This window comes from Anas platyrhynchos, chromosome 1 (genome assembly GCF_047663525.1).
Source record: "Anas platyrhynchos isolate ZD024472 breed Pekin duck chromosome 1, IASCAAS_PekinDuck_T2T, whole genome shotgun sequence".
NCBI lineage: Eukaryota > Metazoa > Chordata > Aves > Anseriformes > Anatidae > Anas > Anas platyrhynchos.
This window is the reverse complement of record NC_092587.1, coordinates 62198407-62321274: the sequence shown is the minus strand read 5'-3', so window position 1 is coordinate 62321274 and position 122868 is coordinate 62198407. Positions and strand designations below refer to the sequence as shown.

General features: G+C 38.7%; 1 protein-coding gene and 2 long non-coding RNA genes across 3 annotated transcripts; 2 read left to right on the top strand and 1 right to left on the bottom strand.

Moving 5' to 3' along the window:
• Positions 1–3023: 3023 nt before the first annotated feature.
• Positions 3024–14464, top strand: LOC119718667 (uncharacterized). The gene is made up of 4 exons (XR_011809821.1): positions 3024–3269; positions 3384–3445; positions 8041–8135; positions 13615–14464. It is a non-coding gene; the product is annotated as an uncharacterized lncRNA (long non-coding RNA).
• PKP2 (plakophilin 2) lies at positions 13842–58180 on the bottom strand. Its single transcript, XM_027455206.3, has 13 exons — positions 57780–58180; positions 50098–50210; positions 46801–47495; positions 42089–42227; positions 38851–39058; positions 32613–32790; positions 23850–23967; positions 22259–22420; positions 21216–21389; positions 20463–20616; positions 18183–18372; positions 17098–17185; positions 13842–14745 (listed from the first exon to the last, which is right to left on the bottom strand). The coding sequence occupies exons 1-13, from the start codon at positions 57991–57993 to the stop codon at positions 14677–14679; spliced, it is 2502 nt and encodes an 833-aa protein (XP_027311007.3). The 5' UTR covers positions 57994–58180; the 3' UTR covers positions 13842–14676.
• Positions 58181–61258: 3078 nt separating this feature from the next.
• LOC106017298 (uncharacterized) lies at positions 61259–71141 on the top strand. Its single transcript, XR_002402495.4, has 3 exons — positions 61259–61587; positions 68066–69842; positions 69939–71141. It is a non-coding gene; the product is annotated as an uncharacterized lncRNA (long non-coding RNA).
• Positions 71142–122868: the final 51727 nt, after the last annotated feature.

Below are 122868 nucleotides of genomic sequence, written 5' to 3'. Positions count from 1 at the left end.
GAGCTGCACTGGCTGGAAAGAACCATGGCAAAAACTGTGGAAAACAGGTGAGGAGGTGTCAAATAAACACCAGAATTGATGCAAGAGAAGGCAGGAGGAAAGTATAGTCATGAGGGAAGAAGCAGCAACCACTTAGGTTGGTTTGAACTGTTGCAAAACATAACTCTGAGCCAGCGATGGCACCCAGATCAAAACACAGGATTTCCTGGTCCTGTATCGTGCTATTGTGTCTACTTGCCTTTACGTTGCCATCCACAGTAAATTGCCTTTGAAGCAAGCATAGGGCTTTTAAGTGCTCCATAAAACAGCTGAATCATGTGTTGAATAACCTCAGTCAGGGAGCAATGCTTGCTCTTTGCAACTAGTTGAAAACTAGTCAGCAACCAGATCAGACTGAAGAAGTTTTCCTTTACAGAGTCAAAGTACAATTAACCAATGGTTTTTCATACCTTCAGGCAATCTTTGGTTTCATCCATTTGTATTTTTTCTTTCAGTTCAATTCAAAGTCAATTAAATCTCACCTTGAATCACAGAACACCTGTTTGTTTGATGTCAATCTCTTTTTCTTTGAGCTTTTGTGAAGAAACAAAGGTAATGGCAAATTGGGGATTTTATTCTCCTACAGTTTTGTTTCAGCTTAATTTCAATGAAAGAAGCATTTTTCAAATTTGAGTGACAGAATCCATTGTGATATCACCTAGGAAATTATTATCAGGCAGCATATTGGGCGTTCTCAGTCTCTTTCCATATTCCTTGTCAGAACAGAATTTCATATATCTTGTCAGAGATCAAGCTGGTTGTATTGCTCTACGAACTCCCAGCTCTTCTTTTACCCTTTATGTAGATAATTGTTATGTTTATCATTCTGCAGTCCTCTTGAACCTCACCACTTGTACTGGAGATAATTGTTTATCTTCAGAGATCACTTCACTTTAAGTATTCCAGGAATATGTTTTACTAGACCTGACAATGATAACATGTATTTTATTATATCAGTGATTATGGTCTGTTCTGGTCCATGCTTCTATCTCCTTATTTACCTTAGCAAGATATTGCATGTAGCTCTGTGGTCCTCTTAGAGTACTGCCTGATCTACTTAAAAAGTTGAAAATGAACTTAGGCATTTGACTTGGCTAACTTTAATACTGCACTGAGACTGAAAAGAAAGCAGTTAGACAATAGTTAACTTAATACAGGTCAAACTTTTTAGGTGGACACGGAACTGGGTGTTCTACAGCTCTTGCTGTAACACTTTTTTTTTTTTTTTTTTTCCCACGTGCCTCTTTTTATATGAGAAGTAGAAAAGAATATAAAGCACAGGTGATAGACAAGTATCGGGATTGATTTTTTAGGGGAAAAACAAACAAACAAAAAACAAACACAACAAGCAAGCAACCAAAAACCACTGTGAGCATTCCTTTTGAGAGGAAACTTATTTTCCTAAGAAGAAATCTGAGCAGATGTAAGCTTCTTCAAAGCTAGAAAACTATAGAGCTGAAATACAAAATGTTACGTACTATCTGAAAATCAAGTTATTTTAATTAAGCCACCTTCTGGCCATGGCAGAATTGTAATTTTCTCAAATGCTTAGAGCATGTTTTCAGTATTGCTGTTAGAGGACCTAGACTAGCACAAATCCTTCTATGCTCAGAGCATGAACTGGGAACAGTTTTTGCTCAGGATCTCCAGACGGTTCTCAAAAACAGTTGGATCCTGTCTTCCCTGGCACACAGGTGCTGCCTGGCTTTGTGCTCCCAGGGGACAGCACATGGCAGCAGCACAGATTGGCTCTCACCTTGTCGGTAGTGTAGTTCAGCACTGATGCTTCAGGGAGAGCCCCCAGCTGGCTTTCCTAGATGAATAATAACTTCTTAAACATTTCACAACATTAAAACAATCCATATTCCTATATTTGTGATTCTGGCAAAAAATGTGTTGTGGGAGGCTATGATAGGTATTATCTTTCTCAAGAGGGTATTCTAAAACACAAAGGGTTTGCTTTTGACAATGACTTCCTTGCCCAAACCAGGCTAGGAATAACAGCTGTTCTGGTTCACCTGAGCCGTTTACCCTTCCAACTCTCACTTTCATTTTTCTTTGCACTGTCCAGAGTAAGAAACAGCATCTTCTTGGTTTTCTGTATTTGTATTTTTTTTAATATGCTGGGTGAGTTTGTAGTAATGCTGGTTAGGTAAGTCACTGCTGCTCTTGTCTGTACAGAGAAGATTTAGAAGTGATAACATAAATATGCTTCTGTTCTCACTTTTCTACAGTTAACTTTATGGTGGTAAATGCGCTGCAGACATGTTCTAATGGCAACAGTCATTAGTAGAAAAAGGCTGCATCTAAACCTGGCACGGAATTGCCTCTTTCCAGGATTGTGGAGATGGCTTGCCAAAGTGCGTTCTCTTAAGCATTTATCTACGCATCTGGCCTTCTCTTGGCATGGGATGGGCCTGTGCAGTGCGAAACGAAGCTACCACTTCAGCATAATGCTGAAACATAAGTTAAAGCCTCTAGCCAAATGAAACTTGTAAACGGTATGTCACTTTCAGATGAGAGAACAGTTCAGGCAGGTTCAGAGTTCTGCACAAATTGCTTAGCCAGCCGCAATTACCCTGTGTGTTTTTTAATATTGCTGAGCAAAATGAAGCACACTAATTTTTAGAACTGCAGCCTGCTGCCGACACGCAGCTGGCATCTAAGCACTTCAACCACATGAAGCGTTAGTAGTAAGCCAAGGTCAAATACTGCTATTGCTGATGGAGGTTGGGTTACTTGTAAAGTACTGTGAATTCTTGTGGACATGGACATTAGACTATCATTAAGGCTGTAATTGAATTATGGTTAGACTCTTCCTCTCTGTTCCCATGCAGAGCATATGCTGGAAACATGAGAGGACAGACTAAAAAATGTAATGATACTCTTGCTCCTTCCCAGCTTTCATTATTTGATTTTTTTTTCCTTCAGTTCTGAAGACAGTCTTTTCATAACCAATGTGCAGAAATTTGTAGAGACACACAGCTGTGCATATATATGAGAGACACTGGAATTCAGTGCACCTGAATAGATTTCACACCTTGTAAAAACAGCCCAGGTGATATGAATACTCTCCTGGCAAAAGGGTGCCCCTGAGCTAGCATATTGCATGAGGTAGCTCTTGCAGAGTGTGTGGGAGTTGTAAAATACATATAAGCTACAGTTGCCTGTCAGAAGCAATAAATCTCAACAACAACAACAAAGTAGTTGGTAGTTGTTGTGCCTTGAAGGTGGAGTAAAGCCAGGCAATGCCTGAACCTGCCATGCTTGCAGCAGAGTGCTCGTAAAGGCAGGTAGTGCTGCTTGCAGCATCAGTGCTCTTATGTAACATGTTTCTTTAACAGCAATTGAAAAATTGAAAATGATTTGTCTGCCTGAATGAGGGGAAGAAAGCACTTTATTTGAAGTAAGTACTTTCAATTCATGTCCAAATATATAAAGTTTCTAAAAAATGAAGTGTACTGTGCTTCTGCCCTTAAAGGTGGCATGACACTGCTAAGCTTCACCCTCCTGCAAATACCATCAAGTATTTAGCAGCCAAAGTTTAGATCAGGGAGATGAGAGAAATCACTGAGGCCATGCAAACTGTCAGAAAGCGGTAGGTTAAGTGATAGTTTTATCTATATCCTTCTGGTCTCTGGAAAGGATTTCTTCAGAATTTTGATCATGTAGCTGAGATACAGTTGTGTAATTTTTCTTAATCTTAGCCTGGGCTTGAATCTGGGCTGCAGATCTGTTTGCACCAAGCTGGTTTATATAGCTGAGCACAGGCTTGTTGAGCTGTGGCATCGACTGATGACTTGTACATTCTGAAAACCTATTATTAATTTATTATTATTATTTTTTATAGTAAGTGCAAACTATTTATTTTAAAAATACTATCACAGTACATTTCTATTTTAGCTAATGCATGTTTGTTCTGTAACCATAAGATACACAGACCTTCCTTTTCTTATCTGTCCCAATAAGGATGGGAACGGGACACATGGACTCACAGCCACATGTGTTTTATACTGACGAGGGCTCCCCAGTGCACGTTGCTGCTACAGGACATCAGTAAAGTACAACCCCCTTCCAAAGTGATATATCAACTGAAATCAGATATGTCTGTTCAAAACAAACAAACAAAAAAATCAATCCAAACCCAGCAGGTTTTCAGGTTAGTATATAGTGATGAAACTGAACTTTTTAATAAAATGCCTCCAGGTCCTCAGGGGTAAGTAACCATTGCCAGGAGTGGAGATTGTTTTGTTTCTAAACTGTTATGCTGCTCTGGAATGCTGAATTGCTACAAATACTCCTATTGCCTTAAATAACAGTTTTGATAGTATCTTTGACTTTTAAAAAATTTATTATATTTTTGTCAAATACAGCCCTGTATCTTCATGACATGTGTGGGCTCCCAGTGGACACTGCGGAAATTCCACCTGGTGCCAAAACAGTCCTTTTAATAAGCCTTTTTAGAGTATTACAAAAGCAACTGCAACAACAACAAACTATCACTTTAGTACTCTGCTGAGAAAGTGGTGTGGATTATCACCAGAGAGTAACCTGAGGTGAATATTTTAGGGTAGAATGGAGCTATGTTCCTGTGGCATCTGAGATGGAAGAGGTGAGGTTAATTCAGCCACTGCTCTTCCAGACAAGCCAAAGCAGGGCACAAGGTTCATAACAGGCTTTACTGATGCCAAGAGGCTTTCATTGATCTGACAGGTGAGCAATAATAAATAGATTACCTTTCACTGTGGGAATCCAGCAAGGTCTTCCAGAACAGGTAAAACCTGTTGGTCTTTTCCTGCTGCACGTTCTGAACCACAACATTTATACAGATAATGAGATTTGAGCACAGAGTTCTGGTTGTACTTTTGTGTGTGCTGAGGCTTAGATAGGCAATTCTACAGTGTAGTTCTGTCTCTACATAGCCTTACAGGATTTTTTTTTCTTTTCTTAAAGGGTGTACCTGTTTGAGGAATAAAATTCAGTTTCATACATGATTTGTGATGGCACCTAGGCTTCTTAGGGCCTCCAACATCTTGAAAGAAAGACTCCAGACTCCAGTCTTCCTGAGTGGCAAGGTCTTTGGTGATTCCTAAACCACTTATCTCCCCTCACTCAATTGCCTTGTACTTGGACTCCGTGCTTGGACTCTTCAGGCTTGCATTCCTCTCTGTTTTGTACTGACAGGACTAGCTCTTCTGTTAGTAATTAGTGCTAACTAGTTCATATATTTCATAGAACTATAACTGAAGTTGATCAATATCAATACTGAGATTAAGCTTTTAGCAGATATTCATTTAGTTTTCCATCATCTATAAAAGAAACCTGGGAGTTACCTTGTGAACATACAACCTCCAACATCAGTGCTGTTAGAGTAGCGGATTATGGTGGTATTCTGCTTTGGAGACATAACAAACGAATTATTTCAGTATGAAGTTCTTTCTTACAATTTCTTAAAATGTGTCTGTTCCCTCCTGAGCTGTGATATGTTTCTTTCTTTCACTTAGTTCATCATTTACTAAGTGACAGATGCAGTACAAACTTTTCCTATCTACTAAATGCCCCCCACAAGCCCAGTTATTCTCCCATTGCCCTTACCTGTGTAGGAAATAGGTTCTAAATATGTTTAGAAATGTAGGCTCCAGCTCCATGGGCACCTCTTTTACCCATCAGTTGTTTATATCTAGGTTCCCAGGTGAACTAGCATTTCTAACAGATGTTGGAAAAAAAAAGAATAAAACTGATCTGTAAGTTAGCATTACAATTATAAAAGAAGCTCCAAAATTTCAAATGAACCAAACTTCTATAGTCATTTCTAGCTTTTTGTCTTTTCCTCTGATTATAATTTTCTCTTTTCTTTAAGAAACAACGAACAAACAAGAAACAGAATGATGGCCCAGAAACAAAAACTAATCTATACATCCAAGTCCTAGTGCTTTACATAATGATAACCTCTAATATCATTACCTATTGAACGTGGTAATTTCTCTCTACGGTAACTGTATTGAGAAAAATTACTGCCACGTCATACAAATATTTACACTGAGGGCCTAGGACTGTAGTCTGTCTGGAAGCCATCTATTGACTATAGCTGGTGAAGACAGCTAATGAACAAGATTAGGTTTCCTCCTTGTCTGAGACCTCTTTCACAATTGACTGCACTGCTCATTCATCACCTAGGTGAGGCTCTAAGTTCTTTAAGAGATCGAACTGCTTCCTGATGTGGGGTTCACATATAAGCTCTTGATTAGTGAGTTGATTAAAGGAATTTCCAAAGCTTGCCCAGTCTGACTGATGGTGGCTATTACAGCTGTAATGTGAGAGTTTTACTGAAAGGGGAAGACAAACAGATAAAAGTATGGCAAAGGAAGCTGCCAGTGTTGTGAAAAATCAAGGCTTGAGCACAAGTACAGTAGAGTCTGAAAATAGATACGGGGAAGCTCTTTTGTTGCTATGGCTTTTCTTTTTTTTTCCTTTTTTTCTCCTCAGCATGTACTTTTCCTTTCAAGTAAGAGTTATATGAAATCTAATGGAAGCAGAACTGTTGGTTTGATTAAAATAACAGGAAACCAAGTTAACATTAATGTCAACTGGAACAAATGTTTCTCTGGTTAATTCTTCCACCTAGGCAAGGCCACGTGGAGCTTGATTCTCCAGCTAGCGGATGGGACTGCCTTCAACTGGAAAAGATTTCCTAGTTTTAAGCTACAGTTAGCACAAGGAATTTCTCTTTCTGTCCTCATGAACCTGAAGTGGTTTGTCAAGTTTTCACTTCATGCATAGAGGCTTGTAAAATATTGTTGAGATTATATGGTATGACTGGAGAGTAAACACTAAGCACCATTGGAACATCACCTCCTGTCAGCAATTGCCATACACAGAATAGAAACAACTGAGTTGTCCACAGTTGTCCACATAAATTAATGTATGTCACACCGGAGCAGAAAGATTCCAACCATAAAGTTATAGAAACGCTGGTTGGAAGGAACTTCTAGTGGTCACTTAGTTTATCCTCCCCCTGAATTTGCCCTGTGGATAACTCGCTTGTTTCTGTTTGCTGTGTGGTACAACTGGTGACATCTCCCCTGTGTGTGTGTGGCTGTATTGCACTGCTGCTACCTTAACCCACTCACCAGGGGGAAGTGTGTAGATCTATGAGCAAATAATGTGTTAACACAGTTGCTGTTGAAACGAAGACAGACCTGAACAGCTTTATCTTACTTTGTTTTGGCAAGACAATCCTCCAGCCACACTTGAAACATCCTTTGTTTTGGGAGCTTCTCTTCCCTCCACCCTGTCCTGACTTTCTGTGTCTGGGGATGGGTTTTGGCTTGTATAGGGATAAGCAATGTGTTACCCTGACTTCAGTGCAAAATTTACAGGAGATGGAACTGCTGGATTATTTCTGGTCTCGCTTTTGTCTGGTGTCAACTTAAGAGACTCTCTGCTAAACCACAGCAAAAATGACTTGTGGTGTACAGCATGTATACAGCTAGCCTATACAAAGATGTGCCCCCAAAACATTGTGTTCTCTTGGAGGTCTGTGGGGAAAGAATCATATTTTGTTCATTTTAGGAGGAAAGAAAAGAGAAAAAATATCAGGACGATCTCAGAAACCTCTTTTCTCCTCCTCACCTTTCTCCTCTTATCCAAAAAGAAGGCTGTCGTTAAATGGCACGAATGCAAAAATTAAACTGCTCCCTCATCCGCCTTCAGTAATGTGATAGATGTCTTTGTTAAATGGACAGCAGTGGAAAGGGGCAGCTATGGGTTATTTGATGCCACTCCTGTGAAGATGCAAGGTCGTGCTGGGGCTTTGCTCCCAAACAGAACTGAGAACCACCCATAGCCAAAGGAAAGGAGTAATCTTGCCAGTGACACCCTGAGCAATCAGGAGAACGTTCTCTTGCCCAAACTGTGAGTAACGAGTGTTTAACACAAATTTTGTTGAGAGGTTTCTCTGGCTTGCAATGTTATACTGATTTTTTTTTTTTTTTTTTGCAGCTGCATGTCTATGGAGAAAAAATCCTAGCCAAGGCCATAAAACCAGGCTGCACGAATAGAAATGGAGATAGAACAACGCATGCATCTACTGCAAAGTGGGTGGTGTAAGCATGCTAGAGATCGGGAACCATTATTCAGGGCTGCTTTGTATTTACCTTTGCTTTGTCTCCTGGCTGGGAATCAACCAGCTGCTATTTGCTGATTTTAATGGAGCACCTGAGAGTGGACATGCCTTTTCCAAGTGTTTTGCCAAGCACTGGTAACACAATAGTTTATCAGTGCTGCTAAGTGCATTTTCCAAGGAATGAGTGCCCACAGGAACAGCAGAAAGCGGCCTCTGTACTGCTCAACCCCTTCCAGGTTGCAGTGCTATGTCCACCCAAGCTTTGTTCAAGGATCCACAGAATCCATCCCATGGGCCATGTGTCTGCTTCATGAACCCCCCCACAGGTCTTGCTGCTGCCTGGCATCCTGCCCAGCGCTGCTAGAGCAGACACTGGTGGAGAGCCAGCAGGACACACGGTGTCTTGCTAGTTGAGAGCATTGCTTCTGCTGCAGCAATGGGGAAAAATACCAGGTACCTACCTGTGCCCGTGTGCAGGCAGGTAGAGCCTTGCACAGAGTAAGGATGGGCTGGGGTGGCAGCCACAAGCTGGACTGCCCTGGAGGGAAGGTGAGCATAAGGGGGAACAGAGTGGGCACCATGACCCCGATGTTTTGTGGTTGAAGTCCTCTGGGGGAACTGGCCTGCGGACAAGTTCCCCAAGTCAGAACAGGAGGACGCGAAATAGATTCTTCCATTGAAAAATGCACAGAATGGCAACAGTAGGGACCAGCTTTTAAATCTGTATATAAACATCTTCTTAGATCAGGCTACCACATGCTCTTATGCTTTTTTCTCTTCTTATGCCATTTTAACAAATTCACGCCTGTACCCACTGCAGTAAATGTAAAGAATTTGAGGTTATCTGCAAACCACAGGTCCTTGTCTTTCAGGTGTACTAAATACCTCTTCTTTTATAGACCAAGCATATTGTAGATTACTGAATTAACTGTGCTGTCTTTACTATCCACAATTACTCCCACAATAATTTAATTGCAGCCCTAAGCCCAGGTAATGGTGAATCTATCTATATTTCCATGTAACAGCAGTAAATATCTGATCTAATGAGGAAAAACCTCCTTGGTGGAGCAGTAGTACACACTTACTCAGCAGGCACAGCCCTGGCCAGGCTGCCAGCCTGCAGACGTGGCTGCACACAATGCAAGTGTCAGAAAATGCTGTTTTCCCGATGTGTAGGACCTCACAAACCTGCAAAACAAAACTCTTTGAGCAACACCCAGCCCCTAAACCTTGGCAATAGCAAACCCAGCTTTTTATTCACTCCATGCATGAGCTGGAGAGAGCTGCATGCAGCCTGACAGGGCTTGCAGCAAGGGTCTCCTGAGAGATGCCCTTTGTGCTGGAGGTGCAGGAAGCACCTCTGACCTTGATGGCCTTGTGAACTTCAGAGCTTCTGAAGTTTCTCCTTTTCCACACCCACTGCTTAGCCTTCTTCACTTTCACAGGTTACTGATCTCTCTTTCTCTCTCTTTTTTTGCCAGGGTAGCATTTGCTGCCCAACCATGGCTGGTAACACTTCTCACTGGAGTTTTGGCACCCCTCCCCTCTCACTAGAGAGGAGCCAGCTCCCTTCCCTCATCCCTACGCTCTGGCTTTCCTGCCTCTTCCTCGATGAACCAACTGCTCTGGCACCTACACCTCTTGCAAGCACCCCTACTTCAGCCTGTTACATGAGGAGACATGTTTTCTTCCTTCTCCTTGTGTCATTTATGTCGTTTGTGCCAAAACTTCCACAATAACATCTGCAGGAACACTTCTCTTGAAGCATCAGTTATTGACTTTCAGATTTTAAGTATTTTCAGGCAGAGTGGTAGTACAATTAAAAAAAGTCTACAGCAATGCTGCTTGCAAATATTTCCAGGTTTGTAAATCTAAAACCTTGCAAATCTTTGTAGATCCTTCTTTTCATCAGCATATCTATTATCTGACCTGATATTTCTCATCACAGTCTCCCTTTGTTTTGAAAAGGAATTACAATCTTCTTCCATATGCTTTTAAAACAACAAATATTCTATAAATAAGATATTATATGAAGGCTATATGCATCATATTAGCCAATTTTTTTTTTTTCCTAACTTCATGAAGGGAGAAACATCTTCAGGATCCTTATTTTATTTTATGAAACAAAGCAAAAACAGGCTAAAATTCCTAAAATCCCAGCTTTCTTTTCAGGCTGAAAGCAGGACCCAGACAACACACCTAATCCGATGTGCTAGCAAAGAGAGCGAGCTGACAGCCCACGTGGCTGCCCTGTCTCTCCTCAAGGATAGAAGTTGTTTTTGAAAGCCTCCATTGTTCTCTGTGCAGCATCCTGCATGTTACCTAGCTGTAAGTGCTATGCAAACACAAAGGTAACCACAGCACAAACACACCGTGCAACCCCTCCCCTCCATGCTGCCAAGCAACATTTTTATTACAAAGAATTTATTTTTTTAAAACAGAAGTTTAAAAAAAAGTCTCCTCTTTATTTCCCTACTTTTTCTTGTCAGTTTTTTTTTTTTTTTTTTTTTTTTTTTTTCCCCACGGGCTTTGTTTTAATCTCAGTTACAGCTCACCTAAGGTTCTCCAGCCTTCAGAGGTTGTATGGCGTTTAAACTCTTGCTGAGTTTTTAATTGGACCATGCCAAGTGTCCAGTGTGGGTTAAACTAAAGTCTTCTAATGTATCTTGAAGCACACTGTGCTTTCCAGGCAGAGTTCAGTGTTGATTTTACGTTACCAATTGATTTTGTTGTTATTCCAAGACAAACACAGCTATTCTAGCTGGGACCATTATCTTATGACCTTTGTGGGCTTTGTTAAGTTTTTGAACTTTCCCAAAGACATTGCCCTCTTAACCAGCAGCTAAGGTCACCCTAAAAAGCCCCTCTATCTTCATCATTTTTTGTGCTCACCCAGGGGCTCAGGCTCTACTATTTATATTACTAGTGAACATGCAGACTAAAGGTATCACCTTGGCAGTCTTTTTGTTCCTTCTGCAGATGATTGTGGTCTTATTTCTGAGCAAAGCACCCTATCTTCAGAATGAAGGAATTCAAATCTCTCTATATTAATTGGAGATCAAATCTCCAAATGGCATCTCCATAAATGCCTCTTTCAACTGAGAGATGTCATGCAGGAAATGCTAGTTACGGCTTCAATCTACCTGTAGCCAGCTCTTGTATCACTGCAGTCCTGCCACTGCCCCTCTCCTCCATAAAGCACCAGATGTTTACTTGGCTTTTGTGTGAGAGATCATCAGCTCTTCAGGGACGCCCTCTGTCTCTGATTCACACTTTAATATATACAATTCCTATGCAAAGTAAGAACCTCACAAACAAAAAAATTAACCTAAACACTGTGCACATGCACAGTGCAATATTTTATATAGCTTTATTCTACTTGGTAAGGGAAGGAGAGCACAAGGCAATAATATTTAGGAGCAATGATACCAAAAAAAAAAAAAGATAAGAGGATGAAATGAGGGAAGCAATGGCTACTGTCTTGGCAATGAATTGATCTCTGTAGTCTTTGGTATTTAGTACAACATTATTGTTTTATTTGGTTGTGGGTAAGACACTATCTCAGCATAGGATGACCTGGGGTCAGTTCCTGGTTCAGCCAAAGACTTTCTGGATGCCCATCAGATGGCCATCCAGACCATCTGGATGCCCATTTAAAGTCAAGGTCTCGGCTCTCCTCTCTGTAAGAGCAAGTGGGAAAGTTTTATTTCCCAAATCCAAGACTATGGCGAGGATGATTCAGTAGTGATATGGCCCATGGTAAAGTTTACTAGCAAAATAAAGTTTAGCTCAATTAAAGAGGAACAAAGACAGAAATTTCGTGGTGCCTTGACAGCTCAGCAATACTGGACAGAGTTGTAACAGATCGTGAAAGTATAAACAAATTATTTGCGAGAGTACTCTGATGCTTTCAGGCTCCGGTTGTAGGAGTCTCAGTCGCTGTACCTAGATTTAATTCAGAAATGAATTTGCCCTTTAAAAAGAAGGGGTAAGATTTGAAAATACATTTGTTACATTCCAGCAAGGAGTTTCACTAATAATAACAAAGACCAAGGACAGGTTTTTTTTGTGTGTGTGTGTGTTAGAGAGAACACTTTATTATTTCTCTAACATTCGTTGCTTTCTTTGGAATCCTGCTGAAATGTTTTTGATTACATACAAGTAGGAGATCAGTTGTAATAAGGCGTGTCATTGTTTCTCATCCATGTTTATAGCTTTCAGTTGTTGCCAGGCCTGACATTCCTCTCTGCGACTTTTGAACACCACTGTGATTTTAAAGAGACACTATCTGTAGAAACAACTCAAAAAGTTTGCACCCTATTCTTAGTTATCTCTTACTGGGAGTTAGACTAACTAGAATGCCTAAAGATTCCCAACATTGGTGTGTCTTCTTTTTAACTGAGTGTGAGTTTAACAGAAGTAAACCAGTGCTTGACTATTTCTAACAGCCCTCTCCCTGATCTTTAGACTGCAGTTCTTCATTCCTGTGCTTCTGTGTCTGTAGTTTGCTTTCTGTATGTTAACTTGCACTACCACTACTTTTATGCATGGAAAGTAAACTTGTTCAGGCTTCTTGCTCTTTATTCATTCGTGGTGTATGCAGCATTATTGGGGTTAACAAGTTAGGAGATAAAGTTAGATTTTAATTGTCTGTTTTCTGTCATATTTTAAAATATATAAAAATATTTTTCTCAACATGACGTGCTATAAATTCCCCTCCCCTATGTTGTTTTTGGACCTGGTGTATTTTTAAAATGACCTTTTAAAAAACAATAGTATTTTTCAAACCTCCTACTGGAATGCATTTGATTTGTATTATTCAAAGCAAATGTGAAGGGCCAACAGACCTATGAAAATGACCTGTGCTAGGAAAACAGGGTTGTTTGTTTAACTTCTAGGACACATTTTGTTCTGCATGCAGGTGTGTGACTTCCTGGGGACTCTAGCAGAACTATGCATCTACAAGCAGAATTTAGCTCCCTAATATTCAGAAATATGTTTGGACATGGTACAATGTCACAGTCTGCTGGCTGTACATTTATTCTGGGAGCTAAACCTTTGGCCAGAACTGTTGAAATGAATGGGGTTGATGCTCTCCTCTGTGAGGTCTCTGCTTAGAGGATTAGCCATACCCTTCTGGGCAAGGAGAGCTGTGGTAGCTGCTGTGCCAGCAGTTCAGGGTGGGGGCACAGTACAGATTCCTTTATTGCAGGAAGGGCTGTGAATGAATATGCCAAAGTTTTGGTTGCCATAAACGTTGCTTAGCTCCTCTGATTAGCAGAGTAATGCCAGATCATGTCAACTCATAATCCAATACACAGAGCTTTACATATTTACATATTTATGTCCAATTGGCTTAATGGACAATTTAACTGCTGGTTTGTTGAGATAAGTCTTGCTCACTAAAGGCATCAGACAGGGATTTTTAATGCTTCTTTTTCCTCTCCTAGGATCACATAATGGGAACAGCCTTCAGGTGTTTAGGAATTTGTCTCCTCCTGTTACCTATTTCCACATGTGCAGACATAGTCCGTCAGTTATCACACTGCAGGTGTTTGCTGTAGGGAGGATGATGATTTCAACTAAAAGAATATGATCAGATGAATTCCTCAAGCAGCAATTATCCTAATCTTGCGTATACATATCTATTTCTTCAAAAATAAAGACACAACTCCACTCCCTTTACTATATTTAATCAACAGAATTGGTTTGAAAATGTGATTTTTCTTAAAATAATCACTGAATCACCAGCAACTAACTCTTCCAACAATTAGCAAAGAATGATGGATCTAAGTTCAACCCAAAGTGGCTGACATATTGCTTCTAGAGAAAACCCTTTCTGGACAGAGTTATCAATTCCAACAGCGACGTGAGCAAGGATGAGGAGAGCCAGGAATAAGGAGACATATGTAAAATCAAGTTTGTTTCTTTTGCTGATGATATCTCAAAGGAAAGAGGTTTAAGAACCAGTGAGCACATGAATATAAGTAATATAAAAATAGTCATTTTAACTGCCTTGGTGCTTTTACAGTGCAGGTGGTGAAACAGCTTCTTGTGCATACTCACGGTCTGGAAATTCTTATGTGAAGAAAAAAACAGGTGAAAAAATACTATGTCCTGAGCAGTGCACTTGATGCTTACCCACAGTAGAAAACTATTTGTATAAAACAATCTGAAAATAATTTGCTGCCAATCAGCATTTCAAACCTCTCTGTATAAATGCCTATTATACTAAAGGCAATCTGAAACTCTGAAAAATGGTAAACCTAAATGAAACTTCACCTCAGCTGTCTTGAAGAATCCATCTTTGGTTATTTATACATTGATATACACAGTGACAGTGTGATTAGAATTAAAAACACAGGTCAGCTATCACAGGCCACTGAAGTCTACAGTCAGCCTCTTTTTTTCTGAGATACTTCCTGGTTTGTGATAGCAACACCAACCAGATGAAGATAGTTACATTAATTGATGTACTATCTCCTTTATCTTCAGTCGTGTTATGACTTGACTCAGTCTTTTAATGAGTTATAGGCTTTCATGGTCCGGGTATTGATGAAATCTGTCTTCTTAAAGTCAGCCTTTGGAATGAAAGAAAGAATAATTAATTACCTTCAGTGCCAATTCTGCAAGGGAAAGGTGAGTTTACCTGCATAAAACTAGGTAGGGAGTCATGACAGAGGTCTAGGCAGACAGAGACAGAATATGCATCTCCCCAAAGTGACTCAGTTTAGACTAAGATAAGTGAAAAGGTCTTCTACAGCTCTCTCACGAGGGGTGCAGAGGGGCAGGCATGCTGTGCTCTCTGGGGATGGGGACAGCGACAGGACCTGAGGGCATGGCATACAGCTGGGATGGGGGAGGGTCAGGCTAGGCGTTAGGGAAAGGTTCTGCACCCAGAGGGTGGTTGGGCACTAGAACAGGCTCCCCAAGGCAGTGGTCATTGGCTTTTGGGTGGTCCCTTGTAGAGCTAGGAGTTGGACTCAATGATTCTTGATTGAGTTGGTTTAATGAGTCTTCTTCCCTTCCAACTCAGGATATTCTGTAGTTCTATGAATTGTTGTTGGGAGTTGCTTAACTCTCCAATGACTGTATGGGCAGCCTATTCCTCTAGTTCAGCTCTACAGACTCGTAACTCTAGGTTGCTAATGTCACCTGAGATTAACTCTATCTGAACAAAGAGTTCAGGACAATTCCAAAATGCCTCAGGATTGTATCAATCTCATTTGATCACATGATTTCCATTGGTTATTAGGCTGACTTTAAAAAAAATATCCAGATGTTAGGTCACCTTAAGTTTTCAGTGCTGTACCTGGGATCTCTAGGGGCCATGATTCATACAGGAACAGCAAGTAATCAGGATTTTTGAAAATCAGATTAGACATATGTGTCTTATATGCACATCCAAAATACCAAAGACTTCAGAAAATTTGTGCCTTCTGGGATATTGTGTTATGGTCCCAGGACCCTTTTTCTTGAATGCAGATTTCTGGTTTGTGAGGCAGCATACTGCTGAGTATGATGCAAGACTGTAAAAAGATACTGTATTATGTAAATTTCCTTGAGCAAATTGGAATAAAAAATTTACAGTTCTTAATGTTTTTTTTTTATTATTATTATTTTTATTTTTGTAAAGCTAGAAGCCTTCAGTTGCATTGTTACTTTGTTAAGAAACAAACTGGCTAACATGCTGAAGGCTGGGAAAATGGGATAATTTTAGCTTATTGGGAATTTTAGGTGACAAATTCTAAGCAGCAGGAAAATAGGGAATGAGTACAGCTTGAAATGCAAGCTGGAGGTAGGCAGGTTGAAGTCAACCCAGCTGTGCATAGAAAAAGCACTTATAGAGCCTCAAAAGGAAAGAAACAAGTTGGTTTGTTGGCTGGCTGATTCATGCTGGTCATTTTTTGTTTGATTTTGACTATGGCAGTAACTGTTTGCCAAACCTTTTCCTGGCTGTACCATTTTGTTTGGATATAACTAGTCCCTGGGCTTACAGAACATGCAAACAATAAAGAGAACAAAACTGCTCTGGGTTTAAAGCAAGAACCTGCTTTGCCCTTCATTTGCTTTTGCTAGCATCTTATGCCCTCTGTGTCAGGTTCTTTCAGTCAGTGGTGGATGGACAGCTACTAAGCATTTTCTTCTCGCTATCTGATCTGGCAGGCAGCAGCAACATTTTTCATAAACTTTTCCAGTGCATATAAAACTGCAGAGGGAGAGAATATGAACAAAGATGGGCGAAAATTAAGGGCATTGATTGCTTGTGCAAGATTTTCTGTAATCATCCCCTGCCATGGGCAGGGACACTTCCCCTCAGACCAGGTTGCCCAAAGCCCCATCTGGACTAGCCTTGAACACTTTCAGCCACAGCTGCTCTGGGCAGTCTGTTCCAGTGCCTCTCTACCCTCTGAGTGAAGAATTTCCTCCTAATATGTAATCTGAAGTTTCCCTCTATTAGTTTTTAGCCATTATTCCTTGTCCTGGCACTATACTCCCTGACTAAGAGTCTCTCCCCAGCTTTCCTTTAGGCTCCCTTTAGGCTGCTGTAAGGTCTCCCCGGAGCCTTCTTTTCTCCAGGCTGAACCACCCCAACTCCCTCAGCCTGTCTGCATAGGAGAGGTGCTCCAACCCTCTGATCACCCTCATGGCCTCTGGACATGCTCCAGCAGGTCCATGTCCTTGTGCTGGGGACCCAGAACTGAACGCAACACATCAGGCGGGGTCTCACGAGAGGAGAGCAGAGGGGCAGAATCCCCTCCCTTGAGCTGCTGGTCATGCTATACACGAGTAAGAGAAACACCAAATTCAGAGATCCCTTGAAATCCTATCAAGTAATAGCGCAGAAATGCTAAGAGCCACAGAGGTCAAACGAGACCTGAAATAGACCTGAAAGGACAGATTAAATGTTTCTGCTACAAGCCAGGTCTTACCTTTTTGTAAGCATTGTGGAGATCAGTATGTGACCACAAGGAGCAGAGGAGGACCGAAGCAGCCTTACTAGCTTTGCTGAACATGTTACTGCAGTTTTGAAAAAAGAATGATAAAACGTTTAAATTCCCACTTCATAATCACAGTGCATATGTAGACTTCAGAATATGTAACCTCGTAGCATTTGTTCTGTCACCCTTTCCTCTTAAATGCTGCTTTCTTGCTCTTTAGGCATTCTAGCGCACCTCGTGCTGTCCTGACTACTGAAGCAAATGAAATGTACCTTCCTGCTTAACTTATTCTGCAAAATTATAGATAAATGAAGTACTCTATAGACTTAATCTTAGAAAAGCTATCATATTAATTCAAATTCAGTTGAGGAAAATAAACCTCAGAATAATAAGTATTCTAAAGGATCTTCCCAGCAGGTAAAATATCTAGCTAATTAGACAGGATTAATACTGTTCAGGGCCTCATGAGGCTTCCTTTAATGAGATGAATTTTCTCTTTCTTTTTGTACAGAGAAGAAGGCAAACAAAATAATTGTTCATATTCATAAAACATTATTCTTTTTTTGTTATTGTTTGAATATTGGTTACATGTGATTAACTATTAAAGAATGATTGAAGAAAATTCACAATCTATTATCCATAATGCCACTTTATAAATAATTCTTAAGTATGGTTCCATCATTTCTATAAAATGTATTATTGTGCTAACAATTAAAGATTATCAGGGCTGTGTTACAAAGAATAGGAAATAAAGAAACTTTCTGGGGACAGATAAAATACGACTGTCTCCAGCTAAACATATTAGAATACAGTTAGTATTGTGTAGTCATCTTTGGAGGTGCTATTTTGGATGCTGGAGCATGGCAAATTTACCTGTGGATGAACCAATTGTTACAAGAGATTTTTTTGTATTTTCTAATATGTGTATCTTATTCACAATGCAGTCATTTTTAAGCTGCCTTGTACCTTAAGACGCAGTGTTTTCCTCCTAGGTAGCAGAGGTTGCAGTTCTTTTTTTTCCCCAAGGGAAAAGAGGAAGAGGAGGGGAAGGAGGGAAGGCTTCTCAGCCATCTTACCTGTCGTTCATGCTAATCGTAATGATCTTTGGTATGCCATCAGCATTCAGGAGAAGCCGTGCATTGTGAGAACTGTTCTGTGTCAAATTATACAAGGTGTAGCAGATGGAAGCTGTGGTTTCACAGGCAATATCAGACCCTGGGACAGACTCAGGAAGTATCGAGACCAAATCAGGCAAAACTTCTCTAGCTATAAGTTGGAAAACAGACAACTCCATTATTAGCAGGTACAGATTTATCTAGGAATCCTGCAAGACATCAGTCCTCCCATTATCACCTGTCATGGTGCTGTCTACTCCCCCCAGAAGGTCATGGTTTCGTAGCTGCATTATATCCCCACAGTTTAGGTTAATGCCTCCACACAAAATTTTACAGTGGCTGCCACTTCCTGAGGAACCATGTGCATCCTCTAGCTAATCATCGGGTTACAGGTATACAGCAAACTGAGGGAGGGTGACTATAGCACGAGTTTTTGTGGGGGCAATGTGGAGACCTGGGCCATATGGACCAGTCCATGCCCAGAGCTGGTGGAGAAAATTACAGCGGTCAGCAATTGGTTGTGACCAGTTGATCCCCATGTAAAAAGCAGCACCAGGCAACAGTTGGGGGCATTTTGGAAAAGGAGGTGCTTTTTGTACTCAGCATGAGGCCATGCTGGATATTCTGTCCTCTTTATCCAGTTTGCCACTTGGACTGCGAACATTTTGTTCGCTCTGACTTCTGCTCATTCCTTCAGGTGGGTGTGTAACAAGGTTTGTTTATATTGAGATAAAATCACATACAATTTAGAATAGGACCTTTAAAACTGAATGAGACACCTCCTATGATAAATATCAGTCAAAGCAATTATGTCAGAGATGATAGTCTCTTTTTTCATTGGTAAATCAAGTAAATTGATTTTAAGAAAGCAGTATCTTGAAAATGTCTGTATCTTTACATCTGGCAGTGTCTTGAATATGTCTGTTCAGAACAGGCTATTTTTTTCAGATCAAATAAAAAAAAAAATCTCATTTTCCAATCATTTTATTTTCACGTTTTATATGAAATTTAACTCAAACTGGTATCATATATTCATTTTGCTTGCTAAATAGAAACACTTTTATTTAAGAAACATTACGCTCTTCCTTTCTTTCGGCCAACATTATTTGGATAATTTGACCTGAATCCACATATGTCAAAAATATGTGGATCCACAGTCAATCAAAAATAACTCCTTTCCATGGAGAAAATGTTCACCTGAAATTCCCACAGTTCCTTCTACCGTGTGTAAAGAAAGAAAATGACTGTGAAGGTGAAGCACCTTTCTCCAGAGCTTCATGCTACTTTCTTCAGAGCTTCTGCATTTTCCACCATTTTTTATAATTTTTTTTTCCTACAGAAACCCTGACTTCATCCTCTCAGGTTACTTCCTACTCTTTCAAGAGGATTTACCACTTGCAATTTTTAACACCATATGTATTATACTTTTGAAATCAGCACAACAACGTAATATAATATTTTCATTAATTGGAATGTTTTGTAAAGATTAAACAGTGCCAAGGAGACTGTTCTGCAGACTTCTGGAGGTTAACCTGTCCCATGAACAAGCTGTAGGCCTGTAATTTCCCCTTCCCCCTTTGGTCACAGAAAATAACAAATGATGTGAATGTACTTATCCTATCAATAGGAAAAATATTCAAATATAAATTAAATTGAAATGAAAATACTCAGAATAGAAATGTCTTCTGATGTGAAAATAATTGTAATGTTTTAGAAATAAAGCCCTCAAAAAAACCAACACAATTATTTTCTCTGTAGCATCTTCTAGCTTCATTTTCTGAAAAGTTATACAAGATAAATGTGCAAGAGACAAGCTTCTAAAGTTTTATGTATAAGAGAAGAAAATACGATCTTTGCTAGAAGAACTGGAGATGTTCCACAATTCTTACAAAGGACTATATACCTGTGGCATACAGAACAGTTACCTTCCTTTACCCTATTTTAAGCAGAAGAAAAACTCCCTGTCCAAATCTGTGTAGATTTTATGTCTATTATTTATTTGTTGAAAGTAACATCAATAGAAGTATCTGATGAGGAATACACAATGTACAGAAATCTACAGGTTAGATTATTCCATAGGCAAATCTTTAACACTGCATAAGGACTGCAAGTATCTGACATAAATAGTTATCTACTAAACCCACATAACATTTTTTTGAATGTTTCTTTATTAAAGAAGGAAAGAATAAGTAAGCAGAGGAGAGAAAGAAAGCCCAAGAGACGATGTTAGTCTTTGCTCACCTATATCATTTTGCAGAGAGGTGTTGCGAGACAAGTTCCTGAGCAGTGATACTGCTGTCTTCTTTACTGCCGGGTGGCTTACATGCAGCATAGTTCGAATACTTGGAAGGCCATTTGCTTTCCGAACAACAGTCTGAGCCACTGCAAATGGCATCTGTTGTAAGGTACATGGCAATAATATGTCATTATGATGAATGTATAGCCTCATAAATAACAGCAGTAGGTTCTCTGCATCATCTTAAGTATATTTAAATTACTTTAGATCTGATGCTATGTATGAGTTGCAACAGAAGAGGAAGGTGATATAAATCAAGTTTCAAGCCCTCTGTTTCCCACATGCTCTTTGGCCAGTTCCTAAGCCAAAACATGACAGAGGTCATCAGTTTCTTCACCATGAAAGTGATGTGTGGCTGTGTCAGAGACTTATTCTCCCCGTGGGACTGATTATGATCCACAAAACCCCTCTTTCACAATTTTAGCATCAACTCATCCCTCACTGTGCAATGAATTAGCAAATTCCATACACAGACAGAGTGAAAAGAAGTGATCCCTGTATTTGCCAAGCAGGAAATATCTGCAGTGCTGGTTATGACTTTCTTTTCAATGTTCTTTCATTTCATTGACTGTGCCTGGGAATCAGCGGCTTGTCAGTGGTTATCTGAGCTCAGTGCTGTGAACGTTGCATTGCAATCCTATACTCTATGCATTTACATTAAGAAAGCAGTGACAGAAAAAAGAAAAAAGCTGCCTTACTGGTCCAGTGCCAGCTGTGAGGTTCTGAAGAGCTCCCAGAGATGCTTCCTGGGTATAGTTTCTGGTACTCTTTGCTATTAAAGAGAGATATATCCTAATCAGTGTCGAATGCCAGAGCGATTCCACACCCCTGGGATTGCTCCTTTCCTCAGGTAGTGGGGTGTCCTGCTGCTTCTAAACATACAGACAGATCAAGCTGTTAGAATCATATATGACATAAAGCATCACAATCTAAACTAGCAATTTTGTAACTCTATGACCAGATGATTTTGCAGAGATTACTACAGACTACTTTTGTCATAAGAATGAAAGTGAACATTAATGTAACACAGATATTTCTTAGGCAACTTGTAAGATTTCAATATTTAATTGTACTGACTATTCCATCCAAAAAGAGAAAACAGATAGGGAGAGAAGCTGCTTTGCATCTCTAGCTATTGATATTGGCAGCTGAGCTGAAGGAGAAAGAGAAATAGCATGCTAGAGCCCTGCTGTGGATGTAACAGGGGAAGAAGGAATACACTCTAGCAAAAATAATGGATGTCCTTTCAGTCCTTTCCTTTCCCTTTCTCCCACCCCAATACCTGTTTTTCTCTCCACCAACTCCCAGCTGCCAGAATATTTGAGATCCATACCACATTGCATCAGAAGAAGAGATCCAAAAGCCAGCAAGCCATGGAAGCTGGCAAGTCACCCTGTGTTGGTTTCACTGCTAAAATTCCACAATGCCCAGCCATTGGTAGGACACTTGCACAATTGCTGTACACGGCACAGACACCATTTAGATCCATCAGAAGGGATTAAACTGACTGACAGTATCCCTTAACTAAGGAAACTGTGATTGCTTTGTCACCTGCACCATCAGCAATTGAACACGACAATGGGTGTTTGGAAAGGCTATTGATAAATTTACATTTTTGGGCTGAGTCACACTACTGGATACATCACCAACAGAGAAGCAACCAAAGTAGATCACAGCCTTATTGTCCAGAAGTTGTTACAACTGATTAACCAAATGAGATGTAAGGAAACACGTGCTTTACCTCTTTCACTTTTCTGCTCCGTGTTCCAAAACAGCCGGGTGTTCTGTCATGGGTAGGGATATTTCTTCTTTGCATATAGATGCTCTGGGCATAGCTCTCAGGGAGCTCTACCTCTAGTTGGTAGGAAAGATTGTGAAGAATGCACACACAATTCTCTGTGGCCTAAAATAGAAAAAGAATAGAAATCTTGAAAGCTTTGGCATGTTTTGAAGGGGCATGTGTAGACATGGGGAGAACTTTCATTTTTGGATCTTGAACAATTAACTGCAGATCTTCTAATGGCTTACAGAAGAGCTTGTCTTCATGCCAGTGATCCACAAGACTGTATTTACACCAAGAAATTAAACATGTCCTGGGATGTTCCTGAGCGCTGAGGCCAACTGGCACAGACGGTTGGGATCAGAGCAGGGTGCATGCCTGCTGGAAACGGTCCTGACACATTATAATTCTTGAATGTACCTGGGAATTGTTAGGACATGTGCTATTTGGCACAGACCAGAAGTGTGCCAAGGAACGTATAGGAACTTAAGAGCAAAGATGATCACGTACACACCCAGCCATAACGTCAGCAAAAGGAAAAACTTTGTGTTTTACCCAAGGATACTGCATTTTTCTGTCATAGATTTTTTTCCCCCTCAAATCAGATGTGCCTTTCTAGGCATAGCTAAGGTCAAATTGACAATTTCTGAGTGATGAGTTTAGTAGCAAATAGTTTTATTACCATTTCCTCCTTTTTTGAAAGTGAAAAGGGAGTGAGTGGTTTTAAGATAAAATGCAGCAGGGAGCTATTGGCACAAGGGTTATGTGCTGGATTCTCCCTGGAGCTAATGGCACTGAATACAGGGATATGGAGAAGCTCAAGTAACTAATCCTAGGAAAGAGCTATAAATGTACAGTAATTAACACTGTACAGCACAAGTTATAGCAGGCATGCCCAAAGTGCCTCATAGGCTGCAGTTAACCTCCTCAGTGACTGATGGTCTTCTCACCTAACGGCACCCAGCTGAAAGACAAACATTTAGTCTAAGCGATGCTCAGGGCTCAGTTGCAGTCAGTGGTGGGAGGAAGAGAACGAGAGGAACTGGCTTCTGGAGGTGTCCCTGTCCCTGCAGTTACTGGCTTAGGCAGAATGAATAACTTTAAAAAAAAATAGGAAAATGAACCCCATTCAAAATGATAAAAGCTCCTAAATTACACTGTCAGTCAGATTTAGGCTCTTCATTTCCTAAGGGGTATATAGCACTAAATATATAGGAAAGTGCCCAGATTAATTTTTTAAAACTACTAGCTAGCTAGCTCCCTTAGACAACTAAAAAGGTATTATCTAAATCTTTAAAAGTTTCTAGTTCTCTGTGGTGATTCTGAAAACTGTTTTCCTACAGCTAAGCTATGTTATTCTTTTACACAGTAGGATAAAAAACACTTTTAAAAGCTTCTTTCTGAACTTTCATCTTTGGTAGTTCTAAAAGCTTTGGAAACAAGTGCAGGCTTGGCAGCTATATCACAACTGTTTCTGCAAACTGGTTTCTGAACAAAAAAACGCTCTCTCTGTGATTTCCCCCAGGAAAAGACCTTCCATCTTGAAGAATACCTTGTCATTAGGTTCGTGGTCTGCAATAGCTCCTTGAATGTAATACACAAGAGAATCAATCAAGCCGTCACAGTCTCTCATCCTTTGCCTTCCTTCTGGGCCAGCAGAGCTCATGTTTCTGTGCAGGAAGGAATACATCGGTAAGAAGAGATTTAGGCAAAGATATTTCCTTGTGCCCCTCTGATAAACTATTCCAGATAAATCTTAAAATACTGAAATTAAGGATGACTTTTTTTCTTCTGCAGAACTGTGAAATAGTATGAGCCTCTAAGTAAAACTTCTACTTTAGTGGATTCCCAGATGATAACAAATAACTAAGAAAAACAAGCTGTTTGGGTGGATAAGGTACGACCTGACTCAAATCTCCATCTTGTTGAACTGATCTTTTTAAGCAACCTGGTTCAGTGGGAGGTGCCCCTGCCCACGGCAGGGGGCTTGGAAGTAGGGGATCTGTAAGGTCCCTTCCAACCCAAACCATTCTATGATTTTCCAAACAAACAAATTGGACTTTTCTTCTTCTTCTTCTTCTTCTTCTTTTTTTTCTTTTTCTTTTGTCCATTATTCCATTTTTAGGTATTTGTATATATATGGGACATCAGCTATGTCAAACTATCAGGAAATGTACCTATAAAAAATGTCCATGCATACAAATGTCCTTTAGCATTTACCTAAACCCAACCAATTCTTGAACACCCCCCAACAGACACACGTTCTCAGTGTTTTAGCAACATCCACACATTAATTGTAAAAGCTCTGGAAAACAGAAAAAAAGCTGTTTCTTTATATCCTAAACTCATTCATGTGCTTGTAAATAAACCACAGAATAAAGGCACCTTTTCTCAACTTAAAGATAACCTATTTCAGTTACGGACCAGGTTCACACGGCAACTCGTGTCCTCTTAGAGAGGAAGTGAAGGCAGCCGAGCCCACGGAGAGAGCTTGGGGCGTCTGGGTGATGCCCATGTCTTTGGAGATACCAGGGTCCTCAAGGTCCAGTTAATAGTTTCTGTGTCCCACTGAAAATGCACTCTCAGTGCAATGATTCCACTGCCCCTGTGCTACTCCTTGTGCTCCTGCAGAGCTTTCAGCAGAGAAAATGTGCAGGGGTGAGGAAGAGTTAAAAGCACACCGCACTCTGCTGCTTCCCAGCTTCCCAGAGCAGCCTTCTGCCTGCTGGCACCTAAGCAGACGAAGCTGAAGCCTCCAGAAACTGCTCAGCCTGAGTGGGGAAAATGCCAGATGCCTTCTGCAGATGCCTTCTGCTGTTGCACCGCAGTGGCTCCAGCATGCCTGAGCACACTTTCTGCCTCCTCCCGGCTCACAGGAAGCCACTGCTGGCCCTGCTTTCTGCTGACTTTTCCTGTGCTTTGTGGTAACCCGAGTGCAGCTTGAAAATGAATGATGAAAGTGATTTAAAAAAAACATGAAAAGCCAAGGACACACTTCCTGTATGAAGTTTGGCTCTAAATAAGCTCCTGATTTTCGGGGAAGTAGCAACATTTACAGTTTTGAGGTATAATTATTTTTACAACGGAACGACCTCTGAATTATGGAATGCTGCAATTGTAAATCTAGGCCTCATTATTTTGGACTCCTGCTGCTCTGCTGGCCAAAAGGCTGCACACAGTATCACATTCCTGCTTCTTTGTTTGAAATAACATTAAATACGGCCCAGTGTTAGCATCTATCACAAACAAGAGGGTCATGCACTTTAAATATTTGCAGGGAGTTTATTTTACACACTTACTTTAACCACTGGAAATTACAACAGCTTAAAATGTTATTAATGACAAAGCCAGGAAGGCATAGCTTTAAATTTTCCTGTGGCTTACTACTTTAAAATACATGTGACTTTAAATACTGCCAATGCAGTTCTGTACCCACAGACCCTGGGAGGTACATCTTTAGGTTAAATGCAAATGCACTGTAATTTTAGTTTTACTTTAGGTCATGCTAATAATATGCTTAATAATGTCCCTATTTATGAATTCATTCATGTTCTCATGGAATTACATATCACAGAATTAACATTCAGGTTCCTGTATATGGCATCACTTTGGAATTTAATTTTACCTAGAGATGTCACATTTGAGACATGTCATGCTTTAGTGAGTTTATGGTTATGCTGACAGAAATGTACATGCTACAGCCCTTCTAGTGCATAGCATAAATAGTTTCTGAGGTACACAGACTAAAAATACCATTAAAAGATAAGAGTGGAATTTCCCACACCAAAGACACTTCTGCTGATATAGCACTTCATCTTGTCACAGTACATTATTCTAAAAATCACTGAAGTTTACACAGCTGTGATCATGCTGAATGGCTCTAAAAGGAAGAGCCATCACTCAGCCTTGTTTCTAGTGCGATTGTGGTGTGGCACACAGTTTCATAGATCAGGAAGCAGAGAAGGGTATGAAGCTGAGGCACTGTCCTGCTCTGCAAAGGAAATGCATTCCTGAACTGTTTCCTTAAGTAGTTGATCCTCAACTGTTTATCCATCCAGAGACAACACCACATGTATCCATGTCTATGCATGCATATATGGCCACTTCATTCTCCATCTCCCTTTCTCTCCTTATTACCACAACGTAGATTGGGAAGGGAAGACCTCTTACTCTCCCACATGTCCAACTACAGTTGGAACCATTTTACTCTGAATAGGGTCAGATTTAGTTCTCAAGGCAATGGGTTGGCAACTGAAGCTTTTTTTTTCTAATGAAATGGTGGGAAATTCTAGGAAGAAAATGTTATTAGACTAGGAAAAAATGTTTCTGAGAAGCCTCACATAAGAATCAATTGCTAATAAAAAAAAAATCATTTTGAAACAATGGCAACATTTAGCTTAGCAAATTGGAAAACCGCCTTCATCCTGCCTTCCCAAGATTTTTGTCTCCTGACAACTGTAGCACCTCCCTCTGAGTTTATGAGTTGGACTCTCTTGTAGTGGAGCTCCCGGAGGTCTTGAAATGTGCATCACTGGGGCAATTGCCATGGTTGGACTGGCCCAGAATTGCAGCTCCTGGCAACCTCATGGTGAGACTCCAGGGCTACCTAGAAATCTTCAAGCCTGTTATGCAAGCTTGTTTTACTTTACTTTACTTTACTTTTACATACATCTGTGGAAAAAAGAATCAGCTGGAGTCAAGATCAACAGTCTTGTAGAAAATCTCTTCTGCTACACAATTCCTGATACTTCTGCCTTGCATCAGTACTGAACGGTTGGGAAGATGCAGCATTAGACAGATTGCTGCTTGCAGGGGCTCTCTCCTTTGAAAGCCTTAGAACTTAAGCTTTGATATCATCTAGCCATTAAAAATCTCTGACTTCTGGCATTCTTACATATGCTAATCCTGGTGACATGCCCAAACAATACTGCATGCTAAAGTGGATACATGTCACTACCTACATGCCTCGTTCATCTCACACTGAATTTGCTGCTTCTATTTTCTCCTGCACATGCATATGGTAGAAATATATCTGTGTCTGAAGTAGGCATTCACCCTTATTCCAGTGGCATTTATGGAGGATCAGCTAATTCCATGTCAGGGAATATTTTATGATCCAAGTGAGGTAAGTACAAAGAATTGTAACACAGTAAAGTCAAGCATGATTTTGATAGAAGCAGAATGATAATATATGTTCAGTTACACTGCAAATTTAACCAAATGAAAGGGATACTTCCTTTAAGCCAGCACTGAGTAACATTCTGGCAGACAATGTTGGAAAAGGTTTTTGCACTGCTGTGAATGATCCATACTACTGATAAGAAGAAGGCTTTTGCTCCTGGGACTCATCCTGCCAAAACTGGTAATTTGAATTTAACTCAATTATGTGACAACAATTTCCTGAAATAGTTCAGGAAATTGTATTCACTTCATGCCTTATGCAATTCAAAAATGCAATGGGAAGGGAAAGGAATCCAGAGATCTACACAGTAATGCTAGGCTGCAAGCTGCTGGCTGGAAATAACAAAATTCCTTTCAGGAATGGGGGGAGCAGACAGACCAAAGAGTAGACAAGAGAAGATAAGAACAGATGGAAATAAACCTAAAGGAATGGCTATGCTATGCAAAAAGCCTAGGTTCAAAGACTTGTTATCATTAGTCATTTGTTTTACAACCTTGGCTAGAAGCTCCCATTACAAACTTGATCTGCCATTACACTTCTCAACCAACATTAAGAGCTTTTGCCTTACTTATCTCCAGATAAAATGGAACTGGATTGTTATGCAGCCTCCTTGTCTGAAGTGCAATGATACTACTTCCTCAGACAACAGCTTTCCACCGTCTTTAAAGAGTCCCTGTGTAATATAAAATAAAACTGGGACAGACAACAGGTGAAAAGCAGTGATGCAAAACAAACTGTAGTTGTGGTCGTTAGCTCTTAAAAAATATTTGCATGAATAATTGTGATCAGTGAACATAACTTTTGGAAAGATCAACCCTCCAAGGCAACACCCAGGACAATGCTCCCTTTAGCTGCTTCAGCAGAACAATCACGTTCTGTCCCTGAGTAACAGAGACATCTTACATTCCCAAACTTTGGGAACAGGTATTTCAAGGTAAAAGTGTAACAAGATCATCATCAGCATTCAAAGTATAACAGACAGCCTTCTGCTAAGCCTTCATTTTAATTCACAGGAAAAGTCATGCCAGAAATTCAATTACGTATAAATAATATACAAACCCACATATTCTGCATCTTACTTTTTCAGACTTGGAGGAAGAGTATGGAGGAGGAGGCTAAGTATCTCCAGAATACGTAGCCAATACGGTTCTATTGAAACTGGAGACAGAACTGTTATGCATACTATTTTCAGGCCAAGAAAGAGTGGCTTTTACTTTAAAATCCAACAAGAGTTGTCTTGTCTGCAAAAAGTTCACACTACTCCCCTCCATAGTTTAATATGCCAATTTTACTTATTTGGCTTGTTGTCAGGAAACCAGTGAAGTCTTTTGACGTGTTTTACACTGCCTGCTCAGGGCACAGTGTTTTTCTAATCACATTTCAGAACTGAACAATACTGTTATTTATTCTAATTGCTAATGTAGAATTGTGTGGTGTACACTGCTACATTCTGGTCTTTAAAGTTTTGTGCCCTGCAGTTTCCTTAAAACTGTCAGAAGCAAAACTTTGGGACAAATAACAGATCTTAGAGAATGGGATTAACAAATCCTTCCAACATTGGACTACCTTATCAGTGAGTGCATACACAGACCCAGGCAGCTGGCGTTCAGAATTCAACAATATTTCTTGCAGTCACTGACTGGTTAGCAGAACAGGGAGTGTTCTGGTTGTTCACTCATTCCAGCAGTAGTATCTGCAATGTCATCTGCTAGATGGGGATTCACTTTCCCTCTTGACACTATGTTAAAGAGAGCTTTATTTTCCTAGCTGTTAATTTTGTGGCACAGTGCCTACAACCATGTTAGATGACAGTGTTGGATTTGGACTGTGGCTGTCTCTGTCAGTCAATGGTTATATGCAATTTTTTTAAAAGAATTTTTGGCATCCTTCTATACCTAAGCACTGTACAATGCATAATATATTGTACTTCAAAGTACTATTTTTATCCTGTAATAGAAGCTGCAGGCTATAGACCTTATCAACATGCACAACAAACATGTTAGTATTACAAAAAAGAAGACTAATTACAGATTTATATTCTGGCACATATCTACACTTAAAACATCTTTATTACTAGCATCATTCCCTCAATGCACAGATTTTTTTTTTTTTTTTTTGTGGTTTGCTGTTCTTAGTTTTCAGAGCTTCTTTGTACAAAGACTTTTTTAAGCAGCACATAAATTAGGAATATAGTTGGTGATACTTTGGGAGGTGTGTTAATTTCCATTAAATAGAAGCATACTGATTTGTGCTAAAAATATTGTATTTTTGGTCTGTGCAGAAATGATAAACCTCATCAAAAACTATTCTGTGATAGGAAGTATGTTGCCAATCCCACAGATCAACTTTAACTGTGAATTTTCAAGACCTTGTTCTCCTCTCAGTTATCATTTTCAGTGTTCAAGCATTTAAAAATGACAAGGACAAGCATATGGACATCATATTTTTTAAATAGGCAATGTATCTTTGGGAAAAGGTCAGTTTGAGAGACTTTTCAATTAAGGCTACAGAACCAACTGCAGCTTTGAATTAGCCCCATTCACTTTCTGTATAGAGTTAAGGTATGTTCAGAATCCACTTTTATTTGATTTTAAACAACCCAGCTACCGTTATTCCTTGTTTGTCACAAACCAAGTCATATCAAGTTACTTCAATAAGCTCTGAAAGAGCAATACCATGCTAAAACTATGTATAACTGTGTGTCCCCATACACTGGCTTGCTGAGAAGAGATGGTTCCTGAATCCAAATGCAGGAGGAAGTAGCACCATCACGAGTGGCGCATCTGACAGCCAGACTGTTCTCTGTACATATGCAGCTCAGATTAATTAATACGAAAAAAAGACGATCTGCTTCATTTCAGAGACAACATCACTAGTCAGAAAGATTTTGTTATGGCTAGTTAATGTTTCTCTGAATTTGTTTTTGAGCTATGGGAATAAATAAAAGTTAATTATTACTTAAAGCTGAAGTTAATTAGTAGTTGGTGGGCTGTCAGGGGTTACTGCAGAAGAAGATGCTTTATTGTTGAGTGTTTTGTATAGCTAACAATCCTTTTGTCCTTTGAAACCACCCATGACTCAGACAAAGGGCTGTTTACACAGTACAAATTCATGTAATACAGCTAGACCTACTCTGCTGTAGGACATGTTAGCAAAACAGACAGATATGTGTTAAGGCAAAACTGGGCAGCTTTCCAGCCTCTAAATTCCAAACTTAATTCCTTTTACTTTTCTAAGAAAAGTTTAAAACTTAGGCCATGCCTTGACTCTCATATCATTACACATTACTTTTTTCAAACTATGGCCTTTCATGTAATCAAAAGGCATGTGTCTTTGATACCCACATTTGTATTTACGTAACATACAATCACTTTGAACTCACAAAAAAAGACAAAGGGCCACAGTTTAATAGATTGTTATTTTAAAAGGCGTATCCTGTTTTAAAGATGTGACTTTTATACTGCAGTCATTTAGGGGTGGGTCTGCTGAGGCCTTTTGTACTCTGTTTCTCTGTACTAGCTGTTACGGTGTTCATGACGCTGTTACCTGATTGCAGCAGTAGATGCACACCTGTAAAACTATTCATCAACCTCAGGCAGCCTGGCCTTGAACTAGCTAAACTTGTGCACAAAACTAAACATGACTTATTTTTATTTAAAAATGACTATATCCTAATTTAGCCATTTTCCAATCAGCATAACCACAGGTTGTGATACACTGAAGTAAGCGTCTTTGGCAGTAGTTGAAAACCGAACACTCCTCTGTACTTCTTTGTTCCATGTCCCCTTTCCAAGTCCTCTATTTAGATAAGAAACAATTATGGCTAGGGATTAACCCTTACTGTGTACTTAGCCAAAGGATCTTTGAAGATGGTACTGCATATAACTGTTAGGTGTGGTTTATATGCCACATATAAAAAAGAGTGATTTGGCTGCTGCTGAGCATGTTCTGCTTACTACCCAAAGGACTGCTCCCATTCCTGGTAAAGCAGGTAAGACTCAGCAGGCACTACAGCAGGTCTAAGAGGTGAGCAGAATTTACCCAGCATAAATGGCATAATCATTGTTGTCCCAATAATATCTAATGTAGATGTAAATGAAAATGACTTGCTCAATCTCTGGAAAGAAAATTCCAGGTACAAATGGAAGCTATAGGGCTATTCAACACTGAAGTACAATAGGGAAAAACTGTAAGAGAAAGCTGCATTCCCTCTTTATGTTTTTTTTTTTTTTTAATAGGAAATACTAATGCTCCTGGCTGTCCACAGTTAGTAATCCACTGTAAATGCTGTTAACCACTGCTTGAATAAAACACAAGACAGCAAATTTCTCTTGAGGCTTTAAAAGTCACCAGTAGAGGCTTTAAAAGTCATCCACCAGAGCAATGGCTTCTAAAGTGGGGTGCAGAATTAAAATATTTTTAGGCCATTAATAATTAAAATAATATTAAAAAATAGCATTAATTCCATCTTTATCTTTTAGTTATTTACTTTCTATCATTGAGTACATTTTATAATGTACATAACATATTAGCACAGTAGTATGTTTATATAATTTATATATAAATAAATATACTGGGTAGTGTGCTCAGTTTTTTTACTGATATGGGCGTGTAATCAAAAACATTTGGAGACCAGTTCATTAAAGTCCTAAAATAACTTTAAATGGTTCCCAGAGGCTTAAAGTTTCTTTTAAGTTACTGTTAGCTTTTCTCAAATGCTAATTTGTAGTACCGTTCCTACAACTTTTTTAAAAAGCTTTTTTATTATTACTATCATCATCAGCCAGGAGCCGATTTCATACATCATATCAACAACTGTTATTCAGGAAAGATCTCTCTGACTTCAATGCAGCTATGCACGGCAGCTAGGGCTCTGATTACTATCTTCTGTTATGGGTATAAATAGCCTGCAGAGTACCCATCAGATCAATATAGAAGAACCTCACAAAGAAAGCTGTTTTTACTGTAGCAAGCAGTAATTCTTCTGGTCTGACACAAAGTACATGAGGCATTTCAAAATATGAGCTGTATGCAAACCTTTCTCTTGGTGCCATCACAGTTTAAAGCACGAAAGAAAGTGTGCAGGTCTGTTTTAGCACTATTATTTTGGGTACTTGTAGACTGAGTGCTCACCTCAGGCATCCTGTGGCATTGTAGAAGATATCAGGGTCAGACAGAACACTTGACTTTGGGTAATCTCGATCTGGCCAGCCAGAACAAGGGATGAGAACAGCTTCCGTCAAGGTCTGAAGGGCTTCTTTAACCAACAGATGCTTCAGCTGATCATTGGAGGACAAATTCCACAATAAACCTGCAATATCCAAAGTAAAATCAGAGTGGCAGAAGACTCTCCCAAAGTCTGCAAGACGTAATCTCAAACTCCTTTAAGTTAATCAGTGAAGGAGCCTGTCTGGCTCTTGACATCCTCAAGAGGAACAGAAGAGGGTGATAAGAGCTCACCAGTCACCATGACACAATACCACACAACACCCTACCATGTGTGATTGCACACTGCTCAGTCTTTAGAGTCACCAGTGAGAGTTGAGAGGCTTTTTTCTTATTTTCTCTCATGAGATAAGCACTTTGGCATTCAGCCATACACGGACTACATGAACATACTCTTCCTTTATCTTAAACTAGTGCAATTAGCCATATTATGTCAAACAATCACTAAAGTGATAAACAAAAGAATCTGAACTACAGTGTGGAGTTTCTCTGTCTGGAAAAAAAAAAAAAAGCTGAACTTTTTGGATTGAACATTGTTAACATCTGAAATTGGTGCCTATTGGTTCATGTATTCTTTCTAGGATTATGGAAAAAGGAGTCAAAAAATAGTGAATGTACAACAAATTTGATTTTCTGTGTCCTCTCATTGAGCAGGTAAATGACAGAGCTTTTAGGCATATGTACATGACTGGAGAGCACAGCAAAAGTTGTACCTTAACACTGAAGAAAGAAATAAGTAGCTCTGAATGTTCACTATTGCATTATTTACTGTAATTTTGACCACCTCCTCCAGCTGCGTCAGTTTCACAAAGAAAACACTTTCTAACATAAAACTCTCCTTTCTGAGGATGCAGGTAGTTTTTTGACACAGGGAAAGGTGTTTATACCTTCATGTCAGTGTACTGCAACTCTAAGAGTGAACCTGTGTGACAGGACTTTGATCTGAGGATGTGGAAATGGCGCCAAAACAAAGGGTGCACTTATCTGTGTAATTAAAGTCAGTTATCCATATAGTCCTTCCAACGTCTGACAGAGAAGTGCAGTTTTCCATGGCTCTGCATGCCCACTGCCAATTCGTAGCTATCATCTTCTCAGTCACCAAGTAACACACATAAAGCAGAGCTAACATCCAACACCTGTGATCACTTACACATTACCAGGGAGGAAATCGTCCCATCTAGATGCCTGGCAGGACTAGTTGCACTTCCAAGTACCAACAACACACCAGAGAATAAACTTGCAAAGGGGGGTAGATGGGAGGCACAGTAAGTGAGTTTACAGGTCTTTGGAAACCTGCTGGAAGATGGGAGATGCCCATCACCAAGTTTCTCTAACACTTGAAGGCAAAATTCCTCATAAGAGGGAAAAGTGTTAACAATTTATTTAGTGACAACTGTCTGAACAGTGACAGTCAACCAGTGGTTAAGTAACACTACATACCTTGTCTACTCACATTGTGCAAACACTGAAACAAATTTCAAGTATGAGATTGTAAATTGGTTAGCTCTGCTTCTGTTCTATACCAACAGATGAAAAATCTCTTTAAAGAAGTCTTCCCTAGACAAGTATTTTCACTACAAAGGCATTCATTGTTTCCCCCACTTGCTGCTCTAAGTTTCATAGACCTCCTCCTCCAAACACTGGCAGGATATTAGTGAACGTTCCTTTCATCAGTTCACAACAACAACAAAAAATGTTTCTTTTGTATCGCCTTATACTTTGAATTTAATTACAGCTATTGTGAGCAATAATAAAATCAAAACAAAAGCCAGCCAGAAGCAGCCCATTCCTTCTTCTTGGATCAGCTCTTGAACCTCTGTATTAGGGGATAAAAGGAAGAATGTACTTTCCTGAGGGATAAGTAAGGCTTACAGGAAGTCAGACAAACAGTCCAAAGGGCATTGGTAATGGAAGCATGTTAAGACAGAACTGCATAAATGCATGGGCATAAGGACAGAATATCATATTAAAAGGCACAAGTGCATTTTGAATTACAGACACCTAGAATAGAGGTCAGAATCATCAGAACAGGATTTGAATGCTGTTCATGTTGTAAATTTTTTGACATAAATCCTACCTATACCCACAGGCACTGTCTCATTGGGGTTAGAAGAATTCTCTCGGTGGCATTCTGTATTTGAATGGATTTGTTCAATTTAGTCTTGATAAATTGAATCAATTTAGTCTTGATAAATAAATAAAATGTCTTTAAGAGTGGGCCCTTTCCTTGCAGCTATATGCTATAATGTATTCATAGTGACATATTTTCCCCTTAGATGGTTGTTTGGGAAAATGGGTGGGGTCTCCTTAAAATTTATATTTCTTACTATGACAGTTCTGTTTGTGCAGTAATCTCCCCCGCAGAAAGAATTTTCTTTCATTTCTTTGATTTACGCTGCATGATAACAAGATCAAGAGGTTAGATTCTCTCTAGAAGATCATCTGGCTTACCTTCAAAACCTTTTTTTTTTTTTTTTTCATGCAGCAACCATTTTCCTTTTTGTTTCTCAGTGTGCTCACTAAACACTACAAAACATCATTCCTGTCTTGGCTCCTGCATTGTTTCAAAGTGACTGTCCTCTCCTATTGTTCAGGAGTATCCTCATTCCTTTCCTAAAAGACATACAAGAATTTTGTATGTCAAATAAAGGACAAAGCCTATGGCTCCTTCACTTTAGTCTCATTAACCCTGTAAGCACGGACATTGCACAGAGAAAGCCAGCAGCCATTTTCTGCATGTAGGCATTAGGTAAACAGGTCCATGGCAGTTTTCAGACCACTGTCATAAGCACACAGCCACTTTGGTGGGGAAACTGGTTTCATGCTTTTTGTGCATTCTTCTGGAAGGCACATACTGTGTGGCAGGACACAGAACTTGCTACAGTTAGCATTTACCTCCTTACATTTCATTGCTTTCAGTCTTTTCACAGGACGATACAAGCCTCACTGCATGACTATGCTCAGGCTGTTCTCCTCAGCCGAAGTGCTGGCTTGCAATTGCATTTCTGGTGTTCAAACTGGAGTATACACAAAGGGAAGAGCAGCTGCAGGTTCTTATTTGTGGTGGAGTCAACACAAGGGAGTCACATTCTTGATATTGAGAGAGCTTTCCCCTACTTTCCTGTTATTCCTGTGGGCTTCTTTGCTCCTCTCTTCACAGTGGGAAAAAAAAAAAAAGGGAGACCCAGGAAGAAAACACAGACCTTCAAAATACTCTGCGAGATATACAGCATACGATATGGCTCAAGATTAGGCACGGTTCATTGGTACTAACTGTGCTGCTGCTAATTAGCCACTGACCTTAAAGATAAGCTTCTAAGGCTCATATTTACTTTTCTCACATGCACAAGTATTAGGATCATATTTCTGAGAGGTAATGAAGAAGTGTTTAAGAACACAAACATCTTCTCTCCAAAAACGTCTTTATCATCATGTATTTTTGTCAGGTGGAATGCTTTGGTACAAGGCTTCCTGCACAGCAGCAGAAACAAAAAGCTTTCCTTTCTTGAGCTTAGGCATCTTTATTGATGAGCATCACATGCTTTCAGTTCTGGGACAGGAGACTCTCACGGGAGTGCAGTGTGTTATTACCAGCTACTGATCTCTTCTGGGGCAACACATGCAGCTAGCTATCACATCATATATTTGGAAGTCTCTAATTTACAGGCAGCTAACAAGTATGATGTGGAAAGATAGGCACCCTTCTCATGCTGAAGAGGTGGAATTCCTGATTCTGCATTAACCTTTTCCTGGAAGTATGTTACAACACTCCACTGCAATTGCATGCATAGAGCTATGATATTCCTCTAGGCAATGAAGGAAGCCAAAGGCAATGAAAGGTACCAAGGTTTTGGTCCTTGAAACTTGAGACAATAATCATTCAGGGAAACATGCTCTGTGGGGTTAAAACCATTTTGGTAGAAAGGCACTCAGAGCTTTGCACAGCACTTGAAAAAGCCTTATGATGCAGCCCTTACAGGACAGAAATTCCAGTGTTTCCTAGCTATCATTGTACATGCCAAAAGCATCTGGAAGTACCAACCTCAGTAAGCACACGCTAACAGTGATTGTCTACTTTCTGCCTGCAGCCTGCTCCTTGCCTGCCTTGTGAAGGGTGGGAAAGAAATGTGACTGGAAGCAAAGTTAATATTCTCAGAGAAAATCAATCAACAAGGCTGTCCTTTGCCCCGTGGGCTCCTCACAACTTGCTAGTGAGCAAGAAGAATCCCTGAACTGATGGCAGAAAATCTGCTGTAGTGACATTTTCACCAAGGGACCCAATGTTCTTCCTCCTGACCGCACATTTGCTCTTGAAATAGTGCAATACCCTCTTTTCCTTAATTTTTAAAGCAATCACCTGCAGCTGATACGCATGAAATAACATCAGAATATTTTGCTATTTGCTATTATGCTAACTACAACAACCTGCTCAATATTGCCTAGATATTACATTAGTGTCTTGTATACTTCATAAATAAATGTTCAGTGACAGCAGTAATTCCAGAAAAAAGGTGACCCTTCATCAGTTTTCACACTACTGAAGGGGAAGACAATACTCACAGTACCTATATCTGTACATGTCCTCCTGCATAAACAGTCAAATCTCACATCAGAAATGATGGAATTGCTAGAAAAAAAATACCAAAGTTTTCTGGCCACTGTGCCACCATTTTCACTGCTTGCCTCACTGGTGTGTAAATGCACCAAAAGACAACATGCTATGCAATAAGTTATTTAATGATCATTAAATTAATGCAGATCCAATTCTGCATCTGATGAATGCAAAAAACTTCAAGACATTTTAATGTTGCAGAGTGGTAGAACTGAGCCAAAAGAGCCAACAATACAAAGCTTTGTTCTCCAGCTCAGGGAGCACAGTATTTTAAATACTTAAAAGAATGCAGAACTACAGAAGGTTTCAACATGCCTTTGCTTCAAGGCAGGGCTGCTTGACACCTCCTGTATCTTTGTAAGCACTATTTAATAGCTTCTATTGCTGGTGTCTTTAAAGAACACTTGAAATAAATCTCCCATTCATTTATTCATAATGTTTTCTTCCATTTGTAAAATATAAACCTGTTCTTCCTTTGCATGCTAACTAAAACGAATGTGGGTCACCAGCAACTGACTTCCTAAAGATACACTATAGGATTGCAGGGACAAAGTGGTGGGCATTTCTTAACTGGTTGCCTCAAAGCCAATGGAGCAGTAATCACAGGTTTCTTGTGAGAAATGGTGGCCTTTTACTCCCAGCATTCCTTCCACTACACTGATGTATGACAAAACATGTAATATGGAGGTTTTGATCCAAAGGGCTCTTCCTCCAAGATCACAATGGGTCACACTCCTTTTTAAAAGTTTGTCAAGAAAGTAGAACAAAAAGGATGAGATCCAAACCCCCGCAAAAACTGAGTCAAGAAAGCAGGTCACTCCACTGATTGTGTCATATCATCTTTACAAAAAAAAAAAAAAAAAAAAAAAGGATGTTCTCCAGGAATTCTCTCCCTTACACACAGAAAGGATGCAATGTTTCTGTGGCAGGGTTTTCTGCTTTTCACCCATCTGAGAAGACTGGCACTGGGGTGTAAATTGCTATCAGTGAATGATCTCAAAGAAGAAATGTGTGGCTGTAGGGTTTGTGGGGAGCACCTGTATTCTATACCTGGCACCTGACAGTTCTGGGGGACAGACCCAGCACAGTCTCCAACAAAGAGCTTGCAGCAGCACAGTGAGGGCTGAGCTGCAGTGGAAGTAATGGACAATAATTATGGTTCCTTGCACCTCTGGGACTGCTCAGAGCAGCATTCATCAATATGGTTTGGAAGAATTTGCTATTTGGAGCTTTACTTTCTTTTCTGGAATATCAAGAATTTTAAGGTTCCTGTAAACATATAGACCTATGTCATCTCTAAAGAAGCTTTAAGAGGGAAAGTTGCAGTTCCTACTCTCTTCCTGCTGTCTTACACACAGACTGATATTGGGTCTGAGGACCTTGGAATTTCACCCTAAGAGAAGTGTTTAAAATAGGTAACAATGCTTTTTTATTTAGTCACTAAGTGCTGGCCTAGGTAAACAATCAGGTACCTCACATGGAAAGCCTGTGCACTACTTAATGCCCTTCATGCCTGAAGGCACAGAAGACTACCTGTTATTTGCTTTTTAGTTTCCACATCCTTGGTGTATTGAAGTAAACGGAGCAAGACTGGGATCCCTTTCTGCTCTGACACTTCCAGTTTGTTGTCATTGTCCTCAAACACCAAGTTTCTCAAAGCACCGCATGCTGCACGCTGAATGTCCTCATTCTGAACGTCAAGAAGCTGCAAAAGTCTGGGGATACCACCAAGTGAGAAAACCTGTGAGGAGGAGAAAATGCAGCAGAGAATAGTTAGATGCTGAAAATGACACAATCCACTCCCTCTTCCCCTTGCCAAAACTTTATCGTTGTAGGGCCTTTTTCATTCGCTCGTTTGAAACACTTGAAGCACAGATCGTTAATCATTTGGACATGACTGTTAACTTCTGGGCTTTCATATGAGTCACAGTTCAAGTCTACACCTAAAGGAGGCATCATGTTTTAGTAATTAATGCAAGAGAATGAAACAAGCTGTCTTCCAGCTCTGCCACAGATTTGTACTCGTTGACAAGACATTTGATTGTTCTGTATTTTAGCTTCTACATTGCTGAGATGTATATTTAAGATTCAACTCTGGAACATTCATTAACTGCTTTGAGATTTCTGGATGTTACATGTTCCTGATGTGTCAGATTGTATTTTTTACTTGGCAGCCAGGCTGGTGGGAAAGATAATACTTTTCCCTGTTAACTTCTGTGCATGTGCTGACTATATGTTAAATAAGAATACAGTTTACTTGGTACTTATCTGTGGCATACTGAGAAAAAAATAGAGAACTTCAAAACATAAACTGTTAAACATTGTAAGCCAGTCAACTATCGAATCACCCACATTTAACAAAGACTACTCTTCAGTGTCTAATTTTGAAAAAATGAAATTTTGGCCCCAAATGAACGAAGAATTAAGAAGCTGTTATTTTATAACAGCTGTATGGAAACAAAGAGTTTCCAAGTTCTACGCGTTGTGACAAATGATGAATGCACTATGAGCTGCGACACAGTATACTCAAACCTTGGCTCATTGAAGAGTGAGATTACAATAAAAAATATCTTACATTCATGTACAATTGAGGATGGTTTCCTCCAGCATCTAAAAATGCCATATGGCTTTGAGGACAAACTCATCCTTGTGTAGAAGTGACAGCATATGAAAGACTTAGAAATCTGATATAACTGTTTTGAGCACTCCAGAGCCTAATGATAAAAAGAATTTGATATGACCAATAGATGTTGAAAACCAGAAGAAATGAACTGCAACAAAGCCTTTTGCCCTTAGTACCCCAGCAAACTACACTGCATGTCTGCCTTTCCTCTGATTCAACTGTACAAAAAGCAGTTTCTTGCTGCTGTTGCACTGTTGACCTGATCTACCCTGCATTCATTCAAAAACACCTAGATTCTAACAGAAGGAAATACAGAAATCTATATCTGAAGGTAGGCAGAGATTAGAACACTCTGAAGGCAAAGGCACGTTTTATTACAGTAGATAAGCCTGTTTGACACCAATACCTTACGGTTCTTTTATTTGTTTGTTTGTTTTTAATTCAAACATTTATGCTGACTTTCTGTCAGTAATTTTAAGTGAGTTGTAGCTCTTGTAAAACAAGTGTAGTCAGCTGGACCCCAAGTGCAGAAGAGCTTTACAAAAGCTATTGGTTGGTCTGTCTAAATTTTCATTGGTAGACAAAATCCACCAAAATACTGTAAGACCACATGTTCAAAAGAAAAAAGAAAAGCCACTAGACTTACAAACCATTGTGTAATGCAGAACAAAGCATTAGGAGACAGAGAAAAGGAATGCACACTGAAAAGCTAAAAATGGCAAATAAGACAATGCAAACAAAGAAAGGTCTGATGGGCACCAAATAGAGAGGCTTAGCTAGGATACGTGGGATAGACAGGAGAACAGAAGAAGGCTTCAGGCTGACTGGTTCAGTTTGAACATTTTTAGTCCTCTGCCTGTTTTTCAGGGAAGCTGCCTGAGACAGCTTTGAATAATAAACCACCTTCACACATTCAGTTCTGAAGCTCTGTCCTCAAACTAAAGTTAAAGCTGCTAATTATACAGGTGTTCTTTCCAAAACAGAGTTTGACCTACTGTGAAGTTCATTAAACCTACTAAAGGACTGAGTGATGTCTGGTTGTCACTGAACTGGGCTGCATATACAGAGTTCAGACTGAAATGACTTCATTTCAGTTCAGACTGAGCAAATCATGAAATAAAGAAAGTGTAAGATATTTTTAAATGGTTAAAGTAAAATAAATAACTGCTGTACACGTGAATGTACAGAACTATCAGTCAAATGAACCATGATTCTGTTTAACAGTGAAATTTAAAGAAAAATGAAGAAGAGGATATTTTTAATATGTCCTGTCAAAAACGTTTAAGAGTTTGACCTGTTTGATCAATCTATACAATATACAAATGTATTCGTACAGTCCTAGCAAGCTCCTATCAGTTTGCTTCATCCACATCCTGTTTTAATACATTTGTGTGGTTCTAGCAAACCCTGAAGCTTGGATAATTTTGCAGGGTACTCCCAGACTTTCAATTTCTGGGATATTTCTGCACCAACAGTGTAAGCATGCCAGTCAAATGAGAGATGAGAGTAATTATATTGATAAAAAGTTCAGGCTCTACAACTTATAAAAGCTGAAAGAATTATGTTAATTTAGCCTGCAAAAGTGTAGGCTTGAGCGAGTATACACTTAGCAGCCTCAACACACATGAAAAATCATTATAAAAGGGACTGAAATATAGACATTTTTTTCCATATCCATCAAGACAAAATAGAAACTAATGAACAGTTTGCAAAAGGAAGATGTAATTACACTTTAAGATTAACCGAGTAGTAAAGTTCCTTGATTGTCTGAGGGAGCTTGTGTTATTATTATTATTATTATTATTATTATTATTATTATTATTATTATTATTATTTTGTTTTAAAAAAGGTCAGAAACATCTGCAATTACAAATAGTTTGGGTGAATTCTTGATGTCCTTTCTTACTCTACGTTTCCATGTTTCCTATCACAAAATGCTAAAACCTAAACTTCAGCTAGGATAGGTCAGTGCTACTCTACAGACCTAACTAATCTGCAGCAAAAGGCATCAGCATATTTTAGGGAAAATATTCAACATCAGTATTCTACACGGTTTCCTGGAATGCATTTTTTCATGCTGGTAAACAGTACCATGTAGAACAATTATTTGCTCTACCTGATGGAAGCGTGTATAAAAAAATCACCTACTTTTCTTCTGGCTTCTGCTTTCTGGAAACACTCATGCTGTATGAAGGTCACTGCAGCAAGAATCCTAGGTATTGACTGTGTATTTTCACTCTTCAATATGCTCACTGCATGTTCCAGGGTCATCTCCCCTTCTGGGCTCCTTAAAAGTATAATTGAAGAAAATAGAGTGAAGAAAGACTGTAGTAAATCATCATTTATCCTGCAAATTTTCTTGTAATACCACACTATTCATATTTTTCAATTAGCTTTACTTAGAAAATTATTCTCTTACTAGTAGAAGAAAATATTACAAAAGCTTTAAGAGATGTTAATATTCTGGGGGAAGAGAAAATCGTAAATTGAATTGTTGCAGCAATACGAGGTTGTGGACAAAGCAAGACATCCTTGAAATTATAAAAACAACATGGAAACATTAGTAGCTGAAGGGTACAATCACCTTGAATAAATTGAGTAAGTATGTTGCCTGTGGTAGGATTAAAAATATGCATGGTCATTTTCTTTCTAACTGCCTGCATGTTTGCTTGAATAATAATTGTGCTAGACCATATCAAAAATTGGAAAGAGAGATCACCATACCCATTTCTTTTTCCCTAGTAGAGGGAACAAAGCAATTCATGGCACAATCAGGTGCATTAACTCTGGAATAACCTGGGTGGTTATGTTCCCCAGCCTTTTTACTTCCTGTTGGTTTCAAACACTCCCCACCCTGAGGAGGGAGGAAAAAGAAAAGGAAAGGAAAAAAAAAAAAGGTGTGTGTGGGGACACAAAACCACGCCTATTCTATTTATTTTTTTAACTTGAATCAGAATGGTTTTCATGAGAATCATTTCAGCAAGTACATCTGAAATTTGAATTTTTCATACAAATACTTTCCTTGATAAACAGGTGCTTAGGAAACACATTTGCTTAAATTGATTTTTTTTTTCTTTTAACTAAGATGAAATGTTAAATAATACATGATATTCAGATTAGTGAAGTTCAGATAAGAAATGTTTTAATATTGAGAAAAGAACCATATGTAAAGCACGTGTCTGTGCACTGTACCAGGGGCCACTAGGTTCTTCAGCTCTGAGGCCATCTCAGTAATGGACTGGCAAGGACAAAAGAGCCTGGAAGCACAGGCTTGCCCAGAACAGGCTGTGGAGAGGCAAGGTAGACGCAAGCTGGCAGAAACCAGGCAGATCTCTCACAGAGAAGCCTGATACAAATGCATTGAAATCAGAACAAAATATTTATGACCTCTGAGACAAAAAAAGATTTTGTTAGATTTTTCTTTTTTTCTGCTAGCTATCCTGTAATTCATAAGGCAAAAGGCAATTAGTATTGCTGCAAGGAGAGTAAAGAGATGAAGATGCACCTGTTCCAAATTAAGTTCTGCTCCAGTACCCTGAGGTCTCCACCTGACTTTACATTTCCATTTGGTGTAAATCGTTTTATTTCCTGTCTTCTACCCTCCCCAGAATTTGCGTTTTGAGCAAATATGCTGCATATATAGATGCTGAAGCACACTTGTGCAAGACACAGATGAAAAGAAGTGGGCAGTGCGCTGAGGATATCAATGGAGAAGTTAAGTCAAAGTGCAAATAGACAGAACAGCAGTTGGTATTTGTAGTGCCCTGGGCTCTGTTCTGGCAGTGCTTAGGGCTTTCAGATTTCGAGTTTACTTTAGCCCTGATTTAAAACAAAGTAGCTACAAAGTTACTCTACATTGCTAGTCAGATGTACAGATCAGAAACTTACTCAAAGATCTTGAACAATGAATATGGAAAAAAACAGATCATATTTCTTGTTCTTAGTCTCTCTTAAGGGGAACAGAAAAGCAGGCTTTTCCAGCATGGGTTTTAGCCAGGTTTCTTAAATCAACAATGTTTTTGTGAGCATGTTATGTATGTGTGCACGCCTTCCTGCTTGCAAGTTAGTGTAGTAACTTTGGAGACCTTTTAAAAAATTTGGCCACCTTCTATGGAGTGGCAGACATCTCTTATGTGTTAAATTGTGAGCTATTTCACCAGGCAAATAAAGACTCTATCCATGCACTTTCTAAGGTCAAGAGAGCTGCATGAGCTGATCCCTGATGGGATATCAAGAATACGTGGGAACTCAGCCTCAGGATGCCAGGAATGTACTAGAGTGGCAGAGGCCCATCAGCAGTCACCAGCCTGCCAGACTGAGATAAATTCATCTATGGCCAGAGACCAAATTTCTAAGTGGTGGATGTGCAGAACTGCACAGAGGCTGACAGCAGCTCAAAATCCACCAGTATCATCCCTTCAAGGCTGATACTCCTTCATGAGTAGTAACCACAATCTTTCCTTCATGTTGTACACTGCCATACTAGGACTGCTCTTTATTGGATGAAAAACATTTGCTCTCACTGAAGTTTTATCAGGCAGTAACAGAGTCTTATAAAATAAAGTTTTACCAGACAGTAATACTTATTCCATACTACCCTCAAAGAAATTACAGGCAAACCTAAAAGTCGCATGGCTAATAAGCATGTGTATTGATGACAAACAAAGGGATATTCAAGCAATGGTTGTTAAAAAGAACAATGATTTGACAAGTTGTAGCTTCATCTTAATTTCCAGAATATAACATTTTTGAAATCTACTGTTTTCTGATCATTTTGTGACAGTCCTCAGCGCATTTAGAGGTCTGATGCTGTAAGCTGTTTCTCAGGTAGCTTCAGGTGGTATCCCTCTCTTTCCTTTGATATATGGATGCTTTTAACTGCTTCACTCTACCAGAAGATGCAGAGATAGCATCACTATATTGTTCTTTTTTTCTTTCTACTTTGATTTCACAGCATGAGTTATTCTTCTACAGAAATTTTGCAAATACATTTGTACAATTTTAAATTTTATACAGAACTAGTCCACTATTTCTCTCCAACCTTACTAAACTATTTAATATCCTCTTAATTATTAAAACTTAACCTTGAAAAATCCTAAATTGTGACTTGCATTAAAAGTACAAATTTCTGGGAAAAGCAAATTACTTTGAAAACAGGCTTATTTTTATTGTCCCTCCCATTATTAAGGGAACAACAAATAAGGCAGCAGTCTATCACATAGTGCAACTTTGAAATCAAAGAGGATGGGAAATGACAAGAAATGAGAAAGTCTTTACTAACATATTAGACCGAGAAGTCCTGTTGGAAGAAACTGCATGTCTGGTGATATGATGCAAATAAGTGAAACAGCTCTAATTTGACAGCTGTGTGTGCTCCAAAGCAAAATTTGGTCTATTATGTTTTAAACACTTAATTCTACATTAAATTGTGCAGTAGCTAGATGTGGATGAAATGGAATGTACTATAACCAAATTAAGACTTCAACATCAAGCCCTTCCAGTGACAAGAATTACAGAGGAACTTATTAAATGTGTATTTTAGACATCAGGAAAGAGTAATAATCTATGTGGATATCATGAACAATTATATAAGCAAATGTAATAAATACTGATTTCAGTCAGCTAAAATAACTCTTCCTCAACATTTAAGAAACTAGTGGTCCAAATCTCTTGGGGAATTATCTCACATGCCAATTTTCACCAGCCTCTCCCTAAAACAAGCCATTATATTTTACAGAAACTTTTTAAAACTTTGGGTAGACCAATGAGCTCCTTGCTCCCCCCCAAAAAAATAAAATAAAATAATCTAGCTATGAATCCAAAGTAGAACCTAGTTTATTTGAAAATCTAAAGATATGTACAAGTAAATTAAATGGTCAGAAGTACTGAGATAAATGAAATGTGTAAACATTTGCAAAAGGAACTTTACACACTTTCATAGCACTTCCCATCATTTTCTTCTGTAATTTCCAGCAAAAGCTGAACTGAAAATCTGTCACTTAAGGAGTTACACTGCCAAATAAATTTCCAATAAGTCACAAATCTTTCACAATGAGTTCAGCACTGTCCCAAGCAAGCCACCTGCACAATGACTAAAGATAGATGTTTACTTCTGAGGGTGTGAAAAACACTTTGGTTGAATTTGTGCAGGCAGACAACTAGATGCCAATGACTGCACCTTGCAGAAGAACCAAAATTGCTTCTACATGAGATCAAATATCAATATAGCTGTCTGTGGCTCAGAAACACACTAAGGAACCTGCTGGAGCCCCTACCATTGGGGCCAACAAAACCTCAGAATATGGTACCCTTGTTCCCGAGAGGCTTTGGGGTCCTGAAATTCAGAGCAAATTATATTTGTTCTGAGGATGAATATTCTAAGGAAGAAATTTCTGCTTATGTTTTAATGAAGTTCATCAAAACTAAAAAGTTTCCTTAGAACCATGAAAGTTTCAACTGAAGGCTGTCAATCTGCTAAAAGCCGAATTGCAAAATATGCATTGGCATATTTTTGATGTACTCTAGTGAGAAGCAGTGATAAAATCATTTGGTTTCTTACAAGCAAAAAATTTGCCAATATATTACTATGTAACATCATTTAAGTCGTATATTGCTCAGCATTTACTTTGTGTCTCCTTAAACATATGATCAACTGTTGGAAAAAGGTGGTCCCGAACGTGAGCAAGAGGTGTGGACCCTGCAGGATGTGCGGACGTGCATTTTCTCTCTCTTTCCTTTGCTGCACTGGAAGTGAATTTTCACACTATGTTGGCTGTATAGTTTACTTTCCATTCTTAAACGAATATGTTTCTTTCAGCTGTGACACCCCATAACCTAGATAGGTCCTGCATTATGCTTACCCTAGCTGAGATCCATTGATGGTGACTTGTTCATTCTGCAGGAAACCATTTCTCCCTGCTGCTGCCATAGCAGCTGTCAGTGTCATCCTCTTTCCATCTGTTTCTGCAGCAACACCGGTTACTGAAGCTGGCTGGGAAGCATCCCTCCTGGTCTGTGTGTTTCTGAAAGTAGTTTGGTGCCAGCTGGACCTAAAAGATTGCCTGTTCTGAGACCCCAAATGGGAAGCAGTTGGTGATCTTACTTGTCCCATTGCACTGCCTGATGTCAGGTAGTTCTCTTTCTCTAAAAGGTTGGTCATACTGCGACTGTTGCCTGCTTGATGGTACAGAAGTGCAGAAGGGCTAGGGGGGACACCATCAAGCATGGTGTCATTAACAGCCACCATCTGGGGGTGTCTTTTAAAAGAGCGTCCCCTGTTCACTGAATCACGAAGAGTGTAACCAACAATCTCAGACCGAGCATATCTTGGTGGGACAGTCCCGCTGGGTCTCCTATTATCTTCGTGCCTTGAAGAGAATCCAGTTGAAAACCGTCTGTCATAGTGAAAATCATTGGACACATATGAAAATCTTTCAGGACCCCGCTGGGGTGAAACCTCTAATCTCTTCAGGGGTTGTCTTTGACCTCTCTCTTCCATTGTCTTGTAAGTAACTCTTGTCCCCCAGCCATTTGTATAAGAGGATTGTGAGGCCACCTGTTAAGGGTGCATAAAAGAAAAGTCAGATTACGGCAGTTAGGATTAATGCCAAAGAAATCAAACCAGTAACGTAAAGATAAAAACTATAAGGTCTGCTATGAGAATAAGAAAATAAAATGTGAACATCACCAAAACTGGTTATTAAGTGGGATTCTGCAATACTTCTTTGTATCTGTGTAACAAAGGTAGGAACAAGTATGATCTAAACTTTAGGAGACAAAGTCTAAGGAACTAGTCTTCTGATACTACCTCAAAATAGGTGCCAGAGTCATTTATACCTGATAGCGAGCAGTATTTTTAAACAGAGATTTTAGTTTCAGCTTGAAAGTCCTTGAGGATTAACACTCACATTGGTTATTGAAATTAAATTCAAGGCTGCCCAACAGAAGATAATTAGTCAGTCAGATATCAAAATATACTAAAACACTTGTATATTGTTATGATGTACACCTTGACAGGATATTGAGAGGTTATTTTGTTCTCCTGTTCACACTGTGGGAGGATCTAGTAAAGAGAGATATTCTTTTTCCTGTTTCCTGTTTCCTTAACTTTAACTGAAAATGAATGGGATTCCATAGCATTGCAAGGAAATCAAAATAACCATTTCACCTTCTCAATGGTTTCCCTTAATCTACAACTACAATTTAAGATGATTTTTATTTTCCTGTCCCCAGTGGGCAAGGACAGTAATCGATCATATTCTTGTTTTCCAATTTTCTCATTTCTAAACTCAATAAACCCACCTCCTTCAACTCTTCTTTGTAGGATGTGTCTTCAAAACTTTTTACTGCATGGGTGTTGTTTGGATTCTCTTCAATTTTTCTACCTTTTGTTGAACTGTTATGTTCAAAATTGGATCATATTCAACACTTTCCAGAACTAAATCAACTTGGGAGACTATCTGCTTTACATAGAAGAGCAATGGCTAATTATTATTATTATTAGTAGTAGTAGTGAGTGCAGTAGCATCCAGCCATAAACCTAAGTCCCACATATTTTCATGTTGTATTAAAGTATTGTAATATTACAGACATTTTTAAAGGTAAACATTGAAGTTTACACTGATGTTATTCATTGAAGGGATAGGGCTTAGCAGATAGTGACTGAAATCCCTTTTTTAACTGTTGAGGAGTTATTGAAGGTGATAACTGACTCACAAAAGGGGCAAAGGTTGCTGAATCTATTAGGCTGAGGCTAGGATCATTGAGTCTATGTGTTTATTCTACAGGAGTTATGCAAGGATATCTTTTCTTTATCTCTTGTCTGGCGGTAAAGAAAAGAATGCTTTTGTGAAATACTAGACCTTGTGGTTTTTTCTGACTTTTATGGCAGCATGGGAGAACAGCATGTCCTATTTCCTTTTTTTTTTTTTCTTTTTTCTTTTCCTGTCAGGAAAGCTGTACTATTTTATTGTTGTTCCTATGTCACATCTAATTATGCTCTTTTTGCTCTCTTCTAAAAAGAACAGATTCACATTAAATGCTAGGGACTGGGTAACAGGTGAGAACAAATGATAGGAGGACAAATGTAGTCAAGTAACTGGTTCTAACTCTTGCCATAGAGTGCCAGAGCTGCTTAATTAATTTGCCAGCCGCCAGGTTATTTCATTCCATGAAAACATGCCATTCTTGTGTCATCTAAAATTAAGAAAGAATTTGCCCCCTAAACTATTTATAAAATAAATATTCCTATTCCCAAGCTGAACTGATTTGTTTACTGATGTTGATCACGCAGCAGCACTGCTACTGTGTGATTTCCAAGCTATATGTTAATTGAGCTATGTGTTGATTACCAAATTATATGGTTGCTCCCTCAACCATATAATAACTGGTTCATAGTAGTTATGAGCTAAGTCATAAACCCTGAAGAAAATCAGCTATTTATTTTAGCATTTAGGCCATGAACCCAAGTGAAGTGGGTCAAAATAAAAAGTGAAGCTGTAATTAGCTTAAAAACGCTATTGTATTACAAAGACTATACCACTCACATTCTTGTAATGCTAAAACAGATTACAGCAGGATTATTTAAAATGATAAGGAACACTCTACCTGTCATTGTGAAACTAGTGTGATCTATTTTCCTGTGGTTTTGGATGCTTAGTTCCCTAACCTCTTTCACTATATTCCCAGGTCCAACCCTTGTCATTCTTTACCCTGCAGGACTGCTGAACTCCCTCCAGCAACCTCTAAATGTTTGGCTGGGTACATGCCAGCATGGCCTCTGGCTACTTTGGGCTAGGTATGTGCTGACTGACCTGCTGGCTGCTGGGATGGATGAAGGTCTGACTTGCAACAGCCTCTGCCTAAATAGCATTTAGTACAATTTTTCATCTTCTACCCACATTCCAATTCTCACAAAATCAATAGGATTGCAAAAAGCCCATCTGTCATACCATGTTGAGTTTAGCCACTGGGCTCAGAAGTGACCAGAAGGAAAGAAAAACATTGACGGATCTCAATCACAAAAACCACTTTTTCTAGAAATCAGGCTTCAAAAAGTGAACAAATAAACCTTGAAATGTCATCTACATACTGTTATCTGTGGTTTCAAAATAAACTATGCATTTGGTAATGCACTTATCCCCATTCATTTTCCTTACCTGGTTTGACTGGTAGTAAGAGACACCATACTGAGATCTTGATGCAAAATCATTTTCAGTAATCCCCATGTTATAAACACGTTCCGGAACACTGGAAGCACGGTGTAAACTACCTATAAATAAAAATTAGTAAGATTTTAACAAAACATAATATTACTATAAAGGATGGTTTGGAGTACTAGGGAAGTAACTTGTACACTGCTGATAATATATATTAGCTGAAAATCAGAGAGGGGAAAGATGGAAAGATGTTTGTGTTCAGTGCATAGCATTCAAAATATGGCTAAGAAAAGATTTCTGAGGGCACAGGCCTCAGATAATTCTCATTTATTTTACTTAAGACATATTTAACTTTTAGAAGTCTTATTGTTCATGCAGCTATTTCACGGAAGATATTTAAACACAACAAGTTGATGTTTTAAATATCCCAGATACTGGCAGATAATTAAGTGCTACCAAGAACTTATTTTTCGTTGTTACCGTTTTGAATGTGTACGTACGGTTTACGTAAGAGTCTGACTCTAACACACCCAGTACACAAACTAGTTAAAATATTGCAACTGTAGATTGCAACGGAGCAAACTGGGCTTAAGTGTATGCCTCTGTTACTGTTAAACCCTAGAGATGTAATTTCAACTGTCACTAAAGAAATACCATACACTCAACATAGACTATTTACTTCATAGCTGTCTACCTCAACTGCTGATGTTTCTTCTCCCTGAAGTACTAGTTTAATGACAATATATTGGAACAAGCAATGCTTCACTAATCTTCTTATGCTTCACCCAAAGAACATGAGTCCACAAACAAAATCTTTGGCTTGTGGAGGCACGTGGTGTATGAAGCTGAAAAAGTAGCGGTGTTTAATTACACTTCAGATCTGTACCTGTAAGGTTCACTAATCTGCCAAACAAGGTAGAAAATCCACAGCATATCTACCTTGATAGTTTCTTTCCACAACCTAGCTCTGAAAATGGAGCAGTGCCTGGTGATTATTTCTTTCACTAAGACCTCACTATTCTTTAAATTAAAGAGAAAGAAACAAAAAAAGAAAACACATGCACAATAAAACCCACAAAACCAAAAGCCTCAGGGTGTTTCTCTTTCATTGGTACAATGCATTTTCAAATAAAAGTCCTTCTATTAAGAAAAAATAAGTCAAGCTTTGTAACAGATACAGCCAAAATGACTGTTCATGAAATTTCCAAGTTACTATGAGAATCCACATACAGGAATACAAAACACACAGGTTTAAAGAGGTGACACAGAAATCAAAAGCAGAAGGAAGATATTCCTCAAATCTGTCATAAATGGAGACACTGGAGGTTGCAGATGCTTAGGCTGAACATAATGCTGGTTAATAAAGAAGTTGGCCATGAATTTTCAAAATAGCAGATACTGTCTGAGAAAGAATACAAGAAATGGCAGAAGCAAATCATTAACTTGGTCGAATTGATGAAGTCTTCATTTCTAAAAATATTAGGAGTCATATGCACGAGGGGCTTCAAGTGCTAAAAACATGCAGGCTAAATCCTGCTAGGATTTTTGAAAGCACCTAGCATTTGTGCCAAACAGCTGAGGCTTTCAGTTTGTGCAGTTAGACTCCTGGCTACATCAGGTACATGTGGGTATCCCTAGGAACTTCAGTACCCCCGTGTCTTTAACACCTTAGTGAATGTAGATCATAAAGGCTTGGCAAGGGTGAAAAGAAACAAGTCTCACATAACAGCAATAATTTGTAAATGATAAGTCCAAATTTGTGTATAATATATAAGTGTATTGAGTGCAATAATTTTAAATCCAATTTATTTATACTTTCCAGTTACTTTTACTTGTTTAATCATATTTTGCAATTCTTGTACTTTGACTATGCAAGACAGTTTTGAACATGCATTAGGTGATCTGTTAAGACACATTCATGCTAGCTTGGCGTCAATGAGAGTAGAATGATCCGGCCTGGTCTAACTCATGATTTGGATTGTAGTAATTCCTTCATGACACATTACAAGGTTGTCACAGCCGAAAGGTTACCCAAGTACATGACAAAGCAGTAACAGAAGACTGTTGTTTTCACACTGCAAAAACTTTCTGCCAATATACACTGACATCCAAAAACCGAAAATTCATCCGTCTCTCATTTTTGTGATATAACTCCAATGTACAACTTCAGGTGCCCAGTAAGACATAGCCACATAGCCTATTGCCCAAGCCTGCTTTTTGAAGATTAGCTTTATTCATTGCTACCTATTAGAGTACTTTCATATAATTAGTGTTTAAGTACATACTCACAGATGATTGTTTCTCTATAGTTAGCATTTTTTGTCTTGTCTACTTAGCGAGAAATTATCTCCTTAGAACATAAAGAACCCTTGAGTAAGTAATTTTGGCATGTTTTCGTTAACTCTGAACTCCCTGTCTTTACTAAACTAAAACAAAATAATCAGGATAAAGTAAAAATAATAAGGCAGTCCATGAAGCAGACTAGTGTAAACTACATTTCTAACAGTTGCTCTTTTTGTAATAGCAAAACATAGTCAGAAATTGCAACACTCATTTATCTCTGGTTGAACAGTGTTTTTATGCAGTCATCTGTTTTTAACCTTCAGTCTTCCTTTGAAACTATCCATCGGTAAACAAAACATTTTTCTCTTTCAGAGATAAACACAGTATACTTTAGCTTATGGAATTTCACTTTGCATTTTGGTATCTCTTGCTTTCTCTTACCGTACCAGTATTTATTCTTTTGTCAGCGTTTTACCTGAAGATTTATTAGGTAGGAATAAACTGTAGGTTGCAAGATGGGCCCTTTACTTATGCCAAAAGCCAGTGTGATAAAGAAAAAAGTGGTAACTAAAACACTGGACCTTTCTGTTAGTTATGAGAAGCAGAATGGGTGATCTGATAAAAACTTGCCTCTGTCAGTGAGGCTACCTCCAGGTAGGTTTTCACCATACTACAAACACCTACACATTTTTCACCTCTCAGATTTGCTCAGTATTACTTGTATTCAAAAATCATTAGGTAGTTAGTTATATATCAGTGCACTGGTTAGGAGAATAAAAAATAATATATATATATTTAAAGTATTATGTCTATAAATATGTCTTTATATTTAAAATATTATATCTAACATTTACTGTTAATATTTTCTAACTGTGAGAATTAGTGTTTTAAATCTCACCGAAACTCTCTTCAGAAAATATAAATTCAGTTACTCATCCACAGGGGTCCACTGGATACCACATTTGGTTTCTAGCAGCCAGCCAAGGAAAGGATGGATTTCCTACAGGCCCTGTGTCACATCTGTCAACCAATGTGAATATTTTGGAAAACTCAGGCTTCTCAAAGAGTAGCAACCACCCACGTGTGGATAATTGAATGGAACCTTTTATCACGACCTCCCGTTTCTCCTGTTAGTCTGAACTGAAGGAGTTCAGGAATGCTGGCTCTTTGGACGTGGACAGTGGAGGAGGAACACTACACCTCTTCACTATTCCTCAAGCCTAAAATAAAAGCTGTGCTAAAATCACCTAATATCACAACAGCTATGTCAAAATTTTGAGGCCTGACATAATAATTACACTATCAGGAAGGAAACTGAGTAGATGATTGAGAAAAAAAAAAAAAAAGTCCATCCAGCCTTGCGGTGGTTCTTCTCAAGCCCTCTTAGGTGTGATAAACCCAATATTTCTAAATGCCCTGAAAGTTCCTCCCTAGCAATTACTGGCTATAGCTGCAGAAAAATGAATGTGCTTGGCCCTTGAAAATAACAATGCCAAGTGACACGCCATGATACATGAGACATGAAAAAGACAATTATCCTCTATTAAGGAGGTATGTGTATCGGATTCCTCTTAAATCATGTGCATTGTTACCTCTCTGTTGTGCACCTTTTTCAGTATTTTTGTATCTCAATTATAACTGTGAAAGCCAAAATTTTGGCTTTAAAACTCCCACAGCAGGAATTAACATTGTTGTACTCTGTACACAGAAGTCTACTACGGACTATGATACTTTCATGCATGCTGAGTGCCTGCCTGCTGAGTATCTATTTTCCATTCCTGCTCAGGGTGAGTGGGTGGTTATATTCCCAGCAGAAACTTGTAAATACTCCTGGTTTGTCATCTTTTAATCCCTTTGTATACCTCACCACTCACAGTGGGCTGAGCTAGTGCCATTTAAGAATGACATATCAAAAACTTCACTGAATCACCCCATCTAGAGATGAAAGAGCCTTCTTTTTGATCATTCCCCTTCGTCACACTACTAGAGCATAAGTGGTCCCAAGGGACATTCCAGCATTTTTTACTTTGCATTAGTCAGTACATTTACACAAACACTCAAATATTTTTCTTTTCTTCTGGCTCAGAAACCACAGGTGAGGTATTTAATGAAGCCAACAAAAATCAGAGGTCACCATCCCTATTTTCTTCTACTTTTATATTATTTTTTTTTTTCCCATGAAGATATAAAGAGAAAAATACTATGAAATTTGGTAAGATTTCTGCAAAATAGAAAACTGAGGACAGAAAACTCCTACAATTTCCTTGAACCAAGTTTAAGAAAATTACTGTTAAGAATTTTAGAAGTGAAGAAATGTAAAGAAAAAAGTAAGGCTCTTAATGTAATCATTTAATGTTGCTGATTTGAAAACCATATAAGTTTTAATCCTGTTTTTTTTTTTTTTTTTTTTTTTGTAAATATTCTGTTATTATAACACTCTGTGTTAGAGAAAACATCTCTACATAGACCATCAGTCCATTTGGTTTTGTGTGATATAGTACTAAATTCTGCCCTCATCTTTTACAGCAGACCTGGTAAGGATGTACAGGAAGAAAGACTTTGGTCCAACAATTACGCTAGAGAAACATATATATCATAGATGAATTTAAAAGTCAATGCAAACCAAATCCAAGCCAAACAAGATCAGAAGTGGAATCATATACTTAAGTATACAAGGAAAACTCCCAGACAAATAAGACTGAACTATCTATCACTCAGTTTCCACCTTTAAATAGCATTTATGCGGCTGATTTAGTTCAAAAATTTTCAGGGCAGGGCAACAATGTTTAATTTCCAAAGGTTCAGAAACTGAAAAAGTTATAGCTATTGTCAAACTGATGCTTGAAAAACTATAAACAATGTTTTACAATGTCTTCAAAAAGAGTTGAGGCAGATCGTAATTTTAACCATTTAGCAGCTGAAGGAGTCCTCAAATCCGATGATGACCTGAATATCTGTTATAAAAAACAAAAAGGAAAGACGCCCAAAGAAGGGGAAGGGCATAAATTGAGGAGCAATATGAAGAAAAAAACAACCAAACAAACAAAAACAAACAAACTTTTTTTCCATTCATTTTTCTATTTAAAAGTCATGTTGAAGACTAAGCAGGCACCTTTGGTCTAAAACTTTAAGGAGAAATTATGCTGCCTGGTGGGGTACGTCTTGCAGCTTCGAAGCCTCCACTACAGTTAGTGGAGAACAGGTGTGTGCAAACAATGCTGGGTAAGGGTTCTACTAACACTGATTTTCCATACCCAGTGGTTATGTGCCCAACTAATTTTAGACATGTATGTGAATGCTCTGGTTAGGCATGTGCTAAGTACCTTGCTGAACAGGGTCTGAAATACTCCTACAGATAGGACAGTTATAGCACAGGGACCTGCTTCTGCCCGTTTTAAATCTCCATGTTATCTTCCTTGCAACTTCAAACAACATGAAACCTTTGCTGAATTTATCTTGAAAACTGTTACAACTTAGTCAAGTGGGTATTTCTTTTTTTGGCATATAAAATAGTGTATATATTTAAGATGTAGCTTACATATAAAAATTAAAATGTTTTTTTAAAAGCCTAGTCAATCTTTGTGCAAGTCTTCTATGAAGAAAAAGCACAGTGGGACATAAATGCACGTATACATTTATTTTTTAAGGAAAGTTAGCATGTTAAATACATAATAGACATTTCATGTACAAATATTTCAGATATATATACACAGATGGATAGCCATATGCATATATTTTTAATACACACATATGCATGTATAAATGGATGGAATATATGGAATACATTTTAGTTCCATTTATTTTTTTTCTGAGCTTTGCAATGGGACTAAAAAATGCATGTTAAGTTGGGCACCAGAATATGTCTTAAAGAAGAAAAGTTCATGTTACGCATGAACAATACATCTAACAGACATGACATTTGCCACTGCTCATCTAGAAGCCTGAGAGTTTTGCTCTCAGAAATGCAAAGTATTCAAATACTTGACCTTTAGAAAAAACAAGGCACACCATGACAACTACCCCTAAATCCGTCAGGTCTGTTAATGTACTGCAGAGAAGTTAAGACAAGCTAGAAAAATGGGAACTTTGTCTTCATAGTTTTATTACAGTTTAGAGACATGATCTCAGGTTCATGACACCAGCTCATTTGTTCAATGATTGCTTTGGAAAGTCTTTTTCAGGCTGCTCTTCTCTACTGACAGAAAAAGAAATGGTTTGAAGAAAAGAACAGAGGAAAAGAAAAAGTTCTGAAAACTGTTCAGAAACTTTATTTAAATGAGAGCTGCCAAGTTAAGGACTTGCACACGTAGCTTCACATCACACAGCCATGTATGCCTCTTTATGTGATCTGTGTGCCCAGTTTTTCAGAGTATGTCCATACCTGCACTGTACTCTTATTCACAGAATGGCTTGGTTGTAAGGGACTTTAAATATCATCTAGTTCCAACTCCCAACTTTTTCAGTCTTTCATGTTCTTCATGACTTTTTCAGCCATGAAGTGTATTTTAGATGGAAGACAGAAGTATGAGGAAACATTCTTCTGCCTGACAAGATAGGTGAGTGAAGTATAGTCATAAATTTAAAGCCCCTTTGCTCATAGCTTTTTGCAAATGAAAGGTGACGGCTTCTATAATGACACCCCTAGCAACACGACATATAACCTACAAGTTTGCCATATCTTTGTATGTAAATACAAGATATATATATATATATTTAAGTTCACTGTAAAAACAATGCTTTTCTTCTCTATTTGCAGTTAAGATTACACCCCTCAGGCAGCTGGCCTGAAACCCTGAGTGCTGACTAAGTCACCCTGCTGGGGCCTGATGCTGCAGATCCTGGATGTGTCAGACCGTGTGGCGACTTCCATTTGCACCGTGCACGTCGAAGAGCAGCGTGAATACCCCTCTGGCAGCACTGCTGCGCAACGTTTCCCATCCGCGCCTTTCCTGGAGTGATTTTGCCAAACCTCCCTTTAGTTCACTTCGAGGTGAAACAGGGAAAACCACTTCCGACGTTTCTCCCCATTTCATTTCGCAGACAGGGCCAGTGGGTAGACACGCAGTTACTCAAGCAAGCCCAAGAGATGGTTGCTGTGGTTGGAGGACCCAGTCTCCACTCGTCCGTCCATCCATCCATCCATCTGTCCGTCCGTCCATCCATCCACCCACCCACCCACCCACCCCTCCGGCAGCCGTGCAGGGCGAGCAGCTCCCCCGACTCCCCGCAGCTGCAGCGCTGGGGAGTCACAAACTCCTCACCTGGGCCAAAATCACGATGAGTCGCGACAGAGCCACGCCTGTCGCGAGTCCCGCAGCGGTACCGGCTGCTCGCAGCGACCCGCCCCGCCTCCCCAGACCCCCTTGGGGCCAGGCAGTGCGCGGGGCTCGGGCACTCACCATTGTGCAGCGAGCCTCGGCTCCTCCTGGCCAGCGTCTGCTGGACCTGCCGCTGGATCCGCAGCGCCTTCTCCTCGCCGCCTCGCCCGCCCGACAGCTTGAGCCCGGCCTCGGAGGGCAGCGCCAGGCTGGAGCTGTCCAGCTCCCCCAGGATCTGCTGGCCCAGCACGGTGCGGATGTAGCCCTGCTCGCCGCCGGGGCCGCGGCCGGCCATGGGCTCGGGCGGGCTGAGCACCGCTGTGCTCCGCTGTGCTCCGTTAACCTGTTGCGCCGCCGCCGCCGCTCGTCCCCGGACAGACGGCAGGGGCCGGGCCGGGCCGCGCCCCGCGCTCAGCACGGCCCCGGGGCCTGCCCCGCCCGCCGCGCAGGTGCCAGGCACGGCCCGCGCCCCCGCCGCCTCCCCGCCCGCTGCCGGGGCCGGGCCGGCTCCTCCCGTGCCTCCGCCGCCGCCTCTCCCCTCCCGGCCCCGCTCGTCCCCTCCCCTGCTGCCTCTTTTCGTCCCTGGCGGGGACAGGGACGCGGCGGGGCGCGGTTACTTCGCCGCCGCCGCCCCAGGCAGCCGCCGCCCGGCCCCGGCTGTCCCGTAGGGGCTGGCGGAGAGAAGCCGCTGGCCGTGACCGCTGTTGTAGACACGTACACCCCACACACGCCTTGCACTGTAGCTATTTGGCATTACGCTGGCTGGTTTAGGCACTTCTACGCCTTACACTGAGATACGGAACTGCTTTTACACACAGCGGGCCCCGGCTGTAAAGATAAAAACTTTCGGGCGGGGCTGGGCTGGGCTGGGAGTGGGCGCGGGGCTGCTGGTGGAGGAGTTCGGCTGCTCTCCCCGGTTTGCAGCTTGCCCTGAGGGTTTGCAAAGGGGTGAACTGAAGCCGTCTTCCCTCCGTGCCATTGTAAAAAGGTGGCAAGGGAATTTCGCAACTAAAGACCGTGGAAAAACAAACAAAACCAAACCAAACAGCAACCAAAACGCCCGGCAGGCTGTTCTGCAAACATCTGTGCTGGTGTTTACTGTCCTGAGTGGCTTCTTACTTGCTGAAATAGGGCTCAGCGAAGGGGAGCAGGATGGAGGCTCAAGCTCCCCCACTGTCTCGGATACGACGTGGAGTTACTGTATAAACGAGCCCTGGGGTCGGCTTGATGTGAGAAGTGGAGGGAAAAGGGAACATGCAAACTCTTGTGGATAGGAGAGTGTGGACTTGCACGCTCCGTTTAGAAAAATAAATAGGTGAAGCAGGATTTCTCAATTTAAAAACCTGCCAACCAAACAAAAACAACAAACCAAACAAAAACACCAACAAACTTAATGTAGGCACTTTCATGGAAAATCTGGTAGTTCTTAAAATCTGGTATTTCTTAAAAGCAGATGAAAGGTGAATATGGCTTTTAAATCCATTTGTTGCTGTATTTCTGAGGGCACTGGCACTCAGAATGAGCTGGGTGTGACTTTTACTTTTTTAACCAGTACTTCAGACATAGTGGTGAGGGCACAGGGTGGCTGGGAGTGGGATGATCCTTGCTTTAGAGTACGCCATAATGTAGGAGCAGTTTCCTGCTTATTCTCTGAATACTGAGGAGTGGGGGAGGAACTGGCTTGGTGTGTAGGAGTCCTGCTTGCTGACACACATTGATTGCAGCAGCGCAATCCTTTTACCTTTGATTCACTCTTTGTCTCTCTCCCATTTTTCTTTAAGAGGAGGAGGCAGTTCTGTCCTGTCCTGTCACTCGGTCTGGCTCATGTCATCCCCTTTTGTTCTCATGTGCCTTATCACAGGAAAGGTCATATTAAAGGCTGCATATGATATGCAAAAATAGTTTCACTGGTTAAGAGAGATGGAGTGACACACTCCTTCAGAACGAACAAGGAATGGTTGTGCATGGAAGCAGAAAGGCTGGCGATAAGGTGTGGGGTACCAGGTGGGAAAGAACAGGGATTTGTGAAGAGGAGGAAGCTGGAGCTATGTGGCAGAACTATGACAGGCAGGCCGAAAATGCAACAGAGAAGTGGAACGATAAAAAAATGGAAGAACAGGCAGGCTAAAGCAGGAAAAACAAATGGGAAGATGCATCACAACTCAGAAAGAATGTAAACTATGTTAGAAACTATGTTAGATCCTTTTAGTAAAATACAGACAGTCACAAAAGCATTTGCAGTAAACAATAGATACTATGTTCTTGTTGCACATTAAGAAGTGGCAGGCACGAATGAGTGGGGACTACTGAGGAGATTAAAAAACATTTTAAAAAATGTGGAACATTTCCTCCCCTCCTCCCATTTTCTGCCCTCTTCTCCATTCCTGAACTTCAGCACAAATATAAATTCTGTGTAGTTTCTATAGTTTGGTTTTAAGCATACAATACACCTGAAATGGATCCAAGATTTAGAAAATACTCTTGTAGAGGGTGTCCTCAGATGCCACTGACACCACATATGGTTTCGCAAGCTCTTAGCACATTGGCATTACTTCTCTTGGATTAATTAAATTAATTAATTGAATTATTTAAATATTAAGTTATTGATATTTTATTTTTTAATTATTTATTGAATTATTAACTTAATCATGCAAGTATGTATGTTTGTGTTTGTAGCAATCTGTGGCAACAGAAGTGACTGTTTTCTCTGGGCTTTAAAATTTTTAATGAGATTTCTGGGACAGATTGCTTTCCTCGTAACTATAACTGCTAACTAGAAAGCTGTGGGGGTGGAATATTTTTCCCTGCACATCCATTCAAACAATGCTTAGTCAAGAAAACAATAAAATAAAAATGAGTTAGGACACTTTCTTACCCAAGGAAAATAACAAGATACCATGTAAATGATTTTTCCATCAATACAAAGTTATTCAAAGTTGATTCATGTTACGTGAGAAGGAAATATGTGTCATTTGTAGATTCAAAGCAATGGGATAATTCAGGGATTATCCTTGAATGGATGGTGACTTGTGATAGATGATTGATCATCCTTTTTTTTTGAACAAGAGGTTTAATTATGATACATATAGTGACTAAAGGGTGAAGAATCACAAAAACATTCATTTCCTGTCTGGTGTCTGATGGAGTCAAGGAGCTCAGAAAATAAAAGGAAAAAGTTCTTTATAAGACTTGTTTCTTATTCTGTTCAGGTGTGCTGGGCCTAAATCATGCAACCTATCCCTGTTAGAAGTCCCATACAAATAAAATGTATATATATAATACATATAATAAGATGTATATTGTGGTAGCTCATCCTTTCACTCTTTTCTCTCTTTCCTACTACTGCCCTCTCTCTGTGATACGACTTAGAACAAGCTAGTTTTGATGGTATGCTGAAAACAGATTATTTCCAGTTTAGAGAAAACCGATGGTAAGTATGGACATTGATGTGTTCAGTTGAGGTGTGACAGAGCTCGACAACAATGGCATCATTTTAAATGCAAACAAAATTATTCCTAAGTACATCTCTAGGAATACCTGGAGAATGAAATGCTATTCAATCATTTTTATTTCCTCAGTTATTTATGCAAGGTCTGGATACCATGGTTGAAGGTGTTATGTACAAGTACAGGCTAGTCAGGAATAGCTGGATTGTTTCCACATCTGGCCTAATCATTTGAATAACCCTGCCGAGTGAAAGCGAACCAACTCCTCCCTGCCTGCAAATCCCCTCCGAGGACAGAGCAGCCGCACTGCCACCGCGTGTTCCATTTGAGGAATAGGCATCCCAGCGCCGCCGCCTTGCTGCCATTCCTCTCCGGGGTAAAACTTGCAAAGCAGATTTATAGAGTACCGAGGAAAGAGTTAACTTCACCCTTAGACATCTGAGGTCAGTATTTTATTGCAATTTTATTTGTCAAAAGAGATAAAGCTGAAGTTAAATCCATCTGTCTTTTGCATCAGGCACAGATAACCCATACTCTTATGGATATATTGCTCTCTTTAATCCTAGCATAATTTCTGGAAGCAGAGGAGGAGTATATCATACATCTTTATTCTTTAATATAATTAAAGATATTTTTCAAAGTCACCTAGGAGAAAAGTGTTACTTTTGCATTATTAAAACAAGTATGGAAGCAGTTCTCTGAGAAAATTGTGACAAGTAAAAACAGTAAGGTCTTTGATAGGCACTCTCTACCTGAGCCAGACAAGGTTCAAAGGAGTGGCAGGTTGCCTGACAAAAGAAAACAAACACACAAAAAAGATAACAATGATCTGCAGCCAGTTCTAGGAACATTACAAATCTTCCATCACTCTGCATTTCAGGGAGGTGTGTGTGCTAGTGTGGGTCTTGGAAAGCCAGCCCATAGCCTAGAGCTGGCTAACCTTCCTGAGTTGTGAAATGTCAGGTCAGAAATGCCAGATGGATGTGAGATTTGTTTTATATCTCAAGAGAGCCAAGGGTTGCAGGAATTTAGCATGGACCTCAAGATATATATAACAGTGGCTCCTCAGGCATATGGCTTTTTAATGGTGCAGTATGACAGGACTAACTTGTATCTTGACCTGTGGGGTAAATCCAAGTTCATTTCAGCAGTCTTGCCTCTTTTTGTTTTCTCCTGTGTCTGAAGGTATTGTTTATTTAGGTATCTGAAGGTATTGTTTATTTAGCCTTCCTGTGCCAGAGTGGCAGCTGACATTGGATAGTGTTGTCGCTCCCAGGTAAGATCTCTGCTTGAACTACTTCTGAGCCACAGACCACTGAAAAGTTTTTTTACATCCCCTCACTGCCACACTGAGCTTGATCTGATGGGAATGGGATGCTACTGCTGGAGGTCTGCTAAAGATCTAAACTGGGATGTACTCATCCAGGGGATATTTTTGGATGTTCAGCCCAGTACATATTGTGGGGTTAGATTGTGCTCTGAAACATGAAGTAGATAGAGCTGTGCTCAAGAGGAAGGAGTCTGTGTTTGTGTGTGTGCTTGTGTGGCTACCCTTGCATAAGATAACATCCAGCTTTTGTTGTGATGCTGTAAAAGGATTTGATACAGTGATTGAGACAGCAGGACCAGGGGGATCTGAGATGAATTTTTTAGCAGGCCTGACTAAGAGTGACCTCTGTGGAGTCTCCCCAGCAGATCCAGGCCTGTTTTACTTGCTGGTGGGCTCCTCTTTGCACAGCAGGTATGGGAGGCCTGGTTGCACAGCTCCAGTGGGAAGAGATGTTTGGTGAGCAAGAGAGGAGGAAGAAGAGTTAGTCCAGGTTTATCAGAGCTGGTCAAGGCTCGCTAGAAAAGCAGATGAAACTGAGCAGCAAGGAAGCAAGGGCAATGCTGATAATGTTGCGTTTAAGGATTAACAAAGTAAGGGAACAGCCTGTGTATGCATGGGACCCTTTGGTGACCCAGCACTGGCTGCCCTGGCAACAGCCTGTGCCTGGGGCCTGCCTTCCTGGCCTCATTTCTTTTTCTTCCAGGTCCCTGAGCTCTCACTGCTTTATCCTATCATTCCTAGTCTCCCTCTTTTAGTAATCAAGTGTAATAATTTAAGTGTGATTTATTTTATTTTATTTTATTATTTTTTCTTTCTTTCCAGGCTCAGAGCCACACATAGCCAGTTACTGGAACAAAGGCTGTGCTGTGCATCTGTCAGTTCTTGAGTGATCTGGGCACTGGGGAGACAGCCAGAAAAGATGCAGGAAAGCATAATCAAATGGTCTTATCAGATGCTGCCTTAAAAAGAGCAGCAATGTGATGTGACTTGTTTGCAGGGTTTGGAATGAAAGGAATGAAGCGGGGCTAAATCAGTAAGCTGCAATCAATGCTTTGAGTAACACTCTCATTCTGTTGTCTCAGGTGGCAGTTCTTCCATGCATTAGCATTTTGGTCCCTGTAATAAAAGAGCATGTTGTATATAGAGGTGGAGATGTGAATACTCTAAAGCTGTTGACACAGGAGCACAACACCGGTGTTTATTGGAGTTGCTATTGCATGCAGTATCACCTGGAGGCTCTGAATTTTATTAGGCCCTCTTTTGCTTGGTTCTGCGTATAATGAGAGGTTTTTGTTTTCATTTTGTAGTACAAGTAAGGAATACATCTAAATAACTGTTGTTTCATCTTCTTATACAAGTCAGGGACAGAGGAATCAAATGCAATTCCTGAAGAAATGTGGTAACTCAGAAATTGAAAAACTTTTTATTTTTTTTCATTTTTTTGATTGCTAATTTTGAGATTTATGAGATTTGGTTATTCAAGATATGATAGAGCATCATTTTAAAACACTCTTTTTCTCCCAGTATTAGTAGAAAGATTTTACTGGTCATGTTTCCCATCAAAACATCTTCTGAGGTAAAATTAAAATTTTGTGGATTTTTTTTTTTTTTTTTTTTAATATCAGCTGTCAACACCCCTATAACTGGGGGTATAATAATAACAACAACAACAAAATGTATTTTCATTAAACTATCTGAATTTCTTCTGATAGCATAATAAAGTTGTAGAAAACAGGGATGAATGGACTTGGGGAGGACATCTACTAATTTCCTGCTGTAAAATAGGATTAATTGTATATAAATATCACAGATACCTAATCTTCTTTCAATATGTTATTTAATGGGTGGCTATTTCTGTATAATACTGCTTTTCCACAACCTGAGGATACACACAGGAAAGATCTGTTATACTAGACACTAATTTTCATAATGCTACATTGATGCATCCAAACCAGTCACCCTTAGAATATGACAGAAAACACTGAAACATACAGGAGATTAAGTTGGAAGAAAACCAAAGTGCACATGCATATTCATTTTGGGTTTGTTCCTTAACTTCAGCAGCTTTGTGCACAAAGCAGTCACAAAGCTGGCCAGCTTGTTTCCTTGGGAAAGGGAAGTCTCAGATAGGCTCTAGTTGCCAGAATATTTATAATAGATTTGTCTGTGAATGAGCAGGTCCAGCTGGCCGGCAAGAACTGTGGCTGTGGGCTGCTCTATGAATACAGTCATTTCCCAGTAGGTCCGTCCTTCCTTCCTTCCTTCCTTCCTTCCTTCCTTCCTTCCTTCCTTCCTTCCTTCCTTCCTTCCTTCCTTCCTTCCTTCCTTCCTTCCTTCCTTCCTTCCTTCCTTCCTTCCTTCCTTCCTTCCTTCCTTCCTTCCTTCCTTCCTTCCTTCCTTCCTTCCTTCCTTCCTTCCTTCCTTCCTTCCTTCCTTCCTTCCTTCCTTCCTTCCTTCCTTCCTTCCCTTTTAACTTATTTTCTTCCTTCCTTCTTCTTTTTTTTTTCTTTTTTTCTCTCATCGTTTTCTTTCTCTCTCATTTTCCTTTCTCTCTCACTCTTTCCCTGTCTCTCTGTCCTTCTCTCTCTCATGGTTTTTTACCTCCCCTTCTCCTGCATCCCTTTTCTCTCTCTTTCTCTCTTTCTCTCTTTCTCTCTTTCTCTCTTTCTCTCTTTCCTCTTTCTCTCATTATGATGATGATGATGATGATGATGATGATGATGTAAGGAGTCAGACCCTTAATGGATTCATTTTTTGTAGTAATTTATTCTGGGTGAACCAGGACAAGAAAAGTACAGTCCAACCTGATCCTGGCTCCAAATAAATGCAACCAGTTCTGTGGTATAAATAGCTGCCTTGTTTCCTCTACTTCTCTGTTCCCATGAATCTCTCACACCAACCTCCCCCCCTTGCCCCTGTTTTGTTCTCAGAATAGACCAAATATTACAATGAAAAGTTCACATTCCAGGATTTTCACTGCAGTTTAGAGAGTGACATAAGAACAGGAAAATGCCTGTCCTGGATCAGACCAAAGATCTAGGTAGCATGCTCTGCTGCAAAATGTGCAACAGTAGATGCCTAGCACAAGGTGAGCTCAAAAGTAGAGCAGTACTCCCTTTGTATACATTTGCAGCTTCCAGCAAAGTGCAACTTAGGGATATCTTTAGTCAGAGGCAGTACCTTTGTGTTTAATTGTCTTTAATGATTTCCCCTCCATGAATTTGAATAATGTCTTTTTGCATCTGTGTCAACTTTGGCATCACTATTGCCCCTTTGTAACGGGTTATACAGCTTAATTATAGGGTATGAGAATATATATTCCCTTTCGTGTTTTTTGAACATGCTTGATTATAATTTCACTTGATATCATCTATTTTCAGTATTGTGAATTAAAAGAGAATAAGCTATTCATCCTCTCCGTACTACTGACTTTGCAGTTCTCTATTCTGTTCCTCTGCAACTGATTTTCCAGTCCTAACCTTTTAATCATTCTTTTCATGGAAATTGCTTCAGGCTTTAGATCATTTTAATCACCCTTCTCTTTTCTAGTTCAGCTTTATCATTTCTGAGATGGAACATCAAAACTGCACACAGTATTTAAGATGTTGAGACACCTTGGATTTGTATAGTGATACATTGATTATATCCCATTTTATTCTCTATTCTGCACCTAATAATTCCTTAATATTCAGTTAGCTTTTTTTTTGACTGCTTCTAAGCTGATGTTTTGAAGTTAGACACTTGTGCAAATGGTTCTTTGTCTTGCCTTCATGCCTTCTGCAAGCATGTTGAGTATAAACACATTTCAGTTAGTATTACAGAGTGATAGCAACCTTGGGACACAGAACAAAAATACCTCTCAGAAGAAGGTCAAAATCCAGTTCCTCCCTTTGAGTTCGCTGACTAGCTTATCCATGAAACAGTCATGTGCAATGTCTAAAAATACCCTACTGTGACATTTAATACTACACAATAGTAACTAAATGATCCTATTATTATGGTGTTTCCAGTCCTGTCTGTCTCTTTGAATCCTATTTTTTCTCTAGTTTATCACTATAGTTAACTCATTATCTTGACCAAAATAGTGCTAAGGTCACTGTGCCTTGGGAGTTGCTTTTAAATATTTTGCTTGACATTTCTAAATGATATTTGGTTTTAGCAGCTGGACATCTAACCACTGCTGTAGCTTTGGCGAACTCACAAGGTACATAATGCTGTAGAATATGCTGTTGTCCAGAGGAGGGCTACGAAGATGGTAAAAGGCCTGGAGGGGAAGACGTACGAGGAACGGCTGAGGGCACTGGGCCTGTTCAGCCTGGAGAAGAGGAGGCTGAGGGGAGACCTCATCGCAGTCTACAACTTCCTCGTAAGGGGGTGTCGAGAGGCAGGAGACCTTTTCTCCATTAACACCAGTGACAGGACCCGCGGGAATGGAGTTAAGCTGAGGCAGGGGAAATTTAGGCTTGACATCAGGAGGGGGTTCTTCACAGAGAGGGTGGTTGCACACTGGAACAGGCTCCCCAGGGAAGTGGTCACTGCACCGAGCCTGTCTGAATTTAAGAAGAGATTGGACTGTGCACTTAGTCACATGGTCTGAACTTTTGGGTAGACCTGTGCGGTGTCAAGAGTTGGACTTGATGATCCTTAAGGGTCCCTTCCAACTCAGGATATTCTATGATTCTATGATTCTATAATATACATCAGCTTTAACTAGGGGGGTCAAGTGTGCAAACACATACAAAACTACGTAATTTTTACTTGTAAAAAAACCAACAAAAAAAAAAAAAAACAAAAACTTAAGTCAAAAGGAACTGAAGCAACATATTCAAGAGAAACACAAACTTTACCTGTAGAGAGTAAACTGGGAGAAAACCAAGTCATGCTGGCCCGTCTCAGGTGTTTTCATACTTCCATCAAGTTTTGTCTTAGCGTATATATTTTAGGTATGTAAAAATTGCTCAATATAAAGCTAGTCTCTATCTTATATTGACTTAAAATATCTTGATATGAAAACTCATTTGATTCTGTTCTAGTAATAGCAGTTGAATTGCTTGCTTACATTGCCTTTGTTCCAAAGATTGCAAAATATTTTACATGCATTCATGAACGAAACTCGAAAATATCACCCAAACAGAATGTTTGGCAACTAGTTCCCTACCCAGGGCCATCTGCAAAATGAAATGAAATCTAGGGGATTTTTCTAGAAACATGCTCTAGCTGGGGCTTGATCAATATACTCAAGCACTTTTATATCCTCCCTCCCCTTTGCTGCTTTGTTGCATAACAAATTCATGTTTATTTATCAGTACCACAACATTTGCCATCTGTTAATCCAGGTGCTGGATCTAAACAGTACATATTCTGTATGCCAGTGGACAGTTCTTTTCTATGTGCTATGTCTCTGAAGTTCAGTATAGCTTTAATATCAACAGGAGATTGGAAAGTTGTTGCCTCCTTTGCCAGTTTGTGGAATCTTTTAGATAAATTATACAAGTGTATGCACTCACATTCTGCTCTCTGTAGTATTCTCTTTCATTTTCAGCTTAATGAAATTGTAACTATAGGAATTTCCTTCTCTCGTATGCTTTTAGATAACTCCGAACATGCTGTGCCAGCAACCGTTGGAATTTACACCCCTTTGTCAACTCTAGACAATAACTCCAGATGGGATCTGGGAGCTTTGTAAAGCACTTCCTGAAAATCTGAAGAAATCCGGCCAAATGTATCCCTGATGTGAAGCCACTGGTAATAATGGAGATACAGCAAGAATAAACATTGATTTGGTGCCCACTAAATCTGTTTCATTTCATTTTGGCAGAATGTTTATGAAAATTTTTAAAACAAATCAGTCAGTCTCTCCATAATCTGAATCCAGCATGGCCATTCTTAGTCAAGCTGTGCTTTTTTGACATTCGCTAAACTTAATTTATCCCTAGAAATGTTGCTGATGATAACTTATCATAATGATAATGATGATAATGTTGATGATAACTGTTGCTACAATAAGGTCATACCTCAATGGACATTTTAAACTGGACTATTTGTTCAGCTGAAGAACAAGTGAAGCAGACAAAGATATTTTCTGCCTGGATTTGAGCTGGAAGAAGGGACTGCATGAAGTTAAGCAGTGTCTGCCGGATCTTGGGTATGCAATGGCCAGTAATTTAACTGGAGAGGTCACTGGGGGCATCTTGTGTTACTGACATGTCTCATGACAGCCTCTCTAAAACCCCTGCTGAAAGTTTTCCTGACTAGACGTGGAATCAGCCACAGCCAGGGATTGGAATGTCTTCCCGAGTTCTGTTTTTTAACATGGAAAAGACACCAAAGGCTCCCAGTTGTTAAATCAATGTTTTGTAATTAAAATAAAATAATAAATCAGGGCATGACAATTATTTAAGCTAGTTTTCTAGTTAAATAGTTAAAACAGATTATATATATATATAAATATATATAATATATATATATATATTTATTTATTTCCGCCCCCTCCCCCCCTGGTTAGTTTTCTGTGAGATTGGCAGCTGAAGGAGCAAGATCAAATCTTCTGGCAGGCAAGTAATGTGAAATGGCCCCCTGAGTTTTGGCTGTGGCTTTGTTCTCTCTTGCAGGCTGCCCCTCACTTAGTTTCTCAGTCCCTGTTGCTACTTCATGCTGTTTCTCAGTGCATACTGTCCTATTTGCCCGTGTGCTCCAGATGGTTCCCTCAAGCTCAGCATTTTATCTTGCTTTTGAGGAAAAAGGCAACTCTTCCTTTCTCCCTCTCTTCAAAGAGTTCCATATAACTCCAGTGCAGTAGGCCAGAAGAGATGGACCTTTCTTTCTCGTGAGCAGCCAAACACAACAAAATGCATGCTACCAGAAGCAAATTAAGTAATTTTGTCAAAAAATATGTGGGCCTATATATATGTAAAATACACACATGCAACTGCATAAAAAACAAAAATTAGTGTCTGTGCAGAAGCTGCAGACAGCTGGAAAACATGCATGAGTTACTTTCCATTAGCTTTCCTCTCACTACTGGGATTCATCCCCAGCAGCTTGCTTATTCCCTCCTGCTCTGAGTCATTTAGTCCCTCTTCTTCCCATCACAGGAAAATATTTGAAAAAATGTCTTCACAGTATCTATGCTATGTTCCATAGCTCTGAAACAAGATCTTGGCAGCATTTCAGACGAAGAAAGTTACACACTATTTATGTAGATGTAGGGTGCTGTAGCAGCTTTCTAGGATTTTTTTTTTTGTCATTGCTTGGTTGATTTTGTTTCTGTTTCTGTTTTTGTTCTTTGCATTCTCTCCTACCCCATTGTGCAGGCTGCTCTGAGGTCTTGGATCTGATGTTCAGTGCTATGCCATGTTCTGCTTTGAGGTATGGCTGTATGTTACTAAGAGGTAATGTGACTCTTGTTTTTATGCACACACAGAGGTATGCACAGATGTGCACAGACTAATGCTCTCATTCCAGGGGAACCCAGGGGAGTTCACTGGGGAGGAAGAAACTCTGGATTTCTGGTCTACTCACAGCTAAGAAACAGGACTACAAATACATTTTTCCACAGACTTTGAGCTTTTAACCTCTTGCTATTTTGCATGATCAAAATATGAAAGAATGAATAATTTATCATTTAACCATTGTTATTAACATATTCCCAGAACTGCAGTACTACTGTGCTCATTGTTCCACCTTCTAATCGATTGTTGTTTACACTGTGGGTGAGGAACAAAATTGTCCTGGGTTTCTCCCTGGTGTTCTAATGTCCCAATCATTTGGTTAGGGAATTTGGCCACAGAATAATGCTGCTGCACAGTATAACAGTTAAATTTGTGGAGCCACACTTCCTTCCTCTGAAAGCCAAGGTGTGAGGAGGGAGACAAGGGGGGACTACTGTGTCTGGCATCCTTGTACAAGCTGAATTTGGCTATGACACAGGCTGTCTCCACCTTAGGAACGCTCTGGAGTCCACCAGTTCAGAAATAGCCAGAATAAGTCAGTCCAGCAGACAGGGCAGAGAAAAGCTGTATGACAACTCCTATCTTGCCAGTCAGAAAATGGAAAAAATAAAAACCTCCAAAAGATCTATTTCATTTTGCCTGAAGTCACAAAGCTCTTGAATCCTGAGCTCCAGTCCAGGACTTCAAGACTTTTGCTGGCAATTCATTCATTTTAATTATGAATTTCCTTGGTTCTTTGATACATTCTTGTTACATTTAGTCATCAAAAGACTCCTTATCTTGTAGCAATAATGTTGTTCAGCTAGGTAGGAGAATCTTCTGTTTGTATTTTGGTGTCTTACAAAGGAGACGTGCTTAAGAAATAAATATTATCTTCTATTTTGTAGGGATAACAGTATATATTATTAGAGGCTTCAATATGAAATAAATGTGATTAACAAAAAGAAACAATCTATGCATCAAACACTGAATATTTTGCATAAGCAGAACTACAATTGTTAAACAGAAAGCTTTGTGTGTGGCTTTTCTTCAAAACTGGTTTATAATTGCTGGCATTATGTCTTGTTGATTACTGAATGTAGCAGAAAAGTGTGATGGTGCTTGTCAGCCACTTTTTCTACACAGTGATATTCTTTTTAGAAATGATACAACCTTGTAGCCTACTGAGAAATAAATTAAAAACACCGAGATGTATTCCCTGAATTGAATTACTGGTGAAAGTTACAGTTGCTCAAAATATTGCTTATTTTCCTTTTACAAAAAAAGGAAAGGACTAAGAATGTGGCTAGGGACATTTTTTTTTTTTTTTTTTTTTTGATTAAGTAATAAGAAAATTTGCTTATATAACACCTGACTTCAAAATCACACAGAAACACTGCAGTTGAGTTATGTGAGTCTGATGATACTTTTTAGTTCATTATGTTTTTTATATGCAGATTAGAGACCTTATTCTCCTTCACTACTTGAATCATAAGTAACTCCACTCAGGCAGATGGAGCTGCAGTGCTGTAGTACTGTTGTGAGAAGAAACAGCAGCAAAATATGAGTGGAAACCGAGCACCTGGCGAAATTTCTCCTGAAGATGAAGCATAATTCTGCTGGAGAGATGCCAACAGAAACAATCATCAGATGTGATAGACATGGCAGAAACTGAAGACTTGACTTGTGGTTGGCATTGACTATTCTTTTTACCAAAAGCAGCTGCCATGTTCTTGATGAGACAGAAAAGGATGAGATTGAGATGTGCACAGCTGAGGATTAAAAGTTATCACCAAAAGATAGGTCAGTAGAATATTAGTACATTGTCATGATGAGTATGTTTCATCAGAAGTCCAGCTGAAGTAAATGCAAGACTTGTTACAGGGGTTCCAAAATAAAAGGAAGGCCCACAGTAAGTGCAAGGGATAAGTTTCAAATTGCTGGATGGAATCCACATGGAAATAGCTGATAGGAACAAAGAAAGCTTTTGTATATTTAGGGATATCTTAGGGGATGCACAATGAGAACAAATGGCAAGAGCTATCAAGGTAGTCCTGACAAAGGAAAAAGAAAAATATAGCATCAGTGGCACTATTAGTGACGTCTGGTGTTCAAGGAATTTTGCAATTGTGTTCTGTAAAGGGACAGTTATGATCTGATGTCCTCTTTTTAGGTGAGAAGCATGAGCCAGGTGGATCTGCTTCTAGCATATGGACGGGAAAGAGACACATTTTCTGTTCTATCAAGAGGAAAGAATCTAGTAAAGAAAGAGGAAGAAAGAATAACAAAAAGTAATAGGAAGCGGGTATAAGCCTTCATTCACACTTAAACTGCAAACTTCACATACTGTGTAATAATAGGATGAACACAATGGGTATGAAATATTTGAACTTGGAGTTAATTCAGTCTGCTTGAAACTTTAATGAACTTTGAAATGTGTCTCTGTATTGTTAATATCTCCAAAAAAAAAAAAAAAAAAAGAAAAAAGATTGGAAATATGGACAAGTTATATGTTACAATAGGCATATGATTATTAAGTCACACTAGGCAGCATGACCTAGTGGCCACTGAAGGTGGAAAGATTGCTCCATGATTTATTTTGAGCAACAATGGTATCTTTTTTTTTTTTTTTCCCATTGAAGTACTTGAAATAGGATTGATAACTCATAGCTTAAAGGAAGACATTTCTTGCATGTCAAACAAAATGATGGATAGGAAGACATGAGCTTTAAGTTTGACCAGCAGGAGAGCTTTTAGCTTTAAATTTAGCTTCTGTGAGATGCATCTGTGGTAAGGTAATCATGAATGGTTTAAAAAACCTCTCACAAAGGTAGATGGCTTCTGCAGAGAAAAATGAAAGGGTCACGTTAGCCATTCATTTATCAGATATGCTTCAGTTCACAGAAATAACCTATACTGTGGCAGAGGCTAGCTAAATTGAGCTAAGTCATTGGTATCCTTGAAGATTATAGCATCTTTCTCAAAATATTGATTTGAAATATGGAAAACTACAATTCAAATAATTGTATAAATCCTTAAGAAGACTTCTACAAGATGCAATCACTAAATAGTAAAGAAGATGCGAGGATATGTAGAAATTAGCAACATCAACATTACCAAGTAACTGCCTATGTTACAGTGTTGGAGCCAAACTAAAGTGATAGTAAGGTAGAGACTGTAGGGTCGGCCTTTATTTTGATTTTTTATTTATTTTTTTATTTTTTAAATCAGTTTAGGTTAGAAACCACTGTAGTCAAAATGAAACCATAGTCCATGAAATCAGAGGAACTGCTGTATTATTGTCAAGCACATTTGAGGAGAAGCAAGCTAAGTCATTGCATGGAGACTTCAAATCCATGCTAATTGTGTTGCAGTTCTTCCTCCTGCAATTTGACTTTCTACTCTGTTGCTCTCCATTCTTCCTGTGTCACCACACAATGCATGTATAATTCCCCCCCGCTTTTGGGTCTTGATGAAACATGGGATTTTTTTTCTCCAAGAGTGGTTGTCTGGCTTGCTTTTATCAGATTCTATTCCTCTCCAGTCTGTACAAAGTCTACTACAGCATGTCACTGAACTTCCCCAAAAAGCAATAAACAAAAGTAAGTTCTTACAGGTTGTTGAACATTTTAATTCTCTGCTTTGTGTGTACAATATGGGTCACAAGAATCTCACACAGTGTGTGTGTGACTCTTCCATCTCTGCAGGTTTGTATTAAACCACAAGTCTGGGATGCAGTGATTTTCAAAGTTTTATTTTGTATGAGGAAGACTGGCAGGGATTAGAAACTCCAAAGGGAGCAGAAGAGTGACTGAGAGAGACTGTAAGGAATAGATGGTTGGGCACATGTGTTAGTGTTTATTAGCTGTGCATTTGCCATCTGCTGAAGGAAAAGAAGCAACAGGGGACCAGTCATGCTGAGTGGAAAAGATGTGAGCGAAGTGCTATGGCTGGCCTAGATGGCTCTGCTGAAAGGGAAAGAGAGGTGATCAGGATGGAGGGAAAGAAGGAGGAGGTGCCATGGCTCTGTGAATGCACAGATGCTTATCAGATATATATTTTTTTAATTATTATTTTTTACTTTTTCTGACTTTGTTACATAGGACTAATTACTGAAACACAGCAAGCATGCATACAATGTTAGGACTGGTGGCACTGCTCACTGGATTTCAGCTCTGCCCTTTCTTGAGACTTTTCTGTGAAACTGTCAGAGCAAAAAGGACTTGAAATCACTACATCTAATCATGGGAGACAGTTAATCACTGAAAGTTTCTTTGCCTTGGGAATTAGTAACTGGCATAGAAGTCATCACATCATGGACAGCCAGTGTAAATTGGAGCTCACAGCTTAAATTGAAAGGAATATGTGAAAAGAACAACAAAGTTACAAACTTAAGGATTTTGAGATTACAAAATGTCAGTACGAAGGCAGGAACAGAGTGTGTAATGTTTTAGCCTGGACAAAAGAGATCTGGTAATAAATAACTTAAACTTGGAATGTAATGGCTAAGGGTAAATAATGAAAGGCAGTGGTTGTATTCAATTGTATTGAGCAAGACGGCAAACAATGGAAGCAGTAACAGCATAGGACTGTGAAGTGACTGCTCTGAAATATTGCAAAATAACTCCACTGTTTTTTAAACGTCTGTTTTTCTGATAAGAACTTGAGATTTTGATCAGTACACAAAACTGAAGAAACCATATATGAACCTGACTGCTTTAAGATCAGTTTTCAAAATGAGTTTTATGAAGGATTGTCCAATCTCACCATTACACTCCAGATGCAAAGGAAGTAAGACTTCAATGCTCACTATGACGTTAATTTAGCAAGTATATTTTTGTTCCCCAGATAAAACTGTAGATAAGGAAAAGGCACTACAGTATGAAGCAATGAGAGTTTAAGAATTAAAATGATTTTGTCAGAAAACATTTAGTATGACTTGTTCTGTGTATATTTTCCAGGTCTCTGGGAAGTAACTGAGTACCCATGGAAGGGCTGTTCTTAATATCTTCATTGATGATCATTTGGAAACCATAAATAAGAAAACTGATTTTATTCCTACAGATAACAATTGATTTGTAGTCTTTATTTAAAGTCTCACAACATTTTAAAAGTGAAATAGGAGACAATATAAAATGGAAATGTAAGTCCGTGTTCTGACATGTGAAATCTTAAAGAAGCTATTTAAAAACAGGGTGCATAAAAATCTCAGTATTGAATATAGCATTTACTAGGAGCAGTGCTAAAAGGAGGACATTTTATTACATTCTTTCTATCTCTATGTATGCTAGCAGCAATCTTAAAGCAAGTCTTTCCTTTTGCCCATTTTGCTGGATAATAATATCAGCTAAAATAACACTTCTTATTTCTAGTCACTTATTTGTTGTCATGTTCTGACTTATGGTGCTTTAGATGCTTTAGATTATCTTATTCCTGATGACTTTTTTTTTCTGTGTTTTTAGTAGTGCAACCCACAGTGACATCAGGAACGTCTGCTGGAGTGTTAATGTTTATTTGCAAACATGGAAGGAGGGTGAGGTATTTTAATTACTTTGCAATAGCGAAGCCATCAGCATATTTCATGTCTGAAGATTCAGACAGTTGAAAATACAGATTACTTGGAACTTTCTTCTGATATGAAACAAATGATAGCTTATTTGCTCTTCTAACAAGACGTCCTATCATTTTGAATAATAGTTGAATTGTACAATTATTTAAAGACACGAAGAGAAATGTTCTCTCTCTTTCCAATCTGTTCATTGGTAATAGCATAAAAAGATGTATCTTCCTGTGGAACAAAGGAAATAAATAAGGAATTGCTGCAGCCCAACTTTTTCTTTTATTTCTCCCTTCCCCTTCCCCTTCCCCTTCCCCTTCCCCTTCTCATTTCCCCTCTCTTCCCCCCCCACCTTTTTTTTTTTTTGAATTAGCTCCAAATTTCATTATTTCATTTCCTCTGTTAAATTAAAGTTTTGAAGCCATCTTCTTATTACTTTTTGTTTTAGTTTCTGGTTCTTGATATTTCAAACAAACACAAGAAAATTTCAACTGAGAAAGCTAAATTGTACTATATTAAAAATAAAAATCCAAAACAAATAAATAAACATACAACAAAAAATGTGTCTGGTTTAACCACCAATTTAATCTTAGGCTCAGAGATTATTAAACTATCATGTGACAATTGCAGATACACTAATTCCCCTGCAGTTGACAAAAAAAAAAAAGAAAAAAAAGACATTTTACAAATATTATGTGGGATGTGCAAGCTAGTATCAATTCATATGTTGTCTAGCTATAATTTTTAATTGTGCTGAGAATTATTTCACTGACTTCATAATTTTCAAGTACAAAGAAGTGAAGCGTGCAATCCAAAATCAAGTCAGTAGAAAATCTCGATTGGTTGTAACGGACTTTGTCTTCTATGTGTACATCTATGGTTGTCAACAAAACTGTACTTAAAAATAAAAGATGGAAATTACATAGAGTTCAAAGGACAATACTGGAGGAGCCTGCTGGGAGAGGGAGATGATGTTAAGTTTGCTAGGTGGATCACAGATGTTACTAAACTTGAAAATGCTTAAGTCAAAAATATAATTCAACATTTGTTATACAGAAGAAAACAACAACAACAACAAAACCAGCAAAGTGTTTCAAAGCAAAGCAAAACAGCTCCTCAGGAGAGTACTGTTCTGTAGAATGATCACAGCATAAAAATACTCTGGAAGAAGTGATATATGGTCGTGGCTAGTGATACCTTCATACAATTGTTTTTCAGTCTTCTCTTTTTTCAAAAAATAAAAAAGTCTGTTAAATATTGCTATGTGCTATCCCAATATGTGGTGGAAAAAGATAAAGTTAGGAAAGGGGGTAGAGATATTGCTGATATTCAAAAGTCAATCGCAGCTCCTCTACCACAGGCTTCCAGAAAAGGATACTACAGAAACTGTATCTTGTATAAGGCAAAACAAAGAGATGGCCAAAGCTAAGGAAAGGCATTTCATATTTGTTGTTACAGATGTTGACCCAGGAGGTAAAGAACTCTTCATTCATGTGTCCTTCAGGCTGTGGTGACTTTCATGGAGCAAGGGAAAGGGGAAATCAAAACTGCCTAGGGATGACAATTCAAGGAATTTATAATACCAATTCAAATCCCAGTGCTGGCCTCTCAGAGACAGGAATTTATTGTTCTGTTGTACTAGGCTGTCTGTGTGAGATAAGATGAGGCCATCAGTCCAGATTTTAATTGATCAGGGTAATTTTCACAAATCATTGTAAGTGACCTTTATTTTCTGCCTCAACAGAGATCAAAATGCAGTGGGCCATTACAGCCTTATTTATATTCTTTTCTTTGGAACCAAAATCCTCTAAACCTTGGTTAAGGTTGATGATAAAACTGTGATGCTGGATGATGGTATGTTTCAATTCTGTCTGCCAAGCCATTTCTATGATAAAACAGGGGTCCTGATCTAAAAACACCTAATTATGTCACTGTCATGTGTAATTAGAAAATTTCAAAACATAAAATTTCAATGATAAAATAAATCCATCTTCATGATGCCTCAAAGTATTAGCTACTAGAAGTGATCCATTTTGTCAAATGCAGTTATCCTTATCCAGCAATGAGTAACAAAACAAAACAAAACATAGACAAACAAATTTCCCTAGAGATCAAAAGTACAACTTACAAATTGGCCTAGCACTCTTTTGTTAGCAAATGAAATCCAGACAGACAATTTCCCCTTCATTTTGTCAAGTCTTCCCTTGGTTTGTGCCAAGTAAGTATGAATGTGTTCTTTTGACATATTCTTGAACTACTCTTCATTTCACTATGGATTTTATTTTCCAAGTGTGACCAACTGGTAGAGCACAAGTTAATGGTCTGCTGCCTGAAAGAGATGCAGGGTAATATAAAACAATATAGGGAGAAAGGATCCCTGGTGTTCATTTTGCATTATACCCCTCCAGCTGGGAATATTGAAAGAAGTGTCCTCACCCTGCATACTTGGAAGTATTGCTTTGAGATATCCATGAAACATTTGAAATACCTTCTTCAGTCCTCAACAGAAGGAAGATCCTCCAGCTGAGTTCATCATACTATTGGAAGATGCTCACAGAGCAATATGGCTTGAAGACCGTGGGTGTTTTGGGACATTCCACATGTTTTGGGACATTCCACATGCTTCTATGTGTGTCCACAACTGAGAATATTATACAGTGATGCCAGAGCTCAGGTGAGACAGCAATGTGGCAAAGGAATATAGGTATTGCACACTTTGTCAAAACACCCTTTGTACTCAAGTAAGGGATTGAGATTATTTAAGCTCTGTCCTGTGGCACCGAGAAAGGAACATGGGGACCAGAATAGCTTTGTACAATGAAGGTTGCTGTATACAGCTGGGAGAGACTTTGTTTTGGTGTCCTTTCTCAGCTGGGCAGCAAGGAGTGGAAAATGCCTGTGTGGCACCCACTCTGCCTTGAGAACATTTATTTTCTTCCATGTCTTTTGCTTCAAAACCCAACCTGAAAATAACGTGGGTATTTGCCTCTAGGTATTGAAGGTCTTTGAGACCAGTGGAAAAGTTTGGTTCAATGAAGATTTATGCTCAGTGGAGGAGGATCAGGTTAATGATAATTGAAAATGACTGGAAATACATCAGTCCATGGGGCCTGGTGTGCACCCACAAGTACAGAAGGAGATGGCTGATGTCATTGTGATATCACTCTATATTGTCTTCAGAAAGTTATGGTGACCAAAGGAGATACTTTAGGACTGGAAAAAAGCAAATGTCACCCCTATCCTCAAAAATGGCACGAAAAACAATCCAGAGAAATAAAGGAGCAAATCCTCCCAGAAATAATTTCCAAATATTTCCAACCAAGGAGGTATGTAGGGAGTAGTCAGCATGGGTTTATGAAGGGGAAATGATGCCTGACCAACTTGATAGCCTCATATGACAAAACATGGTGACTGAGGAAAGAGCACTTGATATTATTTGTCTTGACTTTAACAAAACTTTCAACACTTCCATAACATGCTCATGGATAAACTGATGAAGTAGTCTAGATAAGAGGACAATGAGACATATTTAAAACTGGCTGAACTGTTGGACTAAACGAACTGTGGTCATCATCACAGAGTCAAGCTACAAGTCAGTTCAAAGAGGTGTACTCCAGCAGATAATACTTGGGCCAAAGATGCTTGACATGCTCATTATTGACTGGAACAATGAGGCAGAGTGCACCTTCAGCAAGTTTGCAAGTGATCCAAAATCAGGAGGAGTGTTGATACAATAGATGATTATGCTGCCATTCAGAGGAACATTGTCAGCCTGGGGAACACGCACCTAACTTGGTGTTGTCTGCAAACTTACTGAGGGTGCACTCAATCCCCTCACCCAGATAATCGATAAAAATATTAAAAAGGTCCCAATACTGAGCTCTGGGGGGACTCCACTAGTGACCGGCCTCCAACTGGATTTAACTCCATTCACTATGACTCTTTGGGCCTGACTACCCAGCCAGTTTCTAACCCAATGAAGTTTACACCAGTCCAAGCCAAGAGCAGCCAGTTTCTTGAGCAGAATTCTGTGGGAAATGGTGTCAAAAGCCTCACTGAAGTCAAGGTAGACCACATCCACAGACTTTCCCTCATCCACCAAGCATGTCACCATGTCATAAAAGGAGATAAGATTCATCAAGCAGGACCTACCTTTCATAAACCCATGCTGACTGGGCCTGATCGCCTGCTTGCCCTGCAAGTGCTCCATGATGACTCTCAAGAGAATCTGCTCCATGAGCTTCCCTGGCACTGAGGTCAAACTAACAGGTCTATAGTTTCCTGGGTCTACCTTCCGGCCCTTCTTGTAGATGGGCATCACATTTGCTAGCCGCCAGTCAACTGGGACCTCCCCTGATAGCCAGGATTGCTGATAAATGATGGAAAGTGGCTTGGCCAGCTCTTCCACCAGTTCTCTCAGTACCCTCAGGTGGATCCCATCTGGCCCCATCGACTTGCATACATCTAAGTGCTGTAGCAGGTCGCCAACCATTTCCTCATGGATTGCGAGGGCCACATCCTGCTCCCCATCCCCTTCCACCAGCTCAGGGTACTGGGTATCCAGAGAACAACTAGTCTTGCTGCTAAAGACTGAGGCAAAGAAGGCATTAAGCACCTTAGCCGTTTCCTCATCTCACATCACTACGTTTCCCCCCATCCAGTAAAGGATGGAGATTCTCCTTAGTCCTACTATTCGTGTTAATGTATTTATAAAAACATTTTCTGTTATCTTTAACAGCAGTAGTCAGATTGAGCTCCAGGTGAGCTTTGGCCTTCCTAATTTTGTCCCTACACATCCTAACAACATCCTTATAATCCTTCTGAGTGGCCTGCCCTCTTTTCCAAAGATCATACCCCCCCCCCCTTTTTTTTTTCCCCTAAGCTCTAGCTACAACTCTCTGTTCAGCCAGGCCAGTCTTCTTTGATGCTGGCTCATCTTCGGGCATGTGGGGACAGACCACTCCTGAGCCTTTAAGATTTCCTTCCTGAGGAGTGCCCAGCCTTCCTGGGCTCCTCTGCCCTTCAGGGCTGCCTCCCAAGGGACTCTGCCAACCAGTGTCCTGAACAGCTCAAAATCTGCCCTCCAGAAGTCCAATACAGTGGTTTCACTGATTCCCTTCCTGGCTTCTCCAAGAATGGAGAACTCTACCATTTTATGGTTACTCTGCCCAAGACAGCTCCCAACCACCACATCTCCCACCAGTCCTTCTCTGTTTGTGAACAGAAGGTCCAGCGGGGCACCTCCTCTGGTAGGCTCACTAATCTGTGCCAGGATACTGTCTTCCACACTCTCCAGAAACCTCCTAGACTGCTTCCTCTGAATTGTATTACATGTCCAGGATATGTCTGGGAAGTTGAAATCCTTCACAACTTTTGCCAGCTGCCTGTAGAATTCCTCATCCGTCTCCTCATCCTGGTTTGGTGGTCTGTAACATAACCCCACCAGGATGCCTCCTTGTTGAACTTCCTGCCGATCCTAACCCATAGGAATTTAACCTTATCATTCCCAGTCTTGGCCTTGAGTTCCACAACATCAAAACACTCTCTGATACAGCCAGCCACACCACCACCCCTTCTGTGCTGCTTGTCCCTTCTGAAGAGCCTATAGCCAGTCATTGCAGTGCTCCAGTCATGGGAGTGGTCCCACCACGTTTCCATGATAGCAACCAAGTTGTAGCCTGCCTACTGCACAATGGCTTCCAGCTCCTCCTGTTTGTTGCCCATGCTGCGTGCGTTAGTGTAGATACACTTCAGCTGGGCCATTGCTTGCTCCCCTAGCCCTGACATTGTTCTCCCTGGAACACCTCTGATGAACCTTATTCCCTCCCCGTCCCCTTTCCAACCTAGTTTAAAGCCATCTCAATGAGCCCTGCCAGTTCCTGTGCTAGTGTCTGTTTTCCCCTTTGAGACAGGTGAGACCCATGTACAGTTAGCAGGCCAGGTGCCGAGTAAAGCATGCTGTGGTCAAAAAAAAAAAACAACAAAATTTCTGTGTTGGCACCAGCCTCTGAACCATCTATTTATCAGGTGAGCTTTCCGAGTCCTCTTTGTACTCCTCCCTGTCACTGTAGGGATGTAAGAAAGCACAACCTGTACTACCATTCAATCTACTAATCATCTGAAGGCTCAGGGAAGATCTTATCTATGTGTATGAATATATACACATACATTGTTGGGGGAGTAAGGAAGACAGAGTTAGGCTCTTAGTCAGATCAAGTGGAGGTAACTGGAACAGGTTCCCCAGAATGGTTGTGGAGCCCCCATCCTTGGAGAAGGGCTACACACAACTGGACGTTGGCCTCAGCAACCTGCTCTGAGCAGGGGGTTGGACTGGAATATCTTCTGAGTTCATTAACTACTCTGTGAGTCTGTGATTCTGACAGTCCAGGTATCTGCATGCCTAAATTAAATTGCAAAACTTATTTGAAATAATATTGTCTAATATCAAGATCTAATTTGCCTGCAATTTAATTTCTGACCCACCTGTGTAAGGTGTGGACACATACATATAGGAATTAAAATGGAAAAATGTTATGTCTGTTGCACAAATCATATATCATAAACATTCTTGCAAGACTCAATTAAATATATGTATTTTAATATAAAATAGATGAAGGTAAGTACCTAACAGCAGAAAATAAAGTGTTAGCAGGTAATTATGAAACAATGCCATTCTTCATTATTTTTATTAAGATTTGTTTACTAAACTGGTCTACTATTTTCTTCTTACATAATTAAAATATAATTAAAATTAATTACAAGAGGAGTAATTGTACTTGCAGTCAGACTTGCACTTAACAGATTATTTACTTGAGCTCTAATTTTACAGCTGCATCTGATTTTGCAGTATTGGATTTTAATATGTGGATGCACATCTTCCATCTTGTACAGTATCTAAAATGAAATTGCTTATTCGTGTGTAATTTCTGTGACTTTTGAGAGCCATTTTGATCAGGAGTGAGATAATTTGCCACTTTACCATGGCAAGATGGAATTTAAGCTGAGGAACTAGCTGTATTGTAAATATGCACTTAGCTCATGTTACTGTCCTTTCTCTGAATAATATTACAATAATAATTTTATGAATTTACATATGCACCACTAACTTATGCTGGATACATACAGAAATACATGTTTATTGGAGAAATAGGACATTTATCATCTGAAAAGGGTACAAGCATACTGAATTTGACAGGCATGGGTTCAATATTTTTCATGTAAGGACATTTTTCTTTCACACAAATATTTGTTCTCTTCTGTTTATAAATACATATTAAATATTTCATTACTATATTTATTGTTTAAAATATAGTTTGGTTTGCCTGAATGAAACAGGTTCATCACTTTAACTGGAAAATAAACATAGATGTTTCCTTCTCAGTAAAATATGAATTTTCATCTTATAATCTGAGCTGGTATATAGAAGTTAAAAGCTTTAAAGTTTTTTTCTTTTTAAATCTGTTAATACACACATCAACCTCAACCTACAATACAAGACTGACATCAGAGTTGATTGAGTGGGATGGAGTTGTGTTTTTAAAAACTTCCTGTGGAAAGGGAGAGAACAATGTAAGTACCAGATCAGCTGCTCAGAGGCTTGCATCACAGAAATGTTCTGGAAAAGAACAGAACTCGGGCTGCTGTTCTCTTTTTGTTTTTGCTGATCCCAGTTAAGAGACGAAACATGCACTATGATTACTATATTAAGATGTAATACAATAATTTAAAGAACTAATTGGCCAGTGTCTACTGTGCACCAGTGATGAAATTAATGGGCCACAGCCATTGAGAGCAGAAACTGAACATTATTATCTGGGGCAGTATTGGCTTTATAAACCAATAATATCTGAACAGAACTAACATATTCAGAAACAGCAGTTGGCCAGGGAATGAAAGCAAATATTCAAGCTTCCAAAGCAAGATCCAGTGCAATATATGAATTTCAATTTTCTAAGCCAATTCTTTATGAGAGCTGTGTAACTGAAATACCCATTGCCTATAATTATTTATAAAACATATTACTGCAAGTCTAACAGATACGCATGCTAAAATTAAGGGAGTGTTTTGCCTATTGTGCTTGCAGTAGCTCCTATATAAAATGGATAGCAATTTGCTTGTGTAAGCTGATATAAGTCATTAAAAGTTGAAACGATATAATAGATGTACCATATTGTTCCTTTGTTTGGTTGGTTTTGTATATTTTAATGTCTAGGTAATGTTGCAATGCAGGTGAAAATAAGCTAACAAGAGACTAATCAAAAACTCAGAAAAATATTTCTCCTTGATTGAATTTTCTGATTATCTTACAAAATCTCAGAAAACACTAGACTCTTAAAAATGTGATGCAAAGCAAGAAATGGAGCATTGGAAATGTGCATACATATCATTCATTAAAAAGGACCTAGAAACAAAATGTAATTAAAAATTGTACAATTAAACTGCTTTACAATTTCTTTAATGGTGCTAAATCAACTCAATTTTCTTTTATTTGATGAATATCCTACTACACTAAGAATGGTCCAAGCATTTTTATATTTAGCCATAAAAGGAGAAAATTAATTCTGAGACTATGTTGAATATGCTTTTTCATCTATAGAATTTTGATAAGTTAAAAAGTATTTAAAAATATAATGCCTTAAATATATACCTAAGAACTACTACTCATTTAACTAAGTGGTTTGTGTTCATTTCCTTGAGAAAAATGGGGAAAACATAAAGAAAATCAGCAGCTTTTTTTTTTTTTTTAACTTTTTTTTTTTTTTTTTTTTTTTTTTTTTACAAAACATTTTTACACATCTGCAAATACATGAAGTCTATTTTGATTTTTAACAAGAAAGAAGAGCAAAGACAGGATGCCATTGGGGAGCTTACTAACTTATTCTTGAGCAATTTAACTTCAGAGTTGTTGAAAAGTACCCTTAAATGGGAAATATTTTAAATTGAAAATTCCAGCATCACATTGTTATTTCACGAGTGCCTTCAAATCTGCTTCACCTTCTCTTACAAAATTTGAAAACAGCATCATTTAGTAAAGTTACTAGACCAATCTTTTTTCAAATAAAGGGAGAAATTCAGCTCCATAGAAAGTGATTCTTCTGAGGTAAACTGGTGGTTTAATGCCCAGATTCTTTAATCTCAAGGATTTTGAAATTAATAACTTTTTATCTAACTATCCTACTTTCCTGATTACCTCAAAAATGTAACTAATTTGCAGCTAATTAAAGGACATCCTTCTGCAGTGTTGTTGTTTTTTTATTATTATTATTTATATTTTTATTTTTATTTTTTCTTTACGTGAAAATTTACGGAGACCTCACATTCCACAGGAGGGAGCCTCTCTCCCACTGAGCTTGAAGCAGAAAGACTGCAGTACAAGATTTTTTCTCTTTTGAAATTGATATGAAAGGCAGTGCCTTGTACAGACAGCTAAAACCTGTTGAAATAAGGTTCATCAAAACAAAAAAACAAACAAACAAACAAAAACAAAAAACACAAAACACAAAAACCTCTTTCCCCTTCCAAATACGCTCTGCGCTGGTGCGGCCTCACCTCAAGTACTGTGTGCAGTTCTGGGCACCACAGTATAAAAAGGACATGAAACTGTTGGAGAGTGTCCAGAGGAGGGCTACGAAGATGGTGAAAGGCCTGGAGGGGAAGACGTACGAGGAACGGCTGAGGGCACTGGGCCTGTTCAGCCTGGAGAAGAGGAGGCTGAGGGGAGACCTCATCGCAGTCTACAGCTTCCTCGTAAGGGGGTGTCGAGAGGCAGGAGACCTTTTCTCCATTAACACCAGTGACAGGACCCGCGGGAACGGGGTTAAGCTGAGGCAGGGGAGATTTAGGCTTGACATCAGAAGGAAGTTCTTCACAGAGAGGGTGGTTGCACATTGGAACAGGCTCCCCAGGGAAGTGGTCACTGCACCGAGCCTGTCTGAATTTAAGAAGAGATTGGACTGTGCGCTTAGTCACATGGTCTGAACTTTTGGGTAGACCTGTGCGGTGTCAAGAGTTGGACTTGATGATCCTTAAGGGTCCCTTCCAACTCAGGATATTCTATGATTCTATGAAATACCCTCTCCCCTTTCCCTTTAATTATAAAGGAAACTTTGGAATTAATAAAACTTATGCTGTTGATTTGAGATAGTTATAATGAAACACTGAAGCTCTTTTCAAAGCTACCATCAAAATTATTTTTCCTGTCAATTTTGACTGAAGACTGTTTTTCATAAAAACTGATAGATTTGATAGTGAAGAATAGGCTTAAAGTGTGCTCGTTCAGAAAAGAAAAAAAAGAAGCTATTCTAGAACTGCAAAATAGAAGGGACTTGGAAATTTCTCACACGTAGCAATTACAGAACAGTGTTTTTTTTTTTTTTTTTTTTTTTTTTTTTCATGCATTTACCATGCATAACTTTCTTGTTCAAAGAACAGATCTGTAGTTGTACACATTAAAATAGTACAATCTGAGCTACTTTTTATACAGGCACACAAGACATGTTTATTATATCGGTGGAGACTGTGGTGGCCCTGAAAACCTCTTATGCATTTGGAAGGATGAACCTAAGTGGACTTCTTGTCCTGCAGACTGATCTGAATTAAGAAATTAAACTTAAAATAGATGGGGTGGGAAGTTGGGGGAGGGTGTGGGGGGCAGGGTTTACCTCAGGAAACAGGGAGAAGAATAAATTAAATCTTACTGAAGATATGTGGCAGCAGCACCTCACCAAACTACAAGCCATGCTCAGTTCTTCCCACAGGACAGGACACGGGACTTCATATGCCTCATTCTAGCCCTCCCAACTCAGTTATTTCATTTCCAGTGCAGTGGCATTTATTCAAACAGTGAAGTTCCTTTACCAACAAACCTCTAGGGAGATCTGAACACAGCAAGCAGGTATTTTGGATTACCCCTTGGAGGCATTTCAGGACTCTGACAGGTTTGTTGTGGGTGCTTAAGAGTAAATTGTCAAAACTGATGTTGTTGCAGCTGTTTCATCCTTTCCATTTTAGAAATTGCAGCTTGGATATGTTACTTGCATGTGGGTTATCTCAGCACGGCCACCTGTGCATCATGATAAATAGGATTCACATCCCCACCTGGTACCCACCTGAATGAGTCCTGGCTATTTAAGAAGGTATATGCGAAAGGAAAAGGTTATGCTGATCACAACCTCTAGTTCATGAACACCATCGCTCACCAGGGTGGCCAGATACATGATGCTAGAATCTTCTGCAACTGTGGACAGTTTGAACAAAGCCAACAAACAACATCTTTCCTCCAGATGACAGAAACGTCAGAAGCATAAGGCTGATCCAAACTTTGGGGGATGCCACATATTCCCTGCTGCCCTGAGTCACAGGTCTTGACAGAATAATTATGGATTACTGTGTGACCTAGCTGGATACTGTATTTCTGGCAGGTAGTGGTGGTGTAATGTGATGCTGAGCTAACTGCAAAGTGCACACGTGCTAACTGCACACCTGCGGGACTTACTTGGTATCAGTATTTCAAAAGCAGTTGGGATGACCACAGCTTGTTGAGTCTTTCTGAAACTCTGAGGGCACCAGCGAGCTGCTCCACCTAGACAATGTATACCAGTATAATCAAATAAGCCATGATTTTGTAACCTGAGACAGACACAGACCATGGGCTCCTGTGAAGAAAGAGTGGTCTGGAAGCCATCTGTTCTTGTTAATGAGGACTGTGTCTGTCATAACAATATGCAAAAATACTTGTGCCAGCATGGCCACAAATGTTGTCTTCCTCATCTACATAAAGCCTTACACCATTTCTTAGTGATTTACTCCTCTCCTCTGTCTGCTGGAACTCAAACTGATTGTGCTGCCAAAAGACTGAGAGAGATGCCAAAGCCATTTCCAAGGGAATCCTTTTCTAGCTGTTTTTCAAACAGTTATGGCCAGTTTTTACCCGAGTAAAAACATGGTATGGCCTGTTTTTACCCAAGATCCTGTTCTTATGAGAATTATATTCCTTAAGAAATTCTTCCCGGTCCCTGGTGCAGTGCTCTGCAACTCTGTTCCTATCAGAAACACTGGAGATGTTGCCAGAGGAAGGAAATGTCAACTTTTGCAGGGCTCCTTAGAGTATGTAGACATGTCACAATGCTAAAAAGCCCTCATCAGTAAAGTCATCTGCACCTCAAAATCAAACTTCACTTCTTTGTATTTAAAAGTCAGTGCATTTAGTATCTTTGTAGATATTATTCTATGTGAAATATGTAAAGAGCAGTAATGAAATCTATCAACTTTTTGCATAATCTAGGTATTCTCAGTGCTAAGGTATCCCTCAAATTAGAGGAAGTGTTGGCCAAAATGCAAAAGGGTTGCATTTTTCACATGATGGGACAGGAAAGAACAAGGGAAGGTAAATCATTATTACTATTGTTACTACTACTACTACTATTATTATTATCAACATGAATATCAATTAACATCAATATTAAAATGAATTTTAATATGATTACAATAGCAAATATTATTGAAATAACAACAATAACAAACAGAAAAATTCTGGAAAACTATTTGGTTCAAGCTTCTTTTGAAAGGCTGTTTCCCATGAAAATCTAAATTGAAAAAGAAGTGTCTCTCAGAGGTCTATGAACAGGCTGTAAGTGAGCTTTTTGCCCTGATGATAATTTTAATCATAACTTTAATTGTTGCAGATTAAAAATGCCTATATTATGCACACAGATACCATATATAGAATTATGATACTCTGGAAAGTTTACAAACCCACAGATATCTGTGGACATTAATAGGATCACAGTTCCTTTCCTGTTGAAACGCACTAGCACAAGTAATCCTTAAAAGGATTATCTAATATGTATCACTGAAGTCTCTAAGGGAGAAAATCCAATACTTGATAAGTAAAATGTCACATTATTTATGTGGACAGTGCCCTCCCTTCCTCTCCCCTCCCCCCCCCCTTTTTTTTTTTTAATTAATACCAGTAATTTTTGATAGATAAACCATTTAAGATTAAAAAAATGTTGAGATCCAAAACACAACCTGTTCCATTGGCAGTACACAACACCTCAAAATGGAAGCTGGCTCTCAAGAGTGGAGCCATCACAGGGCAAAAATTGGAGAATATGAAGGTGCTTAAAGATATAATTAGAAACATCTGTACTGAGCAACCTCCTTCGGTTAACAGGACTAGAACATCATCAGTGCTGTGTTAATGGAGGCAAGGAGATCCCAGTTTGGAGCTAGGCTGGAGATCATGAGCACAAATGAATGAAAGCACCACAGTGTTGTCTCACTGTGACATGGTTAGCTCTTTACGGAAATCCTTACTGTGGGTCAGAGCCCAAATATCTATAGTATAAGAGTCTGAGTTGCTGTAGAAATCTGAGCAACTTTTCTGCATTCCCTACAGAATAACAAATGGAAAGCTTTTGTCTTCAGAGCACTCAGATTTTCCCAAGAATGAAACAATTCTCCATTTTAACAAGGAACAATCTGGCAAAAATTCTGTCTGAGACCCTTTCTCTGGAAATAGGCTGAATTCCTCTGGAATGTTATCTCTGCCTCACAGACTGGGGAGAAAATAGTTCAAAGAGGTTAAGAGCCATGGCAGAGATTATGAGCATATCAGTGCTGGAACGTGGATGAGAGTGCACATTCCTGTAAGTTGTTTCAGCCTAAACCACTATCTCAAAAGTCTTTTGAAGATTTAATAAGATCTTTCAAAAGCCATCTAAATATTGAAGATGAAACAGATGCTGCTACATATTTTATGAGATATTTTTCAACTACTGTGATAAAATTTTAAATGCTATTTCATCTTCTTTTTTCCTAGAACCACTGACACAATAATTGTTTTACAGCAATCTTAGACTCAGGATCCATTTAATAATGTGGTGAAGAGAATATAACATATGAGGCAGACAGCAACTGAATACTCTTTATTTCTCATGGGAAATTTCCCAGGAGGGCCATGTGTAGAAGGAGTTTTAACTCTTTGCATTTCTGTTGTTAACTCTGGTCAGAAATTTAACAGTATAAGATTTAGAACATATATACATTAGACAATAATATCTAAGCACACACTAAGGCCTGTTATTTTTACCTTTCTGTTGTTTCCTTTTCATTCTTAAAACAAAAATAAATATATATATATATATATATGGTATACATAGTATTAAATATTTTTGCATGGAGGCTACATACAAAATGAGTTTAGTAGCTCATTTTGTGAAGGTAGGTTGTTCATGTAGTCCAAAGGGAAAAAAAAAAAAAGAAAAAAAAATTAATAAAAAACATTTTGATGGAGCTCATTGAAGAATCCTTGAAATCTATGATATTTATTCTTGGTATCACAATATCACAGCCCCAGTAGCGAGTGGGGATTGACTGTACTTGGCCTTTTCAACTTCATATTTATTCTGACTTGTCCTTGTTATTGCAGTGGAACCTTCATAGAATCAGAATGGCTCGGGTTGGAAGGGACCTTAAAGATCATCTAATTCCAACCCCCCTGCAGGCATTCCATTAGACCAGGTTGATGAAATCTTAATTGGATTTAATCTATGCTGAATTAAAGGTGATGTTTCTATACTTAATGCCATTAACAAACTGAATCATAAGAGTCTAGAGAGCACAAAATTATGTTTTTTGTCCACCTTTCAGTTTTGGTTAGGCTTTTGACTAAAGTGTCTAAAAACAAGAATTACCTTCAAAGAAATGCTGGAACATGATACAGAAAAGGAGTGTTATGGATAAAAATATTTTCCCAAAATAAGTGTTGTAAAGCAAAATTAGAAGATGTACTCCTTATATATAAGGAGAAACAGTTATTACAATTAAATTAAATATTTTACAATATAGTCACAAAACTTTATTGAACAACAGAAGTTATTTGACTATTGGCTGTCAATGTAAAATGGATCACCCTTTATTTTCGATATTAGCTGGGATGGACTACATTTGTTTGGAGAATATGAGCTGTGAACTGCCCTACTTGATTTTTCACCTCTATAAATTACTTTTCCTCTCCAGCAAAGAAGGAAAAGCTTACCTGCACCTTAAAAGCTGAAATACGGAGTTCAATGTACATCCTCACTTTTTTCAATGGTTTAAGCAACTGTTTAACCTGTACTGTGACAGCAGAAGTGTAGCTTCACATTACTATTTGACAGCTTTGCTGTGAGACATCACCTGGCTGAAGGATGAGGAAGGCAGTTTCTAAAATTACTGCAACTAGATTTGCCTTAGTTTGTTTCAAATTCTGCATTTAACTTTATCATCACTGGGGTTAAAGTCATCTTCATACTTAAGGTCAGCAAGAAATAAGAAATTTCATGTCATATCAGCAGAGACTTCAGGAGTTTTCTGCTCATGCTGTGGCATGAGTTGTGACTCATCTCAGTATTTTTCACCCAATAAAATCCCTGCTATTGTAGGAAGCTAGGACACTGATGATGCCCATAAGCTGTCTTGCTCTTTTCTAGTTTCATATTTTTTGTGTCTGTTATTTTTATACAATAGGTTCTAAGTTTACCACACATTTCTGTTGGTGGTGAACCCACAGCTCCTCCCTCAAAAGGGATTTTATGGTAGCTGATGTGATTCTGAGTACTGAACTTTATGACTTTGTTGCTCCTTTCCTACACAAGATATTGCTAAATCAATAGTTTCTCTAGAAGATTCCCAGACATGCCATGGATGAAATTATACACTTCACTTGTAAAAGAGAAGCAGCAATATGTTTACTGATATAATTTAGTGATCTAACAGGAGACGTTCCTGTTGAGTCATGAGGTAGTAGGGACCCCCATTCTTTCTAAACTCCTTGAACAGAAGAGATAAGGAGCCTAGGTGAAGCTGAATCTAATCCTAGTCCGAGACTTTGTCAGTGGTTTATGACTAAGGATTATATGTGCACAATCAATCTAAGATATAATCTTAGTGAAGCCTACAAAGATCTGCAAGCTATTAATCACCAAGGATCTGATGCAGCAAGGAATCTCTCATGAGGAGGAAGGGATCTCTGCAGCAGGTGTGACTGAGAGGCTTCTATGTTCAAAGGGAGATCCTGGTTTGCAGACAGCTGCTGTGCAGAAGGGCTCTTGGCCTGCTCACTGTTCACGGAGTAAGATGATGGACAAATAGTCATACCGTTTTTTTTGTCACATTCTACATTGGCCCTCAGCTGCTGAGCAAGATCTGTGTCTTATCAGTTTATCTGGCATCCAGTTTGAACCAATATCATGGTTGCTATCTGCATGAGAAAGGCCTTGGCTGTAGCCAATACAGTGGTCAACCTCTTCCTGAGCAAGGCCTTTGGAGCAATGGCCCATATTTGAGCAAGGCACACCAAAGGCCAGGGTGGAGGAACACACTATCACAAGCCATAATGTGCATAAACTCTTACTGGAAAAATTAGACAGAAGTGTGGAAGTCCATTTTGAAATCTCTGAACAGAGGCTCCCAAAATGGTTCTCATAATGGTCATAAAGCTGTCCCTTCAGAAAATTTAAACAAAGTTCAGAAAACTAAATTTTGATTCTAAATGTATGATGTAAAATCTTCATTTTCTTGTGGAACTTCTCTGCTGAGTAGTCTAAGATATAGACTTAAGAATCTGTCTTTCTAAAGGACAGGCTTTGGAACAATATCTTGATATTTAAGTGTTCATATTTCAAGAAGAAGTACTTTAAAGATGAAATGAAACTGAAATACTTTAGCAAAGTTCTCCTACCTTCCAGGGCTGAAAGTGATGGTAAGAGATACATCAGTTCTCTCTTTTTCTATCTCCATTTAATATTATCGACTATTCCTGCTCACTACTCCTTACCTCTTCAGTGTCACTCTGCAAAATAACCTACCACACTTCCTAAATAGTAAAGACTAAGCTGACGTTTTTCATGGCCATCTGTTCTTGCCTAAGCTCAAATTTGTTTTGTCTATAGCGAACTAAAAATTTGGATGTCAGTGTGTTTTATAGTATGTTTTATATTTGTTAATAATAGGCTTGTTACGTATATTATCCCCTAGATTGTGCTATAAATTTGTAACATTGGGAAAGACCCTAAAACAAGTTTATGAGAATAAGGCAAAGGACCAACTAGTAGTGCTCCTCAAAGGGACAGATTTCTTGTAAACAGTAAAAGGGTCTGCTAGAAAAAGAAATACTTAAGGGCCCTATTTATACCTTAAAAACAAGCAAATTCAATTTTATTTTTAACAGCTCATTAGGAAAATTAAGAGGTTATGCTTTTAAAAATAAAATAAAATAAGTTACTGAAATTCTGTCCTAGTTTCAACTGAAATGAATTATGTTATTAAGTGATTTATGTGTTAGCTACATCCATCAGTCAGACAAATACGCAACATGAGTTTCTTCTATAATATAAAGGTGTTTTTGAAAATATAAATGGCCAACATGATAAAAGAAAACAAGGCTACTTAGAGATCTGAAACAAATTTTATCAGTAACTATATAAAGAACAATGTACTGAAGCCAACTAACAGAGGTAAATCTTCCATTTCTGTGTTATTTTTCTTTTTTTTTCTTTCTTTTTTTTTTTTCAACACAGAAATGTGTTAATAACTATATAGATCATCTTAATTAATTTAATTGCAACATAATGGGTTCCAAAATGATATCAAAGCCAAAGCAAAAGTGATTTCCCCACACTTCATTTTATTTAATGGATCATATTTTACATATTGATTAACCTGATAAAATTGGTAGTCTTACTTTTGAAAAAAAAATGTATTCTCTTACACTGTTGTTTATAAAGCAGAAGTTTAAGTACATAAAGATTATGTCTTTATGTTTTATTTTTACCAGTAGCAATAATAGAAATTTCAGCTTTTCTGCATGTAATATATAGCTAAAATTAGTAAATTCAGTTCCTATATTGTCACCAAATCCTAAAAAGACAAAGTAGATACACTTGGAATGATTAAAAATAGTAACTAAACTTAATCAGGAGTTACTAAAGGAATATAAACTTGCAACTATGAAGTACAAACCCATTGCTAATTAACAGTTAGTAAAAGGGACTACATTACCGAACATGAACTATTGAAAGATTTCTCACAAACTATCTGGAGTTACCCAAAATACTTTCCTACATAGGAGGTCAAAAAGACAATGAAGCTCTACGTTAGTGAGATTTTTGTTGGCATTTCTAACTTTTTTTTTCTTTTCTTTTTTTTTTTTTTCTAAAGAAAACTGCCGTAACTGTTTACTATTTTAAATTAGTAGATACAAATGGCTCCCACTTAAAACTGTTAATAGGGATGACTGATTCAACTGCATTGAAATACAGGGTATGTTCTAGAGGATTTGAAAATGATGCCAAAATCTAAAAGCAGCAAAAGGGATAATTGGTTCATTATAATCAATTTGATATAGTGCCAGTGAAAGGTAATGGAATAGTCTTATAACAAATTTAAATGAAAGTAGTCTGATTACAGTTGATCAATATGAATTTTTGAACAACTGATCTCATGTAACTCAATTAACTTCATGTATTTTATGATGACTTATTTTATAGAAATAATTGTGTCCGTGCCCTACAGCTGGACTTTGGCAAGGTTGTTTGACACGGTTAGATTAAGCAACATGCATAATAGAAAAACAGTATAGGACATACTGAATGATAACACAAGTCTGAAATATCAAAATGTAATTGTAAACGGAGAACTTTCACTCATGGGCAGCTCCAGTGAATCCTTAGAATTACTTTTTTTTTTTTTTTTTTTTTTGTAAGGAAAACTAAAAATATTACTGCTTTGGTCTTTGGATATTAAGAAGTCAAGGGAGTCTTTTAAAATAAAGCAGAAAAGTCCCCAATACAAAGCTATCTCAAACACTTTATTAACTGAGTCCATTCAAACAATGTAGTCAAAGTGCTATGTCCTGGTATTAAGACAATAGGTTATATTTGAAGAAGCATTAAAGGCTAACCTGGTATCTAGATGCCCAATTCACTTGGCCAGCACTTTTAAATAGAACACTGATGTTCAGTCCAAAACATTTTGTTTTTCTTTTCAGTTTGACTACCATGAATAACAACAACAAAAAGATACTTTGCCATGCTACCTGTGGACCTGAGCATTCCTAGTGCAGTATTATGCATCAGTACTATCTGAACAGAATAGAGTTTTGTGCCCTAATACTGATTTCTAAAATCAGAATTTCTCGTCCTTGTCTCATCATTTTTCTGGCAGTAAGAGCAAGTATTGTGGGATCTCAGATTCTTATTTAATTTTTACTACTGCTTAAATAGAAATGTGTGTTTGTGTGTAAAGAATCCGTAATACATAAGCTACTAGAAATCGACAGATTTTTGAGGAAGGAGATACTTTAGTAGCTGTGATTTTTTTTTTCCTGTTTTAGGTATTTATATGTCTGGTGCAGATGTTAACTGGATGTATTCATTAAATACCTATGTTTCAAAGGGGCAGCAGTCTAGGGCTGTGCACCTAAAGTTTGTGGATTCAGTGACTGAACAGACAAATCATGTGTCTCTGCTGAATCTTGATTTAATCTATTTAATGTGTTCATGGTTCAGTCCATGCAAGAATCTAGTGAAACCTTCTGGAATTGTGCTTGTAGAGGTTTGTTTATCTGGAACAAAATGTAGGGATGTGGATTCTGAGGCAATGTCCATAGTGAAGCAGTGGAGGTTAGGCACATTTTAAGAAATTCCTGAAATGATTAGGTGTCTGCCCAACTTTGACATTCCCAGGTGCTTGAATTTCTGTTTATGTTCCTCCTGATATGACAACTACCTTAGCCAGAGCAGTTCTGATGAGAGCCTTAGCGTTTGCCATCTGAAATGGTCCCCAGGACTCATTTTATGACCACTGGAAAGAAATAGATACTTCAATAGATACATGTGCCTCATCCTCAGGCACATGTCTAAAATAAGGCAGCTGAATCATTGTTTAGACATGCCTGTTTCTCTCTGCTGACTATAAAGGGAGTTAATAAAAATGAAGACACATGCCCTGTAGATGGCTGAAACTAGCAAGATGAATCTTATACTGGGTGGCTATTTCCTAAGAACAGGCATCCAGATACTGTGGTGAGCCACACTCAAACCCCCTGAAAGCCCAAACTGCCTGGTATGTTAAAGTATTGGGCTTTTTGCAGAATAGGATTGTGTCTGCTTAGAAAACATTAACAAAAAGAGTGCAATCACTGCAGTGTCTATGTATGAAAGCTAAGAGGAGTACCTGCTACAATGAAATAGCTCACAGTGTTCTCAGTTTTAAGCAGATGAATAATTAGATTCCTCTTCAGCAATGCACTGAAGCACATGTTTAGCAGTAACGTCAGCATTGGCCAATGCACTTTAAGACAATTTGCATGAAGTTAGGTAGTGGCTGAAGTACTTTGCTAAATCATAGCCAAAGGGCAAGAGGCAATTCCCATTTTACACACTGCACTGCTAATAGCATTTTTGGTCTCTGTAATGGAGTTCCAAGGGTACAAAAGACAATTAAATTAAAAAAAGTAATAATAACAAAGCACTTAGTGCTGCACTATTAAATCTTCCCATGATGGAATGAATTCCTGTAAAAGGGCAGCTAATCAGTTTATCTACTTCCAGGAAAAAATATCTTTTCAGAAAAACAACCAAAAAAAACAAAAACAACAACCAACCAACCCCCTGCCCTCCCCAGAAAACAACAACAAAAACACCCCTCATAGAACTCATATGACAATTTTGTTTGCTCACTATGTAAAACCACATGGGTAGCCTATACTCAGACAAAGGAAGGCACCGTCACACCCACTTTTTAAATGGTGATGTAGTCATAGAAGATACATTCTTAAAAGGCAAGGAAAGCATAAAGAGCTAGTTAAATAGATAAGACTATTTTTCCTCATCCTGTTATCACTAGGTTAACTATTCATCAAAAAGGGAAGATTTATTTACCTTGCTGAAGTCAGTGGTCAGATTGCCACTGATTGAACAGTACCAGAGTGTAAAGTTATGTCTCATAAATATTTCTGAAAGAAAGATGTCAAGAAGATTAATGACAGACTCTAGAACTAGACTCTGAGTAGATTTCTTTCTATCTTCCATATTCTACTCAAATATTAGTTCCTGTAATGTGTTAATGTGATAATGTGATATTTGTTAGAAAAGGAGGATAAATTTTAACTAACTGAAAAGGTATATTACTATGTTGATTCTGTTACAAAGCCATTGTTTTTGACCCTTGTAATATTAACATTGCTATTAACATTGAAGCAGTGCCATAAACATATATTTGCAAGGAATGTGATAAAAGGTGTGCCTTAGTTAAATTGAGCTTTCTCTCAGTGTAGGAAATTGCAGTGAACACCACAAAAAATGCAAGGCAATGACAATACAAATAAAATAAAAACATTGCTCTATACATGGTACATATCACCAAGTATTTGTTAAATAATTTAAAACAATCCTGAAAATATTTACTAAAGTGTAAAGGTGTTATGTTCCTCCTGGTTCTCACCTTAAACCTCTGCTTGTAATCTATTTTCAGTACTGGAGCAATTTTTTCCCAATGACACTGTAAGGCTGGGCAGCAGCCTCACTGCCTGCCAGGCAGCCAGGTCAGCTGCTGGACAGTGAAACTTTCCTCATATTCCTTATTTCTGTGGCTTTGCTTGCAGATATCAAGTAAAAATTTGGCTTCATGCCACTACCAGGCAATGGAAAATGCACATGATGCACTAGTGAGAGGTTAAATAGCTGCCAAAGTGAAATCCAGTTTCAGGCATTTATTTTCCAAGGCTTTTCATTGGGGCTTATTTTTATGTCCACCATTCAGAGAATAAATCTACAGAATAATCAACAAATCATTTCCCTGCTGTAACCAGCCCACACAGGAGAGGACGCATGTCTCATTTTTCTTTGATACATCTTGCTCTTCTTTTTCAAAGCCCATCTTAAACAGTCAAGCAGCAGAATACCCTATTAGGGGTTTCAAGGCTTTGCCTCTCTTTTGCCTCTTCTGTTGCTATTATATGGCAATGTCCTTTTAAAGTTTATTCAGCCTTTCTCATTATCATAGAGGAATATAATATCGGGGATCCCAGAAGTTGATTGGATTATTACATCCTGTGTTTACTAACTAGTGCATATTTTACAACAAAGTTATTTATTTATTTATTTTACAATACTATCAATCCTCTTCATGGTAAAGCCATCTTTGTTGTTGATTATAGATGCACAGGTGCCACAGAGAATGCAATAGATTTTTGAGGTGTTTGGGAGCTCCCCAGAGGACCTATTATTTCTGTAGTCACATTATGTCACACCTTAAAACTGTTCTAAGTAGGAGCTCCAGAGCTGTGTGTCCCAGTGTAAAGCTGACTCATCTACGCTTACAGTAGTCTAACGCTTTCCAGCTTTAAAAACCTTGCTTATGTACAGAAGAACTAAACAATACCCAGTCCCATTCCTCAAACCAACATTTGTTTAGGAAAGTCTATCTGGAAGTTATGTACTGTTCTGAGGCAGTTTCTAAAAGCTGCTCAGGGCTGCAGTGCTAGAAATAGTTTGGATGAAGCTGGGTTAATGACCTTTGTGCAGGTTAGGCATTCAAAGTCACAATGTACCATGAATCATCATCAGAGCTTTGGCTGTACATTGAGATAACATGTCCATGCAGGTAATCTCCTTTCTAGGCTTGTAGATTTGACTTTGAATTCTAGTTTATATTTAAAATATCCTTGTTAGCTGTCATCAGCTGAATTTTGCTAGTATGTTGGAAACACTTAATTTTACACTTTGATCACTGGGAATGCATTGCTGGTGATTTAGGGCTTAGTTAGCTTCTAAGAATTTCTTTGTGTTGTTAAAGATTATTGGCAGTATTCAGTCAGCCTAAATTTCACCTTAGCTTCCAAGTCTAGAGTTTCTTACAAGCTGGATCTTGAAAGTTCCTAATTCAATGCCTTTCACACTGTGAATAGCCTTGTCCACCTAAGTAGGTGCACTTTTGGCCTTCAAATTATTCCCCTGTCTTCTTTCAAACTAGAGAGATGAAAATGTGGGCTCTATTAATATCTCTCTTTTGTGAGCTGTGCATCCACCCTGAATAACTAAGTCCATGCAATAGTACAAAGGATTCCTCTGTAGGTCTTCAAGAGATTTGCTCCCAGGAACTGGTGGTGCTGAGACATAAAGGCAGAAGAAAACATATGCTCCCTCTTGCAGACCTGCAGAGGTTACCCAAGAAAGGCATTATGAATTAGTTTCCCAGAGGCTAGTATGTGGTAGAATGTGTTTCAGCTCCCCTAGGGCAAAGTGTATAGGAAATTATAACCAATTGGAGTTGATCAAGAAGGTAGAGTTGATTGGAGGTATCTACTTAGGTGGGTTTATCACTATGAAGAGGATGGAAGCAGCGTCAGCTACTCTGGGTGGCTTTAACTGTGGCCTGGCTTATGGAGGCATTGGCTGTTCCTGGAAATGTAAGCAGAATTTCTCAGTGGTGCTAAGATATCTGAAAATGAAAAGATGTTAGTCATGTTAGGAAGTGTGGTATAGACAGGATTTCAGTTTCCTAGATTGTTTGCATAGCACCACATAAAGCAAACTCAGTTTCAAATGAGATTTCCTAGCAGTGATGAAAAGCACACTGGCAGCCAAAATCTAGTCTTACTCCTGATTTACTGAGATTTTTCAGATGAACTTGTGTTAGTAGTGTTGGGAGATTTTTTTTTTTTTAAACCTATTTTAAAGAAAATTTTGTCTTGCACAGATATGCCTGGAAAGAATACAAGGAGGCAGGCTGCTAAATGTCAGATGAGGAGAAGCAGAAGGTGGCTGAGTCATCTATGAGAGTTTGTCCTTAGATAACCTCCAAATTACTTCTAGTTTTCTTAGGAAAGGACCATAAGGATGTGATTGCTCGGTAAGAGGAAGATATTTAGAAACCTAAACAAAATCTATTGTAAATTTTATGAGGAAAGTCTGAAAAATGGAAAAAGGATATTTTCATTAAAAAAAAAAAGTTTTGTTCAATTATGGAAAAACTGTAGAGACATGAAGTACTGAAACTCCACCAAGGGGAATAAAGGTCACCAACTTCATTACCAGGTCTCTTTTCTTTCCTTAATTTCTTAGTAGGAAACATCCCTCGGGTGAATGCAGAAGTTATATAAACCAGCTTGTTGACTTGCAGTATAGGGTAGAGGTTATGAGTTGTGCTACTGTGTATTAGACCCACGTTCAGAAATGGCACTGAAAGCTTCAGAGTCTTGCCTGAAGGACGTAGTGTCTTCACCTGAGTCACAGCATAGATACTGGAACATAGACGTAGACCTTCTCTGGGTGTGTGCCTGATCATCCTCCTAGTTTCTTCCCATGATCTTGTTGAATTGCCAAGGCAAATTGCCAGGCAGAACTGAAGCTGTATAACTTGCTTGGGCTTCTCTCTTTTCCAGCCAGCTGAGGTACACTGTTGGGAGAAGGGCAGCAGATTATGTGCATTTTCTCTGAAAGCAATCAGGATGGGACTGTGCTAGGGGGAGACTATTGGCTACTCTTTGTGGAGGATCATAGACAAGACAGGATTTTGAATCAAAACTGTACCAGGTCACCAATAAAATCATAATACATCATTTACATGGAAAGAGATAAGGATTTTATGATGAACGTTTCTTGCTTCTGCTTCTTTTTAGTGGCCGGAGTACTAAAACTCAGTTTACTGTTAACTACATTCAGTAGAAGTGCCTAATAGAAGACCTGGGACTGTAACAAATCTGAGAAACAAAGAATGCACAATTCTTTGTTCTATACCTAGTGAAAGGAAGAAAAAAGCAATGACAAAAATAAATATTAAAAAAAAGCGGGGAACGCAGGACAAGTTATAAAGAAAAGTATATTCTGATCCACTGCTTTATTTTGCTTCTGGTCAAGCATGTGTAATTCCAGCCACAGGATATCAAGGGCCCACTCTCTTCACTGTGAATTATGGAGTGCAATATAATATGCTCTTCCCTTCCCTCTTGCTGCCTCCTTGCAATTATCTTTAATTGTTTGAGATCACTGAAGTAATACATTTTATGTGAATCATGGTTGTTCATTTGTTATACTGCAGTGGGACAAGATAAGGGTGATGATGTTTGGTAATCTTTCCTCTATCCCCCCTGTGATAATTGATTCATAAGACTTGTTATTTAAAAAGTCTAGGCAAAGCAGGCAAAGGGACATTTTTCCTTTCTTTCTTTCTTTCTTTCTTCTCTTTCCTTCCTTCCTTCCTTCCTTCCTTCCTTCCTTCCTTCCTTCCTTCCTTCCTTCCTTCCTTCCTTCCTTCCTTCCTTCCTTCCTTCCTTCCTTCCTTCCTTCCTTCCTTCCTTCCTTCCTTCCTTCCTTCCTTCCTTCCTTCCTTCCTTCCTTCCTTCCTTCCTTCCTTCCTTTCTTTCTTTCTTTCTTTCTTTCTTTCTTTCTTTCTTTCTTTCTTTCTTTCTTTCTTTCTTTCTTTCTTTCTTTCTTTCTTCTTTCTTTCTTTCTTTCTTTCTTTCTTTCTTTCTTTCTTTCTTTCTTTCTTTCTTTCTTTCTTTCTTTCTTTCTTTCTTTCTTTCTTTCTTTCTTTCTTTCTTTCTTTCTTTCTTTCTTTCTTTCTTTCTTTCTTTTTTCCCTATGCAGGCAAGGAAAGTACTGTCTTAAAATCCACTGTGATCAGAAGGATGCTGACCATTGATTTCAGTGTGAGCTGGGTTCAAAAACCAAGTGGACACTATGCAGCCAATTTGGGAGCTTCTCCAAATCTCACTAGGAATTTTACTCCATCTTTAAATGTCATATACTGTTGTAAATGTGGCCCTCAGTGAACTGCTCGAGATAACACAGGAAAGCCATAGGGTACCATATATCAGTTCCCTTCTATTGCAGCTTTAACAACCTCGACTCTAACACCTGTAGATTTTCACTGCATATGTAGTGATATACCCAGGAATTTAAGTTTGTTTATTTATTTATTTAAATTTTGATTTAAGCAGTCCTTGCTGTTGTTGGAGGTGAGGTATGTTAGAGTTGCTTGGTGATTAAAGCATCACAATGTTATCCAATTTCTCAGACACAGGAGATTTGAATTTCCTTGGTAACAGGTAGCCCTCAATTGCTTCCAACCAATTAAATGATTTCTTAATTTTCAGTTGGTTTCCATTGCTGGATTGCTGCAGATAGTATGATTTAAAATCTGCCTTGTAACTACATAGCTGAATGTGAAAGTAGTTGATATCACTTAAAATAAGTCTGCAAGAGGACATTCTATGTAAGCCTCTGATTAAATAATTTGAAACAATTTTTCCTTTGGTTGTAATCAGCACAGTATAAAATCCGTTATTGGGTGGTGAGATGCTGTTGAATATTCTGTAGAAATGCATCGTGTACTATGTCTAGAAATCATTTTTTTTTTTTGGGGGGGGAAATATATTAGAAATTATCTTTATTGTATTTTCTGTTTGAATTTCAAGATTAAATCAAAATGCTGTTTCTGCTAGACCTGCATAACTCTATGAACAAGAAGTAGCAAGTAGCTAACATGCAACACAACAGTGAATGAGAGGCTGGCCAGTTTGTGCTGGCCAGCTTTGTGCTGTCCAAATGATCCTAAGCACACAAGCAATGAACACATCCAGAAGCCTTTGCTACTGGATAAAGAAAGCAAGCAAACAGGGTGCTCAGCTCTGGTGATTAACAAACAGATGTAGCAGCTACACTGGTGCCAATAAAAGACGCATGCTCTGTGTTCAGCTGTGGTGTAGTGGAAGTCAAGGTTATAAGCCAACTGCTGTGAACTGAGCTCAGATAGCTGATTTGGCTAGATCAGTTTCCCTATGGTTGGCAGAAAGGCCTAGCAGAGAGGTCTGTAGGAGGAACCTTCACTCAACTATTGTGTTGGCAGAATGGGCTGTGGCAGATATTGACCCCTACTTGGAGGTGTTCAAATCACCCTGTGGGGTGTTTTCTCTCTGGAGTGAGGACGAGTGGATTCTAGGGAGCAGTATGTTCATGTTTAATGCTGGAGCACCCACTCACAGCAGTGAGGATTACTCACAGCTGGTTATTTTTATGTTATCAATGAATAAATACTGCTTCAATAAGTCATGTGTATTGAACAGTTTTTTCTCTGTCACAACTTGCCTTCCAAGCCTGAAGATTCAGAAATTAGAATACAAATAAAAATAGAAATAGATATTGATCCAAGATGCATGTGAGCTGAATTCCAGGGGAAAACACTGCTGACACCATTCAATTAATGAAATTCTACAAGAATAAGGAAAAAATAAGGAGGAGGAAAACAAGACATTCTGTACAACAATGGTGGGAACCACAATCTTACTCCATGTTTATTGTATACATACAAAGCTAATACATAAAGTTCAGTCCTAAACTGAGAAAACAGATCTCTTTCCCTCGCTCACAAAAATATTGGAATGATTAATTGGTGAAACAAACAAAACAAAACAAACAGAATCAGAGTGCCAATTTTAACTGAGTAATTTTTATTTAAAAAAAAATGCATTATGAATGTTGTACAATGTGGTTTGCACGATATTATGAATTACATGCACCTTCAAAATATATTCTTGGCATTCAAAGAACTTTCTCAGATTTGTTTTAAAATGAATTCCAGTTTCTCTCTGATAAAGTAATTAGGGAAAACACAAATTGTGTTAGATCTATCTCAGATTAAATTATCACAGCTCCTTGCTATGATAATCATTTGTGTACTGTTTCTTGTAAATTAATTAAATTAGAAGACAATATACCAGAGAATTTATTACCTTTTTCTCTGACATGTGCTTTTGCAAATATTTTATTGTGTTAAGAACAATAAAAAATGGATTGTTTTATTTAAAAAATGCTTTATGAGCTGAATTACTGGAAACAGTCATAAAACACAATGGAATAATATTAGTAAGGTTCCTACTGCTATTCACATGAGATCTCATTTACTTGCACAGAGATACACCTTGTATTACCAATATGCCTTAAACGCTGGCTTTGGGAAATGTTGTTGCTCTTTATAATTTAGAATGAGTTGTCTTAGATCTAGGGGTCAGAGTTTGGGAGATATTTAGGTACTAGGTTTGGGTTTGCAGCCGGCGGGATTCACAAAAATGCTTAATTATTTTACTTTCCTAACTTTTCTGTGTACTCTTTAAAAATTTTAATGTCTCCTTCTCTTCAGCTTTAGTGACATACTGCTAAGCATATTAGAAAGTTTAAGTACTTCTTCTGAAATGTATATCCATGGTTTAACTTCAGTTGACACTAGTCAATTTAGTATGCTACAGGTTTTTACAAATCAGTAAATAAAAGAAGGAACATTTTGGATAACATTTGTCTTGGATAAGAAAGAATCACTCATTTTGTGAATTACCCTGCTATTGACAAATCCATAAAATGTAATTCACATATTTATTTGTTAATTCATACCCTTCTGTTTGTACCTCAGAAGTACTGCTGTTCCAGTTTGGCAAAGTACTCTAAGCATATTTAACCTTCAGGGTACTCTTTGAGATCCAAGTACAAGCATTAATAATTGGATTAGTGTGCTATGCCTTTAGAAGCAAATTTATAGCATAATCTGCTGAACCAGGAATCAAAGACAGGCAAACTTTTAATTATTAGACAGCAGGGCTACTCTCCTAAATCTTTCCTCTGGGCTCCCTTGTAAAGGTGCTCAGGACAAAAACATCATACCAGCATCTCTGCAGTGGGTCACTGCAATGTTCTAGGGGGATTTAAGCACATCTACATCAAACACTGGATGACACATCCTTGATCTTGTCATTTAGCCTTTGTGACATGCAAAGTGTTTCTAGCATGTGTCTTCCCTTCAACTTGTCGGAAGTATTCAGACAGATGACCCAGCCCGGGACATTGACCACTGTGTATTTAGACTGATAAGAAAGGCTTGAGGAGAAGAGCAGGTATGTCTAGGGGACCCTGGTGTTCTTTAGAGGCTGTTTTATCTCCAAATCTGGCAAGCCATTGGCATTATCCACTTCTCTGGAGTGGGTAACAGAGAAAGATGGTTTTTACGCCCAAAGGGTATTCTCTGACTTGGGCTTACTGACAATACTTGTCATCTCCATCCTTTCTACCCTATACCTAGGTCAGACCTTGAATAAATACTGCTCAAAACCACTGGTTGGAAATGGTTAGTTCCTTTCAAGGTTTTTGTGTCCATATTTGAAGACGTGGAAAATGACTGAGTTTTCAAGGTCTTTCTTCAGGGACTGAATGTGGGGAAAAGACAAGTGAGTGCCACAGTGTACCCATAGTATCTGGTCAGTTGCATGGGAGCCAGAGGCCGGGTGTGAGCACAAGGACAAAGCCGATGGATCCCGAGGGAGCTTGTGAGTGAAGCATCAGGGATGGATGATGTCAGTGCCGCTCTGCTTGGCAATAGTAGGGTGGGGACTGGCTTTGGCTCTGACTTTAGCGCTGTATCCATAAATCTTTTCATAGGCCCAGGTGGCAGTGAGATGGGGAGAAACCATGCAGGAGGTCCAGTGGTAGGCAGTGCTTTTACTGCCTTATGGGAGAGGCACTGGGAGACTGAGGCAGCTGAGGGTAGTGGTGCAAGTCTTCTGAAACACCTGAGGCACTCCCCAAAGTGTACCCCAAAGATTCTCTCTTCATGGACTTCTCCATTTGTTTTACAACCCAGGTGCTCTTCTAATGCACTGGACCTGCTCCAGAGGAAGGACAGAAAGGAGAGATTACTTGAGGGTACCGCTTAAGATGCTGTGAGAAACCAGGCCACATACAGCTACCCTTCATTTCGTGTCATCTAATGCCCCCATGTATGTTTATGGCAACATGTCAGCAAAGAAGCTGCATGAGGAATATCTGTTAGAAAGGGCTAAATCTCTGGGACTGTCATCAGTAATAGCAAGAAGCCTAGAGAGTGCAACACCTCAGGACTGGTCATTTGTTCTTCATAGCTAAACAAGAATAAATTCTGGATTTTCAGTACTTACTCGCTAATCCATTTAGCATTCATTTTTGTTGTCACTTTAGACCTGTTTTCAGCAAAAAGTTGCAGTCTAGATGGATTGATTTTGTGTAGAACAGAGAACGTTTGGTGGAGTCAAATATCGCATGCAGTTCTTTTTCACAAAGAACAGAGACATGGAGTCCTGCTTCCTGGTGTGTTAAAACAAAACAGAACAGTTTCCATTCTTACACTTCCAAAGTTTTGCCAGCATTTTGGTTCAAAAGCTTTCCCTCCATTATTTAACTCATTGCAACACAGCCTCACTTTTCCATTGTCTCTCTGTTGCCTCCATTAGCTCTCACAGTGACTCACAAATACAGTGAAATCTCTCTCCTCAGAAATACCCTTCATGGGTCTCTATTATGAATTTTGGCTGCCAGTTAACCAGAGCAGGTTCATCCCTACATTACATATATATATATATATACATTATACATATATATATATATATATAGTACAAGCAAAATGGATTTTGAAAGGAAAGGAGTGAGCAGAAGGGGTAAGAGACAGGAAGGAGATGGTGAGACACCTGTGACCATCCTAGGCTGATGTTTATTTGTCCTATTTTATGTCCTATGTCCTACCTCTAAAGCTATGTGATTCTGGAAAATGAACTCCCTCCCTCCCTCCCTCCCTCCCTCCCTCCTTTCCTTCCTTCCTTCTCTCTTTCTCTTTCTCTCTTTCTCCCCCTCTCTTTCTCTCTTCATCTCTTCCTCTCTTTCTCTTGTTTTCTTTGTTTTCTTCCTGTTTTATTTCTTTCTTTCAATGGGCAGAATTAAGATCAACTGTTACCACTTACAGTGCTGTTTATCTCAAGCTGTAAAACTGCCTCATGTTCTATAAACACATTTCTCCATCTTTGTTTTTCCTTTTGCTCTCATCTCTGTTAATCGACTGCTCCTTATGTAACATATACTATAATGAAAACATATGAAACAGGCTGCTGTGAACAACAGATCATGAACCCTTTGGACCACTTGTCTTGCACTTGCCAGTCAAGAAGCCTTTTGCTTAAATAATGTGCATTGTGTTCATTCCCCCTTCAATTAGAGTAACCAGGTAAGGTAATTGGGCACCTAGCAAAAGTGGCAGCTGCAGGCAGTAATCATAGCTCCAGCAACTGCTCCCATGGCAACTGATGTGTTTACATTCACAAAATTACACAAAATTTTCTTCCTTCTACACAGTAGAGGAAAGAAAGGTTTTAGAGCAAAAACAAAACAGGGGGATTTACAAGGATAAATGTTTAAGCAAGTGATCAGAAGGAATAGTGTTTGTTCTTTGGAGTGAAAACTTAGAGGATAATGGGTTATACTCAGACAACAATTAAGCATCGTCTTGCAGTAAGTGTGCTGTAGGCAGCCCTTGGGAGCACATCTCATGCCCCTTAAACTAAAATGCCTGAGAGAAAAAGAAGGCAGAAGGAATTACATAAGTTGGTGGTCCAGCACTATTTCTGTCCACGTGGCATCATTGTGGCTTCAGTCACACCATGTTTATTGCCAACATTTATTTAGAGGTCCCCAATTTTAAAACTAAAGCTATTATTTTCTAGAAATTACAAAATATTCCTTCAAAGGTACATTGTAAAAAATGTCAGCACTACTAGCTTTGCCTGGGAGGTTGTATTAAATTTGAGGTATGTCTGCAGTATCTACTCTGTGATACCAATAGGTGGAGAGACTGTGGTGGAAGATTAGGGCCTGAACTCTGTGCATACAGGGAAATTACAGGACCTTTTATTTTTCCTTGTCTTCCCAAGAACTCAGCATCTTCTGCTTCTCCTGTGGTAGATCCAAAGATGAACAATACTTTAGCCCAACTTTCCTTTTCCTGCCAACATGTTCTCTAAATAGAAGAGTGACCTGACCATGCTGTCGACTAAGGGCAAAGAAGTGTCTTATGTGAATGGGTTAGAAGGAACATGCAGGAAACAAGCACAACTGAAATTCCAGGAAAACTGCTCAAAGATAGCAGTTTATCTTCTTTAAATTCTCAAGTGGAATGTGGGCATAAGGAAGGTTTAAACTCTATCACATTCTTTCAAAAAAAAAAAAAAAGATACTCTGAATGAACGTATCATGAAAACATTAAGAAACACCAGTCTTGTGTTTATTAGACTTCTTTTTTCATTCTGGGCACTGTTCATCCTAATGAACATTTCTTCCTCCAGACTGTGGCTTTTGGTTGACTCAGAACAGATTCCTCTCATTAGAGCAACGTACCTTGAACAAATAATTTATAAACACTTCCTCACCCACAAATGTCTGCACTGATGAAATAAGCAGTTGAGACATTTCCGATGTTCTGTAATGAGCTGTGAATCCTCAAAGGAAATATTGAAACAGTTCCGTTTAAGTCGAATACATCTTCTCATTACCATGCATTGCTCAAGCTTGGAGAATTATGCATTTGACAGCTGGACTAAATTTAGCAGTTCTGAACTAGGACAGGTAACTGAACTAAAGCTGACGGTCTGTTTGTGGTGGTAGGTTACCCCAAAGCTATAAAATATACAGATCCGGTTACAGTTCTCTTGTGGCCAAACAGATGGAGCACTTCAGTAGGAATCAGCATATCATGGTTTCATTCTTTACAGAAATTACCTCTGACCGCCATTGGTCTGCTAGGTGGAGTTGTGCACGCTGTTTGCTTCTCTGCCTCTTCTCAGTTTCCCCATGTGTAAAATGCTACTAGTCTAATTCGTATTTTTTAAGTAAATTACATGCACTATAAAAGTATTTGACTTCTTTGCCCAAATCATCTGTAATTTTGAGATTATCATGAAGAAAATTAAGCTCATTTTTAGATTTAATTTCTACTATCAAAGGTGCTTTTCTACAGCCCTTTAGAAGAGCTGTGACAACCCTGGGTTAATGACTGCTCATAAAATGTCAGTTAAATAGAAGTAACATTAAGTGAAAATTTTAGGTGTGCTACCACATGTAAAGGTAATAAAAGATGTTAATATATCTATCAAAAGACTTCCTTTACATCTTAATCACCTCATAAAAAGATTTTTCTGGTGCATTTTTTAAAAAAGAAACATTCACTTTGAGCAGATTAAGTTATTTCTGCTCACTTGGAATATACCATTTAGTGCAGTCTCAGTGGGAATAATGTCACAGCACAAAGAAGTACAAAAGTATTGTATGTTGCTAAGGAGGTCTGAATTTCTTACCTTGTGTAGGCAAAGATTCAAGATTGGACAAAAAACTCTTATTACTTCCTGATATATGATGAACTGATTTTGCATCATTTTCATTTTTTTAACTTAAAAAAAATAATAAACCAACCCCTTAGGAGCTACATTCCAAGTAGTCTGATTACATGGAACAATTTACTTCATCAAAATAAAAACATTTTACAAAACTGTATGGTTTTATTATTTGCATTTTGGAACAAAAAAAGTCATAATAATTTTCAAAAGTCTTCTTCCAGTATTTTCTAGATAAATATTTATATAACAACTATGTAATTTCTTTTCCAAAGAAAATAATTTTAACTCAATAACAAAGTATAAGAAAAGTCAATGATGGGAAATGTTGATTGACAGTCCATTTTCCTCTTTTGATTTTCAGTTTAAATGAAAACTGCATAGTACTGTAAAATTTTCTCTGAAAAAAATAATCTGCCCAAATGATTCATGGCTTCTTCTTCTTCTTCTTCTTTCTTCTCTTTCTCTCTCTTTTTTTTTTTTTTTTGGCCACTTAAGGTAGTGTAATACAGGCTCCAGATATAAAGGATAGTGTAGACATTTGCTTTTCATTATCAGTTTAGAGAGAACTCTTTATATAAGCTACCAAAAACTGAAAATGTTTTTTGTAAGCAATTGATCTTGTAGGTGGAATGAGAAGACAGGACGAGGGGGAATGGGCTTAAGTTGCACCAGGGAAGTTTTAGATTGGATGTTAGGAAGAACTTCTTTACCGAAAGGGTTGTTAGACATTGGAACAGGCTGCCCAGGGAAGTGGTGGAGTCACCATCCCTGGAAGTCTTTAAAAGACGTTTAGATGTAGAGCTTAGTGATATGGTTTAGTGGGGACTTAGTGTTAGGTCAGAGGTTGGACTCGATGATCTTGAGGTCTCTTCCAACCTAGAAATTCTGTGATTCTGTGATTCTGTACCTGTTTTTGAGGAGTACAGACTCTGCCAGACCAGGGGTGCAAGCTGCTGCTGCTGAATCAGGTTGAGCAAATGTATGCTGAAGTTACTATGAGACTATCAAATGAAGCACAAAGCAGATCAAATAAAAAAGTCAGTGTTTCTAGTACAGCTTTTCTACCAGCATGTACTTACTTAATTTAATGAATTACACACTGGATATCTGTGACTTTCCAGGATCTCGTTATTCATGATATGTATCATTTGTAAATCTGCATCAACGTAGAGCACCATTATGGGAGAGGAACCTCAGAAGAAGAATCAAAAGCACAAACCCAGCAACATTTGTGTCTCGCCAACTGTATGAATGCAACCTTTTTCCTTCCAGCCTGAGTTGATTGATGGAAAGCATATTGAATCAAACAGGACATTCGTGTTATTCACGAGTCAGATTAGCAGCACAGACTGCTCAATAATTGATGCACATCTAATTACGTACTAAACTGAATCCCACATCAATATCCTGCAATACCAGCTTTAGAAATTGTTCAGTATAATCACAATCGACATCTTTCTAATCATTTAGATAACAGATAAAGTTTACCTACTGAAAAGCAATACATTTTCCCTATTCTGCTTAATATTCTCATGGGCATGAGATCCTGTGCTTTAAACAGGACAGGGAATAGAGAGAAGCTTTGAGCCTGTCCCGCACCCGAGGAAGAGCCCGAAGTTGGCGGCAAGGTTTCCTTGATGCTTGCAGCATCGGGAGCTGTAAAATGCTGTTGGACCGCCTGGATCTTCCTGACGGCAGAGGGCACCATTGAATGCAGGAATTACTTCTCAGCTCCTGCATGCTCAGGAAGGTGAAAGGATGGGTTTATTTAAGGTAAAGAGGAAAAAAAACAACCAACCAACCAAAAAAAAAAAAAAAAACAACCCAAAAAACAATTCTTTCTCCTTCCTCCAGAAGCTTCAGCCCGAGCATTTATTTATGCTTGTGTGAGATTCAAAGGTCTTATCAATAATTTAGCATTATTACTGTAGGTAGGCTAATGGGATCCAAGTTTAATTAAGGGCTGTATTTAATTTGGGTTGGTTATTATTACTTCAAAAAAAATCAAACAAACAACAAAAAGACAACAAACAACAACAACAAAAACCAACAAATCTGAACAAACAAACAAACAACAACAACAAAAAAAAAACACCAGACCAGCCATCCATCACACGTGTTCCTGTTGAAAGTGGCATTTGCCATACTTCTGGAAAAGACAAAGTACTTTGCAATCCAAACTGTCTCTTTCTGAGTCACTGCTGAAAATGACCTTTACAAAGTCCTATATTTCTCTGTTGCATACTGAAGTTTTCTTCCTTTTCTTACCTTTGAAAGGCTGTTCCACCTCAGGTGTATATCTCTGCTGCAGTTGTATTGGACCTATTTTATAGCTCCCCTTTTGACCTTTTCTTATAAGGTTTCCCTGAAGCTGTATAAAGTAAAAACAAAACTGTGTGCCAACCTAGAAATTCTGTGATTCTGTGACTCTGTGAAGGTGTTGTTTAGACCAACAGGCAGAGATGTCCAGAGCACAGCAGCATGGGCAGGGCAGATGTGGCTCTCTTGTGAAATACCTCAGCAGACCCTGGGATGCAGTGTGGGCTTGCTGTGCACATAGCCCCAACACACGCTCCCAGGGGACCTCTGGCAACAGTAGCCCCTCAGAGCACTGTCAGCAAAGCCTTTCTATCCTTTTCCCAGCTGCTGGGAATTTTTTATTGGGAATCTGCTGTTTGTCATGGCTCTGAACCATGGCGATATTGTCACAGCCTTTAAGTTTTCCTCGTGACTGCCCCACACTGCTTGGTGGAGGAGAGGAAAGGAGAATGCCTGCACAGTTTCCTGGGGGTGATGGTGCCTGGTAGCACCTGAGTTACAAGGCATGTAAGTGTGCTCTCAAGAGATCAGTTGCTAAGGTACTCCTGGTGATGGGTTGCTGGCTGCTGAGGGCTAGGACACAATGCTGGGGACCTTCCTACCTGGAGAGGCCCTTTGGCTGTGGAGGGCCCTCAGTCAACTTCTTGCTCATCAGCACGTAACTTGTTTTCTAGTTATGGTTAAAGCAGCAAAGGGGAAGCATGAATACCCTTTCTGATGGGATAGTTAGATGCTGGCAGGGTCACAGGAAGAGCCTGGTATGCCAGAAGGCTGGACACACTGCTGGTAAATTACTGAAGGGGCTCATCATATACAGGGCTGTAGGATGGTGGAATAACGGGCTGGGGTACAGATTCCACAACACTGCCTTGTAGGGTATCTTCTGGTGGAGCTGGGTCACTGGTGCAAATGGCAAGGAGGATACGGTCCTGTTTGGAGCCATTTGGGCCATTCTAGACAAATGCAATAATGGTTCCAGGAGGAACCTTCTGGTGGTGCTGTAGCAGAATGCTGAATGTGAAGCCAGTAGTATTAGCTAACTTTCAGCTGTTCTAGGAAAATTTTTTGGAAATATATATTCTTTTTTGGCATCTGCAGCAGGGTGCATGTATTTGGGGGTGGGGTGGAATTAAAATTTACTTCCACACAGAATCAGAGGAGTCCCCAGAAAAGCATTTTTAAGCTCATGGATATCTTGTGTGGCTTGGTTAATATCCTGAACACGTTTTCTGAGAAGTCACTCTGCAGGGTGGGGCCAATGTCACTGTCATTTGCTGATGCACAAAGGGACCAACAGGCACAACTGAGGTTAATTAGGTTAATAATCACACAGGCACTGTGATTTCTGCTTCACAATACATGGCAGAAAGACTAAAAAGAAACTGAGACAGTGTCCTGAGCACATAAATGGAACAATTCAGCTCTCCAGGGGAACTAAAAACCTCCAGAAATATTGGCAAATGATCTAATGTGTCATAGGTGCCAGAAAGAATTTTAATTTCTGGTAACATGTTAGTGAATGAATTTCAGTCAGAGCAGTGGAGTAAAGAACTCACCACAGGTATTCAAAAAATTCTGAACTGTATACTGAAAAGTAAAGTACAGAGGGTAAAGAAAAGACAGGAGTGCCAAATAAGAATTTTGGATTGACCCAAGGCAGAAAAACCTGGGTTAGTTGACTTGAACTGACAATAAAACCAAAGCCACTTGGGCTGTAAGAAAACCCTATACCCCCATCAAAGGCAAATCATGGTCCAGTGAAAATACTATATAGAACAACAAACAACGTAGTACTAGTATGAGGTGAAAACACACAAAAAGAACATTTTTATGTGGAAAAGTGGCAAGAATTACACCATTTCTCAGGAGTATGCAAATTCCAACATACAATGTTCAGTGTTAGGATGATCATTCTTTAAAAGAAGGAACAAAATCTTTTTTCTTTTTATATCTGTATTACTCCTCATAAAAACACTACTTGCCCACTTTTTTATCACATTTCAACCTTTGAATGATGCTTACATTCCTGAATAATCAACACATCATTTGAGGACACTGAAAGTTCATTGGAGTTTCAAGTTAAAGGGGTTTCATATGTTAAAATCAAAATTGTACGTCATTTAAGGCATTTAAGAGACAATGTATGCTAGATATTTTTTTCCAGCTTAAATGCCAATCTGTTTTCTGTAAAAATTTGATTTACAATTAGATGCCAACACTTCAGTAAATGCACTGTTGTGAGCCTGAGTGCACACAGAATTTTCTTTTTTGTTTAATTTTCTACCTACTTAAATACATTTTAGAATAGAATCCAACATCATTCTGTTACATCATTGTTTTCTGTGAAATTATTTTCATTTTCTTCTTCATCACTGTTTTTAAAGAATCTAAAAATTACTGCTGGGCAATCCTCACCCTAAGTATGAAAGTAAATTTTAGCAACTGGAGAGTGCTTTAAAATATTTACAGTATCAGAGAAAATAGAGGATACTCTTTTAAGGATGTTCCTCCATATACGAATGCTAACAGAAAACAATATTTCTGGTCATTCTGAACTTCTTGAGTCCAATGAAGAAAAACGTTGCAAACATTTAAATACAGTCTTTAAGGTTTAGTGGAAGTTCACTTTCCTTATGTAGAATATCAGATTGACAATAGGAAGAAAATATTAATTTTCCTTTTGCTTTAAATCAGACAGGTGGTTTTTTTTTTTTTTTTTTTTTTTTTTTTTAACATTTACCTTATGAACTACAAACTACTCTAGTTTGTTGATTTTAAAAATGTTTGCACTTCTTTCATGTTCAGACATCCCTGATGCAGATTGATTTCCATGTTACGGGTAATCAAGAATATAACGGATTTTTCTATTTTCAACTGCATAGTTACAAAAAAATTCTTGGGAACGTTTTGAAATTTTCATGGTTTGAGGCACGAGAATCTTTTCATACAATATTTTATTTCATTTTATTTTACTGATTGTAACAGGACCTAGTGTAGTATTGACATGAAGGCTTTGTCTTACTGAAATATACCATCTCAGATGAGGGTGAATTTCAGAAAACAGAACTATTTAATTTGCTGTGTTCCTATTCCAGGTTTTGATAGGCAATACCAGTTTATTATCATATAGGAAAAATAACAGACTATTTTTTGCTTCTGTAGAAGCTAATGTATTTTCCATGTTTCAACAGCTGTGAGCAAAAAGAATTATTATTATTATTATTATTATTATTATTATTATTATTATTATTATTATTATTATTATTATTATTATTATTATTATTATTTTCCCTAGAAGAAATGTTATCATTATTTTATGAGATGCTCCATTTTAAACTTTAAAAATTGGATTGAAGGAATTTTCTATGCATACAATATAGTCTTATGGTAAGAGTACTACTAGTTTTGGTGCTCTGGCCAAAATCACTCCTCCTCTTGCTCCAGAAGGTACTAATGGTTTCCTTTTTTTGGGAAACTATCTTGACTGGTTGGCTGATTACTACAGTTACAGTTATTTTCATATTTATGATCCATGCAAGCATAAAATTGGACTGGTACAGTATGACCTGCCTGGAGGAGTAACAAGAACTGCTCCCTCCACATTTTAGTCTCTGGTACACAAGCAAACAAAAAAATAATAATGAATGCGGTTAGGAATGCAGTCAATCACCTACTTTTAATGTGGTCCATTGCCTTAAACCAGTCCACTGTCCTAGCTATTCAGGGGATGATGTGGAATTTCCTAGACCACTCAGGGAACTAATTATCCAAGTGATCTGGGTGTGCCCACAGGAACAGCCCTTATACCCAGACACACCACAATTGTAACTACAAGAAGGCAGGCCGGAGTGTCATCATTGTAACTCAGTCGCAACTTATGACCCCTAGTTCTTGCCATAAAGTCACTGCTGGATTCCTACTACTTGAGGAGAGGGGGCGGGAGAGGAGAATATTCCAAAGCCTGTTATTTTCTTGAAGTGTATAGTAATTCTTGCTGGCATTAGTGGGAGGTAGATGAAAACACACCCATCTAAGATGTCTTTTCTCAAGTCATGGTGATAACTCACACAGTCAAGAAGTGGACTGTACCTTGCCTGAGGTCAGGGTGACTGGGGAAGAAAAGATCTCCAGCAGGTTAGTTGCTTTTCGAGTCAAGTGCTGCCCACTTACTTAATGTCAGCATTTTAGGGAGAGTTCCAGACAAATGTAAATGAGCAAGGTAATTTCCCACAGGCAGAGTTTTATTTGAACTTTCATTTCTAAATCTATGTAACATGCTATAACTCTCACTGCAGGCTATTAGAAAGCGAGGGGAAATCACTTAAACTTGAAAAAACCAAAACTGGAAATGTTTTTTGTTTTGTTTTGTTTTGTTTTTAGACAAGGCAGGGACTGATTGGCTTTTGATGCTGATCACCTTCACTGTGGTTAAAAATAATCCCTGAAAATCCCTAAGAGGAAGGACTGAGGCACATGTATATGGGAAATGCAAGGGGTTATCTTAGTTTTGCCCCCATCGTATCTATCAAAAGGGTGCAGCCATCCTGACTTTTAGTTAGTGTTGGGAAAAAAAAAAAAGAGATCAAACATCACTGTTTCTCCAGCAGTAGCAGAATATTCATACTCTTCCATAAGAAAAATGAGAATGGGCAAGAGACTTTCATGATAATTTGAACTGTTCACTGTTAATCTTGTGCTTCTTTAGCATGTTACTGTTTCTTTTTCTCCATCTGTCTTACACTTTGGACTTTTTTGGACAGGAATCAGCCTTGACCTATTAAGTTCTTAGTCCTGGGAGGCCTGAACAGGGTTGTACGTACTTATCCCAAACAGAGACAACAAAAACAGCAAAAAAATTTTGGAAAAAAAAAGTGATTTAATGGCTTCTCAGTACCTACGAGGTGTTAGTGAAAAGACAGAGCCAGTTCTTTGCAGCAGTGCATGGTGGGATAATGAAGGCAGGAGTCCTAAAATACAGCAGGGGAGGTTCCAGATAAATGTAAGGTTTGTTTTTCTCACTGTAAATGTTGATAACCACAGGAAGAGCTGCTCAGGGAGCTTGTGAGATCTCTGTCCATGGAGGTTTTCAGGACACCATTACACAAACCCCTAAGCAACCTAGCTGGGTTTCAGTGTTAGTCCTATTCTATCAGTACAGGCTGGACTAAAGACCCCCTGAAACTGTTTAAAGACAGAATGACTGCCATTCTACAGTTCGTAGTTGTCTATTTAAAAAGCTGGCACAATGGATCAACTCTCTGATTCCCATGTTTCTTGAATGACAGAAGGTACTTGTCCATCCTCCTGCACTGCAGCACTTCTGCTCTGCAGAACTTTTCCAGCTCTTGTGCCATTTACTGTATAAACCAACTCTTCAACAAATATTAGCTACTGTGATGATGTGGTTGCTACAGGTCAAATAATGTGCGTCAGAGTCTTGCTCTGAGCATAGAGAGGTTGAGTGTCAGCTTTAGTTCAAGTAGGAGCTGTTATATTACTTTTTTGTAGTTGATAGCTATGCTTTAAGTGCGATTTTCTGCAGAAAATTGATTGCACTTTAGCTTCACTCTTTTGCACTTCCTTTACACTTTTTGTGTTCCTATTCCATTTTTTGATAGGTAATCCCAGTCTGGTTGCATTACCATAACAGAACTGTACTTTACCTTATGATTCTAAGAAACCTCTACGATACATACACAATTGCATTTGGATTTATCAGAAATATGAACAGATCTATTACCAAATTTACACCTTCCTGGATTCCCATTTAATGCCTTGTGTGTTTAGTGTCTTTGTGTGCAATGCCAGTGAAAATGCCAAAAGACATGTGACTGTCAGAGGTGTAATGCTGGAACTGCTCAGAGCTTCTACAGCACTAGAAAATGCTATTGTTGCTCTAATTTACCTCAGAAAAATGTCTCTATGACTAGTGCCGTGAAAAAGATGGGGCATAAAAGTGGCCATTTGGCTTTGCCTGAATATGAAGACAATCTCAGACATCTCAGATTTCTTGCTTTTCTTAGCTTAGAAAGACACATCTAAGTTGCTCATATTAAGCACAGATACTTTCTAGTTGGTCCCTTGGCTTGGCTTTTATTATCCACTATTCCAGCCCTAATGGTTCTTGCCACTTTTCCTCTCCTCTCCTCTCCTCTCCTCTCCTCTCCTCTCCTCTCCTCTCCTCTCCTCTCCTCTCCTCTCCTCTCCTCTCCTCTCCTCTCCTCTCCTCTCCTCTCCTCTCCTCTCCTCTCCTCTCCTCTCCTCTCCTCTCCTCTCCTCTCCTCTCCTCTCCTCTCCTCTCCTCTCCTCTCCTCTCCTCTCCTCTCCTCTCCTCTCCTCTCCTCTCCTCTCCTCTCCTCTCCTCTCCTCTCTTTTTTTTTTTTTTTTTTTTTTTTTTGAGTGAGTGAAGACTGCATTGCTTAGCTACTAATACTGTATTTCTTTTGAATTTAATCTGCTAAAGTGGAACAAAGCTGATTTCTTGAGTTCAATTTCTTTTTCAGGCCAAGGATACTAAACCTTTACAACCAGCTCTATAGGTTACAAACATTTTAGAGATTGTAACTTTGTTATGGGGAAGGGACATAAAACAGTCAAGTTTGAAATATTTACAGCTGAAGGGAGTGCAGAATGGGTAATCAGCTTTCTGCCAGCATTGGGTGTAAGATCAAATTACTGAGATGTTAATGGGACCCTTTATGGTGCTTGAAAATTTTCTGCCACTTTTTGCAGTAAGACTTTGACTTCTTTCATGGCAGACTTCTTCCATCTTTGTGTTCTTTCACATTTCCAAAGTGTAAATGACTTATGGATGGCAAAATAAATGCTGAGTTAAATCACATTCAGTGCTGCACGAAGACATATTACTCAATGCTTTCTGTCACCTTTGAATTTTTTTCTATCCATTTGGGAGTTGAAACATTCTGTTCTTGGCATTGGTTTTCTGGTGAGTTTGATCAAAAAAGATTTGTTTATTTTTAAAAATGCATAGTAAAAGTAAAGTGCTTTTCCCCAAATATTTTGAATAGCAGTGGTGCTTCAAGTATTAAGACCAGAAATGTAAAATTTAACAGTCACGTTAAGCAGCATCTTTCATTCTCACTATTCAGATCCATTCAAAGTTGATAATCAGAATTTGCAGAGATATAACACCACTACACTATATGTGTTTCTTGATCCTGCTTAGCCTATTGTATCATCTTTTAATTCTTTCATCTGAATACTGGCAAAATGGATTTTCCTTTTATGAGCCTGTTTTTCCTTATCAGAATAATTTTTACCATAAGGAAGAAACATGGAGTATTGAAGACAAGGAAAAAAATATTATTCTCACATCATAAATATAAAATTTGTATCTGTGATGTTTAAATTAAGTAAGAATTTTGCAGAGCAAGTGTACCTATCCTTCTACTTCTATTTGGGATTCATGTTGAAATATATTATTTCATCAAATGCTTCTGGAAACTAAAGATGCAGATGAATTAGACTGGGCAGAACTAGTTTCTGAAAATCATATAGACATCAATTATCTACGATAAGTAAATTTTACAGTTATTGGAATTATCTATCATTATCATTGTTGTTAATGAAACACCCAGATCTCATTAAGTTTTCAAAGTAGCCATTTAGTATAATATTGTATAGCATTTAATTATTACAAAAGCATTCAGATCTTCCATGACAGCTGGTAGATAATCAGTAGGTATTAGACTAAAAGTGGGTTGGAAAATATTCAGTTTTGGTTTTGTTTCTGAATTAATTAATGAATCAAGTTGGATTTTGCATGAACAAAGAAGTGGACTTGACCATTAAAGCCCCTTTAATATCTCTGTCCCTTCTATGTGCTCCATCTATCTGGCATTGATTTATAAGTAGAGCTTGCAGAGAGCTGTTGCTAGGGGACAGAGCTTTTGTAGGTCCCCATTAAAGCAATATTCCTGAAGAAGAAAAGTAATTTACATATTTCAAGTGCTGCTTGCAAAAATAATTAAATAAATAAATTAATTAAGCCCCCGTAAGTTATAAAAGGGAACAAATATAATCATCTATAAGAGTAAGAACCTATAATGTCAATGAGAAAAAAATGAAAAAATAGAGCACAAGAGAAACTCTCTGGGCTACATGTCCTTTTAAACCTGGCAGAGAATGAGTGATTTTTTTATTTCATTAAGTTTCTCCAGCTTATACCCTGTAACTGAGATCAGAACACCTGCAATGAACTTAAATGTATACATTCATCCATTTTCATTTAAAAGAATAATTTTGATATTAACCACATTGCTTAATCTCCACTGTAAAAGCTGCAAAAAGGAGAAAACTCTGTCAAGACCACCTCTCCTAGTTCCCTAAATATGCAAACACTTTCTGACTAGTTGCCCTAGAGAGTAGTCTGCCCTGCTGATATGAGACCCTGGGACAGGTCTATGCTTTTATAGCAACCCTCAAAATCTCTCTCTCTCTCTCTTTTTAATCCTCTCTCTTAAAGATTATTCCATATATATATATACATGCATCTGAAACCTTCCCTTTGTACAGTTTTCTGTTATATGAATTTCAAAGAAAACTGGATTGATGACAATGAAAATGCCTCAAATATTCCCCCTTTCGTAGCTTTTAAAAGCTTATTTTTGCAGGACTTAAAGGTTCATTTCTTTCTTTCTTGAAAAATACATTTCATTGATGAGACTGTTTTTCCATTAATGTTGTTTAGAATTTATGGCTTTTGCCAGAATTAGCAATGCATTTGGAACAACCTGTTCTCCTTGGCTAGATGACCGTCAAATTGATGTGAAAATGCTCTCCCTTGATAGGATGAATGTATATGACCATATAAATCATTCCTTGTTTTCCTAAGTGGATTGAATGAGTATGTGACCACCATTTGTTATGATTCTTCCTCTCTTATTTTGGTACTAATCAGAGCAGATTAGATTAAGCCAGCTCTAGGAAAACGCATTTTCAGCTAACAGTCATACAAAGCAATCCTAGTGACTCTAGGCAGTTCAATATAGAGTTCAAACCCCAGAAGAATAAAAAAAGACTACTGGCAGAGACTGTGATGAAGTCTGCATTGCATTTATAATACATAACAAAATCTGTCTCAGCAAAGGTTTTGGAGAGGGCAAGGGAAATTTATCACTGAATATTTGTTGTGTGATACTGCAGAAATACGTACAAGCCCCAGGTGGTTTCACGATCCTATTTTCTTAGGCTGTCTTGCTATGAACTTACACAGATAGTTCCATCTCTGCACAGCCTTAACTATAAGGTAAATTCAAAAGGTAGAAGGGGGAAAGTGATTTCTAATAAAACCCATAAAGTAGACCTTCAGCAGAGCTAGAAGTTGGATGTAAACTTCCTGCATGTAAACTTCCTGCAGTTCAGTAACTTAACTATCATCACCAGAAAAGTGAATGTGCACAAGTAATTAATGCTAATTTAATTTTTAAGTGTTTGTTGCCTGCACTATGCAGACATACCCTGTTAGAATCTACTATGAAGCATAAAATATGTCTTCTCTGCTTATGGGGAAATGCAAAAAATTATAATACTAAAAATGAAACTGAATTCTTTATTTTACCTTTACCTTGAGAAGCATTTTTGTCAAAGGTATTATTTATCCCCAATTCTAAAATAAAGGTTCAAAAGAAGCTTTTGTTTGTTTTGTTTGTTCTTTGATAGGCAGCTTTTGCAAGCTGAAGTAACGTACAGAAGCTGAATGAAAAGTTAAAGGGAAGTTATGTCTTTGGAAAAAGATTATACAGACAACAGTTAAAGACTCAATGTTACTTTTCAAAAAAAAAAAAAAAAAGCTGAGGATTACTCTAAGTTTTTCTGTTAAGAAATAGTGTGCATGATATCATACATTGTGCATGATTACTGCCATTACCCATCAGTAACATTCAATGTCTAAAGTGAATTTTTTCATAACTCTTTTGGAAATGGTTTGGAAGAAAAATGATCCAATATTGTGTATATATTTATATTTAAACACAATATATATATTGTGTTTATATTGTATATAAACCAATATTGTGTATTTATGGCTTAGTGGATTTAGATCATTATAGCTACAGAAAAAGGAGGTAGTAGGTTCTTTTTAAGAATTATGCTCTGGAAAAGAGGAGGAGAGAGTGGGTCTCTCCCACTGCAAAACAGACAGCAAACTTCTCACCTGAATCAGTATCTGTATTTTCCAGATTTTGTAGATCCTATTATTGCTATTCCAAAATAAAATTAGCTTACAAGAATAATGTTCATGTCTGGCATGTATGTAGCATCTGCCTTCCTTCGACTGTTCCAATGGCCTTTACCCCTTTACAATCTGAAACTATAAAGCAGTGCTCACTGAGGACAGCAGGCAGATTACCATGTTGATTCCTGTGGTCACTGAACTGGGTCATTCAAGCTATAGCCAAAATTCCACTGTCATGGGAAAACCCTTGGGGAGACCACTTAAATAGCTTAAAATCACAGAACAAGTAAAACATATGCATTGAGACCCCTGTTTCTATTTCCACCACACAATCGGTGCCCCCAGCAGCTTGCCCTGCTCCATGAGGCTCTCCAGACATGAAGAAGCACAGATCGTTGCAAATAGCTGCTCAGAGCAAGAGGTTACTCACTGACTTTTTACCAGCTGCTTTCTGTTGCCTCTTATCAGAAGGCCTTGTCCATGGAGCTGCTGAAATAAGTATTCCCAGCCTGCTTCAGTCTAAATCCACTGGGCAAGGAAAAGCCTGCTATTTAAATTGATAAAGCCAAGCTATTTTATAAGTACGTGTGAATACAAAGAAATTACACAAGTGTATAGGGGTGAAATAAGAAAACTTTAACACTAAATGAGTTCCAAGTAGCAAGGGACATGAAAATCCACGAACCTTTCATTGAATACATTAGAAGTAAGAGGGAAAACAAGAAAAGATATTGAACAAGAGGTTCTATAGAGAAAGCAGAGTTGTTTGCTCTTCTTCATGGAAAAAGTAGATTGTGCTAGATATTTTAATAAATTAATTTTAACAAGGTTTTTGGAATGCAGGCTGGAGTAGAGAAGAGAACAGTTCAGGCAATATTTATGTAAGATTGGTACATTCAAGTTCTCATAGTTCGATGAAATTCACCCTAAGAAATGAGGCAAAATAATCTCTGAATGAGTGGTGATTATCTCTGGTAAGCTGCAGACAGGAGAGATCCTGGAATACTAGAGAAAAACAAAACTTTTATTTATTTATTTATTTATTTACTTATTTTTAGAGGAACAGAAGAGTTATAGATCAAACAGTCTAGTTTCAGTTCCTGGAAACAATCTGGAACAAATTATTGAAGTAATTGAATGTACCTACAAAAACAAAAGGCAAACAAAGAATTGTCAAGAGAAGATCAGATCAAACTTATTTGATTACCTTCTTTGAAAAAGGTAAAAGTGTAGAAAGAAAAAAGCAGATATATATATAGATATACATTAACTTTCTCAAATTTTATACAATTTTCCAAGATTATAATCTCATAAATTGAGGAAAGACTGCATGCATGTAATTAGAAAAAAAATGAAATAAAATGGATTTTTTATGAGAGATTGTTATACGTAAAGATTGAAGAATGCAGTACTGTAGACAAAAAAATGGCATCTACCAAAACCAAGATAAAAATAGATCCGACTGCTAGGAAAGTAATTCTCAATCTAGATTCATGAAGCAGAAGACCTTACACAAAAAAACCTGGTTACATTCCTCACTTACCTCCAGATGAGCCTTGGAAAGTGTGTTGTCTCTAGTTTTGTGTACTGCCTTTTTAAGAGGAAGACAAAATAGAGAGAATCCAGCAGTGTAAATGATGTGGAAAGTGTAACATATATGGGAACTCAGCTTG

Bases quoted from the DNA above. Each gene is read 5' to 3' on its own strand.
- PKP2 (XM_027455206.3), bottom strand. From the start codon at position 57,993: ATGGCCGGCCGCGGCCCCGGCGGCGAGCAGGGCTACATCCGCACCGTG. The intron at 18,373-20,462 runs GTGAGCAAAGAC...TCCAACTTATAG, and splicing joins CTCTCTGCAAAATGATATAG to CTAGAGAAGTTTTGCCTGAT. The intron at 14,746-17,097 runs GTAAGACCTGGC...TTCATTCCAAAG, and splicing joins TCCACAATGCTTACAAAAAG to GCTGACTTTAAGAAGACAGA.